This window comes from Salvelinus namaycush, chromosome 18 (assembly GCF_016432855.1).
Source record: "Salvelinus namaycush isolate Seneca chromosome 18, SaNama_1.0, whole genome shotgun sequence".
Taxonomy (NCBI): Eukaryota; Metazoa; Chordata; class Actinopteri; order Salmoniformes; family Salmonidae; genus Salvelinus; species Salvelinus namaycush.
The window spans coordinates 30,356,005-30,475,842 of record NC_052324.1 but is presented as its reverse complement, the minus strand read 5'-3'; the positions used below and the strand labels follow the sequence as shown (position 1 = coordinate 30,475,842).

The 119,838-nt window shown below is 42.9% G+C and overlaps 6 protein-coding genes across 6 annotated transcripts; all 6 read right to left on the bottom strand.

Moving 5' to 3' along the window:
• Positions 1–4,563: 4,563 nt before the first annotated feature.
• Positions 4,564–22,656, bottom strand: LOC120062778 (phosphatidate cytidylyltransferase 2-like). Its single transcript, XM_039012845.1, has 13 exons — positions 22,462–22,656; positions 17,153–17,289; positions 16,586–16,682; positions 15,868–15,965; positions 15,275–15,414; positions 12,494–12,552; positions 11,531–11,613; positions 10,912–10,999; positions 10,710–10,778; positions 10,459–10,611; positions 5,867–5,986; positions 5,586–5,689; positions 4,564–5,188 (listed from the first exon to the last, which is right to left on the bottom strand). Exons 1-13 carry the CDS (start codon positions 22,522–22,524, stop codon positions 5,065–5,067), a joined length of 1,335 nt encoding a protein of 444 aa, XP_038868773.1. The 5' UTR covers positions 22,525–22,656; the 3' UTR covers positions 4,564–5,064.
• An 8,844-nt stretch (positions 22,657–31,500) lies between these two features.
• zgc:65851 (uncharacterized protein LOC321113 homolog) lies at positions 31,501–35,911 on the bottom strand. Its single transcript, XM_039012971.1, has 4 exons — positions 35,168–35,911; positions 32,671–32,994; positions 32,293–32,417; positions 31,501–31,882 (listed from the first exon to the last, which is right to left on the bottom strand). Exons 1-4 carry the CDS (start codon positions 35,909–35,911, stop codon positions 31,501–31,503), a joined length of 1,575 nt encoding a protein of 524 aa, XP_038868899.1.
• Positions 35,912–43,866: 7,955 nt separating this feature from the next.
• mxd1 (MAX dimerization protein 1) lies at positions 43,867–74,105 on the bottom strand. Its single transcript, XM_039012844.1, has 6 exons — positions 74,033–74,105; positions 73,189–73,288; positions 55,115–55,144; positions 50,744–50,858; positions 47,632–47,791; positions 43,867–47,329 (listed from the first exon to the last, which is right to left on the bottom strand). The coding sequence occupies exons 1-6, from the start codon at positions 74,097–74,099 to the stop codon at positions 47,130–47,132; spliced, it is 672 nt and encodes a 223-aa protein (XP_038868772.1). The 5' UTR covers positions 74,100–74,105; the 3' UTR covers positions 43,867–47,129.
• Positions 74,106–78,187: 4,082 nt separating this feature from the next.
• snrnp27 (small nuclear ribonucleoprotein 27 (U4/U6.U5)) lies at positions 78,188–87,341 on the bottom strand. Its single transcript, XM_039012842.1, has 6 exons — positions 87,176–87,341; positions 84,153–84,276; positions 82,991–83,106; positions 79,537–79,616; positions 78,981–79,045; positions 78,188–78,550 (listed from the first exon to the last, which is right to left on the bottom strand). The coding sequence occupies exons 1-6, from the start codon at positions 87,210–87,212 to the stop codon at positions 78,496–78,498; spliced, it is 477 nt and encodes a 158-aa protein (XP_038868770.1). The 5' UTR covers positions 87,213–87,341; the 3' UTR covers positions 78,188–78,495.
• Positions 87,342–87,808: 467 nt separating this feature from the next.
• LOC120063345 (beta-adducin-like) lies at positions 87,809–112,597 on the bottom strand. Its single transcript, XM_039013675.1, has 15 exons — positions 112,370–112,597; positions 105,835–106,046; positions 104,889–105,036; positions 104,428–104,579; positions 103,939–104,019; positions 100,807–100,956; positions 100,228–100,371; positions 98,380–98,478; positions 97,580–97,756; positions 96,944–97,189; positions 93,069–93,182; positions 92,856–92,942; positions 90,237–90,363; positions 89,745–89,828; positions 87,809–89,000 (listed from the first exon to the last, which is right to left on the bottom strand). Exons 2-15 carry the CDS (start codon positions 105,997–105,999, stop codon positions 88,735–88,737), a joined length of 2,040 nt encoding a protein of 679 aa, XP_038869603.1. The 5' UTR covers positions 106,000–106,046; positions 112,370–112,597; the 3' UTR covers positions 87,809–88,734.
• A 2,390-nt stretch (positions 112,598–114,987) lies between these two features.
• Positions 114,988–119,186, bottom strand: figla (folliculogenesis specific bHLH transcription factor). Its single transcript, XM_039012970.1, has 5 exons — positions 119,001–119,186; positions 118,671–118,817; positions 118,425–118,514; positions 117,803–117,982; positions 114,988–115,005 (listed from the first exon to the last, which is right to left on the bottom strand). Exons 1-5 carry the CDS (start codon positions 119,184–119,186, stop codon positions 114,988–114,990), a joined length of 621 nt encoding a protein of 206 aa, XP_038868898.1.
• Positions 119,187–119,838: the final 652 nt, after the last annotated feature.

The window sequence follows — 119,838 nt, the reverse complement described above, 5'->3', positions numbered from 1 at the left end:
ATGTCTGCTCAATATTATGATTAACCTATTGGTGAGGGAAAATCTCATTTCTATAAGAGCAAATTGCTAAGGAGGAATAATGATCCCCATTTCCCCCATAAGTAGTTTCAAGTTAACCTTAGGAGATGGAATGTTATCGAACAGCAGTGATGCAGAAGGTATAATCTTGCTGCTTTTACATGTAAGTGCAATATTGGCAGAGGCTCAATTTAATAGACCAAGGAGGATAACACAAAAATGATATATTTTAAACTTTAGCACACTCAAGTGGCAGCTATCCATAATACTGACATGGAACTGGCACAAAACTGTTATTACCGCCAATGAAGTCCAAGGAAAATGTACCACCCTTCTCACTGGTTGGTTTCCAATATTCCACTTGTTGGCTTCTGACAACTTCTATCAATGCCTCTATCATCTACACAGCATGAGACATTACAATAGGTTCCCTCTCTTGAATGCAGCACAAAGTTACCACAGATAGTTTCCATAGACCGACAACAGCCAATATCTGGAAATTCAAAACTAGCTAATGCACCTGATACCACAGCAATAAGAGATAAAATAGTGACAAACACATTAAATATGTCCAATACTGCCTGAATATTTCTCTGAACATTAGCTAAGTAAATCTGTGAGTTATGTAATGTAAAAACTGAAGCATATATAGATAATATAATTTCCAAAACAGCTAGATTAGTATGATATAATAATATAATATTGAAAATCAAAGGTGAGTTTAATACTAGTAGAGTATACAAGTCAACATAGTAATAAAAATAAGAAAGGTAAGTTAAAGACTGACAGGATCTCAAATAATTATCACAAAAAAATATAGGAAAAATGTGCTTATGGAAGTAGGCATTTCAAGGAGTAGAGCTGCATGGTTTTTGGACTGTATAGAAGTTTCGCTCTATTATGTGGCCTTCCATATTAGGGTCATGTCTAGACGAGATACAGCTTTTGTCCCAAATAGTTTTTGTTGTTGTTGCTAACCGTAACCCTACACTTTTCCCAACCTTAACCTCCTAATCTGCTGCGTAAATTCTTCTAACCTGCTACGAGGTCAATTTTGACAAAAGCTGTATCCCATCTAGACAAAACCCCATCTTAGTGGAGCTACATGACATGGATGGTGAGGATGTGAAGCACAGAGAGATGATGATAGTGGAGGTGCAGATCACCCAATCCCAAACATACCTCTATGGCAATATAGTGAACAGATTTCGTATGAACTCTCCTCACTAAGTATTGGACCCTGCATGGACATTTCACATCCTACATTGATACTTCATATTGCTTTGTCTTTTACTGTTACAGAATAGAATCACATAATAGATGTGTTAGCTATGATACTTAATCCTACATTAAAAACGTTATTGGCAGAAACTGAGGTATCTTTTCATTATTGGGGTGGCAGGTAGCCTAGTGGTTAGAGCGTTGAACTTGTAACCAAAAGGTTGCAAGATCAAATCCCTGAGCTGACAAGGTAAAAATCTGTTGTTCTGCCCCTGAACAAGGCAGTTAACCCACTGTTCCTAGGCCGTCATTGTAAATAAGAATTTGTTCTTAACTGACTTGCCTAGTAAAATAAAGGTAAAATAAAAATCTGTGTAGCTAATTATTGCTCATGAGCCTTGGATTTCAAGCATTTCACTACACCCACAAAAACATATGCTAAATATGTGTATGCAAACAATAAAATTTGATTTTAACATTTGATTTGGATTGATTAAGTAAGACGTAGGCTACTCCAAAAATCTAATTTCAATAATGTACCACGTTGAACATTTATCCGTCTATAAATGGCAGTGGATTCTTTACATACACAATTTGATCCCAATCTGGAGTTACAGTAGACGTATGGCATCAATGGATGATCATGTGTACAGAAAATCAGTATTGGGTCATACTGTATGTGATTAGGCAGAGTGAAAGAGGTGACAGTTTGTACAATATTTCAGATTTGGGCCCTATGTGATCAGGCAGAGTGCTGAGATAATCTGTATGTGGGTCAGTCACAGCTTGCCACAGGCCCATCTCTTTAATTAAACACATCATTCCCTCAATTTTCCCTAAGTCATAGATAGATGAGCATCTGGGACCATATTCATAAAGCATCTAAGAGTAGGAGTGCTGATCCAGGATCAGCTCCTCCCTGCCCATATAATGTATATCCACTATGATCTTAAAGGCTAAACTGATCCTAGATCACTTATACTCAGAGGCCCTGGTTTCCCCACTAACAACCTCAATGTCATATCCTTACACTCAGATTGGTCTATAGATTGGTCCCTGTAAATGAAGATGACGTAACAGAGATCAACCAAGGACAAGAGTTTAACCATTTATGTTGGATGTGACCACAAAATGAAAGTCACTTGGTGGTAATCTCACAATGGCAACAATAGGAAAAACATCAACAGCATTAAAAGTAGCTTAACAAAATCTGTAAGATTGTCAGTGATTTTGGTATTGTGTATTACTACTGGCTTATTATGAGCCGTCCTCCCCTCAGCAGCCTCCTGTTACTGATTGTTCGCAACCCACAGGAGGGATGTGTAACGACGAGCACTATCTGTGAGCCTGGTTGCATCCTAAATGGCACCCTATTCCCTTTATAGTGCACTATTTTTGACCAGGGCACATAGTGCTCTGGTCTCAAGTAATACACTACACTGAGTATACCAAACATTAGGAACACCTTCCTAATATTGAGTCGTATCCTTCACTACAGTCCCATAGCTTTGGACACTGAACAGACAGCATGATCCCTTCACCCCACCATCCTGGTGCTTTCTATACAACACTCTGTAACAGTTGAACAAATCTGCCGCTTAGCAGAAGTTTACAAATATATATTATACCAGCAACAAAATAGATATACCGGTAACAAAATAGATAGCGCCTGGTGGCCATTTGTAACTATGTATTCATCCATTACAATAGCTGATGTAAACAACATGGGTGGATTGTGTCCCATCTCACATTCCTATGAGAACCTCAGCAGTGACAGTCAGAGCCAGAAATAAAGAGTAGTGTATAGCATTTATAGAGATCTATATATAAAACACAGTACCAGTCAAAAGTTTGGACACACCTACTCATTCCAGGGTTTTCCTTCATGTTTTGGGATGAGTTGGACCACAGTGTGAAGGAAAAGCAGCCAACAAGCGCTCAGCATATGTGGGAACTCCTTCAAGACTGTTGGAAAAGCATTCCTCATGAAGCTGGTTGAGAGAATGCCAAGAGTGTGCAAAGCTGTCATCAAGGCAAAGGGTGGCTACTTTGAAGAATTTGTTTAACACTTTTTGGGTTACTACATGTTTCCATATGTGTTATTTCATAGTTTTGATGTCTTCACTATTATTCTACAATGTAGAAAATAGGAAAAATAAGGAAAAATCCTTGAATGAGTAGGTGTGTCCAAACTTTTGACTGGTACTGTATATAAAACTCTGGTGGCAGTCATCCACCGTGAACTGAAAGGACCCTTCACAGATCGTCATCTCTGATAACGGAACTTGATTGGAAAATAAATAACCCAAATAACCACAGCTGAAACCCTGATGTCCAACTCCCACACCAAAAGGAGATCACAATAGTTTTACATTAAGTTTAACATTAAGGCAGACAGTTGTGTAGTAGAATATTAAATGGCAATGAAATATATTGTAAAATACATTCCTATACTATTCCTTTTGTCATTTTACACTTTCAAACATGTATTCTATTGCTCCTAGGGAATGTTTTACCCTTAACCTCCATTTTGTAACAATAATGATAGTCAATAATCCATAGTGGTGTTTTGCTCCCAATTTAGACAGTCCACTTCCTAGAACGGTGTGAATGAAGCTACAGGTGAAGCATGAGTGTCTACAATGGCACCCTGTTCCCTATATCAGGGTTCCCCAACTGGCGGCTCGCTAGCCGCATTTGTCCCATGGGCAACATTTTTGGGGGGCATAAGACTAAAAACACCAGCAAATCAGTGATTTTAGTTTTGGAAATATATGTGATCTTATACAAATGTAAGCAAGGTTTTAAATGATTATGTTTTAGTCAAATATTATATCTGCTTGGGCTTCTTGCGGTCAATTTGCAGTCTACAAATGATTTGTAATTATCTTCCGGCCCCCTGACCAGCCGCGGCTGAATCTTGTTGATGATGCCTTGGGCACATAGGGCTATGGTCAGAAGTAGTGCACTATGTAGGAAATAGGGTACCATTTGGGACGCACTCCATGGTAACGGAGACAGAAACACACCGGTATGCAGCATGACGTGCCAATAGCAGAGTGAACCTCTACCGGGTAAAATTCACATTGACTATACAAAACAGGGATACAACGGAAGATTTCCATGTAAAAACTCAACCACACATATTATGTAATAGGTGGGGCGGCAGGGTAGCCTAGTGTTTAGAGCATTGGACTAGTAACCAAAAGGTTGCAAGATCGAATCCCCGAGCTGACAAGGTAAAAATCGGTCGTTCTGCTCTGGAACAACGCAGTTAACCCACTGTTCCTAGGCCGTCATTGAAAATAAGAATTTGTTCTTAACTGACTTGCCTGGTTAAATAAAAGGTAAAATAAAAAATTATAAATACAAACAATTATTACGATGAATGAAGCAAATAAAATGTTGGCAGATGAGGACGATACAGTGTGACTATGTTGAGCAGTGCATTAAAACACAAATAAAATATATGTACCATAAAATATTCACACACATGTACACCTGACCTCATTGTGGTACACAGATCAAGTGGCATCACTGTGTTGTAGATACTATGGCTGACATAAATTTACTCACAAATACAACCTGAAACACTGACAAAGGAAAACAGTTTAGGACACACATTCTTTCATACTATATACACTCCCTCCCTCTCAGTCACACAGAAAATGGAATAACCCAAAGAATTTAGTTACTTTCTCAGATGTGTTCTTGCTCATACGAGCACCACACTTCTTCTCCCACACCTCCAGGGCTTTCTGGTGCCAGGGGCTGCCCTCCTCTCTGTGTCCCCAGTAGGGTGACCTGGGGCTGGCCGTGGTGGCCCTAGGCTACATCCTCCAGCAGACCCCCCTCTATCAGGTGGCTCTTTAAGGAGTTGAAGATGTTGAGCTGCTGGTCCAAGCGCAGGGCTAAAAGCTGCTGAACCACCTTGGCAGGGTTAGGGCCCCTGGAGAGAGAGATTACACAATGGATTACAGATATACATACAGGGTGACATTTTGACAGCACAAATACACCTCCACAAAATGTCTGGTTAGTCAATTTGCTGGAGGCTGTACCTCATGTCTTTATGCAATAGATGGAACATTGCTGCCGTTTAAGCCCATGGGAGAGAGAAGATTACTAACTGAGTCGCTCTGGATAAGATTGTCTGCTAAATGACTAGAATAACATTTAAAAAGTTAAACGAATCACATACAGTAACAGCCTTCTCGAGAATCACTTCCTCTTTAGTAATGCATTATTTTCATCAATCAACACACTGTCAGCCAAAAGCAGTTAAGACTGTGGCTCCTCTCTCTCTATGCACCACTGACTACTCTCTTTATAAACAACGGGGTTACCTGATGAAGCTGGCGATGTAGACATTGACGAACGTGGCCATGAGGTACTGGCAGTCGAAGCGGTCCATGATGCCACCGTGACCGGGGATGGTGTTGGCAAAGTCCTGGAACAACAACAAAAATATAAATCTTGTGCTTCTCTCCGTGGGCTGATATTTATGTTCCCTGCCGCGCAGCTTTGAGGGAACATTGATCATGAGCACTGTCAACTGAGAGGCCACTCAATTCTAGTGAGTCCACCAGGTCCAGCGATAACAGGGGTCTCTTCTCCTCATACCCACCTTGATCTTAAAGGCCCTTTTGAAGCCGCTGGCAAAGAAGCCTCCGAAGGGTCCCATGAGGGAGGCAAAGGCAGACAGGGAGATGCTGTGAATCTGGAATGGGTAGAGGCGCACTGTGGGCTGGAGAGAGAGAGAGAGAGAGAGAGAGAGAGAGAGAGAGAGAGAGAGAAGGGGAAAAGGGAGCGAGAGAGGATGACTACAGTCTCACATACGGTCAAAAAGTTTCTTAACAAAGAGGAGAAACAATGACAAAAGGATTTAGGATATCAAAACAGACTTCCAGACATAGACCAGCCAGAGGTCAGAAACAGAGACCAGCCAGCCGGCCAGAGATCAGAAACAGAGACCAGCCAGCCAGCCAGAGGTCAGAAACAGAGACCAGCCAGCCAGCCCGAGGTCAGAAACAGAGACCAGCCAGCCAGCCAGAGATCAGAAACAGAGACCAGCCAGCCAGCCAGAGATCAGAAACAGAGACCAGCCAGCCAGCCAGAGATCAGAAACAGAGACCAGCCTGCCAGCCCGAGGTAAGAAACAGAGACCAGCCAGCCAGCCAGAGATCAGAAACAGAGACCAGCCAGCCAGCCCGAGGTCAGAAACAGAGACCAGCCAGCCAGCCAGAGGTCAGAAACAGAGACCAGCCAGCCAGCCAGAGGTCAGAAACAGAGACCAGCCAGCCAGCCCGAGGTCAGAAACAAAGACCAGCCAGCCAGCCCGAGGTCAGAAACAGAGACCAGCCAGCCAGCCCGAGGTCAGAAACAGAGACCAGCCAGCCAGCCAGAGGTCAGAAACAGAGACCAGCCAGCCAGCCCGAGGTCAGAAACAGAGACCAGCCAGCCAGCCAGAGGTCAGAAATAGGGACCAGCCAGCCAGCCAGCCAGCCAGCCAGAGGTCAGAAACAGAGACCAGCCAGCCAGCCCGAGATCAGAAACAGAGACCAGCCAGCCAGAGGTCAGAAAAAGAGACCAGCCAGCCAGAGATCAGAAACAGAGACCAGCCAGCCCGAGGTCAGAAACAGAGACCAGCCAGCCAGCCAGAGGTCAGAAACAGAGACCAGCCAGTCAGAGGTCAGAAAGAGAGACCAGCCAGCCAGAGATCAGAAACAGAGACCAGCCAGCCAGAGATCAGAAACAGAGACCAGCCAGCCAGAGTTCAGAAACAGAGACCAGCCAGCCAGCCAGCCAGCCAGAGATCAGAGACCAGCCAGCAATCAGCTAGGCTAGGCTTCAGTCAGGGTTTGCTCAAAATCATGAACGTAAAACAAATAATTTTGTGCTTTAGTTGCACTTCTCCACTCGGATGAAATACACTATATATACAAAAGTTTGTGGACACGCCTTCAAATTAGTGGATTTGGCTACCTTTCCAGTAAATCAGTTCGTCAAATTTCTGCCCTGCTAGAGCTGCCGCGGTTAACTGTAAGTGCTGTTATTGTGAAGTGGAAACGTCTAGGAGCAACAGCCGCGAAGTGGTAGGCCAAACAAGCTCACAGAGTGGAACCACCGAGTGCTGAAGCGCGTAGCGCATAAAAATAGTCCATCCTCGGTTGCAACACTCACTACCAAGTTCCAAACTGCCTCTGGAAGCAACGTCAGCACAAGAATGGGAGCTTCATGAAATAGGTTTACATGGCCGAGCAGCTACACACAATCCTAAGATCACCATGTGCAATGCCAAGCGTCGGCTGGAGTGGTGTAAAGCTCGCCACCATTGGACTCTGGAAACACGTTCTCTGGAGTGATGAATCACGCTTCTGGGGGCTGTTTTTCATGGTTCGGGCTAGGCCCCTTAGTTCCAGTGAGGGGAAATCTCAATGCTACAGCACACAATTACATTCTAGACGATTCTGTGCTTTCAAATTTATGGCAACAGTTTGGGGAAGGCTCTTTCTTGTTTCAGCATGACAATGCCCCCGTGAAGAAAGCGAGGTCCATACAGAAATGAATTGTCGAGATCGGTGTGGAAGAACTTGACTGGCCTGCACAGAGCCCTGACCTCAACCACATTGAACACCTTTGTGATGAATTGGAACACCGACTGCGAGCCAGGCCTATTCGCCCAACATCAGTGCCCGACCTCACTAATGCTCCATACATTCATATACAGTTCAAGTCAGAAGATTACATACACTTAGGTTGGAGTCATTAAAAAACTTGTTTTTCAACCACTCCACAAATTTCTTGTTAACAAACTATAGTTTTGGCAAATCGATTAGGACATCTACTGTGTGCATGACACAAGTAATTTTTCCAACAATTGTTTACAGACAGATTATGTCAATTATAATTCACTGTATCTCAATTCCAGTGGGACAGAAGTTTACATACACTAAGTTGACTGTGCCTTTAAACAGCTTGGAAAATTCCAGAAAATTATGTCATGGCTTTAGAAGCTTCTGATAGGCTAATTGACATAATTTGAGTCAATTGGAGGTGTACCTGTGGATGTATTTCAAGGCCTACCTTCAAACTCAGTGCCTCTTTGCTCGATATCATGGGAAAATCAAAAGAAATTAGCCAAGACCTCAGAAGAAAAATTGTAGACCTCCACAAGTCTGGTTCATCCTTGGGAGCAATTTCCAAACGCCTGAAGGTACGACGTTCATCTGTTCAAACAATAGTACGCAAGTATAAACAACATAGGACCACGCAGCCGTCATACCGCTCAGGAAGGAGACACCTTCTGTCTCCTAGAGATGAATGTACTTTCATGTGAAAGGTGCAAATCAATCCCAGAACAACAGCAAAGGACCTTGTGAAGATGCTGGAGGAAACAGGTATAAAAGTATCTATATCCACAGTAAAACAAGTCCTATATCGACATAACCTGAAAGGCCGCTCAGCAAGGAAGAAGCCACTGCTCCAAAACCACCATAATTGGAGAAATGTCCTCTGGTCTGATGAAACAAAAATAGAACTGTTTAGCCATAATGACCATTGTTCTGTTCGGAGGAAAAAGGGGGAGGCTTGCACGCCGAAGAACACCATCCCAACCGTGAAGCACGGGGGTGGCAGCATCATGTTGTGGGGGTGCTTTGCTGCAGGAGGGGCTGGTGCACTTCACAAAATAGATGGCCTCATGAGGAAGGAAAATCATGTGGATATATTGAGGCAACATCTCAAGACATCAGTCAGGAAGTTAAAGCTTGGTCACAAATGGGTCTTCCAAATGGACAATGACCCCAAGCATACTTCCAAAGTTGTGGTAAAATGGCTTAAGGACATTAAAGTCAAGGTATTTGAGTGGCCATCACAACACCCTGACCTCAATCCCATAGCAAATTTGTGGAGAGAACTGAAAAAGCGTGTGCGAGCAAGGAGGCCTACAAACCTGACTCAGTTACACCAGCCCTGTCAGGAGGAATGGGCCAAAATTCACTCAACTTATTGTGGGAAGCTTGTGGAAGGCTACCTGAAACGTTTGACCCAAGTTAAACAATTTAAAGGCAATACTACCAAATACTAATTGAGTGTATGTAAACTTCTGACCCACTGGGAATGTGATGAAAGAAGCAAAAGGTGAAATAAATCATTCTCTCTACTATTATTCTGACATTTCACATTCTTAAAATAAAGTGGTGATCCTAACTGACCTAAGACAGGGAATGTTTACTAGGATTAAATGTGAGGAATTGTGAAAAACAGAGTTTAAATGTATTTGGCTAAGGTGTATGTAAACTTCCGACTTCAACTGTATATATATTTGCATTTCCCCCCCCAATTTCATGATATCCAATTACGATCTTGTCTCATCTCTGCAACTCCCCAACGAGCTCGGGAGAGGCGAAGGTCGTGTCATGCGTCTTCCAAAACATGACCCGCCAAACCGCGCCTCTTAACCCGGAAGCCAGCCGCATCAATGTGTCAGAGGAAACCCCGTTCAACTGACGACCGCAGTCAGCCTGCAGGCACCCGGCCCACCACAAGGAGTCGCTATATCGCGATGAACCAAGTAAAGGCCCCCGGCCAAACCCTCCCCTAACCCGGACAGCGCTGGGCCAATTGTGCGACGCCCTATTGGACTCCCGGTCACGGCCGGATGTGACACAACCAGGGTGATACAAGCACTGCGATGCTGCGCCACTTAGGTAGGCCGGCAGAATTTTTTATAACTAGAGAATTGAACATTTGCGTAGTTAATTTAAGTGGAAAAAGTACTCGGCTGAAAATTACCGACAGCCGGCGCTAGTGGAAAATACTGTCAAAGACCAGAAACAGAGACCCACCAACCAGCCAGCCAGCCAGCGATCAGAAACAGAGCCCCGCCAGACAGCAAGAGATCAGAAACAGAGACCCACCAGCCAGCCAGACAAAGATCAGAAACCTGCCAGCCAGCGTTCAGAAACAGAGACCTGCCAGCCAGAGACAGAGACCCACCAGCCAGCCAGAGAGATCAGAGACCCGCCAGCAATCAGAAACAGACCCGCCATCTAGCCAGAAAGACAGATCAGAAACTTGCCAGCGATCAATCAGAGAACTGCCAGCAATCAATCAGAAACAGACCCGCCAGCCAGCCAGCCAGCCAGCCAGAAAGACAGATCAGAAACAGAGACCAGCCAGTCGCACAATCAAACAGAGGGGACAGATCCGACTCACCCATCCAGTGAGGGACTCGAGGGTGGCCGGCAGGGCATAGTCCTGTAGCTGGAACAGATCAGAGGGCACACAGTCCACCTCAAAACTGTTATGGTCACTGTTGAACTCCACTGGACACACAAAGAAGCTGTAGCCTGCCATCACATATGACAACTGGAGAGAGAGAGAGGGACAGAAGCAGAGAATAAAATAATATGACTTGTGGGGAATTTGAATGGAAACTTTTGCAGTTAGCTATGGCCGTGTCTTACCAGGATCCCAAACACAACAGTAGAAAAGAATCCGCCGATGAAGCCTTCCCAGGTCTTCTTAGGAGACAGCTGTAGAGTACACAATCAGGACATTGACACAGTACAGGGTGTTACCAATGGTATCCTTTGTACCAAATATCAAATGAATGATCCAAACTTCAGAAAATGCTACATACAGTAGTGGTGTAACAGTCTTGCTAACCTTAATGAGTGGAGTACGTCCAAAGAAGAAGCCAAACATGTAGGCCATGATGTCATTGCAGATCACACAGGAGATGGGCACGATGAACCTAGACCGAGAAGGAGAGAGGTACTGGTATCAACACCTGGGGTGTATTCAGTGGGGTGTATAAAGCAGACATGAGTATTTACTCTGAAGAGACAGAGCCGGTCTCGTCAACACAGTACATTTCTATCTGAACGTTCTGAAATGTTGTTGACTCCTGAATAAGCTTCAGATGTAGACCACCCTAATGCACTCGTCATTTGCATCACATGGTTGTAGGACAGGTCGTAATTACATCAGATAGACTTTTCAACCTGCAATAAGTCCTCCCATTGTACAGCATGGAGACAGTGGGCTAAGTGAAGACACTCCCATGCATTAACCTCTGACAGAACAGATCCACTGGGTGTGTCCCAAATTACACCCTATTCCCTATATAGTATACTACTTTTGACCATGGTCCACAGGGCACTGATAAAAAGTAGTGCACTATATATGGAATAGAGTGCCATTTAGGTCACAACCAATGTCTGACTGAATTTGCCCTCTGATTGAATTTGAGTGAGTGAGTGAGCGACAGAGAGACATTTCTTACCAGATCATTCCCTCAAACAGGTTGTGGATGATGAGGTGGGACTGAGTCACTACGATCAGCAGAGTTACATGAGTCCAGCCAAACTGACAGGAAGGAAGGAAATTCATTTTCAGAAAGCTTAATTGTCCCAACATTTTTAATAAGTGATAAAGGAACATAGCTACCCCAAAATGGCCAGAACACTGCAGTATATTTAAGTAATAAGACCCGAGGAGGTGTTGTATATGGCCAATATACCACAACTAAGGGCTGTTCTTATGCACAACGCAACGCGGAGTGCCTGGATACAGCCCGTAGCCATGGAATATTGGCCATATACCACAAACCCTCGAGGTGCCTTATTGCTATTATAAACTGGTTACCAATGTAAATAGAACAGTCATTTCTTGCCATACCCGTGGTATACAGTCTGATATAACATGGCTTTTAGCATTCAGGGCTCGAACCACCCAGTTTATAATTACTCAGCACTCTTTGTTTATAATTTAGCATTAATGCTGTAAATTACATTTTGCACAGAACAATCCTTACTGATAACAGGGCAATGATGACCAAGTTTCCTTTGCAACAACACAAACATATCAGTGAGGAGTGCTGAGCCCTCAGCCCAGTCAGTACTCACTCACTGACTCTGTCTGTCTGTCTGTCTGTCTGTCTGTCTGTCTGTCTGTCTGTCTGTCTGTCTGTCTGTCTGTCTGTCTGTCTGTCTGTCTGTCTGTCTGTCTGTCTGTCTGTCTGTCTGTCTGTCTGTGTGTCTGTGTCTGTCTGACAAAGGCAGCAGACAGGGCTAGGGGCCTCATCTATATCCTGGAGAGGACCCAGATCACTGCTGGTGGGATTCCATGTTTCTGGGCCAGGCCCCTTCAATAATGAAGTAGCAGCCCAGAGGGTTCATAATACAGTACACACACACTATGCTACGCAACACATGCATGCATGCATGCACGCACTACACACACACACCATATAGAACTGCAGGCGATAGTGTTTCTTCACCAGGCTCAGCACGAACATGCAGAAACCTGCACAACACAGAGAACAGAGGAAACAAGTCAACAGGGTAAATCCATTTGAATTCAATCTCTTTTTCACAGCACCCCTTTTGATTTGAACGAAACCTTCCATACATATCTTCCCATTGTACAAGTGGTCAGAAAGTGACGTTTTGGACCTGAATGCCAAAACATTACAGAGATAAAAGGTGCTGAAAGTTGACCTATTTTGCATAGTCTTCATCACTGGAAAAGATAAACGGTTGAGATTGATATCATTTAAAATCTTACAAACAGGGTTGTCAAACTATTTTCTCATTTCTTGGGAAAAAATATTTTAATAAAAAGTATGTCATTTACTGTTGATTATCTAATATTTTTCATTTTCACATGTTGTAGCTTAAACCTTATTTGACATCATCTAAGGTTTTAGTGTTGTGCCCACCATCAGTTGAGACAGCATGCTCTTGAATACAGGGTGGGTGTCATGTTTTGGCTGATAAAATTTCAAATGTATTCCCATTTTAACTTTCAAACGATACCACAAAGATGGGTTGAGGTCCACACATCAGATAATGTTGACTTGGATGGGAATATCGGTTGTATTAAATAATACAGTCAATCCTATTGAAATCATAGAAATATAAATAATAGAATAGACAGGACCATTTAAGTTGACATTGGGTGGACCGGCGGTCATCTTTGTGGTAGTAATTAAAAGTTCAAATTTCAATGGTGTACCAGCTAAATTGCAGTGGTCGACAGGTAAAGATCCATTCTAAGAATTATATTTCTTTAATTGAAATGACAATTTCAAGAGCATGTTGTGTCTCAACCGATGGCGGGGAAAACATAAACCTCAGACGATGCAAAATAGGGTCTAAGCTACAACATACTGTATGAGAATATGAAAACAATGAGGTCATACGTTTTTAAATAATTTACGTTAAATGTTTAAAAATAACAATTATTAAAAATATATTTTTTCTTTCAAGAAATAATAAAATAAAATTAAAAATAATAAAATTCATTTTTAAGCTTACAGTGTTGTCAAACTCAACCATTTATCTTTTCCAGTGACGAAGACATGGATGTCTCATTGTATGGTGTGCAAAATGGGTGAACTTTGAGCACCTTCTATCTCCTGAACGTTTTGGCATTCAGGTCCAAACGGTCACTTTCTGACCACTTCTTCCATGGGCAAACATGAATGAAAAGTTTAGTTTAAATCAAAAGGGATGCTGTCAAAAAGTGATTGAATTCAAATGGATTTACCCCAAAGCATTTTTGTGTCAGACTGTTTTTAGAAGCTATTATTGTCATTCTTTGTTTTAAAACTGAGGACCAGCAACTGCATCCTTGTAATCAGCCTAGCCATGTTCAATCAAACTCAATCACAATCTCTAGTGACATAAATTATGATTTGGTTTTGGTTTCCGAGGTTAAAAGCCTGCTAAAGTCAGTAACAGATAAAAACAGATTCACATTAATGCGCTGCATGTAACTCTTGATTTCTTACACTTCCAAGAATTATATCAATCCCCAAGGCTGTATCAGAGTAAGAAGACGCCCTTGTGAGTAAGATGCTTTTATCGAATCTAACAAATTAGATAAAGCAGTCAGGCCAATAATTCAGTTAGAACAATTTAGACACCAGAATATTTCTACATCCATCCAATCCACATCAATTTGTTACACATGCTTCATCAGAGCACAACAATGCTAGCCTGGTACCAGATCAGTTTGTGCTGTCTTGCCAACTTCTATGGTCATTGTAGTCACTGTATTATACTTCTGCTAAACTGTTTATTCTATTCTACTGAGTCATTTACTTTATGTTCGTTTACTTATCTTTCATTATTTCTTATTGTTGTTGCATTGTCAAGAAGGAACCTGCAAGTGATCATTTCGTTGGACGGTGTATACCATATGTGCATCCCGCACATACGACTAATAAAACTTGAAACTTGGCCTGATGAACAGATCTGGAACCAGGCTAGAACAAAGCATACAGTGTTCTGATTTGTCTTTATCAAACTACTTATAGATTCTGTGAAACTCAGCTCCTTCTACATTATCTGTCACAGGGGACACGGCCCTATTACCTTAAAAGAGATGGCCCTATTACCTTAAAAGAGATGGCCCTATTACCTTAAAAGAGATGGCCCTATTACCTTACAAGCCTTTCCCTGCCAACACTTCTCCAGTGAACAACCTGGCCCTGTTTTGAAATGTACCCTAAGGGAGGTATGAACGAAGGAGGGATAGATGGGTATTAACTTTCCTCTTTCACCTTGAGCCACAAAGTCGAGGTATGATCATACAGTCACACAGAAACAGCAGACGTTTAGCGAGTGCTACCTTCACCACATCCTGCTGCCATGAACTGCCACTGCTGCACTGGTTGGAGGGTGGGAGGGTGTGGCACAGTGGAGTTTCCTTCTGAAGCTTTTATATTTAAAAAAAAATAACTTGTACCAAACCCTTTTTCAGGTAAAAACTGATTAAAAATGAAGAAGCTCCAACTAAAACGACACTAAACGTTCAAAAGAGGACTCCCCTTTCTCCCTCCCTAACTCACTCCCTCTCCCTGGCTCTGTCTCACTCTCGATACTCTAAAATGGCTTCTTTATCACCAATAGGGAAAAGCACTAGATCGGTTTCCATCTGTCCTTGCCAGGTCAGTGATCATGAAGGAAAAGACATGAACAAAGGAAGTTAGTCAGAACTTTGGAGACAGCCTGCATCTCACCTGTGAGGTACAGAGCGAAGGAGATGAGGCGGTGGTATTTGCTGAGGATGCGCAGCGGCTCCTCCCTCTGCACCAGATTAAAGAAGTAGTCTGTCACCGTCTCTCCATAGAAGAAGTAGTTTACACAGAGCAGGAAGTACCTGACAGGGAGAGGAGGGGAGGGAGAGGAGGAAGATGAAGGGAGGAGGAAGGGAGCAAGGGGTGAGGTCAGAACTGTTATAACAGACTGAACATTCACTAGGCAACCTTTTCTGGAAAACCTGGAGCAATGGTGAACTTTTGGAGAAGCAATGTTCAAGTTATGAAGAAATGTACAAGTTATGATGTTTTATAATAACTAAAGAGCTTTTACACCAGAGCTAACATACTACAAATAGCATCACCACTACATGTAACATGATATAGTTTCTCTCTGCTGAGAAATAATATAGATGAACACTTTAAACTGGGTAAACATCACCATACCAACAAACCTCAGGAAGTCTGCAATGAAATAAAACGTGCAACTCATTATTTCGGGTCAACAAACAGTTAGTTGCAGTATAACATTAAACACAGACATAAAATTGTGTGTGTGCGCACGCGCATCTCACCAACTCAACGTTCTGAACCAGGGCAGGTGGTAGGAGTGGTACACACTGTAACCAATGTGGATGATCTCCTGGAAGCATTTGATCTGCACACACAGCACCTGTAGAGAAAGATGTTCCATTATTACTTTGAACAGGTTTGTAATAAATGACTGAGGTTTGCCATTGACTGTCTGGGTTTTGGTATCAACTACATGGTATTCCCCTACCACACTTCACATTTGATATCACCCTGAAAACAGTATCTGGATCGTATGATTCCTTGTTGCTCAATACCATCTCACTTAATCAGACATTTTGGTTCAATGTTCTTGTGTTGTGACTCTATAAAGAGTTGTGTTCTCTGTTCACTTCCTGCAGCAAGCTTTCTCCCTCCCAGCAGGTAGTCCAGCAGAGCAGTAAAGCAGAGAAGAGTCTGTTATTTCCACTGAGCTACACTCTGAGCCTAAATCCATTAAGGACACAGACAGACAGACAGCCGGCCCCAATTCAATCCCTTACCCTCTCTTTCGTCCTAACCTTTTGTTTCTGCAGATCTGTAAGGTATGTACGCAATATGGTGGAAGTTCCATCACTGGACTGCGTATACCTATCCTGAGTCTGCAGATCTGGCAAAAGAGGGGTTCTGACCAAGGGGGACGGGTAGGGAGCGATTTGGGATCGGCTAACAAACTGACTGACAGACAGAAGGCTTAGGGAAAGGAGGATGAGGATCACTCACAATCAGCATGAGCACCATGGGGCCCAGGTAGATGATGATGAAGAAGAAGGAGATCATGGCCAGAGTCAGGATCCCTCGCACCCACCAGTTCTTCCATCTGAGAACACACACACAGTTAATCCCCAGATACAGTGTGTAATGAAAAGGTGAACAATAAGCATCCATATCAGTTGTCTGTGTGCACAAATGAAGTGCTGGTCAATACATTCCTGAAGAATGTCAATATAGGCCTACACAGATCAATAGTTATATTGAGCATAGCAGATGGTATTTCATTAGCATTCAATAATCCATGTCTAAATAACAGGATGTTGTTAGGATGGAGGAGCAAACCGAAGATAGTAAATAAAAAAAATCTAGATGTTGGTTGTGTCCCAAATAGCACTCTATTCCCTATAGGCCTAGTGGCACTACTTTTGACCAGAGACTTATGGGACGCAGATATTACGTTTTGTGAATAGGTGATATTTCCCTTGTTCCAAACAATGGCCAAACCGGAGGTTGTGAGTGTGATTACCATAAGAAAATAGTCAATGAAAAAAATATATATATGTTGGAAGTGTTTACCGTGAGGACAGTCCAGATAGGGCTTTGTTGAGGACCTCAGGGGTGTCATCAGCAGGGACAGGCACCTCCGGGAGCCCTGTATCAGGCTTGGTCTCACTTTCAGACACCCCCTCTGCTTTCCCCTCATTCTCAGATCCCTACAGAGAGAGAAAGAGAGAGAGGGGAGACAGAGGGGGGGAGATAGAGAGACAGACACAGATATAGAGTGAGTCATACAATGTAAACAAACACAGCTAGCCTCCTATGAGGAATGCTCCCCCACTTCCTTTCCGGGTCTATTTTATGTCAGTGAACAACAACATTGTGAGAGCAAGCTTGTAGTGCTTTTCCGCTTTGGCGTTAGGATATTCTGTCTGATAAATATATGGCTGATAGTGACAGAGTAATCAACATATTTCATGGCGTCTGCCCCCTTGATACTCTCTGAAAGTGGATGACCCTCTGCTTTTCCATGGCAACAAAATGTGTCATTTGACATTGCAGACTGCTGTGATGTCATCGTGGTCTCTCCCCCCTAGCGCTACCAAAATTGCACTGTTGTGTCACATAACCTCCTACTAACACAACAGATAGCTGTTAGCCTACACTCTGCCTGTCTTGGTTGTCAACACACACACCGTACACACACATATAGCAGTAGGCCTAGCTATCAAGCTGATGGAACCCCCAGGTTTGCTGGTTCCCATTTCCTATCAGGCAGGATGCCCTGGATAAAAATAGCCCCTCCTTCCACACTCCTGGTACTGAAGAGACCCCTTTCATGTTCCCTGGGAGGCAAGGAGCAGCCGTCATTGAAAATAAGAATGTGTTCTTAACTGACTTGCCTAGTTAAATAAAAGGTGTAATTATTTTTATTTTTTTATATAAAAAAAATAATAATAATTGACAAATCGGCGCCCAAAAATACCGATTTCCGATTGTTATGAAAACTTGAAATCGGCCCCGATTAATCGGCCATTCCGATTAATCGGTCGACCTCTAATACATACTATACACAACAAACAATGGTCAGTGCTATCTGGGATCCTTGGGACGTCCCTAATCGTACCCCATTGAAATGTAAAAGATTAGGGTAGGGGTTAACGTTAGGAGTTGGGACATCCCAAGGTTTCCGTTTGGCACTGACCAACAAACATGCCATTTCCTCTGGGTATAAATAGGCTGGATCTATTTTCCAGTGTCCTTAGGCTGTCACAATTTGACTGATATACCCATTCTTCAAACTTTCTGAGAGCAAACCGAGTCAACTTTGGCTCATATGATTTCAACTCAAAAACATTTTGTAGGCACAAGACAGAGACACTAAGTTCTCCATGGAGAACTGATGATGCACCTGCAGGCAGGGTCCTTCTACAGTGATGTCTGACAGAATCAAACCACAGAGCGCCACGGCCCTATACCACCAGCACAACACAGCTGCATGATGAAACCTGCCTAACCGAACGTAGCAGGAGTAGACAGACGCCAGAGCGGAGTCATCAACCAGAAACATCCGCTTTCTGCCAACGTCGCTAAGGGGGGCACCAGCCTGACAATCACTGATCAAAAACCAAGACGCAAGGCCTACATTCTGAGGCGGGAATGCAAGTCAAAGTGGACTTGGAGGGGGGAACAAAGCATGTCTTTTAAGGACCCTGAAACTAGTAAAGCCCCACAGTGGAGCCTGTGTGATGGATGAGGAGAGAAAAGGCAACACAACAAAGCAGCTGAACACTTTTAATTAGAGCTCATAAAAGGTACTTGACTTTAAAATGTAAGGCTGCACAGACCGGTTTGTGTTTTTACTTTACCTTTTATAATGGTATTTGAATGTTTGGTTTGTTAAATGTGATAGCGGAGTAACCTAAAAAAAATGCTAAGTGAGTCATCTCTCTCCGCGCTCCCTCTCTATGCTGCTTTCCACACAGACCTATCCCCACCCCTGGCACTCAAAGACCGCATTTATTGTTGCTCACCACGAGACACTTGCGTTCAGTCTTCATGGTTAACGCAGCACATGAAACAATGTTGATGACTACGATGCGGTTTTCACTTTGCTTCTGTAACAGTATTGCTTCCATCCCTCTCCTCACCCCTCACTGGGCTCGAACCAGGGACCCTCTGCACACAACAATTGACACCCTCGAAGCATCGTTACCTATCGCTCCACAAAAGCCACAGCCCATGTAGAGCAATGGAAACAACTACTTCAATATCTCAGAGCCAGTGATGTCACCGGTTGAAACGCTATTAGCGCGCACCCCACTAACTAGCTAGTCATTTCACACCGGTTACACTTCTGAATATAAATACACTAGCGTTCTATAATTACACTATTAGTTTGTTTGTCTTTTCTTAGCAAGTTCTGGCTAAGTTGTGTTAGCCGCTAACGTCAAATCGCTAGTTAGCTGGCTCCACAGGAGCAAAAGGAGCAGCTGGACCGACAGGAGCAACCAGGGTCAAGCGCTCTGCCCAAGGGCATGTCGACAGATCTCCCACAAAGTCAAATCAGGGTCCCCAACCAGCGACCTATCGGCCCAAGCTCCCAACCGCCAGGCCACCAACCATCCAAGATCAGCCCACAGTTCCGAGAGCTGCCCCCCCTCTCAAAAAAAATAAAATAATTTTAAAAAAAACTCTCCCTCCACTCCCTCCTAACTCTTCTCGAACATCTCATTCCAAAATTATGGGCATTAATATAGAGTTGATCCCCCCTTTGCTGCTATAACAGCCTCCACTCTTCTGGGAAGGCTTTCCACTAGATGTTGGAACATTGCTGCGGGGACTTGCTTCCATTCAGCCACAAGAGCATTAGTGAGGTTGGGCGATTAGGCCTGGCTCGCAGTCAGCATTCCAATTCATCCCAAAGGTGTTCGATGGGTTTGAGGTCAGGGCTCTCTGTGCAGGCCAGTCAAGTTCTTCCACACCGATAGACAAAGCATTTCTGTATGAACCTCGCTTTGTGCACGGGGACATTGTCATGCTGAAAAAGGAAAGGGCCTTCCCCAAAATGTTGCCACAAAGTTGGAAGCACGAGATCGTCTAAAACATCATTGTATGCTGTAGCACTAAGATTTCCCTTCACTGGAACTAAGGGGCCTAGCCCGAATCATGAAAAACACCCCAGACCATTATTCCTCATCCACCAAACTTTACAGTTGGCACTATGCAGTCGTGCAAGTAGCGTTCTCCTGGCATCCACCAAACCCAGATTCGTCCGTCGGACTGCCAGACGGTCAGGCGTGATTAATCGCTCCTGAGAACATGTTTCCACTGCTCCAGATTCCAATGGCAGCAAGCTTTACACCACTCCAACCAAAGCTTGGCATTGCGCATGGTGATATTAGGCTTGTGTGCGACTGCTCGGCCATGGAAACCCATTTCATGAAGCTCCTGACGAACAGTTCTTGAGCGGACGTTGCTTTCAGCTGCAGTTTGGAAATCGGTAGTGAGTGTTGCAACCGAGGACAGACTATTTTTACGTGCTACAGCACTTAGCGGTCCCGTTCTGTAAGCTTGTGTGGCCTACCACTTCGAGGCTGAGCCGTTGTTGATCCTAGACGTTTCCACTTCACAATAACAGCACTTACAATTGACCGGGGCAGCTCTAGCAGGGCAGAAATTTGTCGAACTGACTTGTTGGAAAGGTGGCATCCTATGACGGCGCCACGTTGAAAGTCACTGAGCTCTTCAGGAAGGCCATTCTACTGCCAATGTTTGTCTATGGAGATTGCATAGCTGTGTGCTTGATTTTATTCACCTGTCAGCAACGGGTGTGGCGGAAATAGCCGAATCCACGAATTTGAACGGGTGGCTAAATATATATATAGTGTACCCTCTCCCTTGTTATTGCTAGCTTCAACTGATTCAAATCCATCCTTCTCCCTTAACCAATTACCCAACTCCTTCTGAAAATATTCAACTTTTCCAAGCCAAACTCTATTTTTAGCCTCCTTAAGAGACATGCTTAGCCCTGTAGTCCCTCCCCTCCATTTCAAACACCACTGCCATCCCGCATGAATATGTTAGCTACATGAAGTAGCTAAGTGAAAACATTTAATGTGGCCAAAGAATATAGGGTCCCCTAACCAAGACTTTGATTCCTACCCTGTCACAATAACTCCTCCCTGGAATTTTAATTCGTTGTCATATCAAACAACACTGTATTCAAAGTGCCCACTATTATCTTCTAACTATAGAATTAGAATAATCATACGTTTTTCCATGATTACAACGGTTTAAACTAAATCGCAAGTCAAATCGCAGTTAACATTTGGTTAAAAATAAGGCCTCGATTTTTTGCCAATATTGTGCAGCCCTACGTGGCAGTGGAAATGATCTCAAATGAGTGCAGGAAATGCAGAAATTGATCAAAATGCAGAAAATTATTTGGGGTTGAAGTTTAATTGAACATTATAAAACCATCAGAATGGAGAGAGACCTGTTAAAATAACTTAGAATGTATGTGTTGCCACCCACTACTCAAAGCAAATATATAACTTTTATTATCCAAAACATAAAATACCATAATTTGAAAAATACTGTGACATGATATTTTGGCCATATTGTCCATCCCTAATTTTAATTTAATTTAATGTAAAGTAACCAGGCTTTTTATTCGAAACAGCCCACAACTGGCATCATACATACTAGCTATAAATTGAGGCAGTGATTGTGATCCGTCTGAATTTGTATGTGGCTTGAAATGTGTATGTGGGTTGTCCTTCCTGCAGAGTTGATTGGCCATGGCCATTTCAATTCAGCCTACCTCATGAGTTGAAATCCAACTCATACGTTTGAAAACTAGCCAGAGTTTATGACTAATACATAGATTAAGTTAATTGAATAGATACATCTACTTAAAGTTAGTTGCCCTGGCCACACAGTAAATGCACAACGCCCATTTTCAGTTCAGTTGACTGGGGAGTAGGCAAGAGAGGAATAGCTATACTTCTTGTTACTTTCAATGACAAGCTAAAGACAAACGTTAGATATAGATAGCTAGTTAACCACTAATGGTATCTTGTAAATGTGTGTCATTCATGCCAGAGCTAATGTAAACAACAAATCAGCATACAATTTGTTAGCGTGCTAGCTATGTTTTGCTAGCAAGCAAACTAACGTTCGCGCTAATTAAATTGTAACGTTTGACGTGGCTGGCTAACTAGCTTGCCTTGTACGCTATTACAGCTAGCTAAATAATACTTATCATTATTCTAGTCACAATCATAATTTGTGGCATGATGTCCCATCTAGTGGGCCTTGGCTAGCTAACGGGTTTGTTCCAAATGGCAGTCCATAACCACTCCGTAGTACCGTAGGCTAGCTACCTTGTCTTCGGATTGTTGATATTGGTCGTTTTCAGTCGTTCCGCGGTGCCGTAGCTCTGTCATTTCTGCAACTCGTGTCCCAGCTACTACAGAGGGTTGTTACAGTTTACCAGCTAACGTTAGCTTGCTAAACAACAAGATACGACGGTTTCGTTCGACATAAATTATGCTTTCTTGTTAACCCCAGATGATTCACGTCCCTCTCACTGGGTTTCCACTAGATATTACAGCCACAAAGTCCAAATGATATTGTCTATATCGTAACAATTTATGAAAACAAAAATGTGCAGTTTGGTCTTAGTCCAAGGTTAGGTTTAGGCATACTGTTAGCAGTGTGGTTACGTTTAGGTTTAAAATACAAATTTAAGAAGAGCAATTGAGCACCCGATTACTCATCCTGCTGCCCATAGACATGGAATCACTGGTCACTTTAATGTTTACATACTGCTTTACTCATTTCATATGTATATATTGTATTATATTCTACTGTATTTTAGAGAATGCCACTCGGACATTATTTTACTTTTATATTTCTGTGACTTGTTGGATAATACTGCACTGTTGGAGCTAGGAACATAAGCATTTCGCTACACCCGCAATAAAATCGGCTAAATATGTGTATTTGACCTATTTTATTTGATTTTGCGAAATGGGCGGGGGTTATGACTTTGTGACTGTTGTAACTAGTGACGACCCTCGGTGTTGAATCGCGACGTTGCTAATGGTCTGAATTGCAATCTGTATCGCAACTTTTTGTAACGTTGGCTTGCAATGGGTACCAAACACTCTTGAAAATCAACTTTCTCAAGTCTAGACATATCAACAGTTAATGTGTTCCATAGTGGTAACTGCTGGTTGTGGTTTTTGGGTTGTGGATTTCATATACAATTATATTTTTTATATATATGTAACGGATGTGAAATGGCTAGCTAGTTAGCGGGTACGCGCTAGTAGCATTTCAATCAGTTACGTCACTTGCTCTGAAACCTAGAAGTAGTGTTGCCCCTTGCTCTGCAAGGGCTGTGGCTTTTGTGGAGCGATGGGTAACGACGCTTCGTGGGCGACCGTTGTTGATGTGTGCAGAAGGTCCCTGGTTCGCGCCCGTGTCGGGGCGAGGGGACGGTTTAAAATTATACTGTAACATTGGTGCCGTGACCCGGATCACTGGTTGCTGCGGAAAAGGAGGAGGTTGAAAGGGGGGTGAGTGTAACGGATGTGAAATGGCTAGCTAGTTAGCGGGTACGCGCTAGTAGCATTTCAATCAGTTACGTCACTTGCTCTGAAACCTAGAAGTAGTGTTGCCCCTTGCTCTGCAAGGGCCGTGGCTTTTGTGGAGCGATGGGTAACGACGCTTCGTGGGCGACCGTTGTTGATGTGTGCAGAAGGTCCCTGGTTCGCGCCTGTGTCGGGGCGAGGGGACGGTTTAAAATTATACTGTAACATATACACTGCTCAAAAAAATAAAGGGAACACTTAAACAACACAATGTAACTCCAAGTCAATCACACTTCTGTGAAATCAAACTGTCCACTTAGGAAGCAACACTGATTGACAATAAATTTCACATGCTGTTGTGCAAATGGAATAGACAAAAGGTGGAAATTATAGGCAATTAGCAAGACACCCCCAATAAAGGAGTGATTCTGCAGGTGGTGACCACAGACCACTTCTCAGTTCCTATACTTCCTGGCTGATGTTTTGGTCACTTTTGAATGCTGGCGGTGCTCTCACTCTAGTGGTAGCATGAGACGGAGTCTACAACCCACACAAGTGGCTCAGGTAGTGCAGCTCATGCAGGATGGCACATCAATGCGAGCTGTGGCAAAAAGGTTTGCTGTGTCTGTCAGCGTAGTGTCCAGAGCATGGAGGCGCTACCAGGAGACAGGCCAGTACATCAGGAGACGTGGAGGAGGCCGTAGGAGGGCAACAACCCAGCAGCAGGATCGCTACCTCCGCCTTTGTGCAAGGAGGGGCACAGCCAGAGCCCTGCAAAATGACCTCCAGCAGGCCACAAATGTGCATGTGTCAGCATATGGTCTCACAAGGGCTCTGAGGATCTCATCTCGGTACCTAATGGCAGTCAGGCTACCTCTGGCGAGCACATGGAGGGCTGTGCGGCCCCACAAAGAAATGCCACCCCACACCATGACTGACCCAGAGGTATGAGAGGGCACACTCCGTCGTGAAGGAACTCTCTGAAGCTGGCTTCTCACCATCATCAATTTATTTGTTAATCTACCTACAGTTGAAGTCTGAAGTTTTATTACACTTAGGTTGGAGTCATTAAAACTCATTTTTCAACCACTCCACTGAAAAACGAGTTTTAATGACTCTAACCTAAGTGTATGTAAACTTCCGACTTCAACTGTAGGTAGATTAACAAATAAATTGATGATGGTGAGAAGCCAGCTTCAGAGAGTTCCTTCACGACGGAGTGTGCCCTCTCATGGCGGAGACTGGTGCGCTAGATGATCGATGCCAGACGATGCAGTTGGCTTGCTGATATCTCACCCTTATGGTACTTGAAGTGGGCTAAAACTAATGTGAAGTTGAAATGTTTTTGTTTTGCAATTGACAGTTTTGACACCAAGTGGCAGCAAAGGCTGACAAATGTATTGAATGAGGACTGTTTGAGATGCTTTGTGCAGCATGCGTTCATGTGTGTGTAGCAGCGTGCGTGCATTTCGTGTGTGTGCCTCTCTCCCCCCAGCAGCACAGAGATGTGGTTCATCCCAGTGGCGTGACAGGGGTATGGAGAAGTATAACTACTTAATGGCCTTCTGCAGAGTCGGAGTGAAGGGAAGGCAGCATTGCAGACAAAACACAAAAGCCAAGTTGTTATGCTTCTCAGGGTGTTTCCCCTCTTTTCTCCTCTCAATATTACATTTTTCATAAGAGAGTACTAAATGGTCATCAATAGTGGTTTAAAAATTGTAAAGTAGGCTACGAATGAACTACAATTTCTATAAAAACATCAGTGCTCATGTTAAATAGGCCTACTGTGAAGTGATGTTTTTTAAATTCTTTATCAGTTCTTTGAATTACTTCCTTTGATTCTTGCATAAATCCATTGAGAGCCCTCTCACCACAGTAGCCCATGCTGGAGCACAGCACATAGATTTATGACCCATCAAAACCCCTGTAGTGCTGGAAGAGATAAATCAATCTATGGAAATTAATGCATGCAGCACTTTTCTTCCGTCAATCACTCCCTCGGGGTGATCTATAAGCTGCATATCCATTCTCTGTCTACTTTACGATCATTGTGATTCCACATTCCCTGACAGTATCAGATCCATGGCGTTTTGAGGGTGCTGCACATACATTCACCCAATAACAAGATACAGTATCTAAGACATTATATATTAGGGAGAGAGTTGTAAAGATCCATACATTTCTCGGTTCATAACTGTTGAATAACTTTTTTCCTAAAAATGGTAACTGTTTGTTTACTGTATTATTTTTTTTAAACACAAAGCAATCTAAAAACCAATTTCACATGGTTACATTTAATGCTTGTACTGCAGTGTTGTGTCTGTGATCTGTGGTATGTGGCGGTACTTCACCAGGTTCCGGCACCCGACTTTGCACAGTCATGCTATATTGCGTATGCATGAGGCAGGGTGCCCCCCTGCCCCGCTCGGTGGTGTGGTATCTTGCTGTACTGTATGTCAGAGTGGCAGAATTTGGCTGGGGCTCCTCGGGGCTCTGGGACATCTGCAATGCAGAAGTCTATTTATAGCTGTGGAGAAAGGATGCCAGAGAAATGGAAAGAGAGAGAGGGAGGTGAGCGAGAGAGAGAGAGACAGACAGAGAGAGAGGGGGAGCGAGAGAGTGGGAGAAAGGCTGAGAAGAGGGTGTGAAAGGGGAGCTGCTGAATGGTGGATTAATTAAAACTTCTTGTACAGAAAAAGCAGGATGAGACAGATGTAGAGAAAGGGGAGAGATAGTGAGTATCAATGACACAAAGAATAATTGAGTAATTGTACCCTCCATTTGACAATTTCCTTTTTTTCTGAATCAGCAATATGTTGCTATTGACAACTGAATAAATCTCTTGGACCCTTTGAGAAGCCAAAACACAGCACTGATCATCGGATAAAACTGCCGTGAGACCCAGACTGAAAGATTGTGATAACTTGGTAACTTTGCCTAGATACAATCAGCTTCCTCTGCCACATGCGCTAATAAATTACGTAATACTTATCCTTATCACAAATGAATATTTTCTCTGATTAGCAAAATGTCTGGGTACACTCATTATCTTAATGTCATGTATACATACATAACAGTAATAGTAGGCTATGTTATATAATTAGGTTACTGACCCTTTCCCAAACACTCAGTTGACCGTACTGGAGATAAAGGGATAAGCAGTGGCAAGGTCAGAGAACTGTCTACCTGCCAGTAACCATCTTCTAATTCAGTTTCTAGTGGAAATGTAATTATTGGGCCATCAACATGGATAGAGGGAGGTGGTTGCTGATTGCTGAGGCCAAGATTTACGACCTTATCGCAGCAGGTCTCGGGAGTGCACTGAGAAAAAGGTGCAGTTCAATTATGTCTGCATCTCCAGAACAACAAATCTGCCGACGGCATATCTCCCCGCATCGTGCCGAACCGCAAGGCCGCCAAACAAATCAAGGACGGCTACACCACGGCACAGCCACACACCGCAGAAAGGGATTGATCACATTCCTCTATTTTCAATAAATCTGTCTAGATACTATGCTCTGTCTTGCTGTGTGTGTGTGTGTGTGTGTGTGTGTGTGTGTGTGTGTGTGTGTGTGTGTGTGTGTGTGTGTGTGTGTGTGTGTGTGTGTGTGTGTGTGTGTGTGTGTGTGTGTGTGTGTGTGTGTGTGTGTGTGTGTGTGTCTTCTTCCATTGCAATCCTCCTGCAGAGTGATACATCCCTGGACTTTTCTCATTCACCCCACCGGCCCTGCCAACCCATAACTCTTTCCATGGTACGCAGATGACAGTGAATCAGTCATTCTGTGCCTTGGCTTGCATACCGACACAAAGGTTGAGGTTCACATGGCCACACATGCACTGTATACACACACACACACACACAGAAGTTTTTAAGTAAATTTTGACTGTCGCTGCCAGTGTCTTCCCATAATCTCAAAGTGTAGAGGTTCATATGATACCAAGGTCTTACATATCCTCTTGCAGGCTTTGTCTTGTTTTCTGTGTCATTGATCTGTCCTTAGTGCTGATGATGACCTTTTGTCAATGCGCTGATACCTTTTTGTCCACACAGTATTACTGAGTGGCTGTGCAGATAGTAAAGATCCCCACTCTAAGATAAGGTGCTTGCTTCTGACAGCAGTGCTGGTGGCCACTCTGCTACTGTCATCCATCTTACCTTCTCCTTCTCTCATCCTTTACCTTTGAAGCAGGCAGGAGAGAGAGGGAGCTGATGTGGGGAGATCTAGCCTGCAATCCAAATGTCACCCTATTCCATGTGGGCCCTGGTCAAAATTTGTGTACTAAATAGGGAATAGGGTGTAATTTGGGACGCAACTCTCCAACTCATCTAGAGGCCTAACTGACTTCATACATCACTTTCAGTCTGGTGGAGCAGTTCGTAAAACTTTCCTCCAACTAACTAGACTAAAGTAAAGCATAATGTCTACTTCACATGATCATAACCTGTCAGTCAGTGATAGGACATAACTTTGATGTGTTATTATGTGGTATAGTCATTGCCAGCTGGCTAACCCAAATTGTTATGTCATATCAAATATATGATCATTTATGGTTTATTATAGGTTTGCCTATTCCTCTCAGGTCAGTGAGTTATTGAATAATGGCATTAGTTGGTAGTGGCATGACTGACAATAATATTTGCTATGTCATGCTAATGGGTCAACATAGTATGATGGACAGGCAGTTTGAATAAAGTCCATTTATTGATTTGTTCCCTTTGTGGACTATTATTTATCTCTTTGACCATGTCCATTAGTGTAGTAATGATTTGATATCACGGTTTGTTTTTCCATTTAAATCTAGAAACCTTAGTTGCTACATCCATTTTTTAAAACTTTAAATGAATGATTCTTGAAGAATATAACTTATAAATGCCTCATGAGCTTATTAGTTCCACTGTCGTACCCACCAGACCCCAAACTTGTTTTATTCCAATGTTTGTAATCAAAGTAAACGTAAACACACACTATATAACCACAAAATATGGTTAAAACTATAATGTTGATATCATGACGGTCAGTCCTTGTATCCATAGCTCTGTCTATGAATTTGAAAGTGATTATATTTCTCTCGGCCCATCCCTCAGCATTTTTACTAAAACTGAGGCGGGTGATCACTTTGTTAGTATTCCAATTAAGTATTCTATCTTTAACATTTGTATTGTGTACTCTATGCATTTTCAATGCAAAATGCTTCAAATATTATAGCATTGTTTTTCGGTTTGTTCTTCTCCCTCTAAACCTGCGCCCAGTCATAAAATGTAGCTTATGTCGAATGGTTTTGATGATATGATATTATTGAAGACTCTGCCGATGGTTGTAAGGGTTTGGTTAATAAATGGCTTTATTTGGCTTTGGGAGGAATACCACTGCATGAGATAGCAGCACATACAGTCACAGTAGTATAGCAGAATGAACGCTCAACGCTCCTGAACCACCTCGGAAACATGTGAAATGCAAGTGAAAACGATTTTTATTGTTTTGATCATGGTTAAGGCAATTTCTTTTTTTTACACTCAACAAGCGAAATCTATCCCATGCCCAGTTTTAATGCTCCAAGAATCAGGCCATGCAGTCAATGCTTGTCGATTGATTCATTTCTCAAGGAAAGGAAAAAAGAGTGAAATCTAGAACAGTTAAGGAAGGCCTTCCACAGTGTGCGGCAGTCTCAAAAAAGAACATTTAACATTCTGTCAAGCTATACATTTGTCCACGGTAAGTTTACAAAAATGTTGGAGAGGACAGGTAATTTTACTGCTGTATAGGATTCTAAAGTACATTGGCCGAATTCTTACAAAAAATTCCCTGTGCTCTCCATCCATTTGTATTTTTCCATTTATTATTCTTTCCCTGAACACACTTCCTGCAACACTATTCATTTTATCACTGTACATCATACATGTCTCTGTCTTTAACATTTACACCTATTCTTTAAGCCTTACATACCAACCCACACGGTCACTGTACCCTGACCCACATATAGTCCTGATATGGATAGCTTGGCACCAGTCATATCAGAGCTAACTTACAATATGCTATTATGGTCCCTCTCCTGCAGCTAGGACATGTCTGCCTGGGGTATACATACTGTTGCTGTCCATCTCAGACTGCAGTGGTGGTGGTGGTGGTAGGGGGGTATATTGTGATAATAGCCCTTATCTGTGGCTCCGCACCATGTGACCAATCATGACCCCAGTGGCGTCTTGACCGGCTGCCAACTGGTCCTGCAGTCAGAGTGAAGGGCTGTCTGTCACTCACTGTCACCCCCAGCTGTCCTGTTAGAGCAGCCACGGGCCTCTTCACTGTCTGGAACAGAGCACACTGCTAAAAGGACCCACAGGCTGTGTCCCAAATGGCATCCTATTCCCTATGTAATGCATTACTTTTGGCCAGCGCCGTATGGGCCATGATCAAAAGTAGTGCACAATATAGGGAATAGGGTGCCATTTGGGATGCAAACAACACACACTCCCCCAGTCAAACAACCCACCAGCCAGAACATCACAGGGTACAGAACACTAGAAGACTGAAGATATTAAACAAACAAGACTCTGTGGGAAAGGAAGGGCCTAGGAAAGACATTTACCTCAGGTTTGGAGTCAGTTATCTTACTTGGAGGGCAGGGCAAGGCAGGGCAGGGCAGGGCATATCCATTCAGTGACAAATGAATCAATCAAGAGGGGGTATTTCTACATCAAATATAAGGGTATAATGTGATAAATAGTAGCATTTTAAAACTCTACATTTTTCATTCCTGAAAGGTGCCCTTCTGAAAACAGAAGAATCACTGCACAATGCACTTATCGCCTACCATTGAAAATAGAAACCTCCCAAATAAAAGTTATGATGTTGTCATTTCGCTGAGCTCTGACCGTCGCAGTGACAGACAGAGGGGGGAAGGTGAGTGGTGAAATGTTTAGTTTTCTGGCGATGAAAAGAAAGTGGGTCAATGGACTGAACATTCTATATATTTCACATGTGAATGAAAAAAAGAGGAGTGAGGAGCATTCAGTGTGCCAGTTTGTGTCTGCAGCTCAAAATACATTATTGCACCTACGGGAATTATCTGGATTTCTGTGTCCCCAATATTATACACTAACATTCATGAAAAGGTTTACAAAGCATTTTCCACAATGAATTTCCCTAGACATTTCCAACTTTTCTTTGTCGAAATCAAAAAGCACCTTTTAAAAGTTGGACTGGTAAAAGTTGATAAAGTTGTATGCTCCAGACCTCTGTGCATATAGTAGTCTGTGTGCTACTACCAGGATCCTATTAATACCTTCAAGATTGCAAATGCTCTTCACCACATTTCATATCATTAATGGCACATAAAGAAAGGACGTTACTGGGCAATATTATTCCTGACCTCTTAATATGACATCATACTTGCTTTAAGGCATTCTCTTACTGACTGACTGACTGGCTTACTACCGTAATGTTGAGCACCTTCTCTCTGCTCTCTGTTCTGTGATAACCATCATCTATGGTGTAAAACCGTGACATAGGATCCCGAGCACCCTATTCAGGAAATGTAGCTACAGGTTTATCTTCTGTCAGGGTAATACACCAACAGTATGTTCCTCTCTGTGATGTGTCTTTCTGTTTTCCACCACACAGCTGATTGTTGAGACCCAGAGAAACAGAGGAGAAGGTATGTGTGTGTGAGGCATCTGGCGTGAGTACGGTAAGTGTGTGTCTGTGTGTTTGTGTGTGTGTCCTTGTGAAACAGAGATGAGGTGACGGGGAAGGGATAAGATCCATATGAGTGAATGAGTGGATTGTAGTAGTGCGAAAGGCATTGATGATCGATGACACAAGCAGTTTAGCTCTTGGTGCTCTTGCTGGGAGCACTTCCCTTCTCTCCCTTCTTCTCATCCTTCTCATCCTTGCCATTCTTCTCATCTTTCTTCTTCTGATCTTCCTCCTCCTCTTCCTCATCTTCCTCCTCATCACCGTTTCCATTCTCCTCTGCATTCTCATCTCCCTCCTCTCCTTCCTCCCCATTCTCCTCTTCCTCTTCCTCCTTCTCTTCCTCATCCTCCTCCTCCTCTGGTTCCTCAGGCTTGGCTCCCCTCATCCTGTAGGGGGCGGAGGAACCCAGGGCGTAGGAGCGGCCGGACGAATAGGAGAAGCCAGAGTAGCCTGACTGCAGGATATTTCCGCCCACTGTACTCAGACGGCACTCTTCACCTTCCAGCAGCTTCCTGAAGAGGGGATGGAGATGGAGACATAGAGAGGTTGAGGAAGAGAGTCAGTTTACACGTGTCAAATTCCACTGGTGTGCTGACTAAGTATTCAAAAAAATTTAAAGGGGGAAAAGATGTTCATAAATCTTTCCAAGACACACTGTGGTGCATCAACATTGTGCTGACTGCTGAGCTGACTGAACTACTGACTAAATCAGAGAAAGACGGAGTCAGCTTACAAATGTACCAAACTCCAACCATTCATAATTGTCAAAGCAGTCATGTGAATGTTGTCAGTCACTCTGCTGACTTGGAATTCAAATGTGAAAAAGGTATACAGGAAAGGCACTGTGGTTTGGATCAATGATATGCTGCTGATTTAACATTATCAGACATAACTCTTAGACTCAGATCAAGTGATGACTGACCTGTAAGCAGCGATCTCAATGTCCAGGGCCATTTTGACGTTCAACAGGTCCTGGTACTCACGCAAATGACGGGACATCTCACCCTTGGTGCTTCGGAGAGCAGACTCAAGCTGCTGGATGGTCTCCTGCAGGCAGATTAACATCAGGATGTATTACTAATGATAAAGACCTCACTATTCTACCTCACAATGTGCATGACCGAATACCTTTTTACATGTGTTGTGCTACAGTGCAATTACAATGCCATCACACATACCATCTGTGATATGCACCTGATACTTAGGAGGACATCATTCTATAGAATCGACAGGGTTCTAGCCTGTACTGTAGCAATTACTGTGGTATACTAAAATAGTCACCCTGTCCTACTCCACGTACCTGCATCTCTCCCATCTCGTTGCTGTGGCGGTCTTCCATCTCAGCCATCTGCCTCTCCAGGGCCTCATTGTGGCCCCTGAGGGCCTCGATCTCCAGGGTACGGGCCTGCACCTGCCTGCGGTACTCATTTAGCTCCTCCCTGCTATGCTTAACCTGATCCTGGTTGCGGGCGGCCGCCTCATTCACACTGGCAAACTTGGAGCGGTACCACTCCTCCGCCTGGTTCTGGTTCTTGGCTGACAGGACCTCGTACTGGGCACGGATGTCCTTCAGGGCCACGGCCAGGTCGGGTTTACCCTCCCTCATGTCCATCTCCACTGACACCTGGGACCAGGTAGACACAGAGGGACAGAGGGGTAAGTTAAAGGGTTGGGAATGATTACCAGGTGTTAGCACAGGGGAAAATAATGCTTCACTGGCTAAATAGATACATCTCTAAGTTGTAGTGGAGATTTGAATATGAGAATGTTTGCTTTATTATTCGTTATTATATTATTATTTTTGCAAAAATCCAAATGTAAATGTGAAATATCATAATAAATCAAAACCAAAAATGTTGCAACATCCAGTTTTTCTAAAAAAAAATGTTGTCCTTTAACCAAAATATAGGTAAAAGTTTTGATAATCACTATTGAAAATGTGAAATCTTTGTCAAATAACACAGACCATTATGTGCTTGCAGTAGACACCTGGGAGCTATGAGCCTTGGGCTAATGTGACTTTTACAGTCACGTTTACCCTTACCTACCTACCTACCTACCTGTTCATATTACCTCAATTACCTCACCTACCTTGTATCACTGCACATTGACTTGGTACCAGTACTCTCCTTGTATATAGCCTCGTTACTGTTATTTTATTGGGTCACTATTTCCTTTTTTATTGTATTTTTTACTTGCTAATCTTTTCTTCCTTTTTAACTCTGCATTGTTGGGAAATGGCTCGTAAGGAAGCATTTCACAGTAAAATCTACACCTGTTGTATTCAGCGCATGTGACAAATAAAATTTGATTTGATTTGAATACATTTTAATTGATTATCTATCCAGTGAAGTAGAATGCAGAGGGCTGATGTATCGAGCACTGAGTCAGGGCTCTGTGCATCACTATGGGTGGTGCTGTCAATCGCTTATCGCTTACATGGCAATTATACTGTATGTCCTGCATGGCAAAAGAATAGCCCCATAGAGGAAACAAACGATTAATGCTCTTTCCAATGATGAAGATTCTATGCTGCATTGATTGACATGAAATTGTAATTCATACTTTTTTGTTTTGTTTTAAGTCTTTAGAGTACTATCACCTCATCCAATGATGCATCCAAAATGCCACTGACTTCTGGGACACTGTATAAAGCTACAATAATGCTGTTTAACTGTGACCTTGATTAATGATTATATTATTCCAACTAATCTTGTGTGGGACAACATGAATCAACACCATGTTGACAACATCTATGCTATGTGGCAGTAGTAACCTATAGAAAAAAAAGTAATTTTTCCCAATCCTGTCAAATGAATTGACAAAGTGTGATAGTTGATCATCATGAGATTGTCGAGGTAAAATGCAACAAGGGCATGCACTGATCTATCTGTATTGAGTTTTCTGATGTTCTGAATTGACCCTGCCCCATCCCGTATCCCCCCTGCGTGATGGGACGACCACACCTAGATATTGCGCTACTATTTCTCTGCATCATCAGTGGCAGCGCCAGCACTGCTATCAACCCCAATGCTCACCCTCTCTCCGTCCCCCTCTCGATCTCTCTCCCTTTCCCTCTCTCTTTTTTTAGCACACTCTCTGGCGCTAGACACTGTATATCACTTTCTCAGTATGCAGACTACATTTTCAGTAGCCATTTCAATGATCTTTTATAGTTACACAACTTCCCTCATAGTTTCTATAGTTAGTGTCCTATGCCAGTACTGGGTTTGTGGCAGTGCATATTAATTGGCAGACAGGGAAGGGAGTACTGCATGGTGCTGTTTTACACAGAACCGCAGTGCCGTACATTTTACTGCCACTAATCGCAGTGCGCAATGTTCACTGGCTTCAGCACCAAGGACAGAGCATGTGCTGTGACTGAACAAAGGCTGCGTTTACACAGGCAGCCCAATTCTGATATTTTTTTTCCAGTAATTGGTCTTTTGACCAATCACATCAGATATTTTCACATCAGAGCTTTATCAGAGCTGATCTGATTGTTCAAAAGGCTAATTAGAAAAACAATTGTCAGAATTGGGTTGCCAGTGTAAATGCAGCCTTATTTGACTTAGTGAATGTGGATCCACAGTGTGAATGATAAGATAGCCACACGCTATGAACATTATTAGGTATTTGGCACTGGCTATCACCATGTCACATAAAAGTTATCAGCAATTCATAGGCTACAGAGCCTAACTTTTCCCTTGGTGTATATTTGGTGTGATATGTGCGAAGATGGGGAGATGTAGGTGGCATCTGATGGGGGGTCATGAGGGGTGATGTAATGTCCGCACCTGTGAGGCTTGCAGGGAAGCCTGCAGCTCCTGCAGCTCCTCCTCGTGCACTTTCCTGAGGAAGGCGATCTCATCCAGCAGCGACTCGACTTTCTTCTCCAGCTCGAGCCGGGACATCGTGGCATCATCCACGTCCTTGCGGTAGCTTATCAGGGTGCCCTCCGCCTCCTCGCGGAGCCTCGTCTCCTCGTCCAGCTTCTGCTTAACGCGGTCCAGCGTCTCGTTCATCTGCACGCAGTCCAGGTGCATCTGGCTCTTCTCGTGCGTCAGTTCCTCGACGCGGGCCCTCAGCTCGCGGATCTCTTGCTCGTACAGGTCGTGCAGTCTGGAGGGCTCAGTGTGGCGCTGGCGCAGCATGGTCACCTCGGCTTCCAGCACCTTGTTCTGCTGTTCCAAGTTGTGGACCTTCTCGATGAAGGAGACGAAGCGGTCGTTCAGGCCCTGGAGCTGCTCCTTCTCGTTGGTGCGGATGATTTTCATCTCGTTGGTGACGGCCGTGGACTGGTTCAGGTCCATAGAGTCGGACATGGAGGAGTGGAAGTTGCGCCCGGCGCCCACCTTGCGGTAGCCGGAGGATGTGAGCATGGATGGGGAGCCATAGTTGCGGTGTGCACTGCTGGAGCGGAATCCGCTGGACAGGCGAGAGGGGCTGCTGCCTACGGTCATGCGGCCGGAGTTCCGGGGCGCTTCCCCGAAGATCTTCCGATAGGAACTGCTGGAGTAGACATCGCCGGAGTAGCTCATGTTTGCAGTTGGAGAAGTGGAATGCTAGGTATACCTTTGTTGCTTGCGAAGTCCTTTTGTGCGATTGTGTGTGGAGTGTGGGAGTGTGGGTGGGAGAGAGAAAGAGAGACGCAATTGATGTCTGGCCAAGACAGGTACTTTTATAGTGATGGAGCTCCAGCATCATTTGACGCACGGGCGGCAGTAGAGACAGGGAAACCTGCAAGCTCCTGCAAAAAGAGATATTCTCAGGGGAACACGAATTCACTCATGCTGCTCCTCGCCTTGTATTTTGGCAACTCATTCTTTTCTTGAATAAAATTTAATCCGTACTGTACAGATAAGACAAGATAGACCTATGGTCAAGGAAAGCACATCAAACCACGACTTATATAGGGGACGAATAAATAGTAAATAATAATGAGGCCAATAAATAAGAATACTAACAACAATAGTAGGCCTACTAATATCCTAATGATAATGATGATATATAGTGATAGAAGTAAAACACGACTTCACTATTATATGCTGATATTGAGGCCAACATGGCACAGAATTTGCCTAATTAACACATCCTAGTCTATTTTTATGTCGTTTTGTGAAACTAGTCACATGTGCAGGTTATCCCATCCCACTAAACAATGTCATTGCAGTTTTGCACTGCTGTTGCAACAGTTCAGGCAGCATGGGATCGGTGCATGTGAAGTGTGGGCCAAGAGTCAGGAGTGACTAAACGATATTGCTGTATTGCAGTCTGGAGCCATGCACCCTTCACGCCCAACCACCGCAGTGTCTGAGTACAGGCAGGATGAGGCACAGCGACACAAAGGCCTATTTACATGACCCCACATGCGCACGTCTCACATAACATCAGTGCATGTCGCTTACTAGCCTAACACCTATACACAAGTTTAGCCTTCATTGAAAACATAAGCCTGTGAAATGGGCCCAGCATACATTTTTCAGCATCCCAGACCGCTTTGGGGTGATGATTCAGCATATTCGAGAAGGTTATTGGTGGAGCTGCGCTGTCTTCTCCTCTCGCCTCGCGAAGCTGGAGCTGGCCTTGGTCCTGATCCAGGACACCGACCACGCCCCTATGGAGGACACCCACGCGCGCTGCTGCGCCCAGAGCTGTCAGGGGACTGCAGCTTTTCTACGGTTCGATCAGCACTTCTAAACAGCAGTGTAGATGTAGATCAGAACATGCATCGTAATGCTCTGTACACAGCCACAGTCTAGCCTATAATTGTAATTTGATCAGGCACCAAGCCTTGCAGTCGTATTTTTGTCTACTCGAGGAAAAGTCTCATCATGATTTGAGACCATTTGGACTCGTGTACAGCCGTGGTAGCCAAATGTACATTACAAGCTCACCTCAGAAAACAGCTAGACCTATAGCTATATTACCCCATATAGTAAACATTCAACACATTTTGAATATGCATTCACAATCACTTTTGCATTAGAAAGTATTCAGAAATATATTTACATTTCACACGTTCTAAACTAGTTGTTTAGTCAGTTTTACTGTTGATGGGTCAGCCTTGACCTTGAAGATTCATGAGATATTGATCTCTTGATCTAGTCCTATATACTTTTCTAAGATTGCAGCAGATAGTAATTTGGGGTATGTCTGACCAGGGGCATGTCATGATGGTCAAGGTATTCCCTAATCACATTTTATCCATGTCACTGAGGCTTTACATATGTTTAAAGTTTTATTGTCACATGCACAGGATACAGCAGGTGTAAACAGTGGCAACCCGTCATTCAAGGCAGGTGGGGCAGGCTTGCCTGTCTTGCCAGTTATTTTGGCATTAATACGTGTCACATATCAGTTTGCAAACAATGTAAATAAAATATATATCATTAAGTTAATAAAGCTGCATACAAATATGATCTCTTTTTTGTTTTCTTGAGTAAAGCAGCTCCAAAATGCAGGTGTTTCAGCCTAGCTCAGTGCTTTCTGTGGTGGTGGGGCAAGCCAGCAGAAAATACGGAGCTTTGTGCCGTGATTGGCTCAGTGTTCTGTCACTCATGGGGGACACTATGTCACCGCCAAGTCTAAGGGTAGAGCTAGATAATTCTAGCCCCTTGGGTGCTGCCATAGAGTTACATTAGAAGTGCCCATCCAAGAAGGCTCAAGGTCATTGGCCACAGATAAAATGACGTCAAATCACATTATATGTACAGTAGCTTTGACTGGACTGATCATGTCAACATTATACTTTCAAAATCTTAGCTAGCAGTGATCATCATGAATCAAGTCGACAATCTACTGGCAAATCCGTTTTAATCCTTGTCATAGGAAGAGAAATAATGAATAGAAATTAAGATAAAATGTATCGGTGCTCATCGGCCATTGGACATAAACATTACACAACAAGTTGGAAATCGCAAATTCAACAATGAGTGGTTTGGGAAATACGTTTTGAACGGTCATCAAACTCGGAATTGTAAATCCGGCCTCTTTCTAGAGCTAGATCAATGACATCATCATGATTCAACCTAGTTTTTTGTGAGTTCTCAGTTGTTTTGAAAGCACCATAAATCCAGAGAATGCCAGACTTTGATGACAAAATTTGCCTACGAAGGACCGCCGTGCCAGCTTCCTGTTCAAGTGAGCACAGCACAACAAGGTGAGTCCAAAAATGTATTGTATGCTGCTGCATAAACGATGTAATATGCCAGAGAGATATGTATACTGTAGCTAAGAAAGTAATACTAAGTGTATGTTGTGTAGTAAGATAATTTGGTCTATTTACCCCTCTTAATTTCGCCTACTGTTCTGACTTGGTGGTGCACATGTAGCCTATGACCTGTTTTAGAGAAATGTAATCATAGAATATTGTAAGAGCTTTCATTGTCTGCTTATATGCCCCATTTATGTATACTACAGTTCTGACTTGGTGTACAGGGAGAACACTGTAAGAAAGGCCCATGTTCTGAATTCTGTCGCTGTACATTTTAAAAGTGCTAAACAAATTGTTATATTGACCACGTCCGTCCTAGCTCGCTCATTAATGTCTTAATGAAAATTACGTATTACTTATCCGCTTCCGTCCCCTTATGCCATAGTTTGTACATCTCAATTGTCATTAGAAACCACATTTGTTTAAGCAAGTCAGCCATATCAGATATGTTTTTTTAAAAGGCAGTAAATGAGGCTGCATGAACTGTTTCACTGCCAGACAAAGCCCCGCTGGTAGCCAGGTGTAGCAGTGGTAAGATGCTGGGACTGCTGTTGGGACAGCTTTATGTAGGCCCTAACAGTTTGGGCACCGTTTCTCACCGTTATAGTGCAATTACTGTATTGTTTAGTGTTGTGTTGTGTTGTGTTGTGTAGTGGCTTTGCTGGCATGCAAATTCCCCACCAAGATTTATTTACATGCTAAAATAGCCACTGGGTGTAAAACAGCACAGTGAAATGCTTAACTTGCAAGCCACAAATGGAACCACAAATTGAAATTGCAGCAGCAAAGTGTAATCACGGTTATTATCTGAACAGAAAATAAAATACCATTGAAAAAAGTGAAAAATATTTACACTATAGATGCTTTGTTTACCATGATGTAATACATTAATGGTAAAGTAAGTTAATGCCATTAATTTCCCAGATTCCCATTTTAACCACAAGGGGGCAGAACAGTCTCAGTAATGTCCAACATCTCCACGTTGCTTTGAGAGATACAGGCCAAGTAAACAATGTGCTAACCTTCTCATCTATAGTTCTACACTGATCCAAAACCATCAGCAGCCAGACAGGCTTTCTTTCCTGAGATCTTCATGAGAAAACAATATTGTCTTTTGCATAATCATAGCCTACACCTCCTCTATCCAAAACACCTCATCATTAGTGTGTGAGACATACACACATCCCACAAACCCTTACCTATAGACACCCTGCAGCACTTCACCTGCAAGCTCAGGCCAGCCATATCCAGCAGCTCCAACAGCAGGCAAAAACAAAAGGCCCATTGAGACACGAGAGACAGGAGATGCCTAGGAGTGACTCAGCAGGAAAATTACAGGTATAGGTGTCATCTCTTTCTAGGCCAATGCTGGTATCATACGGCCTCCTTTTCCCCTTCTCCAGTTCAGCAAGTTGCTGAACCTCTAAATGGAACTTTGTTGTACTGAAAGAGAGATACTGAAAACAACTCACTGCTGTGAATGTGTAGAGGATTTTTCCTTTCTTCATTAGATCTATTGAGAAATGACATTTTTGATACATTCACTTTGCTGTCTGCATCAGTTAATTTTCTGTTGGGATAAATGCCTTCTTTGTATGAAAAGCTGTACTACTTTGAGAGAAATTTCCATTGAATGCTGCGCTACTGATCTATGTCTATAGGATACCATTGTCATGACGTTGGCCTGTGGGTAAGGTTTATGACCCCCCCATGAATACCTTTCTCCCTTCCCTCTCTCTCTGACTCTACTGAAGGACTCTTGAATAGCCTTTGTTAAACATAGAGAGTCTGGGAACATCAAACAAGTGGGGTAAAGGAACCATATTTCGGTAATAGAACCAGTTGACAATATGCGTTGGTACTTAATAATGAATATGATGTCAGTTCGGTTGTCATCTGAGACATTATAACTGATGACAGGACGACATAAACTGTATCTGGGAAAGTCTACACATTATAGTTATCAGATTCACATGGAATTGTTATGCAATTTAAATGAAACTATTTGTGAAAAGATTAAATGTAATTTTAGCTTCCAAATGAGAGATTTGGGTTTTCATAAAGTTAGAGCTCTGCTCAATCAGTGGCCCGCCCCGTGAAGAGACATGGGTTATAAACTATGAAACACACCCTTCTCTCCCTCCACTATATAAGCCCTTGACGAAAATGTAACTATCTGTTCCGAGGATGATAGGACAACGGTCCATACGTTGAAAAGGACTAACATGTCAACTACAGAACTAAGCCAACCTCAGCGTGAGCTTTGGTTGTGAATGGTATAAACTTTGAACACTTATTCACTAAAGAAGTGAGACATCCTAGCCGTTGAGTTAGCAACAGCAGCTGTAAACGTGGGCTAGGAAAGGACGGACGACGTATCCAGTCTAACACACAACGACGATACTACAACGTAGCCAATTTACCACCAGTGACATTCTTCCGAGGACAGGAAGATCTCTGTTGGCCAACACGGCCAGCATCTACGACCAAACTACCGAAGCGCAGCTCAGAGTAAATATTTATTGCATTTTCCTTTTCCAAATGGGCGGTAATTTAGAATGCATAAGATACTGTATTTACGATAGCACAGCTTCTCCCTTTGTTCCTCAGTCTTCCCGCTCTTTCACTCAAACCCAACCCCCTTTTCTTTGTGTAACCAGCTGTCATATCTGTTCCGTCCGCTAGAGACGTTTTCCTTTATGACATAATTTGTAATCAAGGTATGATTCATTCTGTGTATATGTCATTCTAGTTAGGTATTTAGTAAATAAATAATTAAACCCAATTTTGTATTGCTGATTCAACTTGTTAGCCAGGATTCGTGAAGATAACCAAGAATTCTACGATGTTCAGATGAGACTGAAATAAGGTGACGATTAATATTGACTGCTATTGATATAAAATATTACTAGGTCTTTAAGAGTTTATTCGGAAGATAACAGCTCTATAAACACTCTTTCGTGGTCCCCCAACTTTCTAGTTAATTAAATTTACATGATTAGCTCAATCAGGTAATATTAATTACAGAGAAAGGATTTTATAGAATAGCATGTCATATCACTTAATCCGGCATAGCCAAAGACACGACACCATGCTTAGGCTCTAACTCAAAGGGCTTGTTTGAAACATCCCTATCCCAGGTGCATATGATGCAGTAGCTGTACCCGGACCAACTGTCTGTTGCTGGCCAGTATCCATTCTGTTCATAGTTTTTTCTTCCTGTGTCCCTCTGGTCCCTTGAGACTCTCCTCCTCCTCATGCAGACTATCAGCTCCATCTGTCAACAAGCCCACTCACAGTACGGCCCCTACCTTAGCTCCATTTTGTCTCAGTCGGGGGATGGGATGATCAGTCACATCCCATCTCTCTTAACAGATCCATTATACAGTATTCTACTACACGTAATCACTATGAGACAGAATTCTGTATTTTGTGCTGTAAATTAGGCAATTTATCTTACAGAGAGAATACTTAAAACACAGCTTCAGTTAGTGTTTCATATGCCCGTTTTTATGTTTTAATCAGTGTGACTGTTGTGAATGTGAGTCTCTAAACATTTAGGTAGAATATCAATAGCAAGCATGTGCAGTGGTCAATGATTTGAACACTCTATATATGTTTTCTCCTACGCACAAGCCACCGTCCTTTCTAGCCTGAGCGCCAACCCTCTTAACCCTTAGTCGCTTTCCTGGTGAGTCCATGCCCATAAATGTTTATTTCCCAAGGGCATGGTGTGTGTTGTAATTGTTTCAATGTGTCATTCAAGCAGAGGTGTGTGTGTGTGTCTGTGTGTGCTGCCTGCATGTCATGGCTGTGTGCGTGGTCAGTGTGGTGGTAAAGGTTGTGGTAAATTGGGTCTGCAGGGTTGAAATAAACTGATAGATTTGCCTAATTTGACATTAAGGGGGGGAGATGGGTCTCTGAACCCACTGACGGAATGTAAACACACGACACACACGCACTCATTATGGCATAGCTGCACACATGAAAAATAAATAGACGTCATTGATAAAGCCCCCCTTTGTACACTCGCCATCAAGTAGTCGCAAGTAGACAGTAGCAATGACAAAGACAGTACTATATCAGGTAGAGAAGGGTTGTGTGAAAAGATTTAGGGACAGCACTGCAATGCAAAACATTTAAGCCCCATGTGATGTCACTGATGGCATTCAGACTACTCATTGATGTATTTTGCGTTGAGCCTGTGTTATGTTCAAGGTTTTCCTTGACAGTTGTTGCTCCCCTACTACTATATAATACCCCATCTACCACAACCTGGGAGGGTAGACAGACTCACTCACATGACCTCTTTAAGAATATATCTTGAGGAAAGTGCTGGGGGATCCAACAGGTGAGGTCAAAATACTTTAATAAGTCAATGCCTCTTCTGCCCTGCTGGAGTCTATCTAAACACTAGTTCAGAACAGAATAAGGCTTCAGATTTCCTTTGGCCAGTAGGCTAGAAGCACTGAGCATCTCATACAGACTGATCTGGACACATATTATTCCAGTCGGAATTAGATACTGGAAAAATACCTCATCTCAGTCACCAGGGAAGGGTCAGAAGTCTGCTGGAATCCTTTCATCGAGTGTTAGACAGCAACCCACACTAGAATATCCACACCGCACTCTCCTCTATCTCTGTCCCTCTGTGGGCAACCAGACAAGGATGGACTGTCACAAAGGAGCCAAGATAATGAAATTGTATTTCTGTGTTATTCGGGACTGTATGTGTGTGTGTACTGCTGTACCAGTGAGACGACACTGTTCTGAGGAAGGATGCTCTAAATGCCCATCCTCGTCCTGCCCCTTCCATCACTCCCTCCTTCCCTCCATCCACTGGTTATTGAACAGTAGAAGATTTTTCTGGTCAAACCAGGGATTTAGGCAACAGATTGCTGTCAGAAAATAGTTATTCTGCTTGCCAGAGAGCTAGCTTTGATTACCTCCCAAGATGGTAGCTTTGTTTTCCTGTCTGGCATTCCTCCACATTGACAAGGTCTCCAAGCAAAGCTGAAGATTCCCTATATCGTCAATTTGGATTTTTACTACTATAGTATATAGGGATGTTCTGCATTAGATTTACATTATGGTCATTTAGCAAACACCCTTTCCAGAGCAACTTACAGTCAGTGCATTCAATTAAGGTAAGCAAGACAGCCACATATCAGCATAAGCAGAAATAAATACATATTTCAAATAATCAGAATGAGCCATGAACACAAAGACAAGGAAAGTAGCTAGGTAAACAAGGCTTTCAAATGGTTTTATTCCTTTTATATCACTGGCAAATAGAAATGACTGCACCACACTTCCCAAAGATTGTTTTCACAATGTTTAAAATCCCTAATTCTAAAAAATGTGTGCAGAAAATGTCCACCTTTTTATAGTTTGACATAAATCCTTCTTAAGCCTTCAAAAGGCAGAGTCTGTTCTGATGTGTGTATGACAACGTGTGTATGTCTGTGTGTGCGTACGTATGAGAGGGAGAGCAACACCTGAGACACAGTTACAATGAAAATAATGACCTTTTGTGATAAAAACATGTCTACACCTATATTATATATGAACGTATATAATATATACTTTACTATGGTTCTCTTACATTCGTCTGTTTTAAGGCTTAAGCCACTTCGTACGAACGTAACCCAAATATACACAAAACAAAAAAAGAGAATTCCCAGGATGATATCCTATATAGCTTACACTGGACTACACAGAAGCCAACTGCATTGATCTTCTTGTTCTTTTTTAAGAATCCACACCTGCTCTTAAGGCAGAGGCTGAAGCACCGAGGGTGTTAACAGAGTTTTATATAGGGAGGGAGGACAGCTGCAGCTATACTACACAGCCCAGTCTGCTCCCTCTGCACCATGGTGGCTGGCCCACAGCATGTGGAGGATGGGGGGAACCACCATAGAAATGAATCAGGATCTCTTCTCTATGGGAGTCACATTCACACACAGGTAGGAGTGGAAGACGTATAAAACAGGCCATGGACAGGGAGAGAGGGAAGGAGAGGAGTGTGTGGCTCCCCAATAACAGACAATGCTTAGCTTTAATAATATATTAGGTTTTCTTTGAAAAGCGATACTGTTTTTCACCTTTTTAATAGTAAACCAATAAAAACATCCATACAAATGCGACAGTGTTTTCCCATTAAAAACAACCGTCCCTCTCCCAAACCATTATAGTTTCTCTCTGAAGACAGTGACAAGACGTACATGCACCTGCCCCATAGCACCAGTCTCAGTCGTGTACTCAATTCACAACATTCCCCTTCTAGCATGGCTACTTCATTCTCTTTTTGGATAGGGTTTTAAAATTACATAGAAGTGCAGCATTCCACACAAATAGACTAAACAATCATACTCCTATTTTTTAAGGATTTTTTTGGTGTGTACCAACCGTCTTCCCGTTCTAACGAGATTCTGCAGTGACACAGTTTGAGGTTCCTTTGGCATTGTGCTGCAACAGTGCAGGGGGAGATATATTATAGGCTAGTCGATTACATTCAAATGCTGCTGCAAACCTCCCCATCTTATCCCCTGGTTATTGAACCCACCAATTCCTCCTCTTTCTACAATGTGTTATAATCTCTTGGGTGGAGAAGCCATTTTGTTTAAGGCCCCCAGGCACAAAGGGAGAAAGCCCACTGTAGCTTAACACCATCACAGCAATGCCAAAGCACAAACACACACGCCAGCTCCTCTTTTCAATGTAATACATTTTTATATTAATAGGCTTTTTTTTTTGCATTATTTATCTGTTGACAAAGAGGATAGATTTTAAATAGATAAATATAATGAACCACAAATAAAACAATTTCAATTCTAGGAGCACCGTGCCAATTTTGAAAGGACACAAAAGCCTATAGGCACAAACTACAGATCTAAAAAGCTCTGGATCAACTATGCTGTGCAAACCAACTATACATAGAAACCCTCACAACAAAAACTAGTAAAGCGACAACCAATTAAATAGATATATCTATATATTTACATCTAATATAAATACTTTTTTTTTGATAAACAGATCTTTCTGTGTAAACTATTTACATAAACATAACATTTTGCATAAACAATATCTAAGTATATAGACAAGGCAGAGGAGAGTATCTTTAGTGTACAGTAGCCTTTCTGCTCTTTTCTTTCCAGAGGGGAACAAACTCACAAGACATTAATCTTCCTTGTACTGTGCTCTGACACAAAGGCAAAGCAAGTCAGCACATCTGTTGTGTTCTGCTTGTGGGTAACCTGAAGCAGTTAGCTAGATCCTTCCTGGCTTTAAAAACTGAAAATCCTCCCTCATAAATATGGATGAAGGTAATGCTCCATCTGGCCTACTTTCTCTCGAACATGGAATGTGCTTTAATCCCTCCACTGGTCTACTTTTAACAATTACCGGTAACTTACTGTCTGTCTGTATAACTTCAACACATATTCAAGTGACTACCACTGGCTACAGGACATGACTAGCAGCAACACAGACCATCACATTAAAAGAGGAGTTAGACGCCACCGTCATCAGAGAGGAAGATAAAAGATACCCCAGAATGGCAGGTGTGGATTTGAAAGTACAGGGTATGCCAAAATAAAAACTAAAATGTAATAGCCCCTCATTATAAGAGCCAAAAACATGGAGGTATCTATCCAACCGCTAAGCCAGGTAGAGGAGAGAGGGATGGATGTATTGCTGCCGATCGCAAAACAATGAAGTGGTTGTGGAAAATGGATGACATCAAATCACACCCGTGCTTAGTGTTGTAGAACTCCCAGTGAGGACTTTACATGTAGACAGTGCAGGTAGACAATTATTTACCATAAATACTTTCTAATAGACTACACCTGATAACATTACTACAATAGCTGCAATGTCTTTTAAGGAGACATACAGTATATTGATTACAATGACCACAGCTCTTTGACCCAGACAATCCCTTCCTATACTGTCTCTAAGTGCTAAATACCATCCATGCGCCGATTGTTTGTACCACCACCTATAGAGGGGCCAGTCTCATTGGAGAAATGGGCGAGATGGGAGCTGGAGCTCGAAGGGAGGGGGGGGGGGCAGTGAGGTGTAGGTGTAGTGTTGTAATAACATTCTCTAGCTGAAGTCTTTCGTTCTCGGACCCTGGAAGGGGGAAACAGCATGGATACGTGAAAACAGTCAAGTCACCTATCTGCTCTTACACTGAAACAGACAGCAGATCAGGAAGGGAGGGAGGTGATGGACACAGAAAGGGATGGACGGAGGAGTGTCTTCCAAATCCTACTCATCTTATTGAGCCAGAGGCTCTGAATGGGCAGTACCAGAGACTGATCTTCCATTTTGGTTGGCCGATGGACGTTGAAATGGGATGATGGGTGTCTCAGGTGTTGGAGGTCTGAGGGGGAAAGAGAGGTGGAATACAGAGGGCTTTGTCAGAAGGCCAGTCCTGCTGGGAGTGAGGTCTGATTGGCAGAGACTGGTTGGTGGGCGCGAGTTAACTTGACGATAGAGGGACGCCGTTGCACATGGGCCAGAGGTTGAGGGCTGTGCTCTTATAGGCTGCAGCCCAAATGCTTGGCGTTCTCCTGAGTGTTTTGGTTCTGTAGGCGAAGGCTGGCGCTGGAGTAGCCCTCATCACTGCAGCTGCTGCGCAGGCTTCCCCTCTCGTCAGAGTCACTCACACTGCTGGTGCTCCACTCCAGATCCCCCAGCAGGTAGTCAGTCCCCTCCACGTCCACATCCAGCTCCTCCTCTGTTACACACACTACAGATTAATACTATCACCCTAAAACACACGGCAGCTCCAATGTAATCTCTACTGTGCCCACAACAGAACTACCTTGGATTACCAATGTGGGATACACCATATTTCTCATATGTAACATTTATTTAAACTAGGCAAGTCAGTTAAGAACACATTCTTATTTACAATGATGGCCTACATCACTGAACAGTGTCTTTATCTATACATTGGTGAACATAACAGCCATGGCCATCAACAAAAAATATTTACAGTGCCAGCTAATTTTGGTCATGTGTGACGTGTGTGCTCACCCTGGTCTGAGTCAGGATTGTCGGAGGAGACGGTGGATCCTGTGCTGTCCATACGTGTTCTCTCCACCCCTAGCTGCTCCAGACGTCGTTGCAGGTGCCTCTGCTCCCTCTGCAGCTGGTCTAAGGTATGCTGGGCTCTCCGCTCGCTCTCCTCCAACCTCTACAGCAGACACACACATACAGTCAGACAGCATTACACAGTCAGACAACATCCTCACTTTGTGTGTGTGTAGTGTGTGTGCACACGTTGTGGCAGCTACTTTAAGACATGCTAACATCTCCTCTTGCCCTCCTGCAACCTCTGACCTCAGTACTGTATGTAAAAGTGATACAGTAAAGTAACTGTCCAGTGAAAATCTAACTTTTAAACATTCATATTCTGTTAACTCATACTCAAATAAATGTTGACTCATCCATTCCAACAGAAAACCTGCTTTTTAACAAACTAGTACTGAGTGATGAGTGCTTTTTGGTCTGTTTGGTTTCGGTTCAATTATTAAAAGATTATCACGGTTCTTCGATTTCGATTATTTGGGTGGAATGCTCTAACACAGAATAAAACTATTAATAAAAGTCCCATGATGGTAGTGACTTCCCATTACCACTTATTAATCATCATTTATTCACATTATTTATATAAAATATTTCAGATGTTGTGCATATTATATTTGTTTTATTTGATGACTTTATTATTTCATTCTAAGTCATCATCTAATTTCTATAGAACAGCTGCCTATGCTGTCTGACAACATCACTATTTTGTAGTTCTTCAAAGTAAATAATGCATATTTTTTGACTGCTGAATACCAACTATCAATCACTTAGATCATGAACGAATCAGAGACCGGACAAGTAAATGTACAATGGATATTGGTAATTTTAGTTAATTACCACGTTTTATGCGCGAAACTATGTAGAATATTGGCCTGCTGAAAACTACAAATCCCTACTACTTCGCACAGTTCAGACTGGATCTGATGGATCTCTAGAGAAGCTGTGCAATGTGTGCATTGAGCTCAGAAAAAATGAACAAAATGGAATTCAAATAATTGTACCGACGTCGATCAATTAGTTGTTTAAAAACTGAAAAATAAACTACATGTTGGTTAATTGCTCAGCACTATAACATACTTAATTACAATTTTAGACATCTGGACACACTGGACAGTTAACTTTAATATATTGTACTGGCCTCATCCACACATAGTTAACCATGGATAGGTTCCTCTACAGCAATGGTTCCCAAACTTGTTATAGTCCCGTACCCCTTCAAACATTCAACCTCCAGCTGTGTACCCCCTCTAGCCCCAGGGTCAGCTCACTCTCAAATGTTGTTTTTTGCCATCATTGTAAGCCTACCACACACACTATACGATACATTTATTAATCATAAGAATGAGTGTGAGTTTGTCACAACCCGGCTCGTGGGAAGTGACAAAGAACAGGATGCAAATAACTCTGCAATGTTGGGTTGTATTGGAGAGAGTCTCACTCTTAAATCATTTTCCACACAGTCTGTGCCTGTATTTAGTTTTCATCCTAGTGAGGGCCGAGAATCCACTCTCACATAGGTACGTGGTTGCAAAGGGCATCAGTGTCTTAACAGTTTACGATTTGCCAAAGCAGGACACTCTGAGCGCAGCCCAATCCAGAAATCTGGCAGTGGCTTCTGACTAAATTTAATTTTCACAGAACCGCTTGTTGCAATTTTGATGAGGCTCTCTTGTTTCGATATCAGTAAGTGGACTGGAGGCAGGGCATGAAAGGGATAACGAATCCAGTTGTTTGTGTCATCCGTTTCGGGAAAGTACTTGCGTAATTGCGCACGCACCTCACTCAGGTGCTTCGCTATACTACATTTGACATAGTCCGTAAAGTTGAGTTCATTTGCACACAAAAAAATCATACAATGATGGAAAGACCTGTGAGTTGTCCTTGTTAATGCAGACAGAAAAGAGCTCCAACTTCTTAATCAGCCTCAATTTTGTCCCGCACATTGAATATAGTTGCAGAGTCCCTGTAATCCTAGATTCAGATCGTTCAGGCGAGAAAAAACATCATCCAGATACGCCAGTCGTTTGAGAAATTCGTCATCATGCAAGCGGTCAGAAAAGTGAAAATTATGGTCAGTAAAGAAAACTATAAGCTCGTCTCTAAATTAAAAAAAACGTGTCAATACTTTGCCCCTTGATAACCAGCGCACGTCTGTATGTTGTAAAAGTGTTACATGGTCGCTGCCCATATCATTGCATAGTGCAGAAAATACACGAGAGTTCAGGGGCCTTGCTTTAACAAAGTTAACCATTTTCACTGTAGTGTCCGAAACGTCTTTCAAGCTGTCAGGCATTCCCTTGGCAGCAAGAGCCTTTCGTGGATGCTGCATTGTACCCAAGTGGCGTCGGGTGCAACTGCTTGCACGCGCGTTACCACTCCACTATGTCTCCCTGTCATGACTTTTGCGCCATCAGTACAGATACCAACATGAGCAGCAGCTACATTTGGCAACATACAGACCATTAGTGGAATTCCCGCGAGAGAGTAACGGTTAACGTGATTGGATGTTAATTATTTGACTAAGCTACTTGTATTTGACATTGTGTTGTTATTTCTCTGAACACTAGATGGTTTAATTTTATTTTTGGCAGTGAAATGAAACTACTCAGGTGAGAAAAAAAGAAAATGTTTAAAAAAAAAAGTAAAAAAAATGTGAATCACATTTTTATTTGGCGTTCCCCCAACGACATTTCCCCCAGTTTGGGAATCCCTGCTCTACAGGGTAGGTAACCCTGGTCCTTGAGTGATGCAGGGTTTACTTTTTAACAAGTTGCCACTTCACTCCACCTTAAATCACCTAACCAACTGAGCTGTGTACTCTACAACAAACCTAGCTGTACACCAGTCACTCACCAGAGTTAGTGCTATACTCATTACCCTCTAGCTAGCCAGGCTAACAGATGTCTTTTTGTTTTAGTCAACTGTTGCTGTAACCATGCCAAGGGGTTAGCTGAGGCAGAAACAGACAAGCCCCCTCTTCTGACCTCTACAATGGTCAATTAAATTGCCCTCTTGAAACAGAAACCACTTGGAACTGATTACTTCCCGGCACACCCACCCCGATGTGTTTCTTGGCTCTCATCAACAGGCTGAGGGTGGTATGCCTGTTGGAGTCTGGTCCCAATGGAACGAGGGATTTCAATCGCTCTAAACACAGCCGTAGGTGTGCTCTTCTGCAGAGAGAGAGAGGGAGAGCGAAAGAGAGAAACGGAGAAGCATAATTAAATCAGTTCCCTTAAACCCTTGTAAACCATGGTAAACCAAGTCACATGTACAGTGGAATCATCTTCTATACAGATGTCCAATCTTAATCTGAACCCTTTCGTTGCAGGAGAATTTTAATATCTGAAGAAATATTTAGAAATCGCCACCAGGAGGCAGCCAGAAGCGGTGTTTGTATACAGTGCAGTACCGTACCTACAGTATACCTTATGTAGGCTAATTGAGGACTACAGCGCATCTCGTGTGAGTTCTTATGTGGGTTATAATAAACTGACATTTGTAGGGGTAGATGTATTTTTCATTAGGGGAAACATTATTTTTAGATAAATTGTTTTATTATATATGTTGAAGGCAAGCAATAAGCAGAATACATGTTTGGTTATATCAGTGCCTATGTGGTCCAGCGGGTTACAGCCGCTTAACCCGGCACACATATGCCAGAGACGGCATGGGTTCGAATCCGGCCCACTGCCCTTTGACTCATGAACAAATGTCTATTTTGGCTGCATTAATTCTCTGTGGTTACAAGGTTAAAACAGAAACAACTAAAAATGGGTTAACAGTTTAGGCATTCATTCCGAGTGATTAAGGTTAGGGGCGGGCTATGGTTTGGGAAAGGCTTAAAACAAAATAATTCAAAACAACATGCCTATGTATCATCAGTATTCATAGAGGACGCACAAATATCATACCCCCAAGACATGGGGGGGTGTACAATATTTGTGCGTCTAACTCTCATTCATCATTATTCATGATTCATTCAGGACTATCCGTAATTATGGTAGCATCCAAATGAAATGTAGTGTTTAGAAACATTCTATTTTTATTTGAAATAAAAGTGACTCCAAAATGACACAATACATTATTTATTTACCATTCCTTTCTATTGGGACTATGTACAAAAAGTGCTGGAATTTCTAAACGGTTAACCCGATATGGACGAAAATACTGTCAAATTAAAACTGACAGTCTGCACTTTGACCTCAAAGTCACTGTCTCATTTCAAATCCTAAGTGCTGTAATACAGAGCGAAAACAAACACAAAGTCACTGTCTCAACAATTTTGGAGCTCATTGTATGTCTAGTTTAAACAAGGATTTTAATGTTTTTTTAAATTATGCTAATTAGATTTCCGCAGGGGCGCGGACATCGACTCTGGGGGGGACATCGACTCTGGTTAATTGCATTTATTTCAATGTTTTCAAGAAGTAAAACGAATAGTCTGAATTTACACATCAGAGAAAAGTGTCTCAGCTCAACGAAATCGTCTTTGGATAGGCTCAAATACGTAAACATCTTGACAGCTTTACAAAATGAATATATTAAAGCCACACAATACAGGCTTCCAATCCACACTAAAGACCATAAAAAATTATACATAGCCTAATTATAAAACGTGGGAGAGCATCCACACTGGAGGAAAGTTTATCGCTCTACAATAGGACTACATCTGTCAAACAACTGATGAGCTTGTCAACTCAGCCAGTGAAACAAACAGTAGCCCATTATAGGTATTCACACCTTGTATTATATGACAATGGATAGGCTAATGGATAGCCTACAGAATGTAGCCTGTTGGAATATAATCAAATGGCCTATTGCAAGTTGCAACCATCGATGGCACTAGATTAAAATCGACAGCTAATTCACCCACAATGCTGATCTCAATTACAACCACTTTTGGTAAACTTATTACCACTCCCTAAAAGATGTTGGGGTTACCTAGTCCTGCTTGTGCAGCGTACATGAGTCGGTCATGGCCACGTGATGAGGTAGCCCCGCCTGTGAACTTCAAAACCAGTGTTTCACCATCTGGTTGGTGTTGTCATCGGAACAGCGTAGCCCTGTTTGAACAGACTAAGGGCGATTGACAATTATTCCGTTCAATAGAACAACTAATTTCCTTGTTTACCACAGCAAATCTACTGTGGCAATTTACCTGACACTTTGTATGAATGGAAACTAATGTTGGTGTAGCCTATTGTTATTATGTAATTTGTTTCCTATTTATATTACCCTAAACTGTCTGGTATGGTAATTTTTTATCAAGATCAAGGGTAAAATATCCCTTGACTGTCCACATTTGAAATGTGTAACTTAATCAAGTCAATCAGGGGGATTGCGTTATTTGTGCCAGAAGTGCATGGGCCGGAATGGAACCCACAGCAACACGGTAGGCCTATACGTGAAGGCAGCGGCCCTAACCGCTAGACCAACCCAGATTCAACTCTATTTTGACAGTTCATTCATAACCTTAGGAAACACTTGACACTTGTATGTTGTAGCCTAGTGGAGACCAATATCTACCTTGTGTTATTAAGCTATACAAAAAGACGGTTGTTGATGTGTATGGCTGAATTTCAGATACTTGTTTGTACATTTGAATGTTGCAGTATTAGGACCTAAGCCTAGTGTTTGAGCGAATGAGAGAGAGAATATTATTTTGATAGCAAACCCTGATCTCAATGACTCAACTGCCCCCGCATGGAGATAGAGAACTGCTCATTTTCAGGGATTCATAAGGCTCATTTGAATTTCCTGATGCAGAAGGAAAATTCTCAGCGATCAAGTTAAGATCCGACATCTGTAGTTCCATGTACATTTCAACAACATTGTTACTAAACACAGAGGAGAGGTGTGGTGATCACTAGATTTACATTAAGCTGTTCTGTATCCCTTTATTTATCCCCCCTTTATCTCCTCTCCTCACTTCCCCCTCTCTCTGTGCAGCTAAAGATGTGTCGGTGGGTGACCACAAGACCCTGCTACACAACACACATAAAACACCTCCACCTGGAGGCTGCTACATGCACACACAGGCAGGTGGGAGGAGGTACAACCAATTTTCTGTGTGTGTGTGTGTATGCTTGCGTGCACCCCAAAGGCCACGTGTGCATGAGTGGGGTGAAATTGCACAAATGTGGGCTAGTTGAGAACATTTTAAATGTTATTTGAAGCTCAAGGCTAGGTGTATGGAGAATATTTGGTACTGGGAGTACTCCAGAGGGATATGAGATCATAGTATGCGTTTATCAATTTCAACTGCAGCATGAATGAGTAATAACTATTCTAATGCTCCTGGGTGAGAGAGCGACACAGAGCCACCGTGGAAAACACACACACACCCCCTCTCGCTCTCCAATAAACACACAGGAGACAAACAAATACACAACGGAGTGGAACACATCCAGGTGACGTTCCTCAGCTGGCCCGAGGCTTAGCTTAGTATGAACTAGTCCAAAGGGCAGAACACTGGGATGCCATAACATGACAGAGTCAGGTTACACAGTGGCCAGCTCCACCAGGCAGGCTAAGCTGCTATGGGACTCACTGTAACAGAGGAGTTGGACTGAGACAGGGTGGTGGGCGTTTAAGTGGGTTCATACGAGCACACACACACACAGAAGTTGACAGAGGGAATGAGTCTCACTGTTCTCTCCTCTGGCAGTGTGTTAGTGGGCCAAAGAGAGACCAGGCAGGGAGAGGCCACAGAGAGACCAGTGGTCTACCTGGCATGCCAAGACTACCTGGCATGATGACTCCTTGCTGTCCCCAGTCCACCTGGCCGTGCTGCTGCTCCAGTTTCAGCTGTTCTGCCTGCGGCTATGGAAGCCTGACCTGTTCACCGGACGTGCTACCTGTCCCAGACCTGCTGTTTTCAACTCTCTAGAGACCGCAGGAGCGGTAGAGATACTCTTAATGATCGGCTATGAAAAGCCAACTGACATTTACTCCTGAGGTGCTGACTTGCTGCACCCTCGACAACTACTGTGATTATTATTATTTGACAATGCTGGTCATTTATGAACATTTGAACATCTTGGCCATGTTCTGTTAAAATCTCCACCCGGCACAGCCAGAAGAGGACTGGCCACCCCTCATAGCCTGATTCCTCTCTAGGTTTCTTCCTAGGTTTTGGCCTTTCTAGGGAGTTTTTCCTAGCCACCGTGCTTCTACACCTGCATTGCTTGCTGTTTGGGGTTTTAGGCTGGGTTTCTGTACAGCACTATGAGATATCAGCTGATGTAAGAAGGGCTATATAAATACATTTGATTTGATTTGATCCCTTGTAGGATAAGCAGTAGGATTATCCTCCGGGCTGCATTCTGCACTGTTAATTTCCCGGTAATAACTCTCTCTGGTGCTCCTAACGATCCATGTGGGAATGAGGAGAGAGACGGCGACCTTGATGTGGGATTCGACCTACCTGTTCTTCTCCATCTCGTTGTGTATGGATCTGTAAACAGACAGAGGGACACAGAGGTTAGAAACTGTCCTTACAAATCGTCGCACAGTAAATTCAGCGTGCTTCAGTAAAGTGCTTTAAAGATTCCTCTCCTCTCGTTTGCCACCACTGCAGTCAGCCATGGAGTTATTACAGCGAGAGAGAGGCTTGTGTTCGGCCCAGTCTCTTCCCATTTCCCAGCAGCTCTCTGAAGGAACCCAGTAGCATGGACCCCCTTCCACCACCTGCTGCAGCAGCCTGGAGGATTTTAAGGAGGAAGCCTTCCCATGTCGCTAGCAGATTTTCACCCATCCTCCTCTCTCAGGTCACCCAACCTTGTGAACCCCGCTCTCACAAGGTTTGGCCCACAAGTTAGCAGAGGTCAGCACTCTGGTCTGGATGAGGGGATTGTGGAACATAGGGGAGCCACAAGGCTCCAGGCTGTGAAACGTCTCTGTGAACAGTTAAGAGTCTCTTTCCACACCCTAAGAACAGAGTAATGGTTGACATAATGACCTGCACAAGATCCAACAAGAACAAGTGCCTGTCGTATCCAAGGCCCCTTGCCCTCCTTAGAACAGCCCATGCAGTGTCTCACCAGCACACCCCCTGCTGCTACAGAAGACTCTGTGCAGCTTGTAGACAGAAAGCCTTCACCCTGCCCACTAGTCTTTGGTCCCTTCATGCTCACTCAGGTTTTTGATCAGAGCCTGTGGGGGGGGGGGGGGGGGCTCCAACACGATCAGCAACTTAGCCGTAATCTTGTCCACCAGCCCCTCCCAATTCCTCTCCTGAAATTCTGTGGTCCCCAAGAACACCCCTATGAACGTCCTCCCTACCCAACTGTAGCTCCCCAGGAAGAGTATGAAATCAGAGTATGCATCAACGCTGGGACCGAGATAGAAGCTGTTTTTCAATCTCAAGGCCATCAGACTGTTAAATTAGCCATCACTAGCCGGCTACCACCCGGTTACTCGACCCTGCACCTTAGAGGCTGCTGCCCTATATACATAAAATCACTGGTCACTTTAATGTTTACATACTGCCTTACTCATTTCATATGTATATACTGTATTCTATTCTACTGTATTTTAATCAATGCCACTCCAACATTGCTCATCCTAATATTTATATATTTCTTAACTCCATTATTTTCCTTTAGATTTGTGTGTATTGTAGTGAAATGATATTACTGCATATATAGATATTACTGCCCTGTTGGACCTAGGAACATAAGCATTTCGCTACACCCGCAATAACATCTGTTAAATATGTGTATGTGACCAATAAAATGTGATTCTCTGGCCCATCTCCCCATAAATCAGACCCTCACTCTTCTCCCAGTTCACCTTAGCTGATACCGCCCCCTCAGAGAGCAAGCGAAAGAGACGGTGAGAAGGCGGTGGGATGGATATGAGAGACAGAGAGAGACAGAGCGAGAGAAAGCGATGGTCATATAGATAGACAGAGATGATTTAAAGGCTTCCTGCATTGCAGTGTACTGCACCGTTTACCAGCAGCCTAAAGTCCTACCAGCTCTACCAACAAGAGCACACAGACACACAGATTTCTCTCTTCAGGCTCCACACAGCGCCAGGAAGCCGGTCAAGTCTCTTTTTCTGAAATAATCTGCAGAGCAGGGTTGAGGTCAATTCGGGATTCCTGAATTGAAAACAATGAATTTGAACTGACCACACCCCACATGAAGCAGAATTTGAATAGAAAAAATAACAATTCAACCGAGACGTGAAACATGAGTCTCATTAATTTGACAAATATTTTATTACATTTTTCTTTGTCATGAGATGTTAGGTTGTTCCCTTCCATTCTGTAGTGTTTGATCTTATCCATTCTGGGAAATGTATATATTTTTGTTATATATATATTTTTTAATCTTTAAGGGAATTATAAATTATTAAAGACAACTCACAACATGATCCTATAATATTTCCAGACCACTGAAATTATTTAAAATTATTTTAGGAGTCCGTTTTCAACCTTATGCTACATGGTATTGGTAACCATACATGTCAAAATAACATGTTCTATGATGATGTTTAGAATCATTCATTCAGATTTCATTTAATTTTAATTATACTTCCTTTATTTTAAATTAAATTCAGATTCTGCTTCCTGTGGGCGTGGCCAATTCAAATCGAGTTCAAGAATTTAAAAGCAATTCGCAACTCAATTCTGAATTGCTCCATTGAGTGTATTTTGCTCAATTATTAGGATAGTACTCTTTCATACTTTTGTCTACTGTAAATTCATTTTTATTCTGTTGTTGCCAGCGATATTCATAAAAACACTGAAATAAAAAATATATTTTCTCACTTTTTAAAATGTATTTAGAATATTTAAGTGAACCCCCTGCAGTACCTGGTTGCGGACCCAGGTTGAATACCCCTGCTAGGGATTTTAAAAAGTGAACCGTTAGTCTGTTAGCTGCAGAAAATAAAACCTTGTCCTGTCATGTTTATCAGTTTATAGGTTAATTTGCATAATTATGTGGAATAAAATTGGTGTCAGAATTTAACAAATCGTGTCAGTCATAAAACTGGAACAGTGTCTTGGTTGACTGGAATTATTATTTTGCCAAAAATAGTAGCTAATGTACAGTGAGTTTAGGGTTAGAAAGTAGCTTTCTTGCGTCAACTAAAGGCTGTCTCTAGTCAGAGTTAGCCGTGCGCAAGAGCGGAGACTCGTTTCTAGGCAACTCACAGACAGGCTGCAGGGAGCAGTAGGAGTCTAGAGAAAGGAGCAGCATGAAGCAGCTAACAACAACAGCTAAACTATCAATCAAAAAACCTTTACAGTATGTCTCTCCTGTTCTATTGGTTTTCATATCAACTTTCTTTCGTTGTCCAGAAGCCAAAAGCACAATCCTAGTAATATCAGCAACCCATCCTAGTTGTTGCATATTTCAGGGATGCAAACTGGTGAGGGCCCAAAAAGGTGACAAAAATCCCTGTTAGGGGGAAATGCAGATTTTAACTAATTAAACAACAAAGAATATGATCTACATGATCAGTCTCTATGTGTAAAATAAAAAGTGGTTCATGTGAACCTGACTCACAGCTAAAAAATGTAAGGAAAGCAATCCAATGTTATTTGTTGCCTAGACAATACAATAATATTGCAGCTAGCCATGACAGCCTTTATAATAGAATGCTTGTGACCACACACACAAATATTGTACTTGGGGAAAAAAACATCTTAAAGTAGAAATTGTTTCATTCTAACAGACATATTTTTGCTCTATTATAGTGGCCACTATAGTAGACATCAATCAAGAGCACAAGGCTACATGTGTGCAAAAATAACATTCACTGAGTACATTTTTTAATAATCCCCCTCACTCACACAAAGGTGTTACTGTCAAGTTCAACAAAACAAAAGCAATATCTGTGGGCTACACTGCACAATACTACATTGCACACTTTCTGCCTGTGGACATCTGTTCTAAAATGTGCCAGCAGAGCATGATACCCTTCGTTGGCATAATTGATCTCTTTCAGGCAGAGTACACCTGGCATACCCGTTTTTATCCACTGTATTGAAAGAGGGAAAGTGTGTGGCATTTCTTTCACCTCTATTGGCATCCAGCATAAGGCAGGCCCAGCTCCAGCTACACTTGATCCATGAATCCACTTGTTTAACAAGCAAAGCCTCATTTTCACCTAATTCTCTCATTCTGAAAATTAAGCACATACTGTATAGGAAACACAAAATTTCACAGATAGTAGTTAACCAGCTAACGAACTAACATTTCACACAGATTGCCAGTGTCCAGTAAGCAACTAACGCGTTATAACTTGAGGAACGGTTGTGCCGAAAAGCTCCCCCCTGACAGAATCCACCCCTTCACGTGAACGCACTCAATTCTTCATTGCTGCGACTTGCTTGCTAGTTGAGATTTCTTATCATGTTAGGCTGCGGTTCATTTTATTTTCTATGTAATTTTGATCGCAGGGGAGGCACTAGTAATGTCTGCAGTTTTTGGTTTGGCTATTTGTTTCAAGTGCATTAGTCTATAAATAAATCTATTTCCCAAAATTCATCATCTCTCTCATGTCTTAGACTAGTAGTTGTTCTGAAATGTTTATTGCTTGCCTACATTTTACTCCCTCTGTTTAATATAAAACACATACATTAATTATTCATTTAGGTTGCCTATCCTGATGTGAAGTTTGTTCTATAGAAAGTATTTGACTCTGATGTGTGCCACAAAGTATTTGACTGTAGCCACAAAATTAAGGAAATTAGAAGGGGGGGTGATTTCAGCAAGGCCATTTTCTTGCCTGCCAAAATTCTCCCCCCCCCCCCATTCTATCTTGGGACTGCAAGGCCTGGCACACTTCAGAATAATTTTTGGTGCCCTATCATGCCCTCTGATATGTGCCACAGAATATATTAGACTCGAGTCACAAAAGGAAGTGGTTATTTCCGCAATAATAGGTTCAGAGCCCATTGTGCTTTTCCCTCTTAAGGCTTTTGATACATTTCTTTACACTTTTTCTGTTTTCGTTTTTAAGAATGTAGCTACAGTAGTAATAATAAAATAAGAACAATAATACATCTAAAATTTGTACTCTGGGCAAAAAATTAAGTTAAAATATATAAGTCAACATGAGTGCATATCCATAATCACAGTAAACTGTTATAATAGAAAAAAAAATGTATAATAATATAATAAACAAAACTACGACTGAATGTGCCTGCATGAAGAATCCCCTCCCCAATAGGTCCCTTCGCCCTCAATAGGACACACCTAGCACCTCCACCATCCCCATCAACCTCCCCCAACCCCTCATCCACAAAACACAATGTTAATAGAAATTAAAATAAAAAAAGAATATATATACACACACATATTCACAGGACACTTCTCTTTTCCTACATCAGATACGCAGGTGTCATTTTCACCTGGATGACAGCACATAAATCAGCAAGACGGAGATGCTCTTCATCCGAGGGAATGACTGCCCATAACCCGAGGTGATCACGTCATTTACATTCCAGCCCTTGTCAGCTCCAGATATGACTACTTCAACTCACACCCTGCTGGAATCCCTGCATTCTCAGATTCCCCTCTGTTATTAATCTCTATATTGTAGTCAATAAAGTGTTTCAAAATGCTGTACTTTTATTAACATATATGTTCAGATCATTCCTGAGAGAGAAGGGGTGTAATATATCCAGATGGGCGTGTGGTACCCTTCCTCACCCATGCCTACAAGATGTTACTTTTATTTTATTTCATCTTTATTTAACCAGGTAGGCCAGTTGAGAACAAGTTCTCCTTTACAACTGCAACCTGGCCAAGATAAAGCAAAGCAGTGAGATACAAACAACACAGAGTTACACATGGGGGCCTCACGGGTGGTGCAGTGGTCTAAGGCTGTGCCACCAGACACTCTGGGTTCGAGCCCAGGCTCTGTCGAAGCCGGCCGCGACCGGGAGGTCCATGGGGCGACGCACAATTGGCCCAACGTCGTCTGGGTTAGGGAGGGTTTGGCCGGCAGGGATATCCTTGTCTCATCGCGCACTAGCGACTCCTGTGGCGGGCCGGGCGCAGTGCATGCTGACCAGGTTGCCAGGTGTACAGTGTTTCCTCCGACACATTGGTGCGGCTGGCTTCCGGGTTGGATGTGCGTTGTGTCAAGAAGCAGTGCGGCTAGGTTGGGTTGTGTTTCGGAGGACTCATGGCTTTCGACCTTCGCCTCTCCCGAGTACCTACGGGAGTTCCAGCAATGAGACAAGACTAACTACTACCAATTGGGGAGAAAAAAACGGGGTCATTTTTTATTTAAAAAAAGTGTTACACATGGGATAAACAAACATACAGTCAATAACACAATAGAAAAATCTATATACAGTGTGTGCAAATGTAGTAAGATTAGGGAGGTAAGGCAATAAATAGGCCACAGTGGCAAAATAATTACAATTAAACACTGGAGTGATAGATGTGCAGAAGATGAATGTGCAAGTAGAGATACTGGGGTGCAAAGGAGCAAAAAAATAAATAACAATATGGGGATGAGGTAGTTGGGTGGGCTATTTATTTGGACTTGGCGGTGATCTAACAATCATATGTTGTGTTTTTGATGTAAAGCATTTTTTTAAAATCGGACACGATGGGTAGATTAACCTCTGCGCTACGGATCCCTTTAGCGGGATCATTTTCCTAAACAACCGCTGAATTGCAGGGCGCAAAATATTACTAAAAATATTTATAATCATGCAATCACAAGTGAAATATACCAAAACACAGCTTAGCTTGTTGTTAATCCACCTATCGTGTCAGATTTTGAAAATATGCTTTACAGCGAAAGCAATCCAAGCTTTTGTGAGTGTATCAATCAATGCTAGAACAGCTAGCCCCAAATTAGCATGGTCACGAAAGTCAGAAAAGCAATAAAATGAATCGCTTACCTTTGATAATCTTCGGATGTTTGCACTCACGAGAGTCCCAGTTACACAATAAATGTTATTTTTGTTCGATAAATATTACTTTTATAACAAAAAAACGCCATTTGGGTTGCGTGTTATGTTCAGAAAACCAAAGCCTCGTTCCGTTCGACGAAAATTCCAAAAAGTTTCCGTAATGTTTTTTATAATCAATCCTCAGGTTGTTTTTAACATACATAATCGATAATATTTCAACCGGACCGTAACCTATTCAATAAAAGAGAGAAAGAAAATGGAGAGCTACCCCTCTCGTGCGCAGGAACTAATCAAAGGACACCTGACTAGTTTTGAAAAATCTTGCTCATTTTTCAAAATAAAAGCCTGAAACTATGTCTAAAGCCTGGTCACAGCCTGAGGAAGCCATTGGAAAAATGAATCTGGTTGATACCCCTTTAAAAATGGAAGAAAGACGGGAAATCACTTCCGGGTTAGAGTTCCTCCGGTTTTCGCCTGCAAAATCTGTGTTCTTATACTCACAGACAATATTTTGACAGTTTTGGAAACTTTGGACTGTTTTCTATCCTAATCTGTAAATTATATGCATATTCTACGATCTGGACCTGAGAAATAGTCCGTTTACCTTGGGAACGTTATTTAAAAAATAAAAATAAATCTGACCCCTAGCGTCAAGAAGTTAAACATCTGGTTATCTTTCATTTGCTGTATTGGACTTGTTAATGTGTGAAAGTTACATATTTCAAAAAAATATTTTTGAATTTCCCGCGCTGCCTTTTCAGCGGAATGTTGTCGAGGGGTTCTGCTAGCGGAACGTGTGTCCTAGAAAGGTTAAACATCGAGGAGGGAGTAGAAATTAGGCAAACAATAAATATTTCAGAACAACTACAAGTCGAATAAGACATGGGAGAGATGACGAATTTTGGCAGAGATTTATTTAGACTAATACACTTGAAACAAATAGCCAAACCGAAAACTGCAGACATTACTAGTGCCTCCCCCGCTATCAAACCGACATAAAAAAAATAAATAAAATGAAACGCAGCCGAACGTGAACAGAATCTCAAAGGCAAGCAACTCGCAGCAACGAAGAATTGAATGTGTGCGCGTTCACGTGAAGCGGGGGAATTCTTTAAGGGGGAGCTTTTCGGCACAACAACGGCAAGCAGTTGTATACCTGTTAATACTGTAATGAAACAGCAGGGAGCAGGTCTCGAACCCTTGACCTTCTATCCCGAGGTCCGGCGCGCTATCGACTGTGCCGCAAAAGCATGCTCGTGCGGCAGAGTCGATTTCCGCGGTTATAAACCCAGGGTCGTTACACTACTCCCTCCTTTCAAAGAGCGCGTCCTCGCCTTCACCGGCCAAGCACACGCACGGTCGTGGATGCAAGGTCCGATCACTTCTGACACCAATGTAATGAAACAGCAGGGAGCAGGTCTCGAACCCTCGACCTTTTAGCCCGAGGTCCGGCGCACTATCGACTGTGCCGCAAAAGCTCATCTGATGTTAGCTAGCTGTCTGACTTTATTAGCCAGATCATTTTCAAACAATAAACTCAATTATTTTATCAGCTAAGTTGGCTAATGTTGCTCAACATTTCTCTGGCTAGCTAATGGATTCGATCCAGCTAACGTTACTATAGCACGATACTTGTTCCACCACATTTTCTCCCTCACCTCAAACTTTCCAAACGCCAGTTGTTTTTCGGTTACAGCTCATGAAGTACGCTTCATCCCCTTCTCACCCCGTCTCCGTGGTCAGGCTTCTCACCTACCTCTTCGTTATCGTTCAGGGGACGCGCTGCTGTAAATTAACTGGCAAACTGCCTTTGCACCTTACTACTGTCTTTCCAGGGCGCATGCTGATGCTGTATCTAGCACATTGGTTGTATCTTATCTCTTCAGTCGCGTGCTGCATTCTGTTATGTGAACGTTTGGCTGAGCCCTGGACACAGCCAGTATTGCTCCAAACGCGCATCACTCGTTCGCTTACAGCCAGCAGTGATCCGAAGCCCACCCCCCCAAACTTTTCTCATCGGATCTACACAATTCACGTACGTCACCTATTTTGCATTCAAAACGGCGAATTTTCGCGGAAAAGGTGACTAGTTTGCATCCCTTATACTTATTGACAGTTTTCCTCTAAGTTTCTAAAGTAGACGTTCATCTCTGTCACATGAAACGGCTCGCAGAAAGTCTTTTAAAACAGTGCTTCACATTCCAGTAGTTGCATCTTCAATAATATTAGGATAGGTTAACTATTGTTGCATGTTTTTGTAAGGGCTTAATGAAAAATATTTGTTTCTTCCATGCCAGTGGAGGCTGCTGAGGGGAGGACGGCTCATAATAATGGCTGGAACGGAGCAAATGGAATGGTATCAAACATGTTTGATACCATTCCACCTATTCCACTCCAGCCATTACCACGAGCCCATCCTCCCCAATTAAGGTGCCAACAACCTCCTGTGTCCCATGCATATTATTTTCTGTTGGTCACATTTTACTATTTGGAGCAAATTTTACCATTTGTTAACCAGTTAATGGGGGTTGGTTAGTCGTCAACAAAATTGACTGAAATTTCCATCCCCTACACTACACATACAAGTGCTTGATGACTCCAGACAGAGAGCACCGTTCATATGACAGATTAGCACAGTACAGTAAAGCTGACTGGTCGAGAGATGACTAGGTTTGGGATATGAATACAGCTACTTGTGTAACCCATTTCCCATGTGAGGGGGGTGGGGGTGGCACGGGGGCAGGCATGCCACTGCCAGAGGATCATCTCAGTCCTTTGGACTCACTGGATCTCCAGCAAGACATTCCTGAGGTGCTCTCAGTCACTGATGACATTACTATAGTACCTCTCCCAGGCCATATTACTGTACAGGACAGGGCCACTTCCCCCCACTACTTTACGTGCTGCCTGGCCCGCTGTACATGGGGAGCCCATGCATTACTGTACTATCATAGAAATAGAAGGCTCAAAATGGCCAGAAACAAAGAACATTCTTCTGAAACTCGTCAGTCTATTCTTGTTCTGAGAAATGAAAGCTATTCCATGCGAGAAATTGTCAAGAAACTGAAGATCTCGTACAACGCTGTGTACTACTCCCTTCACAGAACAGCGCAAACTGGCTCTAACCAGAATAGAAAGAGGAGTGGGAGGCCCCGGTGCACAACTGAGCAAGAGGACAAGTACATTAGATTGTCTAGTTTGAGAAACAGACGCCTCACAAGTCCTCAACTGGCAGCTTCATTAAATAGTACCCGCAAAACACCAGTCTCAACGTCAACAGTGAAGAAGCGACACCGGAATGCTGACCTTCTAGGCAGAGTTGCAAAGAAAAAGCCATATCTCAGACTGGCCAATAAAAAAGAAAATGTTAAAATGGGCAAAAGAACACAGACACTGGACAGAAGAAGATTGGAAAAAAAGTGTAATGGACAGACGAATCTAAGTTTGAGGTGTTCGGATCACAAAGAAGAACATTCGAGAGACACAGAAAAAAATGAAAAGATGCTGGAGGAGTGCTTGACGCGATCTGTCAAGCATGATAGAGGCAATGTGATGGTCTGGGGGTCCTCTGGTTGTGGTAAAGTGGGAGATTTGTACAGGGTAAAAGGGATCTTGAAGAAGGAAGGCTATCACTGCATTTTGCAACGCCATGCCATACCCCGTGGACAGCACTTAACTGGAACCAATTTCCTCCTACAACAGGACAATGACCAAAAGCACAGCTCCAAACTATGCAATAACTATTTAGGGAAGAAGCAGTCAGCTGGTATTCTGTCTATAATGGAGTGGCCAGCACAGTCACTGGATCTCAACCCTATTGAGCTGTTGTGGGAGCAGCTTGACCGTATGGTACGTAAGAAGTGTCCATCAAGCCAAGCCAATCCAACTTGTGGGAAGTGCTTCAGCAAGCATGGGGTGAAATCTCTTCAGATTACCTCAACAAATTGACAACTAGAATCCCAAATGTCTGCAAGGCTCTAATTGCTGCAAATGGAGGATTCTTTGACAAAAGCAAGGTTTGAAGGACACAATTATTATTTCAATAAAAAAAACATTATTTATAACCTTGTCAATGTCTTGACTATATTTCCTATTCATTTTGCAACTCATTTCATGTATGTTTTCATGGAAAACAAGGACATTTCTAAGTGACCCCAAACTTTTGAACGGTAGTGTATATTATTATTTTCATACATTTTTGGGATGGAAAAAACACTTTTAGGGTAAACTTAAATGACCAAAAACAGATATAAATTATGTAGAAAATATTGGAACTGTATATTTTTTATTATTATATTATCTTCGAGAACTAACACTCACCTAAATAAATGCTAGACAGTCAAGGAGAATTTAAAATTTAAAAAACAATGAATTTAGCAGTATTCATTTTGTTATGTTTGAGAAAAGAACACAGCATTATCCATGGCAAAATACATAGAATTGCAAGAAACTTGCTTCAAAACTGCAAAATGGTATTTCAGCTGCACGGAGAAATTTGTAAATTTTTGGGATATTGGCATAAAAATTATAAAAAGTTCTCTACAGCACCATGACGGGGGCCTCTAAAAATTCTATGAAATTTAGCAGCGCCAAGCGCGCTGCCACGCCCACCACCTAAGCCACTTTTTGATCCAGAAAAAACCCTGTACTAGTAAACAGAACCTACCATGTCTATGCTATTTTTAGTAGTATACTATACTGTGTAGTTTACTGTAAACTAGACCGTGGCTGTCCTGTATGTATGTGAATGCTTTACATGCATGTACTGGTGGCTCTGTCAGCCCAAGCTGGAGAACTAAGCGACCCATCAGTCCAAACCAAATATTGTAATAACACCAGGTTCCTATTACAATGGACGGAGGCTTAGGTATAAATAGACCAGTACAACCCCTCCTTTATCCCTGTTTAGATTTAATGTCTAGTTATCTACAGTTACTGCCTCGCCCGACCACACAGACAGACACCTTGACACATATAGGCCTAGGTAAGACCACTGTAGGAGGCTGTTTTCACACCTAGGTGTCTACAGTGCCTTGCGAAAGTATTCACCCCCTTGGCATTTTTCCTATTTTGTTGCCTTACAACCTGGAATTAAAATATATTTTTTTATGGGTTTGTATCATTTGATTTACACAACATGCCTATCACTTTGAAGATGCAAAATATTTTTTTATTGTGAAGCAAACAAGAAATATTACTAAAAAACTAAACTTGAGCGTGCAAACTGCTCCAGCTCCTTCAAGTTGGATGGGTTCCTGCTGGTGTACAGCAATCTTTAAGTCATACCACAGATTCTCAATTGGAATTAGGTCTGGGCTTTGACAAGGCCATTCCAAGACATTGAAATGTTTCCCCTTAAACCACTTGAGTGTTGCTTTAGCAGTATGCTTAGGGTCATTGTCCTGCTGGAAAGTGAACCTCTGTCCTAGTCTCAAATCTCTGGAAGACTGAAACAGGTTTCCCTCAAGAATTTCCCTGTATTTAGCGCCATCCAGCATTCCTTCAATTCTGACCAGTTTCCCAGTCCCTGCCGATGAAAAACATCCCCACAGCATGATGCTGCTGGGATGGTGTTCTCGGGGTGATGAGAGGTGTTGGGTTTGCGCCAAACATAGCGTTTTCCTTGATGGCAAAAAAGCTACATTTTAGTCTCATCTGACCAGAGTACCTTCTTCCATATGTTTGGGGAGTCTCACACATGCCCTTTGGTGAACACCAAACATGTTTGCTTATTTTTTTCTTTAAGCAATGGCTTTTTTCTGGCCACTCTTCCACAAAGCCCAGCTCTGTGGAGTGTACGGCTTAAAGTGGTCCTATGGACAGATACTCCAATATCAGCTGTGGAGCTTTGCAGCTCCTTCAGAGTTATCTTTGGTCTCTTTGTTGCCTCTCTGTTTAATGCCCTCCTTGCCTGGTCTGTGAGTTTTGGTTGGCGGCCCTCTCTTGGCAGGTTTGTTGTGGTGCCATATTCTTTCCATTTTATAATAATGGATTTAATGGTGCCCCGTGGGATGTTCAAATTTTCTATAACCCAACCCTGATCTGTACTTCTCCATAACTTTGTCTCTGACCTGTTTGGAGAGCTCCTTGGTCTTCATGGTGCCGCCTCTTGCTTAGTGGTGTTGCAGTCTCTGGGGCCTTTCAGAACAGGTGTATATATATACACTGAGATCATTGTTCCAAGATGGCATAGCAGTTCAGACGTCTTTTTTGTCCTCGTATTGTCGTGTCCTGTATACATATATATTTACACCTTTCTTCGCATATCTTTATATATTTTATTATCCAAGAACTCAACTACAAAAGCTTTCCTGCAACCCGCCTCACCAATTACAAAAAAAAGTATTATTTACCTCAAATCTGAAAATCCACAGTGGTAGCTAGCCAGAGGCTAACCAGAAGCCGGCCGAAACTAGCCAGAAGCTAGCCGGAAGCTACCCAGAAGCTAACTAGAAGCTAGCCAGTAGCTGATCTGAAGCTGCCCAGAAGTTTGCCGGTTTGCTGGCTAGCGTTGGAGTTTCAGCTGCCCACGTTTTGTGGTCTTCAGCTATTCCTTTAGCTCGATAATCTATCGGCACTTTTGTGCAACGCGACTCGGACCGGAGCATACCGGGCCTATTTTTCTCAGTGTCCCCGGATTTCAGCCGCAGGCTCTGGACGTTTGCACCTTGATTTCGCAGCTAGCTAGCTGCAAACCGTGTGACTATTGGCTTACGTCGATCCCGGAGCAAACTTAAATTATTCCGAAGCTAGCCAGCTGAGGAGTTCCATCAGCCATTCCTGGGCTACAGTCACCTATCCGGACCCGTTTTTTTTGTTTGTTGTTGCTGCAGATGCGGAGCCCCATCGGGCCTTCACGACTGACTGCCGACATTATCTGCCCGAGGGAGTTATCCAACTGGCACCTCCGTCGCAACATTACCTGAACGCTCATCTGGGGCCCGCTAATCGTTAGCTGTCTTATCGGCTGCTATCTGAATAAGTATATCGGACAATTTTTCTTGGGTCACTATATCTATTTTGCCAATTGGATTGATCCCCTCTACTACACGGAACCCCACTAATCTACCGACGGAAACGCACGAGGTGTCAAAAAAAAAAGAAAGACTTCCATCCTATGCTATCTTGCTACCGATAGCCATCTACCCGGCCAGCTGTCTGGATCGCCGTGACCCCAACCAACCTCTACTCACTGGACCCTTATGATCACTCGATTAAGCATGCCTCTCCTTAATGTAAATATGCCTTGTCCATTGCTGTTCTGTTTAGTGTTTATTGGCTTATTTCACTGTAGAGCCTCTAGCCCTGTTCACTATACCATATCCAACCTTTCAGTTCCACCACCCACATATGCGATGACATCACCTGGTTTCAATTATGTTTCTAGAGACAATATCTCTCTCATCATCACTCAATACCTAGGTTTACCTCCACTGTATTCACATCCTACCATACCTTTGTCTGTACATTATTCCTTGAAGCTATTTTATCGCCCCCAGAAACTTCCTTTTACTCTCTGTTCTAGACGTTCTAGACGACCAATTCTCATAGCTTTTAGCCGTACCCTTATCCTACTCCTCCTCTGTTCCTCTGGTGATGTAGAGGTGAACCCAGGCCCTGCAGTACCTAGCTCCACTCCTATTCCCCAGGCGCTCTCTTTTGATGACTTCTGTAACCGTAATAGCCTTGGTTTCATGCATGTTAACATTAGAAGCCTCCTCCCTAAGTTTGTTTTGTTCACTGCTTTAGCACACTCTGCCAACCCGGATGTTTTAGCCGTGTCTGAATCCTGGCTTAGGAAGACCACCAAAAATTCTGACATTTTCATCCCTAATTACAACATTTTCAGACAAGATAGAACGGCCAAAGGGGGCGGTGTTGCAATCTACTGCAAAGATTGCCTGCAGAGTTCTGTTTTACTATCCAGGTCTGTTCCCAAACAATTTGAACTTCTACTTTTAAAAATCCACCTCCCTAAAAACAAGTCTCTCACCGTTGCCGCCTGCTATAGACCACCCTCTGCCCCCAGCTGTGCTCTGGACACCATATGTGAACTGATTGCCCCCCATCTATCTTCAGAGCTCGTGCTGCTAGGCGACCTAAATTGGAACATGCTTAACACCCCAGCCATCCTACAATCTAAGCTTGATGCCCTCAATCTCACACAAATTATCAATGAACCTACCAGGTACCACCCCAATTCCGTAAACACGGGTACCCTCATAGATATCATCCTAACCAACTTGCCCTCCAAATACACCTCTGCTGTTTTCAACCAAGATCTCAGCGATCACTGCCTCATTGCCTGCATCCGTAATGGGTCAGCGGTCAAACGACCTCCACTCATCACTGTCAAACGCTCCCTGAAACACTTCAGCGAGCAGGCCTTTCTAATCGACCTGGCCGAGGTATCCTGGAAGGATATTGATCTTATCCCGTCAGTAGAGGATGCCTGGATATTTTTTTTAAATGCCTTCCTCACCATCTTGAATAAGCATGCCCCATTCAAGAAATTTAGAACCAGGAACAGATATAGCCCTTGGTTCTCTCCTGACCTGACTGCCCTTAACCAACAGAAAAACATCCTATGGCGTTCTGCATTAGCATCGAACAGCCCCCGTGATATGCAACTTTTCAGGGAAGCTAGGAACCAATATACACAGGCAGTTAGAAAAGCCAAGGCTAGCTTTTTCAAGCAGAAATTTGCTTACTGCAACACAAACTCAAAAAAGTTCTGGGACACTGTAAAGTCCATGGAGAATAAGAACACCTCCTCCCAGCTTCCAACTGCACTGAAGATAGGAAACACTGTCACCACTGACAAATCCACTATAATTGAGAATTTCAATAAGCATTTTTCTACGGCTGGTCATGCTTTCCACCTGGCTACCCCTACCCCGGTCAACAGCACTGCACCCCCCACAGCAACTCGCCCAAGCCTTCCCCATTTCTCTTTCTCCCAAATACAGTCAGCTGATGTTCTGAAAGAGCTGCAAAATCTGGACCCTTACAAATCAGCCGGGCTAGATAATCTGGACCCTTTCTTTCTAAAACTATCTGCTGAAATTGTTGCCACCCCTATTACAAGCCTTTTCAACCTCTCTTTCGTGTCGTCTGAGATTCCCAAAGATTGGAAAGCAGCTGCGGTTGTCCCCCTCTTCAAAGGGGGGGACACTCTTGACCCAAACAGCTACAGACCCATATCTATCCTACCCTGCCTTTCTAAGGTCTTCGAAAGCCAAGTTAACAAACAGATTACCGACCATTTCGAATCCCACCATACCTTCTCCGCTATGCAATCTGGTTTCAGAGCTGGTCATGGGTGCACCTCAGCCACGCGCAAGGTCATAAACGATATCTTAACCGCCATCGATAGGAAACAATACTGTGCAGCCGTATTCATTGACCTGGCCAAGGCTTTTGACTCTGTCAATCACCACATCCTCATCGGCAGACTCGACAGCCTTGGTTTCTCTAATGATTGCCTCGCCTGGTTCACCAACTACTTCTCTGATCGAGTTCAGTGTGTCAAATCGGAGGGTCTGTTGTCCGGGCCTCTGGCAGTCTCTATGGGGGTGCCACAGGGTTCAATTCTTGGACCGACTCTCTTCTCTGTATACATCAATGATGTCGCTCTTGCTGCTGGTGAGTCTCTGATCCACCTCTACGCAGACGACACTATTCTGTATACTTCTGGCCCTTCTTTTGACACTGTGTTAACAACCCTCCAGGCGAGCTTCAATGCCATACAACTCTCCTTCCGTGGCCTCCAATTGCTCTTAAATACAAGTAAAACTAAATGCATGCTCTTCAACCGATCGCTGCCTGCACCTGCCCGCCTGTCCAGCATCACTACTCTGGACAGTTCTGACTTAGAATATGTGGACAACTACAAATACCTAGGTGTCTGGTTAGACTGTAAACTCTCCTTCCAGACTCACATCAAACATCTCCAATCCAAAGTTAAATCTAGAATTGGCTTCCTATTCCGCAACAAAGCATCCTTCACTCATGCTGCCAAACATACCCTTGAAAAACTGACCATCCTACCAATCCTCGACTTCGGTGATGTCATTTACAAAATAGCCTCCAATACCCTACTCAATAAATTGGATGCAGTCTATCACAGTGCCATCCGTTTTGTCACCAAAGCCCCTTACACTACCCACCACTGCGACCTGTACACTCTCGTTGGCTGGCCCTCGCTTCATACTCGTCGCCAAACCCACTGGCTCCAGGTCATCTACAAGACCCTGCTAGGTAAAGTCCCCCCTTATCTCAGCTCGCTGGTCACCATAGCAGCACCTACCTGTAGCACGCGCTCCAGCAGGTATATCTCTCTGGTCACCCCCAAAACCAATTCTTCCTTTGGCCGCCTCTCCTTCCAGTTCTCTGCTGCCAATGACTGGAACGAACTACAAAAATCTCTGAAATTGGAAACACTTATCTCCCTCACTAGCTTTAAGCACCAGCTGTCAGAGCAGCTCATAGATTACTGCACCTGTACATAGCCCATCTATAATTTAGCCCAAACAACTGCCTCTTTACCTACTGTATTCATTTATTTATTTTTGCTCCTTTGCACCCCATTATTTCTATCTCTACTTTGCACTTTCTTCCACTGCAAACCAACCATTCGTGTTTTTTTTACTTGCTATATTGTATTTACTTCGCCACCATGGCCTTTTTATATTTTTATTTATTTTTATATATATTTTGTTTGCCTTCACCTCCCTTATCTCACCTCACTTGCTCACATTGTATATAGACTTATTTTTTCACTGTATTATTGACTGTATGTTTGTTCTACTCCATGTGTAACTATGTGTTGTTGTATGTATCGAACTGCTTTGCTTTATCTTGGCCAGGTCGCAATTGTAAATGAGAACGTGTTCTCAATTTGCCTACCTGGTTAAATAAAGGTGAAATAAAAAAATAAAAAATGTGACAGATCATGTGACACTTAGATTGCACACAGGTGGACTTTATTTAATTAATTATGTGACTTCTGAAGGTAATTGGTTGCACCAGATCTTATTTAGGGGCTTCATAGCAAAGGGGGTGAATACATATGCACCCACCACTTTTCTGTTTTACATTTTTTTAAACAAGTTATTTTTTTCCCATTTCACTTCACCAATTTGGACTATTTTGTGTATGTCCATTACATAAAATCCAAATCCATTTAATTTACAGGTTGTAATGGAACAAAATAGGAAAAATGCCAAAGGGGGTGAATACTTTTGCAAGGCACTGTCAGTAAGCTGGATAACATCAGAAAGAGACAGACAGACAATTGGCCAGGCAGGGTGAGGGTGTCCTGTCCTTTCAGGAGGGACGCCCGTCAGGGTTTACTGCCTGACTGCTGCAGTTTATCCTTGGACACCTTGATCGACCTCAAAAGGCTTGGATTCCCCATTATTGTATGTAGCTAAACTCTGTCTGAATCGGATTAATACTTTTCCCATCTGGGTCACTGTTGGGGCTAAAACTGCACAACACAAAGGTCTTGTTCTCTGAAAAACTGATCTTGCAGTTTTAGGGTATTCCCTTGAGGGGGTTTACTCTACACAAGGGCGTATAGACAGAACTAGCTCAAATGACTATACCTGCTACTGGAGTCCTTCTTGCTTTTATTTTTCCGTTTCAAGCTGTCCTTCTCTTTGCTGCTGGTGAAAGGTAACATGGAGGCATAGCCATGTTCAGCTTCTGGAAATAAATGAGCAGGATATAAATCAATCCATCACTGTAATTCACAATACAGTGCAATGAATGCATTCAATGCAACCATAGACATTCCAATGAAAACTGATGAGAGCCATAAATGTGAGATGAGGGAATACTGTATTTTTTGGCTAGGTAAGAAGTGACCTATTACTTGTATCACGTTTGTAGTTATATATCTTGAGTATAAACATAAAATCTCGATTTATGATAATTTCCCCCCTTTTCAGCCAATGATGTCATCTGAACTGGTGTAAACCCTGCTGGCTCCCCAGCCTAACCACAAAAGAGAGAAGTGAGAGGTGGGAAATCGTTTGGACAGAACATCAAGATCAAACCCATTGGCACAAGCATGAACCTTTCCCGTGTGAATGTGACAAATAATGTATTTTTCGATCAAACATGTTAATTTCTGCATGTCAGTAAAATTGCAACACTATACTTCAAAGTGTTTGTAATAGAAAATATCCCCTGCATGGTCGACTGTTTTTTCTGCTGTGCATTTGTTGTTGCTGTGAGCATATTGCTGCCAGCTGGCCCCCTTATTCGATGTACAACGCAATTATTAATTTATGTTTCTAAAATCTGGTCTACATCAATAATCAATCATTTATAATTAACCTGATACATGGATTATGACAGGTGCACTCCCCAGCAATTCAAATGAGGCAGGGTAGCTCACTAATGATATAAAAACAATATGATACACAAAATATGTTAACACTGTACCTCTTTCTCTGCGATCAAGGTATTCTGCTGCTTCGATCAACATCTGCACCATTTCGATCGCCGCCATTTTCAACAATAACACTGATAAAATGACAATCAGAGTCAGATTCAGAATTTGGATAGCTAGCTACTCAGCTGCTTCTGACTGTGGCTAGTCAGGGTACTTCACTTTCGGTAATGAAAATAAGCAAGAGATGGATGCTAATTCTCGACAACAGAAGTCAGTTATCGGTGTGTGTGATAGTGCTCTTGATAACTTAATTGACGAAATACTTTGTCAAATTCGCTTGGCTGATGCTGGCTCGCGGTTACAATCGCTGTTACGGGTGCAAGCAAGCTAAATGCTAGCTAGCTACAATGTTTTTGGAATCACGAACACAAATATTTCAGGCAGAAAGCCTTGTTCTTGAAAAAGTAAAAATGACAATCCGCAGATGGCTCTCAAAAACAAATGACGTTATAATTTATTAGCCGAACAGAAAATGTACAGCAACTCGAGCTGGCAAGAAAAACTAACGTCTACCCGGTTAACAAATTAACTTCATACAGTCTGCCTTAAATATCAAAATTAGGTACGCTTGTGATATAACCAGATATTTAAAAAATTAATGTGAGATCTATTCGAAATTTCGAACCAGCGAATATAGTTAGTTAATATAGCTATCCAACGTCAAAACAGCCTCGTCAAATTCAAATACCATAGCTAACAAGCGCCTAGTTATGCTGGCCGATCACGTGTGGGTCGTCTCGAGCTGCAAAGGCTGACACAAATGTTTATAAAAAAATACTAGGTCAAAAGAGAAGCTAGATAAACTGCTACCTTGCAACAGTGTTTATATGAACGACAGCAGTTTTGCTGGTAAACTACTGTGTTTGCCAGAGAGTTTATGGGTGCGTTCGTAAATTGACTCTGGAGTGCCAGAGTGTGCTCTGGGCGTTCGTAAATTCAGAGCGTTACGCTCTCGGAGCGCACACTGGACGCTCTGGCCAAAGAGTAGGGTTGTTCCAAGCATTCTGACCTCACAATGGCAGTCAAGCACCCAAGCTAACGTTGGCTAGCTTCTTCCAGACAAAAAATGAGAGAACACCTCTGACCATTTTACTCGGCCTAGCAGAGCTGGTTAGGCTGTTTTCATGTTATCCATACTGTTGGTGACTTACTGTGATGCGGGCAACATTTTAATTACGCTTTTTTCCCGACGTTTACTGGCACTGGCCATTCGTTAATCCATCCGTTATTCTGCACACTCAGACGAGAGTGCTATCGTTATTCTGCGCACTCAGACGAGAGTTCTCTGAAATCGGAGTAGATAGCCAGAGTGAATTTACGAACGCGCCCTATGTGAGCTGTGATGCGATTGGGTACCCTAAATAGTAACACCAACAGGGCTGTCATGTGCAACTGGTTAACAGTTTTGCCATTTTGGCGCCATCATATCACAGTCTGTTGTTACAGGAAAAGAGCCACAATGGAGTCTTGTTTCTCTATTGTTGGCACCAAGTGTTTTGGCGTGCCATTGATTGTTCTCACCGAGTCAAATCGCGATTCGTTAACAACTCGCACGAGCAGCGCGTGAAAGACCACGCCCCGTGGACATGCTGCTTTCGCTGAGTTTATCGGTGATTGGTTTTTCAGTGTTGTTTGCTTTGTTTCGAGTTCAGTGGTTGGCGGAATTCACATGCTGCGCCACTATTGGGTCACTTCGTTTTGCATTGCCAGGTGCCCCGGGTGAGTGAAGATTTTTATTAAGGACCAATGGAGTGGTCTAAATTGTATACACTCCGCCTGACAGGGGTACCGGTTCATGCAAAACTAACTTTCCATTGGTATTTTAAACCTTTATTTAACTAGGAAAGTCAGTTAAGAACAAATTCTTATTTTCAATGATGGCCTAGGAACAGTGGGTTAACTGCCTTGTTCAGGGGAAGAAAAACTGATTTTTACCTTGTCAGCTCAGGGATTCGATCTTGCAACCTTCCAGTTACTAGTCCAATGGTCTAACCATTAGGCTACCTGACGCCCCATAACCTGTATTGTGACAAGGAATTGTTATTCTTACAAGGTAATGCAGAAGCAAGTTTTGCTGCAGAAGTCATTAAGCATTTTTTAAACCGTAACTATATAAAAAAAAATTGAATTCTAGAAACCATGACAAGAGAGAACAGTCCTCAAATTCCCATTCAGGTGAATTTACTTCAGAAGACCCATAACCACTTGGAATCTCCAAATATGCTTGAAAACCACAGTAGGTTGTTGATTGAAAGCAGGTTATGAAATTGACATACTATGAGGGCAAGAGCCAGCGTTGAATTGTATGTGGTGGCAAGACTACACAAAATATTTTATGCGTGCTTGACTGCGCCATAGTTCGATTATACTCTGGGAAGATTCAGTTGTGATGTTCAGTTAGAATTGGATCAAAATGCCCAGAATTGCATCCATTTAATTGGAATGCAATTAAGTGCAACTGTACTATACTGAACAAAAATATAAACTCAACCATTTAAGATTTTGCTGAGTTACAGTTCATAAGGAAATCAGTCAATTTAAATGAATTCATTAGGCCCTAGTCTATGGATTTCACGACTGGGCAGGGGCGCAGCCATAGGTGGGCATAGGCCCACCCACTTGGGAGCCAGGCCAACCCATTGGGGAGCCAGGCCCAGCCAATCAGAATTAGTTTTTCTCCACAAAAGGGCTTTATTACAGACAGAAATACTCAGAGGGCCTCCTGAATGTCGCTGTGGTCTAAGGCACTGCATTGCAATGCTTGAAGCATCACTACATACCCACGTTCGATCCCGGACTGTGTGACAACCGGCTGTGACCGGCAGTCCCATAGAGCGGTGCACAATTGGTCCAGCATCGTCCGGGATAGGGGAGGGCTTTACTTGGCCGGGCACCTGTAGGCTGACTTTAGTTGTCAGTTGAACTGTGTTTTCTCCGACACATTGGTGCAGGCAGGTGTTAAGGAACGCGGTTTGGCAGGTCATGTTTTGGAGGACGCATAATTCAACCTTCGCCTCTCCCAAGCAAGTTGGGGAGTTGCAGCGATCAGACAAGATCATAATTGGGAGAAAAAGGGGGTAAAATGAAAAAATAATAATACTCCTCCGCACCTCTTGACGATCCCACAGGTGAAAAAGCCTGGAGGTGGTCCTGGGCTTGCGTGGTTACACGGAGGTGGCTTATGGTAGAGAAATTAACATTCAATGCTCTGGCAACAGCTCTGGTGGACATTCCTGCAGTCAGCATGCCAATTGCACAATCCCTCAACACTTGAGACATCTGTGGCAAAACTGAACATTTTAGAGTGGCATTTTATTGTCCCCAGAATAAGCTTTGTGTAGGAACATTTATGGGATCTTTCATTTCACCTCATGAAACCAGCACTTTATATGTTGCTTTTTAATTTTTGTTCAGTGTAGTATGCAAAAAAGACTACGGCTTGAGCACACCTAAACCATCATTTCGCAAAATGGTATGCAGCATCGTCTGGATGTGTGGAACAAAAGTTTAACATTCACCTACCATTTCTGTCAAGCCGGCTACGCATACAATTTGATGCATATGTTCAATAAATCCAACCTATGCACCACACAGAACACAATGCTGCAAGGCAAACGCAGCGTTCCATTGGAAAAGAATGTACTTCTGGTGTAGCAAAACACAATGACGCTGTAGGTGTGATCAAGGGGGAGGCAAGACAGAACACGAACGTCGGCCGTGAGCAGTACATCACGTAGGGAACCAAACAGAATATATAGCTCACTGAATGAAAAGGGAACAGAGTGTGACTAATGAATACATCCGTTTGGTGACAACAAATGGTAGAGATTCAACAAGTAGAATTGTTGGAAAACTAATAGAAATGACAGCAGACGTTCTGTGGTCAAAGGCGATAGGAAGGCTAACCGCAACTTTCAACCATTTGTTCTTAAAACCATGTACAGAAGATGACATGAGAAATGAGCCTAGAGGGGGAATTTGAACACAACTGAAGAGGGGTTTGTGCTCAAATCACACCCATTACAACACTTTCCTTCAAAAATATTCTCAGACCTTTCAGCAATCAATTAACTATCCCACTTAGAGCTTTACATTTCAATAATTTGGCAATTTACACAAATCGTAAAAATGAGAAGGGATCATGATCTGAATTAACGTTTTTAATCTGACTCAAAAACACCCTAATTAAAATGCACCCTGAAAAGCATATTGACCCAGGCATGTTGACCACAAGACTCATTCTTAAAATAAGCTAAACATATTACAGAAAAATGTCATTATATTCAGTTGCATGGGTCTTTGCATAACTTATATGCAGTGCAGGGAGTCAAAATGAAAACAAATACATAATACAAAAAAATAAACTTCTATCACCAAAACACAGTCTAGAGACTACAAGGCTAAAATAGTATATTTTAGGGAACATCAATGAGTATGTTCTATTTATCCTACTTCAAGCAATGAAGTCCAGAGGTCTGTTGAATCCACCTTTTCTGTTCATGTACTGCCTGAAAATAAAAAAATAAACAATACAAAACTGTTACCATTACATCATCGTCCACCAATAGGAGAGCTGATATGTCTGCATAGAAACACCTGCAGAGGTGATTGGCTGCAATGAGCATGGTCACTGTTCCAACTGCTCAATATCAGCCAGGACCTTGTGCCCTGCAGTTGGAATTGTTGATTTATAAACAAATTAAGCTAGTTGGTGCATAAATCAACAAGATACGCTACTTAATAACAGGTGACCTGAATGTGATGGAAAATAAATAATATCCTAACAAGAGATATGATATACTAAATGCAGTCTATATTACAGCATTTTCACAACTACACGTGAGCAGCTCCACCCAATGTTGTAATTTAAAATGTTATTTGTGAAATAAAAAGCCACATAAGCCAACTCTTGGGGTTAATGATAATGAATCAACAGACCTGTATTTCCTCTTCTGAGACACATTGATAGCATGCGCATTGACTGCTCCATTGGTCTTCTTCCCCTGTTAGCAATGACAACCACATTAATACATCACACATCCAAAAACATGAGGTTGTTCACCATTCATTCACCTGTGGCAATAAACAATTAAGTTGTATCAAACCAAAACAACTTCCTGCAATAAAAAAAAAAAACTGCCAGACAAATGGAGAGACCTACTTGAACTACTTTGAAAAGAATCACACCCATCTCAGATGATCTTAGTCTTACAACAAACTGTTTACCAAAAGTGGAGTGTGTCAAGTTCTTAGAAATCAATATTATAATGATTGTTAGATCTTTAATTCTTGTTGGTGAAGTGCACCGTACAATCAGTTAGTTTTAGAAAACTGTGCCCCCTTGTGGTGAGTTGGACAATTTCAGAAATTACCTGTCTACAGGATAATTATTCTGCAGACTCCAGACTAAATAAAAGCATCTAATATCTACAGATATCTTTGGCAAGCCTAACCAGGAACCTCTAGATTTGAGACGAGCTGACAGAATCCTTACCTTTGTGGTGTCAAAGTTGCCAAATCCCATAATCTTCATCATCTCTATCTCCTCTTCTGTCTTTCCCTGCATGTCTTCCTCTATAAACAATACACAATTTTAGACACTGACATGCAACAGTAGTATTTCTCCATATTCTCACAGAGGTGCCTCAATTTTCACGTGCAACCACCACACAGTACCAGTCAAAAGTTGAGTCAAAATAAAGGAAGCTTTGAATGAGTATTTTCTACATTGTAGAAAATCAAAACTATGAAATAACATATGGAATCATGTAGCTACCAAAAAAGGTGTTAAATGAAAATATATTGTATATTTGAGATCATTCAAAGTAGCCAACCTTTGCACACTCATTATCTCAACCATCTTCATGAGGTAGTCACCTGGAATGCATTTCAATTAACAGGTGTGCCTTGTTAAAAGTTCATTTGTGGAATTTCTTTCCTTCTTAAACTCACGAGTCACCATCCCGGATCCGGGAGCATCCTCATCAGTAAAAAATCTGACTAGCATAGCCTAGCATAGTGCCACAAGTAAATACTAGCATATAAATATGAAATCACAAGTCTAAGACACCAAATGAAAGATACACATCTTGTGAATCCAGCCATCATTTCCGATTTTTAAAATGTTTTACAGCGAAAACACAATATGTATTTCTATTAGCTAACCACAATAGCAAAAGACTCAACCGCATATTTTCACAATTTTTTTACCGCATAGGTAGCTATCACAAAACCGACCAAATAGAGATAGAATTAGTCACTAACCAAGAAACAACTTCATCAGATGACAGTCTTATAACATGTTATACAATAAATCCATGTTTTGTTCGAAAAATGTGCATATTTCAGGTATAAATCATAGTTTTACATTGCAGCTACAATCACAAATAGCACCGAAGCAGCAAGAATAACTACAGAGAGCAACGTGAAATACCTAAATACTCATCATAAAACATTTATGAAAAATACAAGGTGTACAGCAAATGAAAGATAAACATCTTGTGAATCCAGACAATATTTCAGATTTTTTAAGTGTTTTACAGCGAAAACACAATATAGCATTATATTAGCGTACCACAATAGCCAACCACACAACCGCATTCATTCACCGCAAAGGTAGCGATCGCAAAAAAACAGCAAAAGATATAAAATTATTCACTAACCTTGACAAACTTCATCAGATGACAGTCCTATAACATCATGTTACACAATACATATATGTTTTGTTCGAAAATGTGCATATTTAGCGGTACAAATCGTGGTTTTACAATGTGAATACGTAGCCAAACTGCACAAAATTATCCGGATATATTTCTGACACTCACCTAATCTAATCAAAGAACTCATCATAAACTTTACTAAAAAATACATGTTGTACAGCAAATGAAAGATACACTAGTTCTTAATGCAATCGCCGTGTTAGAATTCTAAAAATAACTTTAGTACGACATACAGCTTACGTTATAGCGAGACAGCGCCTGCAATGAGGGCGGAAAATAGTACTAAACATTTTCCACAGAAATACGAAATAACATCATAAATGGTTCCTACTTTTGCTGAGCTTCCATCAGAATCTTGTACAAGGAGTCCTTTGTCCAGAATAAATCGTTGTTTGGTTTTAGAATGTCCTCTTCGCCTGTCGAATTAGCAACCAAAGCTAGCCAAGTGGCGCAAAGTTGTCCATCTTTACCAAACGCAGAGAACGAAAAACGCCAAAACTCCCGATAAACGTTCAATAATCTGATAAAACTATATTGAAAAAACATACTTTACGATGATAGTATCACATGTATCAAATAAAATCAAAGCCGGAGATATTAGCTGTCTATACCGAAAGCTTTTCAGAAGGCAATCCAGGGTTCCTTCCCGCGCCTTGCTGGACAAAGGAAATGTGGGGTCACGTCATTCCAAGAGCTCTTGTTCGACCTCAGATCAAGCTAGACACCCCATTCCACCTCCCACTGCCTGTTGACATCTAGTGGAAGGCGTATGAAGTGCATGTATATCCATAGATTTCAAGCAAATGAATAGGAAGGCCCTGGAACAGAGCCTCGATTTCAGATTTTTCACTTCCTGACAGGAAGTTTGCTGCAAAATGAGTTCTGTTTTACTCACAGATATAATTCAAACGGTTTTAGAAACTAGAGAGTGTTTTCTATCCAATAGTAATAATAATATGCATATTGTACGAGCAAGAATAGAGTACGAGGCAGTTTAATTTGGGAACAATTTTTTACAAAGTGAAAATAGCGCCCCCCTATTGACAAAAGGTTAATGCATTTGAGCCAATCAGTTGTATTGTATTGTGACAAGGTAGGAGTGGTATACAGAAGATAGCCCTATTTGGTAAAAGACTAAGTTCATATTATGGCAAGAACAGCTCAAATAAGCAAAGAGAAACAACAGTCCACCATTACTTTAAGACATGAAGGTCAGTCAAGTCAGAAAATTTCAAGAACTATTCTTCATGTGCAGTCGCAAAAACCATCAAGTGCTATGAAACTGGCTCTCATGAGGACGGCCACAGGAAAGGAAGACCCAGAGTTACCTCTGCTGCAGAGGATAAGTTCATTAGTTACCAGCCTCAGAAATTGCAGCCCAAATAAATGCTTCAGAGTTTAACAGACATAAACTGTTCAGAGGAGACTGCTTGAATCAGACCTTCATGGTCAAATTGCTGTAAAGAAACCACTACTAAAGGTGACTAATAACAAGAGACTTGCTTGGGCCAAGAAACATCGAGCAATGGACATTAGATCGGTGGAAATCTGTCCTTTGGTCTGATGAGTCCAATTTTGAGAATTTTGGCTCCAACCACCATGTCTTTGTGAGACCCAGAGTAGGTGAACGAATGATCTCTGCATGTGTGGTTCCCACCACGAAGGAGGTAGTGTGATGGTGCTTTGCTGGTGACACTGATTTTATTTAGAATTCAAGGCACACTTTGGCGTTAACCAGCATGGCTAACACAGCATTCTGCAGCGATACGCCATCCCATCTGTTTTGAGCTTAGTGGGACTATCAATTGTTTTTCCACAGGATAATGACCCAAAGCAAAAGCAGCCAACCAGTGCTCAGCATATGTGGGAACTCCTTCAAGACTGTTGGAAAAGCACTCCAGGTTAAGCTGGTTGAGAGAATGCCAAAAGTGTGCAAAGCTGTCATCAAGGCAAAGGGTGGCTACTTAGAAGAATCTAAAACCTATTTTTATTTGTTTAACACTTTTTTGGTTACTACATGATTCCATGTGTGTTATTTCATAGTTTTGATGTCTTCACTACTATTCTACAATGCAGAAAATAGTAAAAATAAACACCTTGAATGAATAGGTGTCCAAAAGTTTGACTGGTACTGTTTATATACACACAGGGCTCTGGTCAAAAGTACTGCACCATGTAGGGAATCGAGCGTCATTTGAGACACATACAAGTTCATAGCAGATAAACCACCTGAGATCTGATGCTCCTTCACTGGCTTATCCTTGGAATCCTTTTTATCTTCATCATCACGCCTGTCCTTCTGCCTGGAGGGGGAACCGGAAGAAGAGCGTAGCCGACGAGGAGACCTAAAGACAAGAGACAGAGATAGCTGGTGGACGGGTTATCTAGGCCGAGGTCCCATTCTATATCCTTCTTGAAGTGTGCACAAATCATTTTCCTTTATGGACTGGTTTAACAAATATGGTGGAAACTGGAAACACTCCCCCCACCCCAATCCAATGCTTGTCAATTCTTGAGGATGAGGAAGTGCACATTTGGGGAGATGGCTATGGAATTGGAATACAGCCCTAGTGATACTTTTGCAGTACATAAATAGTCAAACTTCCCCCTAAGAGCACAAGGTATCACAGGCTCTTTAGCCAGATATACACTGTTGTGCAAATGGAATAGACAAAAGGTGGAAATTGTAGGCAATTAGCAAGACACCCCCAATAAAGGAGTGATTCTGCAGGTGGTGACCACAGACCACTTCTCAGTTCCTATGCTTCCTGGCTGATGTTTTGGTCACTTTTGAATGCTGCCGGTGCTCTCACTCTAGTGGTAGCATGAGACGGAGTCTACAACCCACACAAGTGGCTCAGGTAGTGCAGCTCATCCAGGATGGCACATCAATGCGAGCTGTGGCAAGAAGGTTTGCTGTGTCTGTCAGCGTAGTGTCCAGAGCATGGAGGCGCTACCAGGAGACATGCCAGTACATCAGGAGATGTGGAGGAGGCCGTAGGAGGGCAACAACCCAGCAGCAGGACCGCTACCTCCGCCTTTGTGCAAGGAGGAGCACTGCCAGAGCCCTGCAAAATGACCTCCAGCAGGCCACAAATGTGCATGTGTCCACCTTTTGTCTATTCCATTTGCACAACAGCATGTGAAATTTATTGTCAATCAGTGTTGCTTCCTAAGTGGACAGTTTGATTTCACAGAAGTGTGATTGACTTGGAGTTACATTGTGTTGTTTAAGTGTTCCCTTTATTTTTTTGAGCAGTGTATTTATGTCAATGGGTGTGTAGACCGAGGTTACACCACATAGGCCTAGAGAAGTAACCAATGACCCTGTGTGAGTCTACTGTCAACCCCCTTTTAGTTGAGATGTCTCACTGGGGGTCTTTTCTCTCACCTTGAGCGTCGCCTGCGGGCTGGAGAGCGCGAGCGGCTCCTTCGCCTTTCCCGAGAACGGGAGCGTTCCCTCTCCCTGCGCTTTCGTTCGCGGTCCCTTGAACCCGAGCGAGAGCGTCGTCTCTCTGCAGACGAGGAACAAACAGACCAAGACATTACTTAATATGGCGGAGGACCAAGAACAGCATCCATGTTATGAATCCTTACATGAATAGAATTTTGTTTAGTGAATGGGTTCAATAAAATGTTGTACTACCTCGAAGTAAAGATGTTGCTAAAGTGTTGAATAATTTCTCTGTATATGCAGGGGGTCATTTCTCCAAAATACAAAAGTATATACATTTTTTTTAGCACGTTATATACCGCCAGACTAGCTCTGGTCCAGGTGCATGCAACAGAGGCGCACGCAGGTTGTAGTGAAGATCCAACGCATGCACGTGGACCAGAGCTAGTCTGGTCGTTTTTGTATTTAAAAAAAAAATGACACCCTGTGCATACAGAGAAAGTATCCACAGAGTAGAGGCAACTCGTAGTTGTTGTGTGATGGACCAGAGAAAGACGCACTAGCTATGTTCATAGCATGTTCATAGCACAGTCATAGACCTGTAGAGGCTGCTGAGGGGAGGACGGCTTATAATAATGGCTGGAGTGGAATCAACCACATCTGATACCATTCCAACCATTATGATGAGCTGTCTTCCCCTCAGCAATCTCCACTGACTACAGGGACGTCAAACGTTCAGCCTGCTGCACAGACCCTTTGGACGCTCTAGTCTAGAGCGCCTGGTTAAATGGTGATGAGCATTTTTTTTATTATTATCTCTAAGTGGTTTTAAACTACTGAGAAATATAAAGTAGGTGATTATTGAAATAAATCTGTGTTTAACTTACTATCACGATAAATTAAGCTATACATTAATAAGATATGGAAAAAATGTAATATGTTACTTTCCATGATGTGGACAGTATTTGTTAATACATTATACAAGCGGACATTTTGATAGCATCGGGGACATCAAATTTTTACCTCAGATCGGTGACAAGATCAAGTGCTTAAAACAGATCAATATATTTGGTTTTGTAATGTTTATTTTGTCATATGCACTGGGGTTTGCAGGATTTAGTTTTTTTTTTAAAGAAGTTTTTAAATGACACTGATACGCACACCAATTGATTTCAACGTGATAATCGATGAGTGACGACAAAATAGTGTTGCGTTTCTTTCTGTTTTGGTGACCCCTGTATCAAAATGCAACATTCCAAAATGTAGCTGACTTATGCAGGTTGTCCTCTAACCAGTGATGTAAGAAGATCTCCAGTTTCCATTAGGTTTTTCAGTTGTGGTAGTCAACAGAAGGGGTAACCCAGACATCACAGGGGCTATAAAGATGAAGCATTCATTTAGAACGTTCTCACCACCAAACGATAGGGAGTTGTCCAGTCACGGGTAGTGGGAGAGGATGAACTAGGTGAAACTGGGCCAACATTCTGCTAATTTTCTCATCGATGAAACATCTGATCTCAATACATCATGTTCCCAAAACTACAATCTGTTACAAACACAGTGCACTAAGTTTTAGACTTAGTGTCTGAAAGACTGCAAGGTCAAATTGAGGTTGTGCACAAACACTTCCCAGAGGAGATCCTATGCTACAATAGGATCTCCCTAGCTCCCGTTTGGCTTTGTCCACCTCCTTGCTTGTTCTGCCCACTATGCTTCATTTTCTCCCCCTATAAACAACACAGATGAACTATATTGGGTTAGTTAGATCTTTGACAACAGTATCTTCTCGCCAGGGTAGTTTTGTTAAGAACCCAGACGCTTGCTCTAACGTTAACATGCATTGTTTGCGGTACAGTTTTGGAAACATAAGGAACAAATCAGTTATCATTTTCTCAAAACAAAAAAGGTTAAATTACTATACACATTTAAAGATGCACTAGGCTCCCCCATTTCCTGGTAGCTAAAATCTGTTTGTGAGACAAAACAAGCAAGTATAGCGTAGAGAATCATTGTACAATCTAAATCACTGTGATAAACATTTTCCATAACCAAAAATATTGTATTTTCAGCTGGTTTACAAAACCGAAAGTAAAACACACAAAAACGAAACTTGGGCACGGGAAGCATAGAAAGAAAGCACATAAAACAGATCTACCGCTTCTTAGACTTGCTTTCAATGAGAATGACAGATCTATAATCTGGTCGTGTTGCCCAAAAAGTTACATACTGCAGCTTTAAAGGGCTTTAGGGTTTACACACTGCCATGTGTCTACTTCACCCCTACAGTTGACCAATCACGGAAAAAGGGGTTTAGACTTCGGCAAAATACAAATAGCTGAAAAGACTGCAAAGACCAAAACATCACAAAATATATGCATTAACTCTTTACGATGGGAATTATGTGGACAGCTTTACAGCCTTGTTTCTGAAAACAGACTAGACAGAGGACTACCTGCGCTAATTAGCTATATGCGTTATCGAACACCTTTGTGTAAACGCAAGACTGAGTCCACAAACGTGTTGTCTATGGGCTACAACTGGGTCAAAACCGATTAAAACAGTGTTCACTAAGTGTATATTTTTGCATTTGTTAAATTAACGTTATTTTTATGTGACATGAAAGTAGGAGGCTTTATGTTTCTAGAAACGTATAGCAATTGAGAACCCATTCACGTTTAGTTGCCGTATTTGGCTGCCAAAGCCAATCAGTCTCTAAACAGAACATGTAACGTAAAGGTCCTTTAACTATAGTCCGGAGTAACGCTGTTTGGCTCCTTTACTCCATTATGGGCTAGCGTGTACACAATTAAAGGTTAACCAGGTGACTATAGTTTACCTTTAATGTTTAGGGCTACACGTAAATGTTAGTTGCGAGACCGAAATAGAGCGGCTATTATTATCTTCATATTGCTAGTTAGAACACATATGGACCTGTTTGTAAATAACGTAGGATGCTACTGTAGCTAACTTTAGCGAATTGCTATTATTATCATCGTTGGTTATTCATTGCTAATACAAACCTCGTTTTGGTGGGGATCGGCTTCTACTTCTGCCCATTTTTAGGGCCTTATTAAGTTCTTCAAATAATAAGCAAAGTGAAAACGTCGACAATTTAACAGATTTCTGCCGTTTGATTTCAGTAACTCATTGCTGTTCTCTCCGCAGATGAAAAAGACAGGAAACCGGAAGCCCTTAACACAGAAAGCTATATTTACTGCCCCCTAGCGGGCTGGAATGGATATGAATAGCGTTACCAGTTGATTTCGTAAGTTCATGGATGAATCTCAATTGTATCCTCCTCGTGTCCTCTCTCATCGCCTCCTTCTCAAAATCCATTGGATGATAAAGCCAGAGGTCCCGCTGCTCTGACCATCTTCCCCAATGGGTTTTGAGCAAGAGGCGAGAAGAGAGAATAGGACTCGAGAGTATACAATAAAACATTTCCTCATGTCGTTATAAACAAAAACATATCTAACCAAGATGCATTAAAAAATAATATATATATATGTCGGCAAACATTAAGAATATTATTTTCCGTAAGTATCAGAACTAGAACTGGCCTTTACTGTACCTGACACTCATATGATCAAGTAAAGTACAGTTGCTAGGTTAACAAACAAATAACAGATCAAACCAAACTGGATTGAAATCAACTTAATATTTAATGACTGGTACATTTTAACCTTGGAACTTTTCACTTTACATTCTAATATGTAGATAATGTAAATAATACATTAAAAAAAGATATCACACATCAGCATTTAGATAACAGCTACTGATCATAAAAATAATTACAGCTGTAAAGACGTATTTTGTACACATATTTCAAATACAATTTTGGGGATAAGTGGAATGTTTAGTGCCTTTTAGTTGGGCTTCAGTTTGCAACATCAAGCAACAAGTTTATTCCATAATGAGTATATCATATCCTTGCTTGGTATTAGTGGCATTTATAGCTTTCAGGTTAATGTTGGGAATTACATTTTGTAAGTATTTATTTTCTTTTTCCCCCTGCTGTCTATGACTTGAATAGTTTATTTAAATGGAACAAGACTTTTGCCAAAAAGAGCACATTATTATACCTGCATAATTCTACATATACTGCACCTGTGCTCGCATTACTGTACATACCTGTGACCTTCATCTGACTATTAAAAACAAATAAATATGACAAGACCAGGGGGTGCCTATGAGGATGCTTCAATGCAACATTGGTTTATATGCATATACGTGTCAAGTGCATTACTTCTCATCATAAATAAGGGGTGCATAATTCAGTTGGAGTGTTGTTGATTCTATTTCATTTTGCATTGTTGTGGATTGTTTCATGATCATTTGTGAGTTGTAGAGAAACAATATTGCAAAAAAAACATAGAATTAGAATTACTTCTAAATCCTATGCACAAAAACAAGTAATGTTTTAACAAATTGTTTGATAGTATAGATAGAAGCGGGTGGGCACAAAGACGTGATGAGAGGGACTGAACCATACATTTAGGAAACTTGAGTGAGTGTGTTTGCCTCTGTGTATGTGGCTAGAAATGGAGTGGTTTGTGTCAGAAGCATTTTACATGTCCCCTCAAGTTTCAGCTTTCTCTTTCTGCTCTTTCTTCTTGCTCTTCTTTAGAAATGATGGGGCCTTGAACTTCTTTTTCTTCTTGGAGGGGGACTTGGAGGGGGATCCCTCAGGGGTGTTGCTGGGCAGTTTAGCGAGTGGCACAGCTGGGGGTGTAGAAGTGTCGTTGGTAGACAAAGCCTTCATCCCTTTCTCCAGCTCTTCCGTGGTCTGCTTCTCCTCCTCTCCATTCCCATTCTGCACTGCCGTGGAGGCTGTCTTAGTCTCATCTTGTTGGATAATTGGCGTAAAACAAAACAAAGAAAGAAATGCAATCAGATTAAATGGCTTTGTTTGTGTTATCAGCATGGAACAGTACACAGCAGACATGTCATGTCATTGCAGTTGTGCCCAACATGCTTGGCTATAGAGAGTGCAACAACTTCTTACAGTTTGTTTCTCAGTACTTACTATTGAAACAATATCTCAGTACCAGAGGGGTGCCCTATTAGTCAGTGTAGACAGACGAACATAGACAAAGACGAAGACAGAGACCGAAGGAGAGGGGTACATACAGTAGGTGTGGAGACAGATGGCCATCACAAGACAGCGCTGAAATGTGGCACATTTACAAAAACAACAACAACAACCACCACCAAACCTCACATCATCAGAACTGAAATCCCATGTTACTCAGACATTGAAATTCTTATACAATATTGTTCTAATTGAGATTCATGCACATCACTCCATGCATTGATATCAATGTATGTTTAATGCAAAAGTCCAAGTTACACATCTCAATTTGGATTTAAATATTTTAGAAAATATTTCATATCACCGATACTGATGCCCACATTTAGTGACTGTCAGTGCAACAGGCATTGTCAATGAGCAGTTGAAGAGGCACATAGTGGAGGCAACAGTACAGGGTCCCGCATATTATCATGTAGGAATTTGAGCAGTCCTTCTCTCCTGTATGCAAAGCAAGCAGAGACAGCTGAGTGTGTTCAGCACTCCCGGCCGAGTCTCACCTGAGGGTGGAGGATTGCAGGGGTGAGGGTTGTTGGTGGGGGAGATAGCTGGGGGAGACTCCTTCTTGTTCTCCACCTCATCCCCTACTGACGCACAGACAGACAGACAGACAGACAGACAGACAGACAGACAGACAGACAGACAGACAGACAGACAGACAGACAGACAGACAGACAGACAGACAGACAGACAGACAGACAGACAGACAGACAGACAGACAGACAGACAGACAGACAGACAGACAGACAGACAGACAGAGGAGAACATAGAGAGACAGCCAGTGTGGGGTGAGGAGTACATAGAGCTAATTCTAGTTAGCAATGTGCAAGAGTTGTGAGGCAGAGTTAGGAATGAATTAGGAATAGGTGAAAGAAAGACACATTAACTGTACAGTCTGAGTTAACTAAATGTTAAAATTCTATTGCTGAAGGATTATTTTGCTGTGACAATATAGTTCAAATTAAGATCTCTATCTGTAGCAGTGCACTTACCATCTCTGTGACCTTCTGCTTTCCTCTGCACCTCCTTGCGGTACTCCTCCAGCTCCTTGTCTGTCAGCTGGTTAAATGGGTTGGGGGTCTCCGGCTCAAGTTTTGCAAGTTCTGCCGGGTCTGGAGACTAGGATGAAAAGGAGAAGGGAAGGATATTATAATTTCTGTGGTTTTGTTAATCATTGTCAACCCAAGGGGTTTCCCCATCTCATTTCAGTTTCAACACCCAAATAATGACTACCCAGAAAAGATGTAGGTTGCTAAGTCTTCCAAGTCTTCTTTGTGTTTGCTCCCAAAAGAGCTCATTGGTTTGTCTTCATGGTTCATGTCTTCTCAGACCATCTTATTTATTTGTTTACCTTGTTGACTGAGAGCACACATTTTTACAGCAACGTGCAGATTTTTCTGGACCTGGGGAAGAGTAGCAGGGTGGAAGGTGAGGGGTTGAATTAATTAATTAATGAATGATACAATGAGAAGCAGGGGAGTGGGATGATTAGTGGGGATGGTTAGGCGGTCAAAGCAGCTTCTGCAGCTGGGTTAGGAATTTTATTTAACCAGGACAACAGGTTAATCATCACATCTCTTGCGACAAGACCACAGGGCCTCAGTTTTTATTAAATTTTTTAATAATATTTAATTTGAATGGGTTTGGAAACAAATGTAAACAACCACACACATACAGTTGAAGTCGGAAGTTCACATACACCTTAAACTCAGTTTTTCACAATTCCTGACATTTAATCCTCGTAAAAATTGTCTTAGGTAAGTTAGGATCACCACTTTATTTTAAGAATGCGAAATGTCAAAATAACAGTAGAGAGAATGATTAATTTCAGTTTTTATTTCTTTCATCACATTCCCAGTGGGTCAGAAGTTTACATACACTCAATTAGTATTTGGTAGCATTGCCTTTAAATTGTTTAACTTGGGTCAAACGTTTCGGGTAGCCTTCTACAAGCTTCCCACAATAAGTTGGGTGAGTTTTGGCCCATTCCTCCTGACAGGGCTGGTGTAACTGAGTCAGGTTTGTAGGCCTCCTTGCTCCCACACGCTTTTTCAGTTCTGCCCACAAATTTTCTATAGGATTGAGGTCAGGGCGTTGTGATGGCCACTCCAATACCTTGACTTTGTTGTCCTTAAGCCATTTTGTAACAACTTTGGAAGTATGCTTGGGGTCATTGTTCATTTGGAAGACCCATTTGCGACCAAGCTTTAACTTCCTGACTGATGTCTTGAGATGTTGCTTCAATATATCCACATAATTTTCCTACCTCATGATGCCATCTATTTTTTGAAGTGCACCAGTCCCTCCTGCAGAAAAGCACCCCCACAACATGATGCTGCCACCCGTGCTTCACGGGAGGGATGGTGTTCTTCGGCTTGCAAGCCTACCCCTTTTTCCTCCAAACATAACGATGGTCATTATGGCCAAACAGTTCTATTTTTGTTTCATCAGACCGGAGGACATTTCTCCAAAAAGTACGATCTTTGTCCCCATGTGAAGTTGCAAACTGTAGTCTGGCTTTTTTATGGCGGTTTTGGAGCAGTGGCTTCTTCCTTGCTGAGCGGCCTTTTAGGTTATGTCGATATAGGACTCGTTTTACTGTGGATATAGATACTTTTGTACCTGTTTCCTCCAGCATCTTCACAAGGTCCTTTGCTGTTGTTTTGGGATTGATTTGCACTTTTCGCACCAAAGTACATTCATCTCTAGGAGACAGAATGTGTCTCATTCCTGAGCGGTATGATGGCTACGCGGTCCCATGGTGTTTATACTTGCGTACTATTGTTTGTACAGATAAACGTGGTACCTTCCGGCGTTTGGAAATTGCTCCCAATGATGAACCAGACTTGTGGAGGTCTACAGTTTTCTTTCTGAGGTCTTGGCTGATTTCTTTTGATTTTCCCATGATGTCAAGCAAAGAGGCACTGAGGTTGAAGGTAGGCCTTGAAATACATCTACAGGTACACCTCCAATTGACTCAAATGATGTCAATTAGCGTATCAGAAGCTTCTAAAGCCATGACACCATTTTCTGGAATTTTCCAAGCTGTTTAAAGGCACAGTCAACTGAGTGTATGTAAACATCTGACCCACTGGAACTGTGATACAGTGAATTAAAAGTGAAATAATCTGTCTGTAAACAATTGTTGGAAAAATGACTTGTGTCATGCACAAAGTAGATGTCCTAACCGAGTACCCAAAACTTTAGTTTATTAACAAGAAATGTGCGGAGAGATTGAAAAATTAGTTTTAATGACTCCAACCTAAGTGTATGCAAACTTCCGACTTCAACTGTACATCTACACATATACAGTACATACTGTACATATACACACAGCAACAGCACATCCTCCATAGAATTCATTACATAACAATAATAATAATAATAATGTAGAGCTCTCTTTACTTGCACACAATATACTGTAGCTTGGTCGCCGGGCCCTGCCCCCAAGGGTCCACCACCCTGAAGGCCCCAACCCAACACAGGGCCTCAGTTTAACGTGAAAGACAGAAATACAGTACATCAAATCAAAACGTAAAAAACAAGCATTTACACATTCTCCTGCACTAGCCATTAACCACAGCACTGTAGGCCTAGTACTTGATCCTTACCGGTGGACTATCATCCGTTATGACACCGGCTAGTACTTGGGACTGGGGTCCTGCTGTTTTCATGTCCTGCCGGTTCTGCTGCCTGATCTGGAGATAAACAACAACATCAACAACAACCCGAAAGGCTGAAAACCCAGAACCAAACCATGCGATCCCTGCGGTATATCCATACTGTGACATCGTGGCTTACTGAGAGCATTAAGGCAGAAGTACCTTATTTCGTGTTTCCAGCACCTCTTGAGGGTTGGTAAAAAGAGGAACAAACTGATTTGAGTTCTCAATCTTGATGGCTCCACTACCTTGTTGCATCTCCTCTGTCTTCAGCCACTAAGGAAGGGGAGATGACAGTGTTACAGGTCAGGAGTTCTGCAGCATTACCCATCCCATAAACATACCATAAACATTGCTTCAAATGCTTTTCCTCCATCAACACATTTGTGCTTTCAATTACAAAAACAAATTGACATTTCTCATAAAGTTTCTCTTATATGAGAGAGAGGGAATGGCATTTGGCTGGGCAATGTGTCTTTCTTGAAGGACATCCTCCTGATATTCTATTGTATATAAACAGCCTTGGCTGTTTGACTCTGCATTCATGTTTTAATAAAATCATAGCCATCTTTTTAAACCATTATTTTAATACAGTGTTGTTGTTGTCATTTTTTATGCAGTGTTATTATTATCACACGTGTTCTCAGACAGATGGACAGAAACATCACTATCATGCCTTTCCTTTCCACCACCAGAGGGCAGACTCAGCACTGCAGTAATCAACACCAGCACTGGGCTTTCCCCTGCAATGCAGAGGACAAGAGAAAGAGAGAGTGGGAGGTACAGAAGAGGAGAGAGCGAGGGAGAGAGAGAAAGGGGGAGAGCTAGTCTCCTCCCCCTGCCTGGTGTATGAGGGTCTCTGCCTGCCTGGTATTGTTCTGTCTGAAAGGACTCCATTGCTGGAGCTCTCTGTAGCCATCTCTTTCCCTGAACTATTATAGCAAACAGCCTGTTTTTAAATAACTCTCCTTTTCATGCACACATGAATTAGTGGCACATGCATAGCTTTTAATAGCTGTTAAAGGCTACATCTGTTATTCATATTCCTTTGTGGAAATGCTAATATAATAGATATTTGAAATAAAAACAACAATGTAAATCTGTTAGATTACACTGAACAAAAATCTAAACGCAACATGCAACAATTTCAAAGATTTCACTGAGTTACAGTTCATATAAGGAAATCAGTCAGTTCAAATAAATTCATTAGGCCCAAGTCTATGGATTTCACATGACTGGGAATACAGATATGCATCTGTTGGTCACAGATACCTTAAAAAATGTAGGGGCGTGGATCAGAAAAACTGTCAGTATCTGGTGTGACCACCATTTGCCTAATGCATCTCCTTCGCATAAAGTTGATCAGGCTGTTGATTGTGGCCTGTGGAATGTTGTCCCACTGTCGTACACGTCGATCCAGAGCATGCTCAATGGGTGACATGTCTGTGAGTATGCAGGCCATGGAAGAACTGGGACATTTTAAGCTTCCAGGAATTGTGTACAGATCCTTGCAACATGGGTCCATGCATTATCAAGCTGAAAAATGAGGTGATGGCAGTGGATGAATGGCACGACAATGGGCCTCAGGATCTCGTCACGGTATCTCTGTGCATTCAAATTGCCATTGATAAAATGCAATTGCATTCATTGTCTGTAGCTTAGGCCTGCCCATACCATAACCCCACCACCACCATGGGGTACTCTGTTCACAACATTGACATCAGCAAACCCTTCACCCACACGACACCATACATGCTGTCTGCCATCTGGCTGGTGCAGTCGAAACCGGGATTAATCTGTGAAGAGTACACTTCTCCGGCCTGCCAGTGGCCATCGAAGGTGAGGATTTGCACACTGAAATCGGTTACGACGCCGAACTACAGTCAGGTCAAGACCCTAGTGAGGACAACGAGCACATGCAGATGCGCTTCCCTGAGATGGTTTCTGACAGTTTGTGCAGAAATTATTTGGTTGTGCAAACCCACAGTTTCATCAGCTGTCCAGGTGGTTGGTCTCAGACGATACCGCAGGTGAAGAAGCTGGAATCGGAGGTTCTGGGCTGGCGTGGTTACATGTGGTCTGCGGTTGCGAGGGCGGTTGCACGTGCTGCCAAATTCTCTAAAACGACATTGGAGGCGACTTATGATAGAGAAATTAACATTACATTCTCTGGCAAAAGCTCTGGTGGGCATTCCTGCAGTCAGCATGCCAATTGCACGCTCCCTCAAAACTTGAGACATCTGTGGCATTGTGTTGTGTGACAAAACAAAATATTTTAGAGTGGCCTTTTATTGCCGCTAGCACAAGGTGCACCTGTGTAATGATCACGCTGTTTAATCAACTTCTTGATATGCCACACCTGTCAGGGGGATGGATTATCTTGGCAAAGAAGAAATGCTCACTAAGAGGGACGTAAACTAATTTGTGTACAAAATAAGCTTTTTGTGCGTATGGAAAATGTCTGGGATCTTTCATTTTATTTATACATGTTGTGTTTATATTTTTGTTCAGTGTAGTATCCATTACCAGTTAGCATAAATGTTGGAATGAACATTGATTTGACAACAGAGATTGAGAATGGACACAAAGGAGGTAGTGGTACTAGTCTATGTACTACCTCCTAGGCTCCTCCCCAGTCCCCCTCTGAAACTAAGTAAGAAAGAAAGCCTTGTCCGAGCTAGACCGGCCCATAGGGCAGTAGCCTATCTCCTGTTTCTGTATTGAGAGGCAGCTTGATGTGCAAGTACACCCCTGGACAGGCCGCTAGTCCCCCACTCTACTAAGGCCCTCCTTATTGTGATGTGCTGATGTCCGGGGCTAGCCTAGCTCTCAGGTACTTACTGTGGTGTGCTGGTGTCCGGGGCTGGCCTAGCTCTCAGGTACTTACTGTGGTGTGCTGGTGTCCGGGGCTGGCCTAGCTCTCAGGTACTTACTGTGGTGTGCTGGTGTCCGGGGCTGGCCTAGCTCTCAGGTACTTACTGTGGTGTGCTGGTGTCCGGGGCTGGCCTAGCTCTCAGGTACTTACTGTGGTGTGCTGATGTCCGGGGCTGGCCTAGCTCTCAGGTACTTACTGTGGTGTGCTGGTGTCCGGGGCTGGCCTAGCTCTCAGGTACTTACTGTGGTGTGCTGGTGTCCGGGGCTGGCCTAGCTCTCAGGTACTTACTGTGGGGTGCTGGTGTCCAGGGCTGGCCTAGCTCTCGGGTACTTACTGTGGTGTGCTGATGTCCGGGGCTGGCCTAGCTCTCAGGTACTTACTGTGGTGTGCTGATGTCCGGGGCTGGCCTAGCTCTCAGGTACTTACTGTGGTGTGCTGGTGTCCGGGGCTGGCCTAGCTCTCAGGTACTTACTGTGGTGTGCTGGTGTCCAGGGCTGGCCTAGCTCTCAGGTACTTACTGTGATGTGCTGATGTCCGGGGCTGGCCTAGCTCTCAGGTACTTACTGTGGTGTGCTGGTGTCCGGGGCTGGCCTAGCTCTCAGGTACTTACTGTGGTGTGCTGGTGTCCGGGGCTGGCCTAGCTCTGAGGTACTTACTGTGGTGTGCTGGATTCCGGGCCTTGCCTAGCTCTCAGGTACTTACTGTGATGTGCTGATGTCCGGGGCTGGCCTAGCTCTCAGGTACTTACTGTGGTGTGCTGGTGTCCGGGGCTGGCCTAGCTCTCAGGTACTTACTGTGGTGTGCTGGTGTCCGGGGCTGGCCTAGCTCTCAGGTACTTACTGTGGTGTGCTGGTGTCCGGGGCTGGCCTAGCTCTCAGGTACTTACTGGGATGTGCTGATGTCCGGGGCTGGCCTAGCTCTCAGGTACTTACTGTGATGTGCTGATGTCTGGGGCTGGCCTAGCTCTCAGGTACTTACTGTGGTGTGCTGGTGTCCGGGGCTGGCCTAGCTCTCAGGTACTTACTGTGATGTGCTGATGTCTGGGGCTGGCCTAGCTCTCAGGTACTTACTGTGGTGTGCTGGTGTCCGGGGCTGGCCTAGCTCTCAGGTACTTACTGTGGTGTGCTGGTGTCCGGGGCTGGCCTAGCTCTCAGGTACTTACTGTGGTGTGCTGGTGTCCGGGGCTGGCTTGGTCCTGGTTTACCCTCAGGTAGGAGTTGGGGGTGTTGAGCCAGCGTGTCTTCGCCTGCTGCTGCCGCTGGGCGTAGGGGTGCTGGCGGGGTAACGGGTGCACCCCCTCCTCCTCAAACTGGAAGGAGTGGACCGTGGCGGGTACCTCCACCTCTCTCCGTGTCCGAGAGCGCTCCAGCAGCACGGGGAAGCGGTAGGCGTAGCCGGTACGGTAACCCTGGAGGGTGGGGAGAGGGAGGTTTATGTGTAATGTCCCCTGTCATGTCCAGTACTGTGTGTCTGACTGATGTATTGTCAATGTCCAATGTCCAGGGGTACAAGTGATCCATATGATCCACACCCTGAAGTTTAAAGTAGGTTAGACCTGTGTCTGGACCACTGTTATTTTCTGGATTTTCTAAGTACTGTTTATGGTGGATGTTAATTCATTAAGGTAGGGGGTGAGAATATCTATTTTAGTGCACGTCCTAAAGAACATTATACCTGCCCTATTCTTAATGACTGTCCCCATTACACTACTTTGAGCATTTTTGCACCATTGTAAATCATTCCACTACATTGAGAATGCTTGCAGCATTGTACATTTGTTTCTGTGTTGTGATCTCACCAGGTTGTCCAGGGTCCTCATGAGAGCCTCAAACTCGTGCTCCCCGAGTCGACTCTTGGTCAGGGGGCCGAAGGTAGACCCGGCCCAGCCCACGGTGCCTGCAGCGATGGGTTTGTGGATGGAGCGGTCCAGCATGATCAGGTTCTGCTCCCCTCCAGCGCTGCACAATGCTGACACCTGTCAGCACATCACAAGATTGCAGCAGTGTGTTATGCCTTGGGTTTGACACGCGGTACAGTTACAGTACTGCACATATGACAGTCAAAGTACAAGGGTACTAAGGCAAGGACAAGCAATCAGGCGTGAAACTGCCAAAGCTGTTCATGCGAATGCTATCACTCTCTCTCTTACACATACACACAAAGTCAACGAGCTAACATTCTGGCAGTTCTCTCTCTCTCTCGCTCTCGCTGTCTCTCTCTCTCTCTCTCTCTCTCTCTCTCTCTCTCTCTCTCTCTCTCTCTCTCTCTCTCTCACTGTCTCTCTCTCTCTCTCTCTCTCTCTCGCTGTCTCTCTCTCGCTGTCTCTCTCTCTCGCTGTCTCTCTCTCGCTGTCTCTCTCTCTCGCTGTCTCTCTCTCGCTCTCTCGCTCTCTCTCTCTCTCTCTCTCTCTCTCTCTCCTCTTCTCTCGCTCTCTCTCGCTCTTTAGCTCTCTTTGTTTCTCTCTCTCGTGCACACACAGTCACTGAGCTATGAGTCTGGGAGTTCTCTCACTCTCTCAATGGGGCAGTCAGAGTTGTGCCCCAAGCCTTTGGCAGGATGGAGCAGGCTGGATGGATGTCAGTATGTGTGTCTCTGTACCTGGATCTGACAGGCAGCCTGGATGTGGTAGATGGTGTAGAAAGCCTCTTCCACTGACTCCCCCAGGGCCACAATACCATGGTTTCGAAGCACCAGCACCTAGGAATAGAGTACATACAGTTGTGGCCAAAAGTTTTGAGAATGACACAAATATTAATTTTCACAAAGTCTGCTGCCTCAGTTTGTATGATGGCAATTTGCATATACTCCAGAATGTTATGAAGAGTGATCAGATGAATTGCAATTCATTGCAAAGTCCCTCTTTGCCATGCAAATGAACTGAATCCCCAAAAAACATTTCCACTGCTTTTCAGCCCTGCCACAAAAGGACCAGCTGACATGTCAGTGATTCTCTCATTAACACAGGTGTGGGTGTTGACGAGGACAAGGCTGGAGATCACTCTGTCATGCTGATTGAGTTTGAATAACAGACTGGAAGCTTCAAATGGAGGGTGGTGCTTGGAATCATTGTTCTTCCTCTGTCCATCATGGTTATCTGCAAGGAAACACGTGCCGTCATCATTGCTTTGCACAAAAAGGGCTTCACAGGCAAGGATATTGCTGCCAGTAAGATTGCACCTAAATCAACCATTTATCGGATCAGCAAGACCTTCAAGGAGAGCGGTTCAATTGTTGTGAAGTAGGCTTCAGGGCGCCCAAGAAAGTCCAGCAAGCACCAGGACCGTCTTCTAAAGTTGATTCAGCTGCGGGATCGGGGCACCACCAGTACAGAGATTGCTCAGGAATGGCAGTAGGCAGGTGTGAGTGCATCTGCACGCACAGTGAGGCGAATACTTTTGGAGGATGGCCTGGTGTCAAGAAGGGCAGCAAAGAAGCCACTTCTATCCAGGAAAAACATCAGGGACAGACTGATATTCTGCAAAAGGTACAGGGATTGGACTGCTGAGGACTGGGGTAAAGTCATTTTCTCTGATGAATCCAATTTCCGATTGTTTGGGGCATCCGGAAAAAAGCTTGTCCGGAGAAGACAAGGTGAGCGCTACCATCAGTCCTGTGTCATGCCAACAGTAAAGCATCCTGAGATCATTCATGTGTGGGGTTGCTTCTCAGTCAAGGGAGTGGGCTCTCACAATTTTGCCTAAGAACACAGCCATGAATAAAGAATGGTACCAACACATCCTCCGAGAGCAACTTCTCCCAACCATCCAGGAACAGTTTGGTGATGAACAATGCCTTTTCCAGCATGATGGAGCACCTTGCCATAACTAAGTGGCTTGGGGAACAAAACATCAATATTTTGGGTCCATGGCCAGGAAACTCCCCAGACCTTAATCCCATTGAGAACTTGTGGTCAATCCTCAAGAGGCGGGTGGACACCCGGGTGGACACCCAAATTCTGACAAACTCCAAGCATTGATTATGCAAGAATGGGCTGCCATCAGTCAGGATGTGGCCCAGAAGTTAATTGACAGCATGCCAGGGCGGATTGCAGAGGTCTTGAAAAAGAATGGTCAACACTGCAAATATTGACTCTTTGCATGAACTTCATGTAATTGTCAATAAAAACCTTTGACACTTATGAAATGCTTGTAATTATACTTCAGTATTCCATAGTAACATCTGACAAAAATATCTAAAGACACTGAAGCAGCAAACTTGTGGAAATTAATATTTGTGTCATTCTCAAAACTTTTGGCCACGACTGTACACTCTTATTTTTCTTTGACCCTGTCATCACAATTCTTATGGTTTCACAAAAAATATAGTAAATTGAGCTTATGTTTTCCCTATTATTGGAGATATTTGTCTCAAGCAGCAAATGAGCAGTATCAGAACTAAATCACAAGCATGTCACATTAACCCCTTGTTCTGCTGTAATGTCCTCACCTTACAGGTGGGCCCCAGGCTCTTCTGGAGCCCCACTCTGTCCTCCTCGTCCTCCATCAGCCTGTTGTAGTCGTAGTACGCTACCTCACCCACCAGCAAAGCCTCATGGGACAGCGGCAGGAGGCCACACTTCATGGCTGACACCTGCACACACAGACAACTAACTATAAGTCACAGTAGGATTTAGCATGGTTTTTCATGACGCCTAATCTTATATTGTCATCTAATACATTGTTATATTATACCTATTATTACTGTACATTTTAGTCATTTATCCAGAGCGACTTACAGTAGTGAGTGGATACATTTTTCGTACTTGTCCCCCGTGGAAATCGAACCCACAACCCTTGTGTTGCAAGCTCCATGCTCTACCAACACACCTCCAAATCTCAAGTGCAGGAGTACTACTACCGGGTGAGTCCTAGGACTCCACTCCATTAGAAAAAAACATTCTAAACTAATTACAGATGTGCAACAAGTGTGTGTGTGTGTGTGTGTGTGTGTGTGTGTGTGTGTGTGTGTGTGTGTGTGTGTGTGTGTGTGTGGGTGTGGGTGTGGGTGTGGGTGTGTGTGACTCACAGCGGTAGTGGCGGGGGTGTGGAGGTGCAGCAGACAGCGTACGTCTGGCCGGGTGGAGTAAATGGCTGAGTGAAGGCTGAAGGACCCCAGGTCTACCCCCAGGGGGGTGCTGCCCCTCTCCACCACCTCCCCCAGGATGTTCACCTTCACCTGGGAGGAGACAACTACGCATCAACACCACCAGCAGCAGCACTGAGATGAGTTCTATTTGGTTTTTACACTTGTTTGGATACTTAGTTGTTCCTGACAAAACTAGCACCTGTATATATTTATGTAATGCCTATTACATTCCTATTACAGTCCTATTACAGTCCTATTACAGTGCATATTACCATTTTTATTACAATGCAAAGCAAAACAAAAAAGGTCGCTTGATGAAGACATTCTGTGATAATCGAAAACTTCAACAAGCATTTCTCAACGGCTGGCCATGCCTTCCTCCTGGCGACTCCAACCTTGGCCAACAGCCCCGCCCCCCCCCCCCCCCCCCCCCCCCCCCGCTGCTACTCGCCCAAGCCTCCCCAGCTTCTCCTTTACCCAAATCCAGATAGCAGATGTTCTGAAAGAGCTGGAAAACCTGGACCCATACAAATCAGCTGGGCTTGACAATCTGGACCCCCTATTTCTGAAACTGTCCGCCGCCATTGTCGCACCCCCTATTACCAGCCTGTTCAACCTCTCCTTCGTATCATCTGAGATCCCCAAGGATTGGAAAGCTGCCGCGGTCATCCCCCTCTTCAAAGGGGGAGACACCCTGGACCCAAACTGTTACAGACCTATATCCATCCTGCCCTGCCTATCTAAGGTCTTCGAAAGCCAAGTCAACAAACAGATCACTGACCATCTCGAATCCCACCGTACCTTCTCCGCTGTGCAATCCGGTTTCCGAGCCGGTCACGGGTGCACCTCAGCCACGCTCAAGGTACTAAACGATATCATAACCGCCATCGATAAAAGACAGTACTGTGCAGCCGTCTTCATCAACCTGGCCAAGGCTTTCGACTCTGTCAATCACCATATTCTTATCGGCAGACTCAGTAGCCTCGGTTTTTCTAATGACTGCCTTGCCTGGTTCACCAACTACTTTGCAGACAGAGTTCAGTGTGTCAAATCGAAGGGCATGTTGTCCGGTCCTCTGGCAGTCTCTATGGGGGTACCACAGGGTTCAATTCTCGGGCCGACTCTTTTCTCTGTATATATCAATGATGTTGCTCTTGCTGCGGGCGATTCCCTGATCCACCTCTACGCAGACGACACCATTCTGTATACTTCTGGCCCTTCCTTGGACACTGTGCTATCTAACCTCCAAACGAGCTTCAATGCCATACAACACTCCTTCCGCGGCCTCCAACTGCTCTTAAACGCTAGTAAAACCAAATGCATGCTTTTCAACCGTTCGCTGCCTGCACCCGCACGCCCGACTAGCATCACCACCCTGGACGGTTCCGACCTAGAATATGTGGACATCTATAAGTACCTAGGTGTCTGGCTAGACTGCAAACTCTCCTTCCAGACTCATATCAAACATCTCCAATCCAAAATCAAATCTAGAGTCGGCTTTCTATTTCGCAACAAAGCCTCCTTCACTCACGCCGCCAAACTTACCCTAGTAAAACTGACTATCCTACCGATCCTCGACTTCGGCGATGTCATCTACAAAATAGCTTCCAATACTCTACTCAGCAAACTGGATGCAGTTTATCACAGTGCCATCCGTTTTGTTACTAAAGCACCTTATACGACCCACCACTGCGACCTGTATGCCCTAGTCGGCTGGCCCTCGCTACATGTTCGTCGTCAGACCCACTGGCTCCAGGTCATCTACAAGGCTATGCTAGGTAAAGTGCCGCCTTATCTCAGTTCACTGGTCACGATGGCTACACCCACCCGTAGCACGCGCTCCAGCAGGTGTATCTCACTGATCATCCCTAAAGCCAAAACCTCATTTGGACGCCTTTCCTTCCAGTTCTCTGCTGCCTGCGACTGGAACGAATTGCAAAAATCTCTGAAGTTGGAGACTTTTATCTCCCTCAACAACTTTAAACATCTGCTATCCGAGCAGCTAACCGATCGCTGCAGCTGTACATAGTCCATCGGTATATAGCCCACCCAATTTACCTACCTCACCCCCCATACTGCTTTTATTTATTTACTTTTCTGCTCTTTTGCACACCAGTATCTCTACTTGCACATGATCATCTGATGATTTATCACTCCAGTGTTAATCTGCTAAATTGTAATTATTCAATTTATTGCCTACCTCCTCATGCCTTTTGCACACATTGTATATAGATTCTCTTTTTTTCTACCATGTTATTGACTTGTTTATTGTTTACTCCATGTGTAACTCTGTGTTGTTGTCTGTTCACACGGCTATGCTTTATCTTGGCCAGGTCGCAGTTGCAAATGAGAACTTGTTCTCAACTAGCCTACCTGGTTAAATAAAGGTGGAAAAAAAAAAAAAAAAAAAAAGGTGAGCAAAAGCATTATTTAATAAGTTGACTGAATAATTAGTACTTATCTATGTCAACCAGAAACAAATCAGCTTATGTTTTATCATACAATATCAAATATGGTTCAGGGTTAACAAGCAGCACACTTATCACTGAATATTTGTTTTCCAATGAAGTGGACATCTTTAGTTTCCTTTGTGACTGTGGCGCATCGTTAGCACAGTTAGAACAATGAGACAGATATTTCACCAGTGGTATAAATGTGAAGCATCCGGTTGGTGTTTCCACTCACCACCAAATATGGTTATGAGAGGAAGCCCAGTGGCCGGCAGTGGGAGAAGATGGAGCGAGACGGATTTTGGCAGACATTCTACTAATTTTCTTATTGATGAAACATTTGATCTCCATACAATTTCCTGTTTCCAAAACTATCTGTAACAGAGTGGACTGTGTTTTGTAGATTGTTTACAAGGAGTGCAAGGGAAATTGAGTTATTGCACACACACACTTCACAGAGTAGGTGTTCCCTAATGGAAATATGAAAATAAATGCTTGAACGCTCTGCCCACCTCCTTGCTTGTTCTGCCCACTATGATTCCTTTGCTCCCATTGGAAACGACAGACTCTGGTCTATCTTGGGTTAGTTATAAAAAATCTTCGACATTAGTAGTGAACTCACCAGGCTAGAGGCAGTGACCTCACCATAGGCCAAGCCATTGGGCGGAACCAGGAAGTGCTCCTGTTCCTTACTGACACGCAGCTGACAGGAGACAACACACACACAACTCTGTCAGATATCAAACTTTACAAACAGAGAGAGGGATAGAGATAAGGAAGGGATGGGTAGAAAAACAAACAGAGAGAGAATGAGGCCAAATGTAAAAATAGAAAGCACAAAGAGAGAGAGAAAGTTAAGTAGTGACAAAAAAGCTGTGATGTTGTCCTTTCAAAATTAGTTCCATAAGTGCATAGTCAAGTATCTGCTTCAAAGTTTCAAAACCTGCATACAATTTTACCCTCATGGACATTGTAATGGTAATTATGTTACTAAAACCATCTCTTTTGACAGTAGTGCTTTTTTGCATTGTCAAAATAGGGTTCTAAAAGAACAAAGCAAAATAATGAAAGAAAGACCAAAAGAGTGTGTCAGCCAGGCAGGTCTACTCACGGTGAGGCAGGTGTGGCTGAGCTGGGCCCAGCCGTAGAGGTCCAGAAGGCGGTGGACACTGGCTAGTTTACAGCGCATCAGCCTCTCTCCCTTCACCATGCTGCTGGGCTCCGAGCCATGCAGGTCATTGATGGGCGTCACCATCATCATGCCTACACAGGGAAAGATTGAAAGTAGAGAGGAGTCAATAGCAGATCAGAGAACATTATCTTGTGTGTTTGTTTGTTAATCTTTTGGTCAGGTGATTTACTTGTCTGTGTCTTGGTGTTAGACATGTATTTGATGTGTATTTGAACCTGTACATCCATGAATATGTTTATTTATGTGTGCATGTTTATTTCTGAGTGTGTGTATGTGTATGTGCGTCCGCATGCATGTGTGTGTGTGTGTGTGTGTGTGTGTGTGTGTGTGTGTGTGTGTGTGTGTGTGTGTGTGTGTGTGTGTGTGTACCTACACATTACCTGTACTGGAGGGGGAGGTGGATAAGGCGGCAGGGGAGCCTTGAGAGGCCATGTAGTCAGCTATCTGCCTCAGAGCCCAGAGGTTGGAGCTGCTGCCTCCCTTCTTCATCTGTTCCTGGATCAGAACATCCAGCTCCTCCCGGAAAGACTACACACACACACACACACACACACACACACACACACACACACACACACACACACACACACACACACACACACACACACACACACACACACACACACACACACACACACACACACACACACACACACACACACACACACACACACACAGACACACATACACCCAGCACACACGCAGCATGCATACGCACGTACACACACAGGACAAGCTATTAACATGGTAGTTAAAATACACCCACAATTAGCCTGAGAGCTAAAACACTCAGAACGGTACAGGCTAGTTGCTAGATTATTAGAAACTGGTGTGCTAGATTAGGGTTGGAGTGAAAAGCTACAGGATGCTAGCTCTCCAGGAACAGGGTTGGAGAGCCCTAACATAGACTGACCAGGTGAATCCAGGTGAAAGCTATGATCCCTTATTGATGTCACTTGTTAAATCCACTTCAATCAGTGTAGATGAAGGGGAGGAGACAGGTTAAAGAAGGATTGTTAAGCCTTGAGACAACAGAGACATGTAATGTGTGTGTGTGAAGGAGGGTGAAGGGTGAGGGTGAAGGGTTATGGTAGTAAGTGCCAGGCGCACCGGTTTGTGTCAAGAACTGCACCGCTGTTGATACACACAGGTCCCTGTATGTATCAAGAGGGTCTCTTTTAATACTCTTGAAAAGTCTCCCACACACATACAGTATGTGTATATGCACACACAGAGACACACAGACGTGTGTGCACACTCACACATAGACCCAAGCCGACTGGACGCACACACAAGAACATGCACACACACAGTGAGTGTACTCACCGGGCTCTGCAGGAGGCTGGAGACCCGTTTCTTGTGTTGGGGCTCAGAGGAGCCGGGTGTGTAGTGTTGTGGAGACACCAGGGCCTCGGGGACCCTATCACTAGGGGCCCCATCAATGGGGCTCCACTGCACAGGCGTGCCCTTAGGGGTGGGCGAGGTGCTCATCTTCTACTGTTCACAGGGGGGTGCCACAGGACGATGAGTGGGAAGAGCTGGGGAGAGAGGAGAGGGAAAATAAAATTCATTGCAGTTTCAAAGAGATATATTTAGCATTTTGTGAAGAACTTAATTTAATGCAAAATGCAATGCACAATAAATACAGTGCATGCATATGCTGTAATACATTTGAGTTTAATGTTGTCTAACCTGCTGCAGTTACCAATCATTAGCCTTAAAGATGGAGTCTGCAGTAGGGGAAATAGCGCCACTGGCCGCCCCACCACTGTTGTCACTGATTTTGTTGCCGAGCTGAGGAGCGTCGGGCAGCATGGTCAAACAACATTGCAGTACATATTGTGCTCTTCTATCGTGCGTGCAATGATGTCAGAGGGGGAAAAACTGTGTTCGTTGTTTGTTGTAATTTTGTTGTTTTAATATCACAAACGGATGGCTGTTTCACCATTAAGGATTCCAGCTTTAAATGTCAACATAGACACAAACACAGAAGCCTTCCTCCCACCCCACACTAGGGATGAGCTATTCCACAGCGTAAAGCCTGTGTGTGCCGTAGGCTGGGGAGTGGAGAAATGCAGCATTAGCAGTAAGAGCTCAGACAGCAGCATTACGACAGGAAGTCAACTCAATCATAGATGACCAGTAATTGGAGAACCAGTAAAGAATTACCGGAAAGGTTTTCAAAAAGAGCCAACCAACCTTCACCCAGTAAACACACACATTTACAGGCACTCACGCACACACGCACACACACACACACACACACACACACACACACACACACACACACACACACACACACACACACACACACACACACACACACACACACACACACACACACACACACACACACACACATTTCTGCTAAAAGCAGATTAGACCCTTAACACGCCACACCCTCTCTCCTGTGCTGACACAAATTCAAAACTGAACTGCTCAGATTAGCCACATATAGCTCACAACATCACATAAAAATATCCCGCCCTGGTAGGGTAAACATCTGAAGAACAGGCAAACATAGTGATGAAATATACAATTAGCCTACACCAACTGCAGGAACATCAGTGATGGTAAATGTATAGTTAACCAAACTAATGTAGGCTATGTTCGTTTACAAATTACAAAAATACAAATACATACATTTATATTTAGTTTGAACTATTCCTTTAGATATTAAATGGTGAATTTCAGGATGCACTTTGTGTTGGTATGGTTTCCTAAGCTCGTAAACAGTTTTTAACCATAATCTGTAAACATTCAAGTATCTAAATGCACTCCTAACTCCTCCTCTAACGGATTCACTCTACTCCCAAACACTTACACTTTGGAGTGTCTGCAAACCAAATGGCACCATATTCCCTATATAGTGCACTACACTTGACCAGGGCCCATAAGGCTATACTATATAGGGAAAAGGGTGCCATTTGGCACACAACCTGTGAGTGTGTCAAAACTGTCTGGTTCTTTGTGTGAGAGTCACTGCAAGTGGGCACAGCTGCTGAGAGGAGAGTAGCAGACAGAGAGCAGCTCTCTCTCTCTCCAGGGAGGGCTATAATGACTAGGACGTCACAGAGGTCGGGCTTTAGTAGTCTATACCCATTTCTACCTCCTTCTCCTTCCCCACTATTAGAGCACAACATTGCATTAGTGAAAACCAAGACCGTTCTCAGGGCAGGCCTGGTTGTAGCTAGATATGTTCAAGTCGCGTCAGGAACAATTTTAACATTTTAGCTAACCCTAACCTAATTCTCCTAACCTGCCACGCTAATCCTCCTAACCTGCTGCTTAAGTTCTCCTAACCTGCTACGAAAGTCTCTTCTGCTAGTCAAAACCGGTAGACCTGCCCTGAGAGCAGTGAGAGTATCCACTAATTCGATACTGCTATTAGAGCTGGGCAAGCCTCTTCACCTGAGCTCCAGGAAAACCCAGAGGAAAGAGAGGGGAGCTCTGACAGGCGAAACCTATGCCCTCAGTTCACTCACCTCCCATTGCTGCTGCTTATGATGAGCATCTCTGCCAGTCCAAATTAGGAGCTGGACATGTGGAAACCACATTAAATGTCCATATGCATTACATGCATTTATCAACCCTTATAAATGCACAAATGTTCCTGATATGGCAGCCGAGTCTTTCTCCTGACTGAGAGCAGGAGATGCAGTTAGAGGAACTAGGGGGTGAATAGGAGTATAATGAGGGCTCCCACGTGGCGCGGCGGTCTAAGGCACTGCATCTCAGTGCTAGAGGCATCACTACAGACCCTGGTTCGAATCCATGCTGTATCACAGCTGGCCGTGATTGGGAGTCCCATCGGGTGGTGCACAATCGTCCAGCGTTGTTAGGGTTTGCCGGGGTAGGCCATCATTGTAAATAAGAATTTGTTCTTAACTAACTTGCCTATTTAAATAAAAAATAAACACAAGGAATCCCAAATTGATTTCTCTGGCCAGGCTTTCATTAGGTTAATGAGGGAAATTGCAGTTAATGGACATAAACTAATTATGTACCTACTTTGGAAAAAGTCAGCATTGATTCTGTCTTGTTTACCCATGCTAACCCGCTTTTAACTCAGCCAGTTGTCACACCTAACACATTTAAAATAAGCTATATTGGTGAATATTATCTTTGTCATTGGAACTTTAGATCTAAACACCCTCTCATTTCAAGTTCTAAAAATAGCAGAAAACTCAGTCTTAATATTTTCCTGCATATTTATGGACATAATGAGCTAATCTTTAATAAATGAATAGTCCAAATTGCATTATCAGATTTTTTAAATCAAAGTCCCTCTTGGGCAGTAATGGGAGGGCAGTTAACATTTTAAATGAACCCTTGTATAATATCAGCAGTCTCATATCTTCTGTGCTCTGGTCCTCATGATTTATTCAGATCATTTAATAGCATGGGTGTGTTGTTAAAGGAACAGACGCACAGGAAAGACAAAGAGACACATTAATTTGTGATTGGACTGATAATACATTATGTAACATGATCGTGACCAGGGGTAAATGGTTTCATGTTCTGCTGTATAAGCTGCATTCAATAATCTTTCATTTGATATAATCTGTCCAACCACCACCATCTAGACATGCAAAACATGCCCCAGGATTGGAGCAGGCCTATTCTGAAAGGATGCTATGGTTTCATTTATAGTTATCCACAATGACGCCAATAAACTGAACATAATAAATTATGGGTGGGCAGACTTCTGATCCTTTGACTGTCACGCATTATCTAGGTGAGAACAACATATCGTATGAAAGGAAGTTAACTGGAATGAAATATGAAATTGTAATCTTCACAACAATAGAAACATCTATGAGAAATAGATAAGCAGCTTGAAAGTTCCACTGATGAACTGTGATCTTGAGAATGCATTTTCATCTTGACATTTTCTCTCCAGACAGCAATGTATCCCCTCTCCTCCGCTCCAGCATCCCTCTCACTTTCTCTTCAACCATTAGGTCTCTATACACTATTGATTTTTTTACTAACTTCATACAGATAATGTTTATGATAAGTATCAGTATCTGGAACATAAAATATATACCACATCTTACCTTACGTGTAGTTTCTCTGTATGTACCTGTACAATTGAACAGATTCCATCTAGTCGCTAAACGCCACCTTTCTAATGTTTCTGTTTTTATTGAATAACAAAAAATATATAATTCTGCCACTTATTTTCCTTCAAAATATGTTTGCCTAATGATAGCCAGTATGCACATATCTACAGTTGAAGTCTGAAGTTTACATACACCTTAGCCAAATACATTTAAACTCAGTTTTTCACAATTCCTGACATTTAATCCTCGTAAAAATTCCCTGTCTTAGGTCAGTTAGGATCACCACTTGAAATGTCAGAATAATAGTAGAGAGAATGATTTATTTCAGCTTTTATTTCTTTCATCACATTCCCAGTGGGTCAGAAGTTTACATACACTCAATTAGTATTTGGGTGCATTGCCTTTAAATTGTTTAACTTGGGTCAAACGTTTCGGGTAGCCTTCCACAAGCTTCCCACAATAAGTTGAGTGAACTTTGGCCCATTCCTCATGACAGGGCTGGTGTAACATTTTCTATAGGATTGAGGTCAGGGCTTTGTGATGGCCACTCCAATACCTTGACTTTGTTGTCCTTAAGCCATTTTGCAACAACTTTGGAAGTATGCTTGGGGTCATTGTCCATTTGGAAGACCCATTTGTGACCAAGATTTAACTTCCTGACTGATGTCTTGAGATGTTGCCTCAATATATCCACATAATTTTCCTGCCTCATGATGACATCTATTTTGTGAAGTGCACCAGTCCCTCCTGCAGCAAAGCACCCCCCACAACATGATGCTGCCACCCCCGTGCTTCACGGTTGGGATGGTGTTCTTCGACTTGCAAGCATCCCCCTTTTTCCTCCAAACATAACGATGGTCATTATGGCCAAACAGTTCTATTTTTGCTTCATCAGACCAGAGGACATTTCTCCAAAAAGTACGATCTTTGTCCCTGTGTGCAGTTGCAAACCGTAGTCTGGCTTTTTTATGGCGGTTTTGGAGCAGTGCTGAGCAGCCTTTTAGGTTATGTCGATATAGGACTCGTTTTACTCTGGATATAGATACTTTTGTACCTGTTTCCTCCAGCATCTTCACAAGGTCCTTTGCTGTTGTTCTGGGATTGATTTGCACTATTCGCACCAAAGTACGTTCATCTCTAGGAGACAGAACGTGTCTCCTTCCTGAGCGGTATGACGGCTGCGTGGTCCCATGGTGTGTATACTTGCGTACTATTGTTAGTACAGATGAACATGGTAACTTCGGGCATTTGGGAATTGCTCCCAAGGATGAACCAGACTTGTGGAGGTCTAAAAAAAATTGTCTGAGGACTTGGCTGATTTCTTTTGATTTTAGTTTGATAACAAGAAATTTGTGGAGTGGTTGAAAAACGAGTTTTAATGACTCCAACCAAAGTGTATGTAAACTTCCGACTTCAACAGTATATATTAAGAAACATCGTTTTTTTCTGTCAGAAAATAGACATTTCCATTAAAGGGGGCGTTTTCTCCCAAGTTACCTTAACGATGATGTGATTATAATAGGTGATTCAAGCAATAGCTAATTATAAGATATACTTCATGAATATAAACATGCATGAAGTCACTTGACTAGGATGACTAAAGCTTCTGTTCAACATAATTTATCATCCATTCAAAACAATGCTCTGGGGGTTGTAAATTACATTCAAATGTCTCCTGAAAAAAAAAAAAAATCCTTCCTATTTTGTACAGTTCCTTCATGACAGCATCCCTGCATCCCTCATGGGGCCGCCGCCCCATGGCCCCTGAATGGCTGCCTAGCAACCAGACGAGCAGCGCTGCAACATCAGCACCAAGGTAGCACCCACTGCGCGACTGATTTTTCAGCCCTGCCTGGCAGCTTGGTTGAAGATAACAAAGGTTAAGACAACGTTATTCTAATATCCCATGACTCTTTGCAACAATTGGACCAGCTATGCTAGTTAGCAACAACGCTGGTCCCAGATGTGTGACGGTCATCATTGTCTCAACCTGTAGAGTTTCGACCTAGCCTGGTAGGCAGATCTAAACGAATGGCCATGCACACGCAATATGCCAAGCTATAGAGCAGGGGCCTGTTATGGTGGTACCCAGACGGTACGTGTGAGGCGGAGGGGGCCACTTCTGTTCATCACGAATCCAATTATAGCCTGCCTACACAAACCCCAACCTGCATAATAAAAAGCGACTAACCAATCACCAAAGATTAAAAAAATAAAGAATGCATCCATGCAAGACGGTCCTTCTCGTGATATAATCCAATTCATGTTATGCGATTTAACGTTTGAAAATAAGAGCACTGTGCCGCGCATATCAGCAAATACAAACAAAACCATGTAATTCGTATAGAGCCAAGAGAAACGTATTTCTTCCATCGAAATAAATACATATGATATAATTCTCATGAATAATGCCTATAAACCGTAAGACTGCCTCCATGTTTGCTGCTGCAAAACAGCTTGCTGGTGATGATTAGCAGGCCAATAAAAATGTAAAGGCTGCAAAGTTGTGAGGAAACGGTGAAGCAGCTACCTCTTAGAATTAGTTTATTATTGGGAATTATAAATGTTATTACTTTCCGGTTAGAAACGATTTTATTTTCTACATCTGATACTGGTCATTGTCAGATCAGTGTTATGGCATGCATCACACTACTAGCAAAGGATCAATAGACTACATTTCAATGTCGTATCGCCCAATGGATGGTCACGAAAATGTTGATAGCTTAAATTACAAAAAACGAAATTACATCAAAGTAAAAAAATAACTTCTGATAGCTGGTTATGTCTGTTCTTACCTCACTGCATTCTCTGCGGCTTTTCTTTTGTGGATGCGCGTCACACCCTCTGCCTTAGGACTTAAAACCCAAACAACAGAATCTGCTATAATTAAAATGCAACGCTAATGTTTATAGCCCTAGGTTATTCCGTTATGTCTTCCTATACCGCGGCCGCCTGCTGTATATCCCCGCTGTTTTTCATCGTTGAGCGCGCCTGGACCAGCCCATTGCCACGCCTGCCCACACTCCAACACCCTGACCGCTGCAAGGGTCTTCTGCACGATTCCGACACCACCTGCACTCCCCAAAATTCGACAGCAATTCATTTTTCTGTAAGATTTAATAGCACTTAGGCACATTGTTTTCTTTGTGTGGTAATTTTCCACTTGGAATTTAATGCAAATGTAGTGCACACCAGCATGGTGTTATTGTTTTATTTTTGTCCTATGGCAACCTGGAATTGTAATATTGCAAAAACATTGAAGCTGTGACCACGAATTACAATCTGGCGCCACCTTGTGCTCAAAATAAGGACTCCAAGGAAACAAAATGCACAACAAACAAAGCCCCATTACCCTTCACAGGCATGGCATGAAAGTGGGCCTGTGGGCTGGGGTCAATATTCAAGTATGATTAAATGTTAGTTAAATTACATTTAGAAGTGCATATATTTTACATTGAGTGTTTGTTAGGTAAGTAATGGTATACAAGTTTTGCATGGACCTACAGTGCATTCAAGTATTCATACTCCTTGACTTACTCCACATTGTTACAGCCTGAATTCAAAATTGATTAATATATTCTCACCCATCTACACACCCCTTAATGACAAAATGAAAACATGTTTTTAGAAATTTTTGCAGATGTACTGAAAATGAAATACAGAAATATATAATTGACATACATTTTCAAACCAGAGACAATACTTTGTAGAAGCAACTTTATTAGCGATTACAGCTGTGAGTGTTTCTGTGTAAGTCTCCAAGAGGTTTGCACACCTGAATTGTACAACATTTGCCTGTTATTTACAACATTCATGAAGCTCTCAAATTGGTTGATCTGTACTAGACAACCATTTTCAGTTCTTGCTATGGACTTAAGCAGATTTAAGTCAAAACTGTAATTCAGCCACTCAGGAACATTCCCTGTCTTCTTGGTAGGTTCATTTCCTGCTGAAAGGTGAATTAATCTCCAAGTGTCTGGTGGAAAGCACACTGAACCAGGTTTTCCTCTAGGATTTTGCATGTGCTTAGCTTAATTCTGTTTCATTTTTAACCTGAAAAACTTTCATACTTAACAATTACAAGCATATCCATAACATGAGTCAGCCACTACTATGCTTGAAAATGGAGAGTGGTACTCAGTAATGTGTTGGATTTGCCCCAAACATAACACTTGTATTCATGACAAAAAGTTAATTTCTTTGGCAATTTTTAAAAATTACTTTAGTGCCTTAATGCAAACATGCATGTTTTTAAATATTTTATTCTGTACAGGTGTCCTTTTCACTTTGTCAATGATGTTAGTATTGTGGAGTAACTACAATGTTGATCCATCCTCAGTTCTATCACTGCCATTAAACTGTTTTTAAAGTTGGCCTTGGTGAAATCCCTGAGCGGTTTCCTTCCTCTCCAGCAACTAAATTAGGAAGGACGCCTGTATCTTTGTAGTGACTGGGTGTATTGATACACCATCCAATGGGCAATTCATAACCTCACCATGCTCAAAGGGATAGTCAATGTCTGCTTTTTACATTTTTACCCATCTACCAATAGGTGCCCTTCTTTGCAAGGCATTGGAAAACCTCCCTGGTCTTTGTGGTTGAATCTGTATTTGAAATTCACTGCTTGACTGAGGGACCTTAAAGATAATTGTATGTGTGGGGTACAGAGATGAGGTAGTCATTCAAAAATCATGTTAAACACTATTATTGCAGACAGAGTCCATGCAACGTACAGTATTATGTGACATGTTACGCTAATTTACTCCTGAACTTATTTAGCCGTGTCATAACAAAGGGGTTGAATACATTTAAGCTTTTCATTACTTTGTAAAAATTTCAACAAACATAATTCCACTTTGACATTTTGGGGCATTGTGTGTAGGACAGTGACAAAAAAAATCTAAATTCAATCAATTGTAAATTCAGGTTGTAACAAAAACATGTGGAAAAAGTCAATACTTTCAAAAGGCATTGGGACCTACGAATACCCTACTCTAAATCTCTTTGCTAAATAAAAACATACAAACCACTCCATGCTTACCATTTTATTATAAGGGGCTACTGAATATTGTAAAAATAAATAAAGTTTAACAAAACAAAACACATTATGTACCAACCAAATTCATAAAATATAATTTAACAAATACAACATCCTTCCGTCTGTTTTTCTTTCGAGAACATTCTCCCATCTGAAGCTTAGCCCTAAAAAAAAAAAACTTTATATTTGAACAAACTTCTGTATCAAAGTGTGAAAATACCTTTGTGTACAACAAGCAAATTATGACTGCGTCCCAAATGGAAGCATAATCCCTACATAGTGCACTATATACGGAGCCATTTAGGATGCTCACAACTCTTGTAAACCTACCTGGAAGGTATGTTGAGTCCAGGCTTGGTCTCTCTACCATTCCTCTCAGCTGGGCTGGAACATCTATAGAGAGTAAACAGTTCATACAGGGCTGTCTGCTAGCAGTCTAGACCCAAGAGAATATCACAGGTTATACACAGAGTATACCAAACATTAGGAACACGTTCCTAATATTGAGTTGCGCTAAAGTGTTCCACAGGGATGCTGGCCCATGTTCTGTTCTTGAGCAGTTCTTGTCTATTAATGTTCTGTATTATGTCATGTTTCATGTTTTGTGTGGACCACAGGAAGAGTAGCTGCTGCTTTTGCAACAGCTAATGGGGATCCTAAAAAAATACCAAATATGCCAGTGCCTCCCAAAGTTGTGTCAAGTTGGCTGGATGTCCTTTGGGTGGTGGATCATTCTTGATCCAAATCAAACCAAACTTTGTCACATGCGCCAAATACAACAAGTGTAGACTTCACCGTGAAATTCTTACTTACTAGCCCTTAACCAACAGTGCAGTTCAAGAAGAAGAAAATATATTTACCAAGTAGACTAAAATAAAAAGTAACACAATAAGAATAACAAGGCTATATACAGGGGGCACCGGTACAGAGTCAGTGTGCAGGGGTACAGACTAGTTGAGGTAATCTGTACATGTAGGTGGGGGCGAAGTGACACTATGCATAGGTAACAAACAAACAGCGAGTAGCAGCAGTGTACAAAGTCTTATGGCTTGGGGGTAGAAGTTGTTAAGGAGCCTTTTGGTCCTAGACTTGGCGCTCCAGTAGCGCTTGCTGTGCGGTAACCAAGAAAACAGTCTATAACTTGGGTGACTGGAGTCTGACAATTTTATGGGCTTTCCTCTGACACTGCCTATTATATAGGTCTTAGATTGCAGGAAGCTTGGCCCCAGTGATGTACTGGGCCGTTCGACTACCCTCTGTAGCGCCTTACGGTCAGATGCCGAGCAGTTGCCATACCAGGCTGTGATGCAACCGGTCAGGATGCTATCGATGGTGCAGCTGTAGAACCTTTTGAGGATCTGGGGACCCATGCCAAATATTTTCAGTCTCCTGAGGGGGAAAAGGTTTTGTCGTGCCCTCAATGATCGTCTTGGTATGTTTGGACCATGACAGTTCGTTGGTCGGACACCAAGGAACGTGAAACTCTCAACGCACTCCACTACAGCCCCGTCGATGTTAATGGGGGCCTGTTCGGCCCGCCTTTTCCTGTAGTCCACGATCAGTCTTAGTCTTGCTCATATTGAGAGAGAGGTTGTTGTCCTGGCACCACACTGCCAGTTCTCTGACCTCCTCCCTATAGGCCGTCTCATCGTTGTCGGTGATCAGGCCTACCACCGTTGTGTCGTCAGCAAAGGATCAGCGTGGCAGACGTTTTGATGCCTACTCTTACCACCTGGGGGCGGCCCATCAGGAAGTCCAGGATCCAGTTGCTGAGGGAGGTGTTCAGTCCCAGAGTCCTTAGTGATGAGCTTCGTGGGCAATATGGTGTTGAACGCTGAGCTGTAGTCAATTAACAGCATTCTCACATAGTTGTTCCTTTTGTCTAGGTGAGAAAGGGCAGTGTGGAGTACGATTGAGATTGCGTCATCTGTGGATCTGTTGGGGCGGTTTGCGAATTGGAGTGGGTCTAGATTGTCCGGGAGGATGTTGTGAGCCATGACCAGCCTTTCAAAGCACTTCATGGCTACCAACGTGAGTGCCACGGGCGGTAATCATTTAGGCAGGTTACCATCACTTCCTTAGGCACAGGGACTATGGTGGTCTGCTTGAAACATGTAGGTATTACAGACTCAGTCAGGGAGAGGTTGAAAATGACAGAGAAGACACTTGACAGTTGGTCCGCGCATGCTTTGAATACACGTCTTGGTAATCCGTCTGGTCCAGCGGTTTTGTGAATGTTGACCTGTTTAAAGGTTTTGTTCACATCGGCTACTGAGAGCGTTATCACACAGTCATCCAGAACAGCTGGTGCTCTCGTGCATGCCTCAGTGTTGCTTGCCTCGAAGCGAGCATAAAAAGGCATTTAGCTCGTCTGGTAGGCTCGCGTCACTGGGCAGCTCGTGTCTGGGTTTCCCTTTGTAGTCCGTAATAGTTTTCAAGCCCTGCCACATCCGACAAGAGTCAGAGCCGGTGTAGTAGGATTTAATCTTAATCCTGTATTGACGCTTTGCTTGTTTGATGGTTCATCTGAGGGCATAGCAGGATTTCTTGTAAGCGTCTAGATTAGTCTCCCGCTCCTTGAAAGCGGCAGCTCTAGCCTTTAGCTCGATGCGGATGATTGCACACAGGAAACGAGTGTTAAAAACCGGGATCATCTGAGACAAGCCACCCGGGTAGCTGTTTAAACTGAGGACTATTTCTGTCTATAATAAAGCCCTTTTGTGGGGGGAAGAAATCATTCTGATTGGCTGGGCCAGGTGATGGCCCTGCATAGTCATCTGAAATCCATAGATTATGGCCTAATGATTTCATTTCAATTGACTGATTTCCTTATATGAACTGTAACTCAGTAAAATCGTTGAGATTGTTGCGTTTATATTTTTGGTCAGTATAGTTGCCTTGATAAGAATCCAGTTCCATTTTTTTATTGTGTGTTTGTTGGCTACAGTGGGAGCCTACTGTTATAGAATTAAAGTAGTTTTCACTGAATTCACTGTCAGATATTATTTTAGGCCTTGTGATGGACAACCCTTCACAGTTAGTCAAAGACATGGTCTGCATTCCAAATGGTACCCTTTTCAATAAACTACTTTTGACCAGGGCCCACAGGGCTCATTCTGGTTAAAGTAGTGGTATAAATAGGGAATAGAGTGCCATTTGGGACGACGTCTTGGTGTGTTGCATTTAGTACCATGGTCTGGTCCGGTGCCATCTGGATGATGTACTGGTAGGTGGGCATCACACAGTGGTGCAGCACCAGCCCACTCACGTCTCCATCTCCTGTTCCAAACCCTGTAGTCACCAAGGGAAGAGTCATAGTCATCCCGTCGGACAACTCACTACCGGACACTCCTGACACACTGTCCAGCAGCTGTTTGAGAAGAGAGGGTGAGATACAGAGTAGTTCAATAACTACTGTAATTTTCATCTAATTCCTTAAGTAGTGGTCACTGCAGGGTTTTGTGCCAACCCAACACTAACAGATCTATCATACCTGATTCAACTAATCTGACACGGACAAGTGGAAACAGGTCGGTAGTGCTGGACTGGAACAAAAACCTGCACACTCAGGTGGTCTACAAGGCCATGAATTGTGACCACTGACCTGCATATTGGTAGCCTCGTATTACCAAACTGATTACCGCTGCGCAGCAAAACAGAATGTAAGCATGCGAGATTCCAGATGGTTGTATGAGGTTAGCATAGTGGTTGTTGATGGATTGTTTTAAAACCCCATAGGGGGCACACTGTACACTGATACAATAGCTCTTCACATGTAAACACAAGCAGCTATGAATGCACAAAGTAATTACCTCATCCACCCTCCACAGATCACCACACATCCCATCAGAAGTTGCATAGTTGATCGCATTCTTCAAGAAATCAGTCTTGCTCCCATTATTCTAACAAACATACAAATTACATGTCAACATATTGAATCACTAGAGCAATGCAATTATGCCTGAAATATTGTAGCCTATTGCTGGTATGATGCATGCACTGCTAGTCTGAGCAACAACACCACCATCATCATATTAAACCTACTGTTTTATACTTACACTGTCAGAGTCCTGTAGTACAGCCACCAGTAGCTTGATGTATTCTGTGGCAGCCTTCAGCGTATCCACTTTACTGGGTTTACGGTCACGACGCATCAGTGGCACCATACGCTTCAAACGGGAGAACATGCTGTTCATGTTTTTGATCTAATGAAGCAAATTACACAAGTCAGATCACATACAAATTGAATAAATCAAAAGGTGAGGATTTTTTTGTACAATAGGCCTACTTCCACGTGACAGAGTGGCAGTATTTTACGTCAATTTCCAAGTCAGAACTTTTGCCAGTTTTTTTGTTGACATGGCGCCTAGGCCTACAGCTACACTTACTCTCATTCGTTCCTTGGCGTTTACCAATTGTCTTCTCTTCACAATTTCACTCCAGTCTTCCGTGTGAACATAAAGTCCATCGTTCCCTCGTTTGAATTTAGCTATGTTGGAGTGACTTGGGAGCAAGGGCTCACCTGTTTCACTCACCAAAATGTTACCCATCAACTCACGCTCAGGGACACTCATCACCGCAGCATTAACTTCAAAGCTTTTCATAGTGATATATTTTACGTGTGTGGCCATATCCGATATCTTACAGTAGAAAAAACAACCCAATTACATTACAATGAGGCACTTTGAAGATAAATTGTATGTGTATCGTTAATTAATGTAATCCAGCGCACACCTGTGAAGCTCGATTTACCGGTTTGTGGCTTTTCACAATCACATCCACTTAATTATGCAAAGTGTCACGTGTTTGCTATTAAGGCCATGCAAATCAAAATAGTTCAGGAACATAAGTGAGCAATTCCGCGTGATCGAAAACTGTACTTATATTGTTAGCCACTAGAGGTCAGGAGTGCCATAAAATGTTAAAAAACAAACAAACGCAGAAGCAACAGTTTATCACATCAGAAAAAATAGTTTCAATATGACCTGGACTAGAGTGCATTCCTTTATCTACATCTTTACTAAGGTCCACAAAAAACATTTGTGTGTTAAAACAAGAATGATATATGTGTGTTTTGCAATGAAGTACTTAAGTAAAATGTCACTTGAAATAAACCATAAAAAACTGTTTTTTGAACATTGTGTGTGTCCCTCTCTCTTTCATAGGCTACAGTCCAAATGGTTAGTGCGATTCAGAATCCTTGGGACGTCCATACCCTAAACCCTA

Coding starts and splice junctions, on each gene's coding strand:
- LOC120062778 (XM_039012845.1), bottom strand. CDS start 22,524: ATGACAGAGCTACGGCACCGCGGAACGACTGAAAACGACCAATATCAA. Junction 5,987..10,458: donor TCGAGTCCCTCACTGGATGG/GTGAGTCGGATC, acceptor CTCTCTCTCCAG/CCCACAGTGCGCCTCTACCC. Junction 5,690..5,866: donor AAAGGGCCTTTAAGATCAAG/GTGGGTATGAGG, acceptor TTGTTGTTCCAG/GACTTTGCCAACACCATCCC.
- zgc:65851 (XM_039012971.1), bottom strand. CDS start 35,911: ATGAGCTACTCCGGCGATGTCTACTCCAGCAGTTCCTATCGGAAGATC. Junction 32,418..32,670: donor ACGAGATGGGAGAGATGCAG/GTACGTGGAGTA, acceptor ATCTGCCTGCAG/GAGACCATCCAGCAGCTTGA. Junction 31,883..32,292: donor ATTGAGATCGCTGCTTACAG/GTCAGTCATCAC, acceptor TCCCCTCTTCAG/GAAGCTGCTGGAAGGTGAAG.
- mxd1 (XM_039012844.1), bottom strand. CDS start 74,099: ATGGCGGCGATCGAAATGGTGCAGATGTTGATCGAAGCAGCAGAATAC. Junction 73,289..74,032: donor CCTTGATCGCAGAGAAAGAG/GTACAGTGTTAA, acceptor ATTTATTTCCAG/AAGCTGAACATGGCTATGCC. Junction 47,330..47,631: donor CAATCCTGACTCAGACCAGG/GTGAGCACACAC, acceptor TGTGTGTAACAG/AGGAGGAGCTGGATGTGGAC.
- snrnp27 (XM_039012842.1), bottom strand. CDS start 87,212: ATGGGCAGAAGTAGAAGCCGATCCCCACCAAAACGAG. Junction 79,617..82,990: donor GAAGGAGCATCAGATCTCAG/GTGGTTTATCTG, acceptor TATTGTTTATAG/AGGAAGACATGCAGGGAAAG. Junction 78,551..78,980: donor TCTCAGAAGAGGAAATACAG/GTCTGTTGATTC, acceptor TTTTATTTTCAG/GCAGTACATGAACAGAAAAG.
- LOC120063345 (XM_039013675.1), bottom strand. CDS start 105,999: ATGAGCACCTCGCCCACCCCTAAGGGCACGCCTGTGCAGTGGAGCCCC. Junction 104,020..104,427: donor TCAGCCACACCTGCCTCACC/GTGAGTAGACCT, acceptor GTCTCCTGTCAG/CTGCGTGTCAGTAAGGAACA. Junction 98,479..100,227: donor GCCTGGGGCCCACCTGTAAG/GTGAGGACATTA, acceptor CTCTATTCCTAG/GTGCTGGTGCTTCGAAACCA.
- figla (XM_039012970.1), bottom strand. CDS start 119,186: ATGAGTGTCCCTGAGCGTGAGTTGATGGGTAACATTTTGGTGAGTGAA. Junction 118,818..119,000: donor ACGCCAAGGAACGAATGAGA/GTAAGTGTAGCT, acceptor TTGCTTCATTAG/ATCAAAAACATGAACAGCAT. Junction 118,515..118,670: donor TACTACAGGACTCTGACAGT/GTAAGTATAAAA, acceptor TATGTTTGTTAG/AATAATGGGAGCAAGACTGA.